Here is a 141,227-nt window from a genome sequence, read left to right on the forward strand (position 1 = left end):
CTGGGTGGGCAGGCAGAAGCCAGACACAGACGCTGGGTATGGGGACATTGGGAGGGGAGCAGGGATTCTGGGAGCTGGGTATGGGAGGGTTTGGGGTGGAGGTGATCATTGTCCACCGACTGAATGTGCCAGGCGCCCAGAAAGAGCCGGACCCTGAGATCAGGAGGGTTTCGGGGTTCCACAGCCTGTGAGGATGGCCCCTTGCTGACAGAGGCAGAGGCACAGTCCCCTTGTTGGGAGGGTGTGGCTAAAGTTATGCAGAGGTCTGTCCGCTAGGCCACACCAACCTATACCTCACCTTCTGGGTTCCAGGACACTGAGTCCTACCCGCATCCAGAGGCCAGAGCACCAGCACCCAGCCCACCCTTCCCACCACCGGTGGCCTCCCCAGGCCCCAGCCTTGTGCTCTCATGGATGTCCCTGGCTTTGCTGCTGTCCTCATCTTATGATGCCCTTCTGCTGTTTCCCCCTCATGACTAGCTGGGGTCAGAACAGAATCCCAGGAGGATAAAGAGGACTCTGGGCTCTCGAGCTGTCCTGAGGCCTTTTGCCCACATACAGCAGAAAAAAAAAAATCAATTTTATTGAGGCGCAATTCACAAGCAATAAATCACACCCAGAGAAGCATGTGATTAAATACACTCTGGCTACTGAACATGTAACACTTCAGACACAGAGCCTTGCCCCTGACCCCAGGAGTCCCCAGGCCCTCCCAGCATCCTCTCCCCAGCCACAGGCCAGCACTCACCTGCTTCCTGCCAGGACAGAGTTCCTGATGGGCAGGTCCACGCTGGGGACGCTGCCCACTGCATCTTGCCACTGAAACTCAGCATGCCCCATGGTAATCCTTAGTCTCTCAGTGCACCTTTGGGTTGCTGCCAGCTCTCGGCAATTACAAATAAAAATGGGGCAGGCTGTGTGCACGAGCTTCTGTGTGAAGTGTTTTCACTCCTCTTGAGAAGGGGCCTGGCAGTGGGACTGGGGGTCAGACTGAGGACAGTCACAGTTTTCCAAAGTGGAAACTCTGATTGCTCCATGTCCTCGGCAACTCTTACTACTGTCTGACTTTTAAAAATTAGCCTTTCTAGTGGGAGTGATGTGGCCCTTTGTTGTCTGAAGACAAGAAATTATGATACCCATTTGTGTATGTTTGTGGGGTGTCTCTTCAAGCCCTTTACATGTTTTTAAAATTGGGTTAACTTATTCCTGAGTTGAGAGGGCTACTTATGTATTCTGGGTACAAAGATACATGGAATATGACTAGTTTTTCCCTAGGTGAGGGCTGCCTTTTCATTTGTTTAATGGTGCCCTCTGAAGAGCAGAAGGTTTAATTTTAGGACAGTAATTCTTCCCATCATGAATTTTGTTTCCTGGATCCTGAGAAATGTCTGCCCACCCAAGGGTGGGAAGGTGTTCTCCTGTTTTGGCCCATAATTCACTGGGATATTTTGGAGGATGAATGTCTCCTAAAGGCAACCTGAAGGCTTGGTCTCCAGGGCAGCATTGTGGAAAGGTTGTAGAACCTTTAAAAGGTGGTGCCCAGTGGGGGGTCTTCAGGTTACTGGGGGGTGACCTAGTAGGGGACAGAGGGATACCTGCTTCTTCCTGCTCTCTTTTGCTTCCTGGCCATGAGGTGAACGGATTTGCTCTGTCATGTGCTCCTGCCTTAGTGTTCTGTCTTGACACAGACCCAGCCCAACGGGGCTAAGAAACCATGGAGTGAAACCTCTAAAACTGTGAGCTGAAATAAACCTTTCCTCGTTATACTCTTTCCTCATTATCTCAGTAATTCTGTTATAGTGACAGAAAACTAACAAACTGTAGGCAGACTCATCACTTTGTTATACCAAGTCATCCAACATGGCAGCCACCAGCTGGAAGCCATGCAGCTAGGGAGCTCAAGAAGTGTGTGGTTTGCGAGTGGTGTATGATAAAGACCAGTGTTCCTTTCTCTTTCTCCCCAGTACTGGGAATTGAACCCACAGCCTGGTGCATGCTAGGTAAGTGCTCACCACTGAGCCACACCCCAGCCCTGGTGTTCACTTCACCCCATGTGGATGTCCAATTGAACAACCTGATCTAAAGACTGCTCTCTCCTCCATGGGCTGCATCAGCACCTCTGTTGATGATGGGTTGTTCTCCTGGGGTGTGTGTGTCTTTTTCTGAATAATACTCTTCTCCTGTGGTCTCTATAAGCTCCCAACTTTGTTCTTTCTCAAAAGAGTTTTGACTACTGTAGGTCCTTAGGTTCTCAATTTCTACGAAATAAAACACCAGTTGAGATTTTCACTGCTTGGCATTGAAGCTATGGATTATTTGGGGACAATTTTTGGGTTCCTGAGCCTTTCAACCTATGAACAAGGTGTCTCTCCTGTTTATTTACTTATTTTCTCAGCAATGTTGGCAGTACTGGAGTTTGAACTCAGGGTCTTGTGCTTGCCAGGCAGGCACTCTACCACTTGACTCACACTCTCAGCCATTTTTGCTTTAGGTATTTTTCAAATAGGGGCTCACATTTATACCCAGGCTGGCTTGGACCATCGTTGGAGATAAAGTCAGTGGTGGTCCATTTTCAAGACAAAACAGTTAACCCTGAGTGGAAAACTACTAATAACTTGCATAGCCACCGTGAACATGACCAACCTGGAAAGTCACAAACAGGATTTGGGGAGGGGCCAACTGACAAGGAGGGGGGGTGAACTGAGAGGGGCAAACCATGATAATATGAGGAAATGGGTAAAAACTATGCACTTGTCAGAAAGCATTTATCACAGGGCTGTCTTCCCACCACAAAGGGAGGTGGAGACAACTAAAGTCTGCTTCTAAAATTTGACCAATCCCAAGAGAGGCATATTTTTAAACCCAATAGGAAATAAGAAAACTTATACACCCCATAGTATTCAGCCAATGAGGAGCTGGGGGAGGGACCCACGCTGTAGGGATAAAATGCCTATTGTACCGGCTCTGGGTGTGCCTGCAGGCCAGACACCTGAAGTCTTGCTCTTGCTGTGCTTTGTATCTCTGAGTCTGTTCTTGAGTTTGGGCAGGCGAGCCTATTTCTCACTGTGATCCTCCTATTTATGCTTCCTGTACAGCTAGGATGACATGTGCATGCCACAGTGCCCAGTTTTATTGAGATGGGGTCTTCAAAACTTTTTGGCTAAACTGGCCTTGAACCATGATCCTCCCAATCTCAACCTCCCAAGCAGCTGGAATTACCAGTGTAAGCCACTGCACCTGGCTGCACATTTCTCATTAAATTAATTCTTGGGTATTTTACAATTTTTGGATGTTACTATAAATGGTGTTCTAAACATTTTTATTTTCTAATTTATTTGTTGCTGGTATTTAATGCACAATTGATTTTTGTATATGAACTTTGTATCCTATGGCCTTGCTAAGTTGACTTACTTTAGTGTTTTTCATAGATTGGCATTTTTGCACTGACCCTCGCTCCACCTGCAAACAGTGAGCACCTCTTCCCTTCCTGCTGAGAAACCTTTCACCTCTCTCCTGCCTCGCCACACAGCTGTCCTGTGCCTCGCTCACCACCTAAGATCTGCAGCATCTGGTCTCTCATGGCGGGGAACGATGGCTGTGTGGCGTTCTTAAACAGCTTGCTGCAAACATGTCCGCCACGAGTGATAGTGGGGGTGCTGGTGGGCTCTCACCTCCTGTTCTGGAGGTGAGAAACCAACGAGCGTCTGCTTTCAAGGTGGTCACCTTCAAGTCCAACTGTGTGCTTGTCCTGTTTCTATGGCACTGGCTGTCTACTGTCTTTTGAACATTCCTCTAGTGTTACGTCATTATTCTAAATAGCAACTTTATGATTTCAAAGAACTTTAAGTCACCCCCTTTCTCTCCTGAGATAGGTGAAGCAGCCATGGTTTTGAGAGTCTGACAGTTGGGAAAAGTCAAGGCAGCAAGGTCCAAGGTGCCGGCCTCCTGAGGTTCGGCTACTGTCTGCAGGACCTGGCTAGCTGGGGGTAGCTACAGGAGGCGGTGCCCAGCTTCAGGCGCTATCAGGGCTCTGCTGTAGGTTAGGGTTAAACCTGAGGCCCGGGGACAGGCGTCCAGGGAAGTGGTAGAGGAGGGCACAGCCTAGTCAGCTCCACTGTTGAGACTCTGCTGCGCTGAGGGCCCTGTTCACCTGCCAGGTGGGGTGAGGAGGCCAGGGGCCTGTGCTCCTCCACTCACCAGTGCTGTGGGCTTCCGGGCTTCATGGGTGGGTAAGCAGCGTGGGCCCCTCACCAGGCTTCCTGCTACTCACAGCATTCCTCACTGACTGAGCAGGAGTCCCGGTGCCCCTGCCTGTGGTTGCTTGGCCTACGACTGAGACGGGGCAAGAGACGTGCTGCACACTCCCAACTTCAGGGGCCACACAGAGAACCCTGGGGTGAGAGACACACTAGGCAGCACCATCTGGACTGAGCTGGGAAGAGTCTCACCCCACCTCTGCAATGCTGGGCCTGTGGACCCCACTCCTGCCTGAGGTTCTCTCTGACTGGGGAGTGTTTGCTGCCGCCTAGGCATGAGGAGCTGGCTGCCTGTCCCATCCTCCGTCCCTGCGTTCGTGCTGGTAGGAGGGGGGTATTGGGTCATGTATTGTTCACATGGGGTCAGCTCTGCAGCTTATGTTATGGCAGCTGGGGCTGAGGGAAAAGGAGTCATGTGTCACTGCTTTCTGGGCTCTCAGCTGGAATCCTGGCCAAGTGCATCACTCCAGCACTCCACACCAGCCCCTGCTTGTCCTACTGTGCACCCCAGACACCCGCTGTGGCCTCAGTCCTTAGCTTTGATTTTCCCAAAATGAAGTCCTCACAGGAGCGTGGAGCGTCTGCATGTGCCAGCCTGTGCCTGTGGAGAGGTGTGTGTGTGTGTGTGAGGGGGAGAGGCTCCATTTCTCAAGACAAGGGTGCATTCAAAACCACCTGTGTCTGTAAGCCTCTTCCTTCTGTACTTGACACTTTCTAATGCTGGCCACATCTGTGCAGCCCTCGTGAAGCCAGTTCCTGGTGTTCTGGAAAGCAGGCATCAGACCAGGTTTCTGGAAACCTTTCCCCCCGCCCCTCAGGAGTGCTGGGGCCTCCCTGCTCCTCCATCAGGGCTGCTACCTCAAATATCAACTATCCCCTCACCCCCAGCCCACCCTGAGGGGCAGCTCCTGCAGCAATGCTGAGTTATGAGGGATAGGGCTGGAGGGAGCTTCGGTGGGGCCCCAAGGTTGTGGTTCTCCATGGCTGGTCTGTGTACAGGGTTGCCTGAGTACTCAGCTCTTCTCACCAAGACCCATGGGGGGGCAAAGACCTCTGCCATCTGACCTGTCTTTGTCCAGCTTTCCCTGTCCTGTTCACAGAGGGCCGCACTGTCCTATTCCCCACACTGTTTATGGGGTGGGCCCTCATGAGTTCCTGTGTGCCACAGGAAAGACAGACACCCTTAAGCTTTGCCTTCAGTCTGTGAGCATGGTGTGTGGATGCAGCCAACAGAGCCTGCAAACTATCTCAGATCCCCACTTTCAAGCTAACAATTCCCTTAGATTTTGTTCATTTGAGATTTGTTCTTTTTTTTTTTTACATGTGGGGACCCATAGGACATGTCCAAGTCTAGCTGGGCAGGTAGCAAGGGCCTTGCAGGGCTCCTGCAGGATTCCTGGGTGAGTGGATGGGCAGGACTGAGCAGGATAGCACTCTGCATGCCAGGACACACAGTAGTCCTGGGCCCACAGACGAGTGTGTGCATCCCTGCTGCCCACACCTGGAGAGTGACAGGGACACTGGGATCCCTACAATTCCTGAGGTGTGGGGCACAGCCTGGGCACCTCAATCTCCTGGGCAGTGTCCTGGGCTCAGGACTTGGGGTGGAGCTCCTTGTTCAGTGACGGGATGGCCAGTGCCCTTCCATGTACCACTGAGGGCCAAGTCCAGAAGGGCCAGGTGGCCATAGATTGGGGGAGGAACAGTGCTGGTCAGGATACCGTGAGTGTCCACACCTAGGGCCCCACATTCCCACAGGTGGCCACCTCACCCCATCCCCCCCTTTGGTTCTAACCAGCAAGATTTCTTGGTCATTGCTTCCTCTTAGTGCCCATCTGCCCTCCTGGCCACCTGTTCTGCTTCCCTCTTGATGAGTGAGGCTCTGGGACTCCTTGAATGGCAGCCAGGGCAAAGTGACCCCTACCCTGCCCAGGAATGGGCCTACAACCAAGCCCAGCACCTTTCTGGAAGAATGGCTGGGTTGCTAGCGAATTCCACTCCCCAGTTTCTTTTAGATCCTTCAACCTGCTGGCCATCCCCACCAGGAAGGTCAGGGATGGTGCTCATTGCCCCTGTCACCCCAGCTTCCTGTCTCTGTTAACAGAACCTGGCTGGTGGGAGAACAGTCTGGCAGAAGCAGGGAGTGGGGTAATTTCTGGGGGACGCAAGGGTGCCTAGGGGCCAGGGATCTTGCTGGGGGCACAGGCACGTGCAAACCACCGGTTCCACTGGAGCCCACAGACGCGGATAACCAAATGCGGGGGTAGGGTGGGGAGGCTGCTGTTGGCAGCGCCACTCGAGCCCACGCAACCCTGGGCTTTCATGCAGGCGGGGAGTGCACGTTTTTTTCTGGAGGCTAAAAACAGAGTTCCCAGACCTGTCGTCTGGCAACCAGCAACTCAGGTTCACAGGGGTCAGGGGCGGGCCCGGGGAGGGGCCTCGGCCCCACAGCTTGGGGTCATAGCGGGGGGCGGGGAGGGGCCTCAGTCCCAGGCTCGGTGGTCACCGCTGCGCTCGGGTCAGTCCAAGGCAGGTCCAGTGAGGCAGTCTTCCGGGCCAGCGCCAGGCCGGGTAGGGAGCTCCGGTAGAAGGCTCGTGGCAGGGCAGTCCGGGGGCTGCAGTCGGGGGTGGAGGGGAGGGAGTTGCGTGCAGAGGGGCGGGGTAGCGAGCACAGGTACGCACGGAAGCGGGGCCGGGGACCGAGGGGATCATAGGTGGGTGGCAGGGGGCAGGAGTCGCATGGAAGAGGGCGGGCAGCAGAGGGGACAGATCGGGGTGGGCATGGGGGGACGGAGGACAGAGGGCGCGGGCTGGTGGACACACCGATAAGGGCCGCGTGACATGGTCGCGACATCTGGAGAACGCGTGCGCGAATTCTACAGGACGTGGCCAGGCGCACGCCCCTCTCCTATGGAGACCTCCTCGCTCCGAGGCTACGGGCCCCTCCCCCGGGGCGTGGCCATATGGAATGGCCACGCCCTCCGCCAGCTGCGCATGCGCCCATCGCACAGCATTGTGGGCGCTGTAGTAATTTGCGCGGGACTCCGAGCGCGGCCTCCCGCCGAGCCAGGTACCCGCCGGTGGGACGCTGAGCGGGAAGCGCGGCTGGGTCGATGGGGATGGGGGTGGGGGTGGTGGCCGGGTGGGCCGTGGGGTGAGCGTGGGGGTGCTGTCCTGGGTCTTGGGGCACCGTGGGATGAGTAGGGGTCGCAGACTGGGTTCTGCGGAGTGTCGGGATCTCTGGGGTGAGTGTAGAGCACTGGTCGTGGTCTTTGGGGTTCCCGAAGGGCCGTGGAGTGAGTGGGGAACGCAGGCGGGAGCCGTGGTGTGAGTGGGGGACACTAGCTCAGGTCTGAGGGCTTCATGGGACGCCATAGGATGAATGAGGGGAGTGGGCAGGGGTCTGCGGAGACTCAGTGGTCCCTGGGTGAGTGTAGAGCAGGGTCTCATGCGCTGCACGAAGCGGCTCGGGCGCTAGCCGCATGGTGGCGGGGCGCCCAGGTCACATGGTGGCGGAACCGCTGCAAGTGGAACTTACCACCCGGGCTGGCTGGTGGGTGCCGTGAGCACCACCTCCGCCCCCTCGTCCCGCTCGGGGTGGCGTCGAGGAGTCTGTGCCCTGCCGAGTGCCTTAACTAGCCAGAGGAACCACGTGCAGCTGGCCGGGCCATCTTCGAGCACGTGCTGCGGCGCTTGCGGAAGCCCCTCCCACGCTTGGACTGGGGCACCCTTCAACCCTATTGTTTTGCGCTGGAGTAGGTGCCAGGCAGCTCACCGAAACAACTTTCCCTTGGAGCTGCTCTTGGCACGGTTTCCTCAGAAAACGTGGGGTGTTTCCAGCCTGTATGGCTGCCTGCCGGTCTTTTCCTCAGTGGTCTCCCAGCATCTCTTCAACAACAAAGCACTTCCCAGGGGCCTTGTATGTCCCCACTTGAAAGCTTCCAGGGCGTCTGACTGGGGCCCAGGCACGTACCACTGTCTGCACAGGATTCCTCACTGTGTGAATGTGCCCAGCCCTATCCAGCCTGGCCTCAGGATACAGGTTAAAACCTAACCTGGCCTGAGGTCCAGAATGCTACAGGAAGCTTTTTTGCAGCTTCCCACAGTTAACATGAGATAAAAGTCTTTGGAGTGCCTGCCAGACCACCCTGTAAAGAAGTGGCCTCCTAAGCTTAGTGTGGTGGTGGTGGTGCATACTATCTGTAGTCCCAGCTCCTGGGAGGCTGAGGCAGGAGTATTGTGAGTTCGAAGTAGTTAGTGAGCCTCGATCTCAAAATAACAACGCAAAACAAAACAAAAATACAAACAACAGTCGGGCGCATGGCTCAAGCGGTAGATTGCTTGGCTAGCATGCTTAAAGCCCTGTTATCAATTTCCAGTACTGCAAAAAAAAATTTTTTTTGAAGCACCTCTCTGCCCTGGAGACAAGGGGAGCCCTCTGCAGCCCAGATGGACTTAGCAGAAGGCAGCTGTCTCTGGTCTGGTGGCGCTGCCAGGGCAGCCAAGGCCTTGTAACCAGATGCAGCTGCCTTTGTGTGCTGCCCACTGCTTTCATTCAGAGAGGCCTTGAACTTCAGGTGTTACCGTGAGCTGAGAAACTGGGTGTTTCTGGGTGTTTGGACCTGCAGCAGAGACAACCGCAGGGCTTCATTATGCGCAGAAGCAACAGATTCAGTCACCACTCCAGTAGGGGAGGGTGCTTTTCCCTTTCTATTTTTAATGGCAGGTGTTCTAAAAATGTGAGGAACCTTCCTAGCTTAAAACAAAATGAAGATGCTGTTTGCTTTTGTTTTGATCCTAGGGTGCTGGGGGAAGAGAATGGGAAACAGTAGATACTTTACATTCCCCTCAGGAATAACCAAAAAGGATAGTGCAGAACTTCCCATCGCCTCCTGGCTGACAGGGACTCCTTTCATTTGCTTGGAAGAGGCTGGATGTTGTATGGGCTGGACTGGGATCAGTGCATGTTGAGTCCAGGCCCAGCCCTGCTGTGAGCTTTATTGTTTCTGTGGCTGTGAGCACCTGATGGGGACACCCCATCTTTCCTTTTGGAGTGGGGCTGTTAGACAGCTGCTCCATGTTAGGAAATGCACTCTGGGACTCTGTTGTAAAGTGGGGAAGGGGGCTTTGAATCTTGGCTGGATTGGGTGACGGGAGTGATGTGGTTGTCTCAGGTGGAACAGAATAGACTAGCAAGGAAAACTGTACTGTTGGAACCCCACCCTTATAGTTGAGATCCTTGCTGATCCAGGAGGAGTCAGGGCTAGGGAGGGGCTGCCTGGAAACAACCTGATGTGCCCTGCCCTAGGTGGCACAGACTGTGCGTGTAGACACGAGTTTGGACCCGTGGTGCTTAATGTTTTTTTTCCACCAGGGCCAGTATTAATTATATTTAAAATAAGACTCTGGACTTTTGGCCTCATCCTCTGTGGCAACCAGTGTCCCTGGACAGTGCTGTGTTCTTCCCCTGGCGTATGGCCTGCCCCAGCTCCCCTCTCAGTGACACTGTCCTCTGGCCCAATAGGTGCTGGAGTTGGCAACCCCAGACCTGTTCTAGAAGTTTTTGGGCTCTCTCACAGTTCATTTGGTGCCCCTGCAGTGAAATTGAGGCACAGGGAGGGTGGCCAGGGTGTTCCCCCACCCAGGAAGTGGGAGTGGCCTTGCACTGATGGGAAGGAAGGCTTTACAACACTTTAGCAGGATGAAAGTGGCTGTCTAGAGGGCCCTGGGGTCTGGCAGCTTCTTGCGTCTTCATCATTTCCTGTGGTTGTCCTGGATGTTTCTGCCTGGCGTGAGGGTCACTGGGCCAGTGGTAGAAGTAAATGTCCTTTTAGGACAGACAAACCACCTTTGTTTAGAGATGGGCAGCAGCTCCTGGCTCACATCAGAGAGGAGCCAGGGGCAGGGGGCAGGGCTGGAGCCTGAGTTCCTGAGGGCATATGCCTGGCACTCCTATAGGACCCGTGCCAGGAAGCTGGTCCCCAGGCAGCCGGGCTTCTCTGCCGAGCAGGTGTTTAGCTGGGCCAGATGGAAGGCACATGCCAGGTAGGGGAGATGTGCCAGCTAACAGACTGTAGACTTGGAGCATGGTCCTGGAGGAGGGAGAGATACATGTCACAGGGCCCACCCTATGGGGACATGCCTGGCCCCTCAGCAATTGTGGTCCAAGAACAGGTGGCCTGGGGCGCCTCAGGCCACCCTCCTGAGCCTCCTCAGCAGGATTTCAGAGCTCCTACTGTGATGTGACAGTGTCCCCAAATGGCAGGGAGGGGGCTAAAGCAGTAACCTTGAGCAGCTCTGAGTGTGGGCTGGATGGATGGGCAGAGCTTGCAGGAAGTTGTCTCAGGAGGCAGCTTTGGGGTGCTTTTAAACAGGTCCTTCAGCCAGCCCAGTTCTCTCTAGGCCACTTGTACGGGGCTGTCTGCTGGGCTGGGGTCTTGCATGTTGACTTCAGGAAAGTGAGTCTCCACTTCTGCATCATAGTGGATAAGCTGAATGTCCACTTCCTGGGCTCTTAGTGCAGTAGTCAGGGTGGGGTGGCTTTGCCAGTTCTGGTGACCCTGGATATTCATGCCATAGTCACACTCTAGGAGTGGCCTACCTGTGGGACATATTGAAGGACAGAGTTTTGCACTGTACCCTAGAGTTCAGACAGACTTGAGGGAAGTCCCTAGCGAGCTCTCCCTGCAGGTGGAGATGCACAGCTCCAGGGTTTCAGAAGCCTCAGGACTCTGAGACGTGGAAGTGAAACTGAGTGTGCCTTTTACTGGCATCCAAGAATTTCTGGATTCTGAGCGACACCAAGTGAAGAATCTTCTGTTGCTGCTGGGAATGGCACCTTTTAAACAGGGACAAGTTCCAGGGATTCCTAAGCTCAGTACCCTGGACCTGGTCAAGCTCTTGACTGCCCACTTAGGTGGGCTGATTTAGTTGTCAGGTGCAGTTGTTATGGACCCCTGTTTAACCTGGAAATCCCAGAATTGGGGGCCCTGCTCTGGTGTGATCAGCTCTGCCTGTGGCCCTGGCCTCTCTAGCATGGGTTGCTGTCGAGGGCTGTGCCTCCCTAGCTCTCAGCCTTTCTCAACTATTTCCACAGCTCCTGGGGAGGTTTGGAAAAGCAAGGCCAAGCAAAACAAGCCTCAGAGTTTGTCCAGCTGCAGTAGCATGGCTGAATGCCTGTCTTGGGTAGTTTGGGGCGGGGCTACTTAGACCCCCTGCCTGGCTGCTTGTTTCAGTTCTGTCTGTGAGAATGTGGGTCCTCTCCCAGGCCTTGTAACTTCCGGGGTCACTGCTGCCTCACATTGTCCCAGCATCTTCCTACTTACCACCCACTCTGAAACACTCCAGAGTTCTGATAGCTGTTTGAGTGCTAGCCCTCCCTCCTTACAGCCCCCACAAACAAGCCCACCAGCCTCTGCTTCTTTAGGGGTCCTGTTGTTATCCTGCTTTCTCCCTTGTCAACTAGACACGTTGAGACTGGAGGATGGATGGAGGCCTGGACAGTCCTGACAGCTGCATGCTTTGTCCACGCAAGTCCAGGGGGAGTCTGTAGGCTTCTGCAGGCCACCGTGTTTTCATGTGGGAGTGGGGAGGGTTAGGGGACACTTCGCCAGCTTGAGGTGTTAGCCTAGAGTCCATAAACCTGAAATCTGAGCTCCCAGAGCTTGTCTCACATCCAGAGAACTTCCCTAGCCCCTTGCTCCGTGGGCGGGGAGGACCCTCGCCAAGACCGGGCCCTGTGCAGATATCTCCCTGAATCAGCTGTGGTGGGGAGCCCAGTTGCCCACCCACCTGAGCTGGAGCAGAATGGGCAGCCTCAACATGTTCAGTCCTACCTGTCTCCCTGTGGCTGTTCACGCTGCCCTCTGCTCCCAGCACGTCCCAGAATGGATGGCCTCTACACCAGGCCCAGCCTCTGGCCCACCGCCGGGGAGTAGCGGGCCAGGTCTGGTTGTCCCAGGGGTGGCTTAGCAGGTCTTTGCCTGGCTCACTTCTTAATGGTAGCTTGTGTTTTGGCTCACAGCCTTACTTGGAAAGCCGGTAGCACGTGGCCTGTAGAGATATGGAAACTAAAATAAGCTGCATATGCCTTGTAATTGTGATAAGTGCATTCAGCTCCTGGCCTCTCTGTTTCAAGACAGCTAACAGTGCATGAGGTATGTTCCAAATGGATGGAACAGCTGTCCTGGACAGAATCAGGGAGATGAAGACACGGAACAGGACAGAGTTCTCACATGCACCCCAGCTGAGCACCCAAAGTACGAGGACAGCCTTGGGGGACAGCAGGCAGGACAGGCCCACCTGCAGTTGGACTCTGATTATTTGGGAGGGAGGCCTGGGGTGCTCTGTCTGAATTGTCAGATATACTTCCTAGCTCAGGCTTCTGGCTGCTTCTCTCTAGGGAGCCTCCTAGACACTGGGGTCCCTGAGCTCAGGTTTGGGCCTGTACTCTGACCTGTGACCATTCCCAGGCCTTGCTTCACTCGTGGTTGCCCTTGAACCCTGGAGGGTATCTGTCACCCATTGTCCCCCCCACTTGCTGCAGTGTCTTCCAGAGCTGAGTCCCCTGCTTATGTGAAGGGTCCACCCCAGAAGTTCTTAGCCTGTGGCTTGCCTAGGGGTACTCTTGGCATTCCAGCAAAGCCTGTTCCTCTTGTGCACTCTCTGATCACCTCATGTGCCACCAGGGCAGTAGCTTATAAGGGAAGTGCCTGGTACACTGACCACTGTGGACACTAGCCAGAGCCAGCTGTTCCCAAGACCCACAGGAAGGAGTGCCCAGCCTTGGCTACAATCTGCAAGTCCTTGAAATGAATCTGGTGTGCCCCAAATCTGAATTTCATCTAGTTAGTCAATCTGGCTTTAATTAACATTTAACTTAGCCCTATGTGGCTGGAAGCTTCTGTCTGTCTTGGAGACCCCTGAAAGTGGTGACAACCTGGTCTGGGGGTCTGGGCTCCAGGGACTCCAGGTGATTCTCAGGTTGGTGGTCCAGGTTGAAGACCCAGGTCTGAGGCTTATAGCCACCTCCAAGCTGATGTGTGATCCTACCGAATAGCCAGGAAGAGGCTATTCCCTTCAGGGAGGAAGAGGCTGCCTGTGGGTCTTTATCAAGTTGGTCTGACTCTCAGCTCTTCCTTTCAGGTGGAGTGTCTGTCACCTTCCATCCTTTGGAGGGTCACCTGAGAGCCTGGCTAGCATGGTGCCCTCTGGCCAGGCAGTGGAGAAGCAGGTATCTGAGGATCCTGGACCTGGTCGTGAGCTCCAGTCATGGCGGTGCCTGGTGTTCTTCCTATGCTTCTATGGCTTCATGGCGCAGATGCGGCCCGGGGAGAGCTTCATCACGCCCTATCTCCTGGGGTACAGTAAGAACTTCACGCAGGAGCAGGCATGTTGATGGGGCTGCTTGGGTGGGCAGGGGAGCAGCATTGTGGGGCTGAAGTGAGTGGCTGTGTGAGGTTACAGAGGTCCACAGGGGCCTGGGCTGAGCCCTGCACCCCACACCCTCTGCTGAGCACTGTCAGACGGAGGGCCGGCTTTGACTTCTTTACCAGATCAGGGAAGAAGTGCCATCGGACTCTGCAGACAGGGAGCTGGTGTCTGCTTTGGGATTTTGAAGGGAGAGTGTAGACAAGGGGTTGCTGGCCTCCCACTTGTGCCAGGAAGATTGTTTGCTGTCCTGGTGAGAAAGCCCATGTCTAGCCAGCCACCTCCACCCCTGCTGGGCACCTGCCTCCAGAAGGGATTTAGCAGCTGTTTGTATGAACAGGTTATTGGAATTTTCCTTTTGCTCAGCCATGGGGACAGAGGGTCTTACTGAAACCTTACTGATAACCTTATGCCAAGGCCATAGGTGAAGCAGTCTCTGGGGTGGTTTCTTCCTTTTACTTGCACTTCATGCTACATAAAACAGGGCAAAGGAAGGTGGAGGGTGTCCTTCTCCCCTCCCTCCCTCACTGATAGGCTGGACAACTTCTGTGCTCTTGGCTGATGACCACTGTCCACCATTGTTATCTATAGGAACAACAAGCACGTGAAGCTTCCATTAAAATAAAGTGAGAAAATTGTCACAAAAATGTTATAAATTATGCCTTCCTGACTTTTCATGTTACACATTAACTGATTAAAAAGTAAATTGCAGCTAGCCACGGTTGCTCACACCTGTAATCCCAGCTACTTGGGAGGCCGAGTTTGGTAGGATTGTGGTTTGAGGCAGGTCCAGGCAAAAAGTTAGTGAGATGACATCTCAGTTAATAAGCTGGGTTGGTGGTTCATGGGTAAGAGGACCATGGTCTGAGGCTGGCCCCAGGCAAAACGTGAGACCCTGCCTGAAAAAATAACTAGCAAAGAGAGCTGGAGGCTCAAGTGGTGGCACACCTGCTTAGCAAGCAGGAGGCCCTAAGTTCAAACCCCAGTATCTCTAAGGAAGAAAAAAAAAAAATTGCAGAGGTTAAGCCATTCCACCAGGTCTTGGATGTTATCAGGGGACAATGGTCACAGGCTCTGCTCTCCAGCCCCTAGGTTGAGTCCCCTAGCCTTAGCCTCTCTTGCTGTAGGGAAGGCCCCAGAAGCCAGGTCCTTGCTGGGCCTGTGTCCAGGAAGTTTGTATAAATGGTGTCTTACAACACATCTTTTAGAAGAGGCCTTCCTGCCCAGGTTCCTGGAGTTTGTCTGCATAAGCTGGACTTACTTAAGTCTTCTTACAGACTGAGCCACAGAGTAGTTCTCCATTGCTTACTGTGGGGTGACCAGGCACTGCCCATTCAGTCTGGAGCCACCTGAGGCTGGGGGGAGTGCTGGACAGTGCTAGGTTCAGTAGAATGGTGTTCTGTGTGAGAGCCATGGCTGCCTGACCTTTGTGGATACCCTCCCCCAGCGCCTTCCAAGTGGGACCCAGGTCACAGTCCAGTGAGAGTCTCCCTTCCATGTAGCTGCCAGTCCTGAGGGAAGTAGAGAGTAGCTGCAGAGGAGGGGCTGCAGGATTGTGGTGTTTTTTGGCTCCACACGACCTTGCACCTGGTAGGGAGCTATAGCGGGAGCTTAGAATGAGACCCAAGGTGACAGGAAAGGCCTCGACCTGCGGCCCAGCTCCTGGTTAGAAGAGTAAACGGGGAAGAGGGTCTAATCAGATAAGCATCTGAGGCTGCCTTTTCTAGGGAGTGTGGCCGGAGCCTTCCCTTCCACTGGGCCTCTCAGACTTGTGCCCTGACCGTGGAGGCTGGTGGTGTCGTGTGCAGCACAACCTTTCACTGTACTGACACACTCTGGCCTGCCCTTCTCACGTCAGCAGGCACCTGTCCTGACTGTCTCAGGACTGGGCCTGAGGCGAGAAGAAGTCTTGACAACACAGGATCTTTTTGATGTCCCCAGAAGGTTGTACCATAAACAGCTACAGATCCCTGTAGCTGGGGCCCCTGCTGAGGCTCAGGCCAAGACTATGTCAGTTATTCAGCCTCCTGGGGCCTGATCTGCACTGAGAATGGTTGGAATGTCCTGACGTGAGCAGGGTGGCACTGGAAGGATGTTCAATGCTTAGAATACTGGCCTTTGGGGTCAGCCTTGGATTCTGTGCAGTACAGGGTCCTGAGGAGCTACCTGGTCAGACAGCATTTGGGGTGGGGTCTACCCACAGCCTCTGTTGGAGCCCCAAGGGGTTGCATATGTTGATCCTCTGACCCAACAAGCCTGAGTCTGGGGTTCTGTTCACCAGCTGCCAGTGGCAGCTTACAGCCTGGCCCAGGAAGGCTCAGGCCTGGAGGAGGCAGGATGGCTTGGCACAGCCCCCACATACTGACCTGGGCTCTATCCTGGGGCCTCAGTTTTCCATCAGTGATGTAGGGTTAATCCTGGTGTCTGCTGGCCTCTTGGGATCCTTGTTCCCTGGGGTGGCTCATGGGTATGGCTGTGGAGTTGCTTGTGGCCAGGCCAAGTGGGAGTCAGTGCCCAGAGTCAGTGGGACCTGAGCCACACACAGCCTGTGGGACCCTAGGAGGGTCTAGCCAGAGATGCCTGGTCAAGGCCACCTGCTGAGACCCACCCAGGCCTCATCTACAAGTGTAGAGTGGCTCTCATGGCCATTCTGCAGAGAGAGGCCAGGACAGAGATCTGGGCTTCTCTTGGCATGGAGCCTTCTGCAGAGTGTGCCCAGGTGGCTTAAGGCAATTCCCTCCAGGCTTACCCAGATGACCTCTGCCTTGCAGGAGGTAGAACCCCCACTCTGTGCCTGGCTCTGTGTTTCCATGGAAAGATGTTTATGCACAGAGGACACAGGCAACAAGAGCCAGAGCCAGGCCCAGAATGTTCACCAATGGGAGACCTTGAAGGCTGTGGAGTTCCGTTCCCACTGACAGTCTTTAGTTCTGCCTGTGGAGGTGGGGATGGGTGGGTTGATGGCCTTGTCTTCTCTTTCCCTGCCCTTCATGCCCACTTAATTCCCAGCGGCCAGTACAGGCTAGCTATAGGAGCTCTCAGCTACTTTATGTTCCCTGGGATAGAGACTTGCCCTAAAAACTTCTCTCTGGGGACAGGGTGAGTGTCTATGGTATCTGCTGACTTCCTGCCTTACTCTCCCTCTTCCCTCCTTATCTGTCGTTCTCCTCCTGTGTGCCCACCCTGTGTAAGCTTCCCCTTGCACATTTTTGTTTGTCCCTTTCCTTTGAGGACTGAAGTGCCTTCTGTTGGGATGCCTACTAGCCACCACACTGTTTTCTACACTGTTAGATTTAAGATGGAATTAAACCAAATTTTGAGCCTAGTAAAAATAAGATAGTCTAGATTAACATGTAATTAATAATGGTTTTTGGGCTGGTGGAGTGGCTCAAGTGATAGAGCACCTGCCTAGCAAGTGTGATGCCCTGAGTTCAAATCCCAGTACCACCACCACCAAAAAAAGTTTTTTCCTGTGGTATTTGCAAATACTTCCTCACCTGACTGTGCCTGAAGTCCATAGTTACTTGGGCTGATTTACTCTGGGTTTCCAGGCTCCCCTGCATGCCGAGTAGGCTGAGGACATGGACAAGGTTGTCCCGGGGCGGGGTGGGGTGGGGGGGGGGGCGGTTACATGAATACCACAGTGGCTGCAAGGCAGTAAAAGGTGCTTGGCGCATAGCACAGTAGAGGTGACTGCAACAGGGCGGGCTCTGGGTCACTCTTGGGCGCTCACTCATCACTAACAGTGGGCACCTGCCTGTCCACAGGTGACCAACGAGATCACGCCAGTGCTGTCCTACTCGTACTTGGTGGTGCTGGTGCCGATGTTCCTGCTGACTGACTACCTGCGCTACAAGCCTGTGCTGGTGCTGCAGGGCCTAAGCTTTGTGTGTGTGTGGCTGCTGCTGCTGCTGGGCACCTCGGTGGTGCACATGCAGCTCATGGAGGTCTTCTACAGCATCACCATGGCCGCCCGCATTGCGTACTCCTCCTACATCTTCTCCCTGGTGCACCCCTCCCGCTATCAGCGCATGGCCAGCTACTCACGAGCTGCCGTGCTGCTGGGGGTCTTCACCAGCTCCGTGCTGGGCCAGCTGCTGGTCACTGTGGGCCGGGTGTCCTTCACCACTCTCAACTACATCTCCCTGGCCTTCCTCATCTTCAGCCTGGGCCTCGCTCTCTTCCTGAAGCGCCCCAAGCGCAGCCTCTTCTTCAACCGCAGCGACGCGACGGTGCGTGAGGCCTCGCCCAGCGAGCTGGACCAGATGCACCCGGATCCCGACCATCCGGAGCCTGGGAAGCTGGGACGCATGCTGGGCACCTGCAGGGACTCCTTCTTGGTGCGCATGCTGCGTGAGCTGAGGGATAGTGCGCGGCGGCCGCAGCTACGCCTCTGGTCCCTCTGGTGGGTTTTCAACTCGGCCGGCTACTACCTGATTGTGTACTACGTGCATATTTTGTGGAACGTGGTGCGTCACACCTCCGACAGCTCACGGGTCTACAACGGAGCAGCCGACGCCGCCTCCACACTGCTGAGTATGCTTGGGGCTGCCAGCTGCCCCTTCCCTGCCCCTACAGCAAGCCCGAACCCTCACCCCTCGCACCCCAGCCTGACCTCTGCCCCCCCAGCCCTGCCTCCTGCCTGGTCCCAGTGCAGAGGTTACTGACAGACTGACACCTTCTTCCTCAGGCGCCATCACATCCTTCTCTGCAGGCTTTATGAAGATCCGCTGGGCCCTGTGGTCGAAGCTGGTCATTGCAGGAGTCACGGCAGTGCAGGCCGGGCTGGTCTACCTCCTGTACAGCACTGATGAAATCTGGCTCTGCTACATGGCCTTTGTGCTCTTCCGGGGTGCCTACCAGTTCCTCGTGCCCATCGCCACGTGAGTGGGCCAGCATGGGTGGGGCTTCCAGAAGGTTCAGGAGGGAGCCCAAGGCATGTGAACATGCAGAACTGGACAGGTTTGTGGGAAGTGGACCTGGGTGGACGCCCTTGGTCTGGTCCAGGGCTCCGGCTGCCTGGGCTTCCGTCTGGTCCCACGTTAAGGTTGTGCAGGTACAGTGGATGACTTCCCTGCCCGGTTCTCTGTCCTAGACTTTCAGGTCCATCCTGGAACCCCCTACACTGCTCTGGCCTCACGGGCCACCTAGAACTGACCAGGTCCTCCTCACCTTCCCAGGCGCTCCTCATCCCTCACCACTCTCCTAAGGGTCGGCCCTGCTGCTGTCCTTGGCCTGCCTTCTTGCTCCTTCCCTGCTTGCTTGTTCTCTTGCTTGCTCTTTCAAGACCCTTTGGCTCCTCTCTGAAGTAGCCTGGGCATTCATACCAGATTGACCTCCAAATTCCACCAGGGTGCCCTTCTGCTCGTGAAGACCCCCACCCGGCCAGAGCAGGGAGCATGTCTGTGTGTGAGGGCGTACTTGGCTCGTACTCCCCCCCCCCACCACATGCACACACTCATATACCGCACAAGCACATTTATAATGTGTTTATACCACACCGTGCAGCACACTCCACACTCCACACACGTTCACGTTGCACGCTGCTGCATATCACACGTGCACACACACCACATGGACACCACACTTGCACACCACGTGTGTGCACATATACCGAGTGCTCACATCACACACAGGCACCTGCCTGGCCTCCCCACTTCCCACTCATTGCAGGAAGGCTTTGGTTTCTTCTCATTCCCTACGGCTGCCGGACTTGGGCCTTCCACCCCATCCTCTGGGCGTGTGCTGTCAGCCCATCTTTCCCTTCCTGTCGAGCTGAGCACACCCCTGAAGCCCCCTCCATGCCTCTTGCTTGGCTGCCCACCACCTGCGCTCCATTGTCCTCTGCATGGTAGGCCCCTCCCTCCCGGGGTAGAAAGCACTAGTTCAAACCCAATGTCCTCTCTCTCTTCTTCTGGCTACACTCCTGGGCTGTGGGGTTGCTCCCTGTGCTGTGGTCACCCTCTCCACGCTGGCCCCTGAAGGCCCCAAGATCCAGTCTTCCTTCAAGACTCCCGCCTTGCACATTGGCCATCACACCTGACCCCAGCCTCTAGAAGCTGTTCAAAGTAGTTCTGGAGTGGGCTCACCTTTCCTGACTTGCAGATATTTTGGAAGGGCTCTAGGGACTCCTGCCGGTGTGGCCTCCCCTCACTTCAGCCAGAAGGCTAGTACCTCAGTGCCCTCGCTCATTTTAAGAGTCAGATGTCCCTGGAAGAAGATGATGCCTCCAGGTGTGGAGGAGGACCATCCACTCCCAGGTCCTGGTGCTGTGCAGTCACAGCTGGCCTCATTGTGTCCCTGTTGCCATGTCACCAAGGGCAGGCCCAGTCCCTCTTGGCATTGACCAATCCCCAGGGGATGTCACGTAGAGACAACATGGATGAGTGCCCTTTGACTACATCTTCCTTTCCAAATTCCATGGTGGGCCTCAGATGGCTCCTACACGGGAAGGCCAGCTCAAGGGAAGCTGCTTTGAAAAGGGTTCAGCCAGCAGGTGTGTACCTGTGGAATAGTGGCCCCCAGCCCTGAGCCCCTGACCCGCAAGTCTTTTCCTAATTGCTTGAGACTGATACCAGCTATGCTGCTGGTGGTCACTTGTACCTTGTGACCCTTTCTGCTAGGACATTCCTTCTCTTTTGCCTTGCCTGCCCTTGAGTCTGGCACAGAGGCCATCATCTCTTGTATGTTGCAGTCACCTCCTGTGGCATTGGTTATTCTCTTAAAGGGTTCTTGAGTAGTCTTGTTTAATTTGAGTGAACTTCAAAGCATTTCATCCATTATTATTTATTTTTGGTGTACTGAGGTTTGAACTCAGAGCCTTTGTGCTTATTAGGCAGGTACTCTACCACGTGAGCCATGCCCCAAGCCCTCTTTGCTTTAGTTATTTTTCAAACAGGGTCTTTTTTTGCTTGGGCTGGCCTCAAACCACAGTCCTCCTAAACTCTGCCTCCTGGGTTGCTGGGATTATAGGCACAAGGCACCCAGCTTGTCCAGTGGCAGTGAGCAGCACAGGCCTGAAGCACAGGCCTGTGTTTATCTAATCTGTCCTTTTCTTTGCGGAGGACCAGCGCCTGGAGGAATGCTTCTGCTAGGCAGGGCTGGGCTCTTGCTTACTGAGGAGGGTGGCTGGTGCTTTCCCGAGTGCCTTTTCCTTCCCTGTGATAAGCTCTTCATCCTTCACTTCTGTGCACGCCCCCAGGTTCCCAGGATGATGAGTTTCTGGGCATTTTGCAGGACACTCTCTGGGCATCTTCTCTTGCATCTGTGCTTCTTGGCACCGGTCCAAGAACTGTGTGGCGGATACAGTACCCAGGCAGCTGTGTGTTGGGTCCTGGGCGCTGCTCCTGTGTTTGGTCAGCAGTGCTGTTGGTGCTGTCTGGTGGGTGTGTGGCAGGAGAGGGGACTGGGATGGAGCTGTGCACACCATGGCAGGGCCATGCCCTGGGTGCATCTGTGTGGTCCTTCACCTCTTGGCTGCTGGGTGGGTTTGGGGTGCAGGTATGGCAGTCGGGGTTTTCCTTGGCTCTGGCTCTTGCTTCCTGTCCTCCCCAGTGAGCCTGCTCTCCCTGCCCAGTTTTCAGATCGCGTCGTCCCTGTCCAAAGAGCTGTGCGCCCTGGTCTTCGGGGTCAACACATTCTTCGCCACCATTCTCAAGACCTCCATCACACTCGTGGTCTCTGACAAGCGGGGCCTGGGCCTCCCAGTCCGCTTGCAGGTGAGCCTCTGTTTCAGACTTAACTCTTAGGGGAAGAAAGCCATCATTGGGTCCTGGCAGGGCCTGTTGGGGTCCACTCGGTGTGGGTCCTCCTTCAGGAGACTCAGATCTCAGATTGACTGCTGTTGGATGTGCACGAAGTAAGAAAGCCCAGAAGGGGCTTGCCTCTCCAGTGGGTGCTTAGTCATGGTGAGGATGGTCAGGCCTCTGTGCTTCAGCCTGTGCTGCTCACTGCCCAGTTTGTCCCTGACTTCATTTGGACTTGTGAGTTCAAGCCTCACAGGTGCCCCAGGACTCCGTAATTGGCCTGGGTGTTCTTACTTCTCATCCTCACCTGCCCTTGTATGTCCCAATGTTGGCCTGTGTCACTGGGTCTGTGTTGTCACAGCACCCCCTGCCCTTCGTCTCAACTCTTGTGGCCTTGAGCCTTGGTTGGATGACACTTTGTGTGCTTTCTGCAGGGAGGAGGGAGAATGACCGCTTGCTGTGGCATTGTTCCCTTTTCTCACCCTAGGCAGGGGTTTCGTGCATCTAGACCCCTGACTGCTTTGTGATGGGGAACATTTGCACGTTTTACTTCTCCCGTTCTAGTCAGGGCATGCTCTGAGTCAGGGAATTGACCAGGTGGCAGGCACATGGACGGCCCCTAGCCTGAGGCTGGACAGTGCCCTCAGCCGCCTGGATGAAGCCTTTGCCTTCATCCAGCCCAGGAGGCCCTGAGCAGGAGGCCTGTGGGCTGGCATGCACCATGGTGAAGTGCTGACTCTCCGGGTCCCCAGTTGGCAGGTCTGGCTGGCCAGGAGGAAGGCACGGGTGGCATAGGTGTTCTAAATGCAGGAGCGACCATCTTTCTGGGAAACTTGCCAGTGGGGTCTAAAATTGCCTTTTAGAGGAGGATGCTGGAGACTTGCCTTTCATGGCTGGTCACCAGCCGTTGGGAACCCCTGACACATGCTCCCCACAGGCGGGACTGGGATGGTCAGGCTTCGCTTGGCCCGTTGAACGGTGGATCCACACTGAGCAGGGGTAGATGAACCTCTCTTGCCTGGCTGTATGAGAGTCTTGTGTTAACTCTGCAGTACCAGGTGGGTGGGGTTGGGCAGCAGGCCACATGGCCTGGGAGGGGCCCTTGCACCCTGCAAAGAAGCCCTCTCTTGTCTTTGGAGCCTCATCTTGTTTCCTGCTCCCAGACAGTGGTGGCTGCTAACATGGATGAGCACGGAGAGGCTGTCCAGAGGTGGATTTTGGCCTGTGGTTTCCTGGCTAATTAGCCAGACTGAAAAAGTACATTGAGTTTTTCTGCTTTATCTCCAGGTTAAAAAGTAACTGCAGGAGCCAGCATTTTGCTCATAAACAATTATGAGGGATGCAGAAGGAGAGGAATGCTGGCTTGTCACACTCCCTCTCCTGACTCATCCTGAGCAGGGAGGAGGACAGGAGTCTAGGTCAAGGGGTCAGAGCCAGAGACTGCCCGGAGTCAGGATGGAGCATTTTGCTCTAAAGCCAGCTTTGGTTTGCTTGTTTTTAAATTCACCTTCGTTTTTGGGTAACTACACTCACATGCAGTTTAAAAATGGTGTAGAGATTACATTCCCTGTGCCCAGTTCTCTCCTCACATCTCGCAGTTCAGTAGCAGGGCATAACTACCAGGGTGTCGGCTTTCAGTCAGACCCAGAACATTCCATCCCTGCAGGGAACCCTGGGGCCCTTTGTAGCCATGCCCACTGTGCTGCCTTTCGCCTTCCTTCCCAACCTGTCTGTACTCCACAGCATGGTCCTCCCAGGAAGGCTGTTGGGCACTTGTGCACGTGTGCCCTCCTGCCGCCAAGCAGTGTCCCCAGCCGTCACTGTGCCTCATTTAGCTGTTCACTTTGGAAGTGCTGTGGTTGTTTCTTCGGATATGTAAAATACAGTAGCCACATTCTTTCACAGATTTTGTGTGAGTGCAGGTTTTTCACTTCCCTGGAACGAGGGCCCAGAAACATGGCGGCCCACTCTCACCCCGAGGGCCATGTCACACTCCACCAGCAGGTGTGCCAGCCAGTTTCCTGTCTTAGCCGTTCTCACAGGTGGGCGGTGATACTTCATGGTGGCTTTAATTTGCATTTCCCTCATGGAGCATGCTGGACATCTCACCACTTGCTGGCTTTTTGCTGTTCATTACATCCTGGTTGGTGAAATGTTTCTTCAGCTGTTAGGCCTGTTTGGGATTATTTATTCTCGATACTAATCCTTTGTTGGCTGTATGTATCAGTGGCAAACATTTTCCTCCCCTCTAGCCTTCCTTCTCATATTCTTAATAATTTAGTTTTTCCTGGACGGACCATGCTCTGGTGTCAAGTCTTAAGAAGTTCTCACCAGGGAGTGACCCTAGGAGATGATCCTGCTTTATTTTCAGAAGGCTCCTAGCGTGACATGCAAGTCTGTGATCCGTCAGTTAGTGTGGTTCAGCGTTCACCTCTGGCCTGCCTGTGTCCCGTTGCCCAGTGTGGCTTGTTGAGACTTGCCTCCTCGTGGAATTGCTAGTGCACCTTTGGCAGACGCTCAGAGCTTCACTCTGCCCGGATTTCCACTAAAGCCACTTGCTCGGTGTGGAGCCTTACAATTAGTTTGAAATCAGGTAGGGTTTTTTTCAAAATTGTTTCTGCTCTTGTGGTTTCTTTGTTTTCCCTTACCCGGTTTAGGGTAATGTTATGGATTGCATCAAGCAGTGCGTGTGTTTTGGGGAAAGTGACATGTCAAGTCTTTCAGTCCATGAGCTAATTTACTTAGATCTTGGTTTCTGCCAGCGTGCACATGTTAAGTACTGTGCGTGTCTTCTTAGATTTGTATCTGTTTCATTTTTGGGGAGCAGTTGTAAAGGAAACTATATTTAAGATTTCGACGTCTGCATTCATGTGCCTCAGCTGCCATAACAACACCACAGATTGGGCGGCTTAAACGATAGAAGTTTATTTTCTTATAGTTGTGGAGGCTGGAATCGGGTTGGTTTCTCCCGAGGCCTCGCTCCTTGGCTTGCAGGTGGCCTTTGATCTCTGTATGTGGGTTTCCTTGTGTCTGTCTTCTTATCAGGACAACAGTCACACTGGGTTAGGGCTCTGCCCTTGTGACCTCATTTAACCTTGACTCCCTCCCTGTCTCCAAGTACAGTGACATTGGGTGTCAGGGCTTGAGTGTGTGAATTGGGGAAGGAACAGAGTTGGGTCTGTAACAGCACACGTGCTGTGGCTGGCGTGGAAATTCAGTCAGTATTTGTGTGCTTATTTTGTGTCAACCAGTCATGCTGTGTCATACTAGCTTACTTGTTAGTTCTAGATGGTTTTGGTTTTGCCCTTTTTCTAAAGATTTGTTGAGATTTTTCATGTCATCTGCAAATAAAGATGTTTCATTTCTTCCTTTCAGATCTGATACCTTTTATTTACTTTTTCTGCCTTACTGTACTAATTAGAATTTAATTGTTCCCTTTTTCTTCTTGCTTTAGGTTTACCCCCCTCAGGGTTTTGTGTTTTTTTTTTTTTTTAGTGGGACTGGGCAAAGCCTGCACTGCACTGCTTGAGCCACACCTCCAGTCCATTTTTGCTCTGGTTATTTTGGAGATGAGGTGTCTCAAACTGTTTTCCTGGGCTGGCCTTGAACCTGGATCCTCCTGATCTCAGCCTCCCAAGTAGCTGGGATTACAGGGTTTTTCCAGGTTCTTGAGATAAAAGCTTGTATTAGCGATTTGAGAGTTTTCCTCTTTTCTGGTGTATGCATTTCCTGCCGTAAATTTCCCTTGGTAATACTTAGTTGCAGCCCGCAAAGTTTAACACACTGTATTTTCATTCTCTTCCTTTCCATGTATGCTTTGATCTCCCTTGGGACTTTCTCTTTGACCCATGGTTATTTCAAAGCGTACTATTTAGTTTCCAAGTGTTTTGAGATTCTTCTGTTGTCTTTCTGTTATTTTTTGAGTCTATGGTGATTTAAAAAAAGCGGTACTATATAATTTTAATCCTTTTAACTTTGTTTGTGGTTGTTTTCTGATCCCAGATAGTGTCTGTTTTGGCCTGTGCACTGTAGCACCTGGGAAGAATATTGTTCTGCCATTGGTGGAGGTTCCACATGTGTCAGTCCGTCCTCCTGTCCTGAGGACTTCTGTCTGGTTTCCCTGTTGTCATGGAGAGGGCTGTTTGAAGTCTCCCAAGGATGACTGCAGATGTGCCTGCTTCTCCTTTCAGTTCTGTCATGTGTTTACTTCTCATGTTTGCAGCATGTGCAGTGGGGTGGGCGTGTGTCTTGCCAGACTGACCCTCATATCACCGTATGGGAAAAGGATGTGTGGGGGACAAGAGCTCAGTGGTATACTTCTGGCTTTACTTGCACAGCGAGCCTCCCTGCAAGGGTGTGGGGCAGGAGGGAAGGGGTGGAGGGCTGTGAGAGCCCTTTGGGCCAAGAGCACGCTGGCCTCCAGACCCGTCCTGGACCTCTGGCAAGTCTGGTCCCTCCCCATTAGACCTGGGGATGAGGTGGGGCTGGCCTGGCTCCTTTCAGTCATCTCTGCAGCCACTGAAGTGGGGCCTGGGTGCTATGAGGTCTTGGACTGCGGGCAGGGCCCAGGGAGAAGCCAGCTCCAGTCACCCTCTGTGCTGTCTTCCACCTGCTCTGTCCCGGGGGTGTTCTGGCACTCACAGATGTCCTGGAGCCCTCAGCCCCACAAAGCCAGCGCCTTGGGACTTACCTATGGTGGCCCCACACATGCAGGACATAACACCAGGGTTCTCTGGGGACTCTTGGAGCCCCCTTACTGGGCTGGCCAGGTTGTACGGGAAGGAGGGAGGGCAGTAGGTGCCATGGGACCTGCTCCTGGGCCTGGTCTGTGACCCTGAGAAGTACTCCGTGGCCACCTGGGAAACTGAAGGAGGGGAGTGCAGTCCTGAGCTGATTCCTGCCCAATGTCCACCCATGCCTCTCTGTTGCAGTTCCTCATCTACTTTGTGTACTTCGTGGTGCTGTCTGTGATCTACTTTGCGGGGGCCATGCTGGATGGCCTGCAGCACTGCCGGCGGGGCCGTCACCAGCCATTGCCCCTGGTGCAGGAACTGAAGAGCCCCTTAGAGGAGAAGACTGTGCAGGTGCTGAGTGGGCAGGACGGGGGCCTGGGTGACCTGCAGCTCTCAGCCCCACCACTGTCCCCAAGTGACAGCGCGGAGGACAGCATGGGGGCCTCCAAATCCGAGGCCAAGGCCTGACCATCCTGGCCTAGCCAAGTGGACAGATTCCTGACTTGGAAGCAGCCCCTCCTGTCGGCACTCCATCCTCACCCCCCTGAGCCCAATATCACAGGTGTGACATGTCCCAACCAGCACCATGTGAATCCCAGAGCTTGGACTGTGAACAGTAACCTGCGGGACCTTTCTGGTGCTTTGCAAGGACCCTCAGTGTGTCGCCAGGACCCATATACCTCAGGGACCACCTGCCTTAGTTTGTCCTGCTGGTAGCCTTTGAACACCTGTTTCTCAGCCTGCTTCACAATCCAGCAGTGACTGGAGCCTGCTGGTGACACTCAGGGCAGCTGCCTGGCTGAGGCCTGGACACCAGGCCACTGTGTGCCTGGGTTGCCTTTTGCTTGCCAAGAGCCCAGTGGTGGGGTCTCCTGTGTCCACCAAGCCTCTCTGTCCTCAGCCCCTTGGGAGGCTGGAGGCAAATCCTGTCTGAACCTGGGGACTGGTGGAGTAGCCCAGACACAAGCCAGGGCCCGCTGCTCTGGGCCCTCCAGGGCAGTGAGAATCCACCCCGGGCCCCTGGCTAAACTGTGACACTAAGCCGTCCTGGGTGGTTGCATGTTTGGGCGATGATTTTTTTTAACTGACATAAAATGAAGAACTGCATTTATTTGACCTCTGCTGTGTGAGAGGCTGTCTCTGGTGGCAGTCGTCTTGTCCCTATTAGATGGAGCAGTGGCTGTGGCATGTGGAGTGAGTTTTCCTTCCCTCCTGAGGCTCTGCCCCAGGGCCTTCAGTTCTTTCCTCCATTCCTGAAGTGGGTCAGTACTGACTTGAGGTCAAAATGGGGCAGCCTAGAGAGGACTGTGGACATGCTGGCCTTGGTGTGGGCAGGCCTTGCTTAGAGCCAAGAGCCCCACTGGAGTGGGCTGCCTTCCCGGGCTAGTGCTTTAGCAGTGCCTGAGAACCACTTGGGATACAAGACGGTCTACGATGTGAGTGCTTTCCTAGATAAACCACGAACCCCAGTGCACGAAGGCTACAGTTGGTCAAGCCAGGACAGGGGTCCCAGTTGAACCAACGGGCAAATCAGGGCCTAGGTCCTCAGTGTCCCCCCAGCTCATGACCCTCTTTCATTGGGCAGCTGAGCAGTATCTTCCTGGCTGGCTGAGGGAATAGTTGGTGTGCAGAGACAGCTCAGCACAGAGACCAGAACAGAATTTCTGGCCGGGCACTGAAGTAGGCTGTGCCTGGGGATCCCCAAGGCCCACTTGGGTGAATGAATGTCTTGGGGGACTCTGAGCTAAGGAGGCCGCATGTGGGAGCTGGCCTGAGTCCCAACTGGTGATGGTCAGACAGGGTAGTGGCCCGGTATGCATCCAGACAGGCCCCATCACAGCTGCCCTGTGACCCTGCTGACGTGGGAGCATGACATGGCGAGTGGAGGTGCTGTCTGGCTTGTGATGCAGGCCACGTGAGGGAATGGAGTATGGCCACCCCGTGACCCTGCACTAGTCCAGTGCACAGTTCTCCACCTCATGACCCTCGGCAGCAGGGTGGGGCCCAGTTAGTTGCCAGCCAGGACATGGCAGCTGGGTAGTGAACATAGGTGCTAAGAGGGCATACTGTGTCTTGAAGTCAGCCCTTGAGCACTGGGGAGCAGGGGAGAGCCGAGAGGAAAACTGGATGCACACTGTGGCGTCCGTGCAGCTGCGTACACTTGTGTATATCTGCACACCTCTGTATGCCCATGCACACCTGTGCACATACATACAGGTGTGTCCATCCATGCCTGTACACACCTGTGCTCCCTCGGCAGGACTGCCAGCTGGGACGTGCAGGGACAGAGGCTCCCAGTGACTCAGCTGGATGATTGTGCCCTTCTCATGGAGGGAAGGCTGTCTACAAACCAAGTGTCTGTGTAAAAGGTCATTTTTATTGGTTCCTGTTTGAAATGACTTCACATCACAGTTACAGAACTAGTCCCACTGGTTTCGTCCCAGTCCTGATAACAGAGCCCGAGGCAGGCAAGTGCTGGCACTGTGGCTGTGGTCAGCCCAGCGTGTCCCTCTTGGCACCCTGGAGATGCTGCCAAGGCTGGACTTCGAAGCAGAAAGGACTGGGTATGGGACTGGGGGCGGTGCTGCCACAGCACAAATCTTGTACCTTGCTTTGGACATGATCTCATGGGTCACCTGGGAGGCCAGTCTGAGAAAGGCCTGAAGATGGGCCCCACATATCATCAGGGCTGGCTCCAGGGAAAAGCAGCAGTCATGCTCCTACTTCCTGTGCACAGCATTGGGGGACAGGGTCAGGCATGAGGTTGGCAGTGGGTGCTGACTTGGAAAGCTCTAGCCAGAGGTGCTGTGGTTGCCGTAGGGTGGCAGGACACTGGGAGAGGTGGCCCCCATTGCCCAGTGGGCCCTCACTGTTTTGGTGACCTCCTGGTAAGCACATGCCTGTGCTGTTAGCACGGCTTTTGGGTGGGGAGAGGAGGGTGGCCCAGTTGCCCTGCCCCCAGCACTTCCCTGTCTGTGGCTGGTCTGCAAGTGGTCTGGGGTTTGTGCACAGAAAGGCACCAGGCAGAACAGTTTGTGCCTGCCAGGGTGAGCGGTCCTTCCCAGCCCCAGGGGTCCTGAGAAACCTGCAGGCCATGGCAAGTGCTGGTCTCAGGCAGTGAGCCCTGAACTGGCCTCTTGCTGAAATCCAGCTGGGGTCCGAGTCAGGCATGAAGGAAGTGCCTGTGACACAGGCTGGCCAGGGTAGGCAGGAGGGGAGGACAGGAAGTCTTGGCATCAGGCTTTTCTGCTTTAAACTTTTTAAAAAATATACTCTTTGGCTTCCTTTTATTTCTTGAGGGTTACATGAAATGTGAACTATACAGGAAAGGATCCCAGCCAGGTCCCAGAGGCTGGTCAGACACTCCCTGCCCTGTGCCCATCCTCTCGGCCACCTCTCCGTGCACCGTCTCAGCCGGTAGAGGCCCTACTTGGAGGAGGAGGTCATGAAGCTGTTCTCAATACAGAGGACGATGTAGGAGTTGTGGCAGCTTGCGGCTTTCTGCTCCAGCAGCCTGCCTGTCAGCAATGAGGAGGCCTGGCCTGTGGCTGAGGCAGCCTCCGTCCGCCATGTCTCACAGTAGCTCTCGGTCAGCCTGCGTCCACTGGGGTCTGAGCCATGCCACACACTCTTCTGGGGCCTGCAACACACGTGGGCTGTTAGCCACCTCCAGGCCTGCCCCTCTTGGGGTGGAAGTCAGTAGCTGGCCTTAGGGGGCAGTGGGAGGGTACAGAGGTCCTCCTGTGATTTGTAGAACACAGCTCCATGTCTGGGACTTGTCCTACTGCAGGGCTGGCCCTTCCCAGCTGGACAGACCTAACTCTTGGCACCCTTGCTTGATAAAGGTGGCCAGGTGTCATGGCTAGGAACAAATTCCATCTTCCAGAGCCCCAGCAGCTCAGTTCTTGCCAGAAGCTCACACCAGGGCCAGGAGGGTCCTGCGCCAGGATCTCCACACCACCTGAAGGTGCACTCATCCGAGTCACCCGGAGCGAGAGCGGGAGTGTTGGGGCAGCAGGCACCGCCCCAGCCAGTAGGTGGAGGGACATTGGGTGTGAAGCCACTCTGAGGACAGTGTGGCCATTTGTCAGCATTTCAAGCTGGAAATGCTGACGGTACTTTACGTGCAGGCGAATGTGGACAACATCCACTGTGGGTGAAAGGAGGCTTGGTGCCGAGAACGAGAAGTACATCATTCTTAAAAATGCCATAACCATTAGTTCTAAGTGCTCTGCCCTTCCCGGGGACCTACCAGGTGGGGTGCCTCAAGACGTCCTTGCCATCGAAAGAGAAGATGCGGGAACCGGGCTGCAGCTGGCCCTGGGAGCCTGAGAACAGGGCCTCCCAGCTCGGAAACAGCACCTCGTCCTGTGAGGGGAGATGGGGCTTCGTCAGTCTCTGGTCGTGTCTGGACAAAGGCACGAGTGCCAGGGAGGACCGAAATGAGCCACGCATTGGGCTGTTGTGTTGAGGCAGAGGGACCCTGGCCCAAAGGCTGGCTGGTCAGGGTAGGTGGGGCCTACAAGCCTCCTGCTCCCCTGTGTCCTCCCCCACGGGGACCCTAAGGTCTGCGAGTCATGGCCCTTGGTCCTGGGAAATGCTGGATTCCCAGCCCAAGCCAGGAGGAGGCACCATGCAGAGAGGTGGCAGCAGAGGGACCGACGGTGTTTCCCAATTCCAGCCCCTGTGAGGGCCTGCACTTGTGTGGATGCTCCTGTGGCCTCCTGGCCCTGCTTCACACGGTCAGCAGTGTAGGAGCCGCTGGAAACACGGGATGGACACCAGGACCCTGGGAGGTGGAAGGTGCAGGGACCGGGGGCTGTGTGGGAGACTTCGGGGTGTCCTGAGCCCTGCTGTGAACTCACACTGAGACACAGGCACATCTGAGGGCGCCTGTGGCCACTGTGCTCCACAGGTCAGGGCCACACACCTTGAGATTGACGATGGGCACAGCCCCGCGGTCAGCGCGGCGCACGATACTGTAGAGGTCCTGCAGCCGTGAGGACAGGAAGGCGCGGAAGGTGCCGGCCAGCCCCACGGCCCGCGCCTGCTGGAAGCACTGGAGGTCAGCTCCTCGGATACCACGCATGCCGCCCGGCAACGGGCTGTTGAGTGCGACTAGGTGGAGCTGCAGGAGAGGCCCTGCCATGTTACAAGCTGTGCCACATGGGACCCTCCAGCCCTGGGCACACTGCATGAACCCTGTACCCCTCAGCACCGTGCGGACAGGCCTGAGTGTGTGGGTCACCATGTGACAGGCATTGGGGACCTCAGTGGCAGCTTGCAGCAGCCCTCCTCGGGCCTCTGGCCTAGCCCAACCCCCAGCCAGGGCAGCAGAGGCAGTCTTGGGCACTGTGGACCCAGGAAGCAGCCTTCATTGGCTTCCAAAGCCCTGTCCTGTGAGCATAGGTGGGATCGGCTTGGCCTGGTGGGTCCAGAGCAGTGGGCTGTCCCCAGCCTTCTCTGTAGGGCAGGGGTGCACAGGCTCTTGGCCCAGTGTTGTTCCCTCTGCTGTCTCAGGACTGCAAGACCGGGCAGGGACTGGCCCTGAGGTACTGACTTTGAGGATGGCCACTATGGATGACCCTGGCCAGTCAGAAGCCGACCCTCAGTCTTCTACAAAGGGATCCCTGCCTGTGAACTCTGGATTTCCCACCATCCCAAGAACTAGGGGCCAGGGGGACACATGTCTCCCATGGAGGGCACTCACCACTGGCTGGAAGTCCTGGTGGGTGTGGGCAGGAGAGCCCGTGGGGTGGGCCGGCCGGAGATGCACATAGGAACCATGGTGGTGTGGAGCCCCGGGGTAGGGCTGGGGGTTTGGCAGGCGTGGAGGGCCAGCCAGGATGTCGTCTGCCCTCCAGGGCCGCTCTGTGGAGTGGTAGTGTCCCCGCCGGGTGTAAGGGCTGCTCTCGTGCAGCTGCACCACTGGGGGCTGCAGGACGGTCACTTCATTGTCCTGCGAGAAGGGACGCATGCTTGTGGACAGGGCTCTGGCCCCGGATCCAGCGCCACGTGGGGCACCTCCTTCCTCTGCTCCCCTTCCTGCTCTTGGGCTTCAGGGAGGTCAGCAGGGGGCTGCACCCAGGCCCTGGGGGCACGCCAAGGGGTACAGGCAGGAATAGGGTGGGGGACCCTGACAGACCATGATGCCCGAATTGGTGGGACTGCCCTCTCTTCAGGCACCCATGCTCAGAAGCCACGGTCCTCGCTGACATGTCCTCCCCACTCGTGGCTCCTTGCCACTGCTTTTAGACCAAGGCGCCAGGCATCAGCACGTCTCAGCTCCAAAGTCTTTGCTCTGCTATTCCTCAGGGAGGTCACCCTCACGCTGAATTCCGCCCCGTGCTGCCCCTCACCCCCAGCTCTTGCCTTTCCCTACAGATTTATTCACACGTCGCCCCCACACAGTGGCACTCATCTACCTGTGTACCCACCCATCCACCTGTCCATCCACCCATTTACCTGTCCACCAGTCCACTCGCCCACTTGTTCATTCATCCACCCCCTACCTATCCATGCACCCATCCACTCACCTGTCTGTCTCGCCATCTACCTGTCTTCTCACCCAGTCTGTCGTCCATCAGTCCGCTCACTCCTCCTGCACACCCCCTTCCTCCAGCAGGGACCATCTCAAGTCACACACACTCAGGTCCAAATGTTCATCCAGAAACATGCAGTGCCAGTCCTCCTGCATCCCCCGTCCCTCCAAGCCTCTAACAGTTGTGCAAAGGGAAACGCTCCTTACCGTTCCACGTGGGAGCGGTGTCCGGGCCTCCAGCTGGAAGGCAAGGTAGGGATTACTCCAGCCCCATTGGCCAGGGTGCCCCACCACCTGTCACCCTTCCTCACACAGCCCTTCCCTCGGAATAGAGGGCCTGGAAGGCAGGACCAGGCTGCACCCCAGTGCCTCTGCAAGGTGCACTGTGGTAACAGGTCAGGTCTGCTGCCAACACTGTCGCCTCTCCCTAGCTGGATGGAGGGGATGACCATAAAAGCAGGGAGGGAGCAGAAGTTCAGCTCAGCTGTAGCTCCTCCGAGTGGCACAAGCTCTCAAGGAAGCAGTGCGCTGCTTTAGGGCAGGTGCTGGCCTTTGGTGTCCTCAGATTTGCCACACACAGCGGTGCTCTCCCCAGGGGCCCAGAGGTCTTGGCTGGATCCTAGTCTGGATCTGAACAAGGCTGCCAGTGCCAGGGGAGGAGAGATGGCTGGCCTCATCTTCTTGGCCAAGGTTTTATGGTTGATGCAGGAGCCAGACCCAGGGGTCCAGGACCTGAGTCCCGGTGCCTGGCAGCCTCGAGGCGTCCAGAGGTTGCTCAATTCGTAGGTCTTTATAACACACCCAGCCCAGACCATGCTGTGGCTCCATGATGACATCGAGGTGAGCCCCGAGGCGTCATGCCATTGGGAGCCCTGTCCTCGTAAATGACCACGAGCTGCCTGGGGGCCCAGCACAGGGACCTGGAGCTGTGTGACACATTCGTTTACTGCCACACTAAAACTTCTAAAAAAGTGCTAATTTTTCAAAGAAGTTTAAAAACAAAAATATGCAGCTGTGCATGGTGGCTCTCTCACGCTACTTGAGAGGAGATCTGAAGGGTCCCGGTTCCTGGCCAGCCTTGGCAAAAAAGTTCTCAAGACCTCATCTCAACCAATAAAAAAGCTGGGTGCAGTGGTGTGCACCTGTTATCCCAGCTATGCCAGCCCACGCAGAAAGTGAGACCCTATCTCAAAAATAACCAATGCAAAAAAAAAAAAAGGGCTGGCAGAGTGGCTCAAGTAGTAAAACGCCTGCCTAGCAAGTGCAAGGTCCTGAGTTCAAACCCAGTACCGAGGGCTGGTCCTGGCCAGGGTGGGTGTGGGGCTTTTCACCTCCTCCAAAGCTCTGTGCCTTGTATCTCCCATGCCCCCCAAAGGTCACTCGAGAACTCACCAGGACCTTCCGGAACCCATTTCGGACTCGGACGTAGAGCTCTTCTCTCTCCACCACAAAGGTGAGCCAGCCCTCGGGCACCTCACGCACCTTGTCCAGCATGGTCTGATATGTGGCCCAGATCCTCACCTGCTGGAGTCCCAAGCCCAGCATGGGTCCTGCTGCCCCCAGATGAGTATCCAGGGCTCCCAGTGGACGGCAGGTGGGAGGGGCAGCAGAACCCTAGGTCCTGATCTGGATGTGGCCCTGGGGCTCTGGTTTGGACATTCTGAGGTGCTAGGCGGGGAGAGTGGACTAGGGAGAGGCATGGACTTAGGTGGGCCCTCTGCCTTGTCTGGCTGCCCCCAGGACCGGGTAGAGGAGGCCACAGGTGACGTGAGTACCATAGGGACCTCCAGTCTCTTGGCCACCAGCTTCTGTACCCAGTGCACAGCTGTGAGGAGCTTCCTAAGAGGGCAGCTGCCTCCTTGGATCCATCCCAGAGTCGCTCAACTGGATGCTTACCCCTGAGGAGGTGCCCATGGCTCCAGGGGGTCCTGGGGGTCCAGGCGGGCCTGGGGGGCCAGGAATGCTGACAGCTGCAAGACAGAAACCAAAGTAGGAGCCCCTGGTCACACAGGCAGCCCACAGGGCAGAACTGGACATAGCTCTGCCCAGGACCCCCCCTTCCTGCAGGCTCACTCTGCCTGTGAGGTCCGGGGAACGAGGGGGGCCCTGGTGGGCCTGGAGGCCCAGGGGGGCCCTGGCGCCCCTCATAGCCAATGCCAGGAGGTCCTTGAGGTCCAGGAGGTCCAGGCTGGCCTCGGATGCTCTCTCCCTTTGGACCCTAGGGACAAGAAGAAATGGCTCATTGTACCTGGTGCACCTCAAGCTGGGCACATCTGCCCAGAGCTCCTGAGGTGGGAGTGGCTTCTGAGCCACTGGTCACACCTTGCCACCCTTTGCCAGTGCTGTGGTCAGAGGACATAGAAGAGCAGCCCCCAACACGGGGAAGTGGCCCCAGGACTCCCCAGTGCCCAAGGCGGAGCTGAGAGGCCTCCGTTCATACGTGGGCTGACAGCTCGGGGGTGGGTCAGTCCTGATCAGAGTGGGGGTCAGTGGCCTGGCAGTCACAAGAGGGCAGCCACGAGATATGAGTGAGGGTCCCTGGGTCCATGTGCCTCACAGATTGGGGCAAATAAAAGTGGAGGCCCAGGCCACTGAGCTCACAGGGTACAGCCTGAGCCCTGGTGGGTTTCCCTGGCCCTGGACTCTGCATCAGCCTGGACTGTGTGGACACCTGCAGCTGTCCCAGGGCCCAGGCTTACCGGAATCCCAGGGTATCCTGGTGGGCCAGGGGGCCCAGGCACGCTTGAACCGAAGAAGCCAGTGCTGGGTCCGGGCTCACCCCTGTCGCCTTTCTGTCCGGTGTTCCCTCGGTCTCCCTTCTCTCCCTGTGGGTGGGAATGCTTGTCTTAGAAAGCTCTGTGCGCGCTGCCTGATTGGGGTTGGAGGGCAGCGGGCACTGACCCCACAAGCCACAGAGGCCTGCACACCCTGAGTGTTCACCCTGCGGGACCTGGCTCTGCTGCCTTGGCCCAGTCCCTAAAACACTGGCCAGGAACTGTGCGTGTCCCCAGGACGCCCCTCTGGGGCCAACGACCCTCATGGGGATGAGCAGAGAAAAGGCGGCTCTGCCCAGCAGCGTCCTCTGGACTCAGCGGTTCCTGGGGGACCTCCACCCCCCAACCCGACCAGTCACCTTGCTCACCTTCATTTCAGCTCCCAAGTGAAGGAGGTCAAAGGGAAACTGCCCTGCGGGAGATTGAGGATGGAAACTGGAAACGCATTGAAACAATGGGATAATACCAAATTTACAGCCTGTTCCAGGCAGGCCTCCTGCATTTCGCCCAGAACTTTTTGTATTTCTCTGTGTAAAGACTGCACACTTCATTAAATTTACTCCTAGTTCATTGATAATTTTTGGTGTTTCTCTTAATGGTGTCTTTTCAATATTCAGTTTTGGTTATGATGTCATTGACTTTTTCTTTTCTTTTTGACTGTACTGGGGTTTGAACTCAGGGCCTCATGCTTGCTAGGCAGGCACTCGACCACTTGAGTCACACCTCCAGGTAGTTTTTGCCCAGGGGCTGATCTCAGACTTTGATACTCCTATGCCTCCCACCTAGCTGGGATTAAAGCATGCACCACTGCGCCTGGCTTGTTTGCTGAGAGAGGATCCTACTAACTCTTTACTTGGGCTGGCCTGGAACTGCCATCTTGAATAGCTGGATTATTACAGACGTGAAGCACTGCACCCAGCCCACATTTTTCTAAACTGGTCTTTTTGTCCTGTGACTTGGGCAGAGCACTTTACTAATTTTGACCGTTGACCTGCGGGTCCCTTTAGGCAGGTGTTCTGCAGAGCAGCCTCACCCGCCTTGCTCTGTCCCCAAGGCCCTCTGCACCCAGCTGAGGACAGGTGCGCATGGAGGGTCCACACAGCCACGGCACAGAGCAGCCCTTCTTGAAGCCACCCTTGCCGCTTCTCTGTTGGTCACTCGGCAGAGGCGTCTGGTGTTGCTCTTCTCTTCAAGGAGCTCACTTTGAACTTGGGTCCTTCCTAGTTCATATGTAAAATAGAATTTTTCTTCATTGCTTTCTGATCTCTTGGGTTCTCATCTAACTTCAAGAGAAACTTTGTTTTCTTCTAACACTGAGCTGAAGGCTTAAGGCTTAGACACACTGTTTAGACTTAGGCTGTAGTTTTGTGATCAAAGGTTTACCGAAGTGTGCCCTGGGGTCACTTCTCCCTTACTGTTCCCTGGGAGGCCACCTGCCTGGCTGTTACCTAAGAAGGTCCTAAGCAGGTGACTCCTTGCTCCAGAGGCCAGCCACCTCCCAGCTGTCACTTAGGGCTAGATTGCCAGTGTGAGCTAGAGGACCCGAGCTCTGGGCTCTGTTGGGCCATCACCAGTGACCTCAGGGGTGAGTGAGAGCTCAGAGCACCCGGTGAGCCAGGCTCCCGCGAGGCACCTGCTGCACACTCACTGCTTGTGCCAGGCTGTGTCGTCCTATCTGCTTCCCCGTGTCCATTGTTTCTCCTTTGACACACAAGTCACCTGTGGACAGTCCTGGCACACTGGAGCTGGCTGACCGCCTGCTTCTGCTGTACCTCAGAACCACAATTCCTGAAGTGCCAGGCCCGTGGGCACAGGACTGATCCCTGGTGCCGGGCTTGTGGTGCAGGACATCCTGGTCACAAACTGTTGCTCTGCTGCTCTGCGTGCACTGCTGTCTCCTGGGATGAAATTCCCATTGTGTTTTTCTGTCCAGTTTCTTGTCTCCCGAGGCCATGTGCACCGGAATGCAGAATTACTGGCTTGTCCTGGCGGACAGGCTTTCATCACCACCAGTGCCTCTTCTCCATTGCCTTAAGACACACTTGGTCTAAACACGGGCATGGCACTCACGTGCACACATGCACTCACACCATCTGGGCCTCTCCATCTGCTCCCTCTGGCCTGTCCTCATCCTCAGGGAAGGGTCTCCCTGGGCAGTGCAATTGCTCTGATCCCACCGACAGTGTCCGTCTGCCGACAGAAGCATCTGCTCATACCTGACCCACCGCTGACAGATGAGGGCTTTCATTCGTCATGCTCCTACTTGTGCATATTCTACCCAGCTTCTTCCTTTCTCTCTCCCTGCTTGCCTTCTTTTGGGAGGAGTTTTATTCTTTGTTTTCTGTGTGCCATTCTCCTTTCCATCAGATTTCCAGCTACACATTCTTCTGTTTTTGGCTTTCTCTTGAGGCTGTGATCTGTGCCTCTCACGTCAGAGCTGAGTATCAGCCAGGACTGTGCTCCCCGAGAGCTTCGGATGTGGGGGTCCCTGACTTCACTGTCCAGTGCAGCTGGGCCCTTCCCCTTCCTGCGGCATTGACCATTCTCCTGGCCCCCTTCCTGGGCACCACTCCCTTCTCCCCCGACAGTCCCGCCTGGCCTGTTAGGTCAGGGGCTGGGTGCAGCCAATGTCGCCATCGTTGTGAAGGGTGTTTTCACTGACTGGAGCTGCTAGCACGAGCCTCCCTCTGATTTTTTGAAACCTGGTGTTGCCTCCTGGCCTCGCTGTTTTTTGCCAGTTTTCTTGTTGATCTTTGAATGTGGGGAGCTCTCAGAACCTTTCCAGGGGTTTGGAAAACTCTAGGCCTTCTGTCTTCAAACCATGCTTCTTTGTTTCCCCAGTGACAGTCACGCTGGGCCGTCACTGTGTCTTCTTGTCTTCCTCCCGTTCACTCGCTCGCTCCTGTCTTCAGTGGTTCTCGTCGGCCTCTGTGCACACAGCTCTCAGTTCTGCCTGCTGTTTTCAGTCCCACAATTAACTCCACTCTGCTCTCTGCTGAGCCTCCATCTTTTCTTTAGGTCTTGGATGTGGTGCTCAGAGTTGGGGCCCAGGTCTGGTGAGTAACCCCCAGGGGTCTGTGCTGTCTGGCCTTCCCTCCCAACCTTGGCTCAGTTCTGGATGATTTGGCCTTCTTCCGCCCTCCAGTCCCAGGCTCTGTGTGCAGATGGTGGCGAGAACGGAGGCTCCACCGTCCTGTCAGCTCCTCAGCTAGAATGCAGCAATGCCTGGGTGACACTTTTGGTGCTGTCCTGGTCTTCCTGTCTTCCATCTCCTACCACTTTCCTAGCTGGGGTTGGTGGGCATTGGTTAGACCCCAGCCAGGGGTCTCACTTCCGCTGGGAAGTATAGACAGGCTGGGACTCACCCCAGGATGACCTTGTCCATGGCTGGCCCTGGTGAGGCCTCCACACAGACGAACCTCTGTGCTGATCCTGGGCCTCCAGGGACCAACTGTGGGAGGGGAGGACAGCTGAGGACATCAATGTGCTGTGTCTGGGAGGTGTCCACTGGGATTAAGCCTTGGGCCATGGAGGAACAGCTGCCTTAGCAGGTAGGTGACGGGGACATAGCTTGGGCTACCTGTCCCTGCAATCCTAGGCCCTGCCTGGCCCTGAGGCTCAGGTGACTTTGTGTCCCCAGATCTAGCTCCTGTCTGGACTGCATGAGCTGGAGAGGATTCCTCCCTCCAGAGGAGGTCAAGGCCAGATCCAGCATGCAGCTAGGTCCAGCATCTGCCCAAGAGCTCTGGGTGTCCAGTCTGTCAGGGCTGCATTCCACGGCCCCTCAGCCTGGGACACGCAGGGTGCACTCACCTGGTGGTCCTGGTGGGCCCACTTCTCCTTTATCGCCCTTTGGTCCAGATGGCCCCTGCACCCCTGGAGGGAGAGAGATCTGGTTCCATCAGGGAAACCCAGGAAGGGCCCCTCCCACCCAAGCATGCTTCTGACCTCAGGCACGTGTGCATAGGGTGGGCCTGGACCGGGAGAGACACCGATGGACCAGAGAGGCATTCAGAGCCAGAGCTCCTAAGGGGCAAGGTGTACAGCACCCCTGGCAGGCTGTGTGGGGGAGGGGGCCCCACCACCTCTATGGCTGTGATAGCAAACAAGGGCAGGGAGGGCCCTTTCTGTCCCTACTCTGGGTGGGACGTGAAACCTACTTTGAGGACAGCACATGGTGGCCATCAGCTCTACCCGTGGCTAGGCCCTGGGAGGCTGTGTTTGGAGCGGCCATGACATCAGGACTGGGGTGGGGGCTGAGAGGGTGGCACAGCCACGTGGCTCAGGAGTGAGCTTCTGGAGCCAGCATAGCACATACCGTCCTGGAGCTCAATTTTCTACACATTGTGTACAAGGCCCCTGCCCACTGCCGTGAGCCCTGCAGCCCTCACCTTGCAATCCTTGAGGCCCTGGGCGGCCAGACTCCACAAATGCCTACAAAGAATAGGCCAGGACACTACTGAGGGACAGTGCTCTGGAAACCGAGGCACCACCACCCTCCCAGGTCCCAAGCACAGAAGCCCCAGCAACTTCAAAGGACACACAGGCACCCCTCCCCCACAGAGGCTCAAGGAGGGAAGGAGGGTACAGGGATTTGGAATCAGGAGCCCTGGTCATGATGCACCTGTCCCTTGTGGTTACTCACCTTACCGAGCCTGGTGAAATGGGGCCTCCCACCTCAGCACCGAGGGTCAGGCCTTGGGTCAGTCCAGCCTGAGGCCAGACCAGGCCCACACTGCCCCCTCCCCAGAGTTCCCCTTCTCATTGCACCCAGGTGTGACCCACTAGACAGGCCCACCCTAGAGGCACCCTGGGATGGACATGAAAGCAAATGATGGGGAGGGTCATAGCTTCTCCGTGTGGGGAGCACGAGGAGGTGGACAGCAAGTGTAGAGCAGTGCACAGGTGACTTACGTTGTTGTCAAAGACGGGTGTCCCAGGAGGGCCTGGGGGCCCTGGAGGCCCTGGAGGGCCGGGCATGCCCTGTGGGATGGCAGACAGCTCTGGTCAGTCAGGACATTGGCCCAGGCCAGGATGGCAGATATGGGCAGAAACAGTTTTGCAAATCAGTAAAAGCAGGGAGCTGGATGCACTTGATGACGTAAACCAGTAATGCATTGCTGACTCTGGTCTGGGTTCCTGAGCATGGGGACTGGCTGCCCACTTACTGACCTCCGGAGGAAATATGGCCGCTGGACTGTGATTAACTGGGGTGCACATGGACGCACCCCTCCTGCCATCACTAATGGCAAACCTGGGGTGAGGAAGCGCAAACAGGTTTTGACTTGGGTGTGTACGAGTGAAGCTGGATTTTTGGTTCACTTTCTTATTTGAGGACAGAGCACAGGCAAATCCAGCAATACTGGAGGAGCATGCACTGAAGACCACACACTTCCTCCAGGAAGGGCCACCCATGCTGGCCACAAGGAGCCAGGAAAGCAGGCATGACCGGGGGCCTCTCTCCCTCACGAGCACCTCACAGCCCACCTGCCCTGGGACAGTTCCCCTGCAGCTCTGTGACCATGGCCAGGGACAGAGAAAGCAGGACCCCAGACCTGGACACACGGACTGCCCTAGGTCCCAGGGGCTGTGAGCATCTGCACACAATTTCTGCTGCCCCGGGGGAAGGGGCTCAATCCTTACAAGGAAAACCGCCATTTAATCTGATCTTGAAAATCAAAACCAAGAACAAAAGTGAAGACCTGATCTTCTCCTTTTTGATAAATGCGTTCTGCCACTGTATCAATCCTTCAGAGCGCTGCCAAGTTTTGGCCACAAGAAGGAACGAAGCCCCATGAAAAACTGATGGCCTCAGAAGTGCGAGTTCCCTGAAACACTGTTCACATCAAGGAATCGGCCTGCAGGAGGCTGACCGCGTGGCCAGGAAGGAGCTCGGCTGGCACAGCCGTCCGGGGGAGTCCCTGAGTCTGGGGGCAGCTGCCGTGAGTGGAAAGGGGGGAGAGATGGCAGCAGCTCTAGGGAGAGTGGGGAATGAAAGCTACAATGTGGTGCTGGGAAGGAAGAGGCAGGGCGGCCCAGGACCCCCAGCACGTGCCCTGCTGAGGAAACCACAGGCTTCTCTGTTCCGGGTGGGTTTGGGTTATGTGTGCATGTGTGTGTACAAGTGCTGTGCTGTGTGCGTGCACTTGTGTAGGAGCACAAGACACCGTGTGGGTGTGAGGGTGTGCAAGCATGCCATGCACGTGTGCACGAGTATGAGCGTTTGCACGTGTGTTGTGCCCATGTAGGAGTGTATGTGTCAGCTTCTGCATGCCGTGGTCACACTGGCCACCCCAGAGCAGCCTCTGACAGATGAGCCAGGGCTCCCAGCCACCCTCGGAACACTCACCCTCATGCCGAAACTGAGGCTGGCATCTCCTGGTTCTCCCTTCTCTCCCTTCAATCCGTTCATCCCGGGGCGACCCTGGGGCACAGCATGGTGCTGGGCATTAGCAAACCTGTGTCCCCACACCCCAGCCCTCAGTGGCTCCTGATCAGCCCACCTGAGCCCCTCTCCTGCTCACGGACCCCTCTGGGCAAGGGGCAAGGGACCAGGCAGAACCCAGGCCCAGGCGCCTCTCCCTGCCCCAGGGCCTCTCGTGGGACCTCGGCTCCTCTTAGCCTCAGTGCCCCAGACGTGGTCCAGGACTCTCTCTGGCCAGGGGGATGAGAGCTGTGCTCAGGCGAAGGATGGTAGAATTGTGGCTATCCACTCCTTCAGGGCCTGTCCCCAGAGCCCTGTCCCCCTGCCAGGCTCAACCTGCTGCCCACAGGGCACAAAGCCTGACCAGATGTCCCAAGTCCTCACCGGCCGTCCAGGAAAGCCAATCTCTCCCTTGTGCCCAGGCCGTCCATACGGACCCTGCAGAGAGAAAGGGTGGGTTGAGGCTCCAGTGTGGGGACCAAGGCTGAGAGGGGTCACACAGGGCCAGGCCCACCCACCCACTGCAGCCTCTCCCAACCTTCCACACAGGTTTAAGGCTATAGTTGAGGTAAACACTGGGGCACGTGAGGTGACGAGGTGCTGTCAGACCATGGAACCCATGTGCTCGTGCAAAGGAAGGGGTCCTACTCACCGGGGGTCCTCGGAAACCTGGCTCTCCCTGAACAGAAAACGAGAGACACGGTCAGGTGGCTGAGGACCACCACCACCTCCCATGTGGACGCAGCGGGGTAGCACCACAGGCCACTGACCATGCCGGGGGAATGGGGCATCTGGATGGGGGTCTGTGTCTGGCCTGGGGCACAGATGGGGTGTGTCCTGGGCCCCGTGCACAAGGTGCCCTGGGTGGGTCACCAGGCCCTACTCACATAAACCTGCTAGGACACAGTTCTCAGCCCACGCCCAATGGTGCAGCTCTGGCTGCAGGCCTGAGACCTCATCCCCTGCAGCCTGACCAAACCCAGCTCTTTCTGGGCCCCTCCCCAGGGCCTGCTAGGGGGCATCTGCTGGGGTGGGGACCAGGACCCAGGCCTCTAAGCGACACCCCCCACCAGTTGTGCTTGGGCTCCTGCAGGGGCTGGCCACAGGAGGTATGCCAGGGTATGCTGCCCTTCTGTGCCAGCACTCCCAAAAGGGGCAGGCAGCCAGAAACCCACAGGTGGGGCCGCTCCTGCAGTGAGGCCAAGTGAGGGGCTGCTGCACTGGGGCTCAATTCCCCTGCTTTTCTGCAGTTGGACTCTGCCAGCAGGGCAAAGGGACAGGAGAACAATGGGGGCCAGCAGGGACATGCCCAGTAGGCTTCTGAGAGGTGGACAGAGGGAGGGCAAAAGGATACAGTCTACGGAATATTCTGCAACCTGTGAGAAGAGTCTGAGTGTGTCAGAAGCCTGCCCCTCTCTCAGAAGGGCAAACCCCTTTGCTGTCCCCACAATGTCGCAGAAACCCCACATCCATCTGGAAGGAAGGGGCCCTCACCTTCGCTCCTTTCTGGGTGGGGCCCAGAGCTCTGCCATCAGGGCTGAAGATGCTGCCAGGTTCCCCCTTCTCACCCTGGAACAGCAGGGGCAAGGGGCGGGGAATGGGCCAGGGCTTGAGGTAGCCCAGTGCCCCCCACAGACACCCCCAAACAGAAATATAGAGAGGATGGGCCTTGGCTTTCCAGAGGGAGCCTGGGACCGGGCCCCCTGATGGTTCTAGTGAAGGACTCCAGGCACAGTCAGGGCTTATGGGGGTGACTCATCCAAGCAGACAGCACCCCAGCCCCTTACCTTGGGCCCTGGGAAGCCTTGCTCGCCTTTGGAACCCAGGTCACCCTTTGGTCCGGCAGGACCCTGTAATGAAGAGCAGGCAGGAGTGAGGGCCCCTGAGCAGTGCACACTTGGTCCCCATGACCCCCCAGCCCCTCGGGGTCCTGACCGTTAGAGGACCCTAGGCACCCTCTCCCTGCTAACATCATGGTGCCCTCAAGAAAAACAATCGTCCCTGCCCCTTGGCTCTAATGAGGCCGACCCCAGCTCACAGGGCTGTCCCGAGCACACAAGGAGACCCGCAGTGACGGATGAGGCTACTTACGGGAAAGCCCGCGGATCCCGGCCTGCCCTGCGGAGAGAGGGACAGCGTCAGCTTTCAGGGTGACACTCCAAAGCCAGCTGCCGCCCAGACCCACAGCAAATTCCTCAGAAGAAAAGTGGCACGTACCTCAGGTCCAGCCACACGTGCGATTGCTCGCTGTCCCCAGGCAGGCGGAAACAAGAATCAGGGAGAAAGAAAGGAAAGCGACCTTCAAAATTAAATTCCCTTCTCACACATTACCGATGTAAAATCACAATTCCAAAGCAAGAGTTAAAACGAAAACTTCCAACTCTCCTCCTGGTTTTTGCCTCAAGATCCCCCGGGTGACAACTGAGCCCCTCCTGGGGAGCCCCCTCCTGGGGAGTCCCCTCCTGGGAAGCCCCCCATGGCACATGCCTCCAGCTTGGAGCAGCTCTGTGGCTGGGACGCAGGGTCGGTGCCACTTTACAGTCCCGAAAAGACAAGCTCATGAAGTCCCAAGTCCTTGCTTGCCATATGGGAGTGGCCCTGCCTACCAGGGGCCTTTCTGACCAATTGGCCACCGTGCCCACGTACACTGCTGGAGGGGACCAGCATAGCCTTTGACTCTGCCCCTGTCTGTCCATCCCAGGAACCCGATGGCCCTGGGCCAGGCCCTTCTGATCATTCCCACTCTTAGGCTCAACCTGCTCTCAGGACCCTTGTGCTCCCCGTCTTGACAATGAGATTGTTGAGCACAGAGAGGTTAGGCTATGTGTCCAGGGTCACACAGCTGACAGCTGGAGCTGGGATTTGGGGCCAGGTGGTTGCCCCATCCCTTCTCTGGCTGTGCCCAGGGCAGCCCCTTCCATGGCAGCTCAGGGGCAGTAGGAATCTGAGCCATTGGTCACACATTGTGAGGAGGGCTACAGCAGCAGCCCTGGGCTCAGGTTTGGTGGCAGGGCCATTAGGCACATCTGTACCCGGATTCCAGTCACATGTAGGTAGAGGGTATGCTGCCACAGGTACCACAAAAGGGCAGTGGTAGCCATGACAGCTGAAGGACCCAACGGGCCCTGGTGGGGAGGGAGTTTTAGCCTCTACACAGCCTCTGCCCAAAAACGTAGGGCTGCCCTGTCTTCCGATGAGGGCAGATCTGGGGCTGTATCACCAAAGGCCAAGGGACTGGCCCTGCTGGGCGCCCACCCACACAGGGTCCTTACATCCTGATCTGACACGTAGACCACAGGCCCTGGGGGTCCAGGGGGCCCAGGGAGGCCAGGCTGCCCCACTCCATCCTTTCCTGGGTCGCCCTGCAAGAGAGTGTCATGTGTCAGCCCTACACAACTGCTGTTCTGTCCAGGTCCCCAGAGCCCATTTAGCCTCGGAGGGGGTTCCCACAGCCCATGGGGCTGTGTGGCTGGCACAGGGGTGTGTACAGTGGCCCTGTTCCTCAGGACAGGCTCCAATCAAGGGCCATCCCACTTCATATGCTGCATCCCTGGGAGCCACCCCTACCCACTTGAGGGCCCCATGTTCTCAGGCCACATGAGTGGCGGGGTGGGAGGTACCAGCCCCACTGTCCACCCGCTCTATGCCTACACCACACCCCACCCTGCCCTGTAGGGACTCACTTTTTCTCCCTGGCTCCCTTTATCTCCTTTTGGTCCCTGCAGAGACAGACAGAAATGGTTTGTCACAAACACAGAGAGCCCTTTAGGGGCAGGGACCAGACTCCAGGGACAGTCCTCTATTCCCTGGGCCACTGGGGACTGTGTGCCCGCTCTCCTCCAGATGTGGCTCCTCTAGGGGCTTCTCCCCTTTGGCACGCTGGGCCCATCATAGTCACTCACCGTCGGCCCAGCTAAACCCTCTCTGCCAGGGAGACCAGGGAACCCGCGGGCTCCATCCGCTCCAACTTCTCCCTGGAACAGATAAGCGGAGGGTTCAGCACACTGGCTGTGGAGTAGGGGGCTGTGGAGACCCCAGGCGGAAGCCACCGAGCTGTGGATGGGACAATATCCCAGACTTCTGCTGGTCCCTAGCCGAGGCCTGAAGGGGATGCAACCGCCAGCCCTCAAAGGGAGGACGTGTGAGGGGAGGAAGAAGAGGATCCCGAGGGGCCTGGGCGTTCAGATGACTGGTGTAGCTCGCACAGTTTATGGGCAGGGAAGAGAAGGAAGCTCATGTTCCTCCACTCGGTGACATCCAGGGGAGCCTGGGGATGTCCACGGGGATGGGGAGGCTCTGGGAGAGAATGTCCTGGGGTCACATTTAGAGCAGGCATGGAGTAAATTATAAAGAAACAAAAGGAGGCCAAGGAAGGAGGACCAAGGCCCGGGCTGGACAGAGGTTTCTCCTGTGTCCTCTGCACCCGGCCTGACCACCTCTGGGGTGTGCCTGACATCACCACCACTGAGGCACAGTGGTGATGGGGCTTCTTGCTTCTGGGGGTCCTGCCTCCCAGATGGCTCAGTTTCCTGAGCCTCAGCAAGGTTCTTACCTTGGCCCCAGGCGGTCCAGTCACTCCGGGATCACCCTAGGTGGACAAAGGGCTCTGTGAGTGTGGTACGTGGTCCAGCCCACCCCTGGGTGATATCCACCTGCTTCTCTGTGGAGAAGGGGGCGATAACCACATAGGGCACCCCCCACCTTGGACCCCTTCCCCAGCTCAGAACTGAGGGGTCCTGGGACGACCCCACCTGTCCTTGAACCCAGCTCTGGCCCTAAAGGGCTTTGATGGTAGGGGGTGAGTGGAAGATGGCTGCTGCCCATGGTGACTACCAGAGGCAGCCAGATGGAGACTCCCCTGGAGTGGCTCCTGTCCCACCCCAACCCCGAAGCCTGGCACAGGCCTGAGGAAAGGTGGGGGCTGCAAGGCCCCACAGGGATGGGAGGAATAGAGGCTGCGTTCCTGGCCCCTCAGGCTGAGGATCTGGGGGCTCGGGGCTCCTTCCTGAAGCCCTAATAGACTTCAGCTGGTGGGATCAGGAACCTGAACTCTCAGGGCTTTGGAAAGAACATGGATGACACCAGCCCCGACGCTCGGTGTCTTGGAGGGCAGTGGCTGTTTTCTCTGCTAGAGTTTTCCTGTATTTTGTTTCCCAGGTCAAACTCCCACTTGTCTTGTGATCAGAAAACCAAGGCCGCTGAGGCAGTAACTCCGCAGCCAGCAGCAGGGGCTTCTCTGCTATCGAAAGGAGGTCAAGATCTCTTCTCACTGACCTTGAGTCCTGGTAGGCCGGGCGGGCCCTGTCAGGGCAGAGGAGATGTAGAATTAGTGCAGCTTCCCCTGCTGCGAGATACTTTATCCCATGGGAAAATACGCCCTTTCCTAGCACTACAGCTCCAATGGAAAAGAGAAACTCCAGTTTTCTATAAAGGAGCCAATGTGCCCTGCAAAATGCCACAGGCAGGGGTGGGGGCCTCACCACCATCACCATGGTCTCTGCGTGGCCTGGGGCTGCCGTGTCACCAGCTGAGTCACCCCACAAGCCATTCCTGCCTGCCTATCACCAAAATAACCCTTTATTTCATTTAGCTAAAAAGGAAGCGCACTTTAACAACTGTCAGTGTGTCCACAGCCTGTGCAGCTTGCTGAGAGCCCTGAGGCTGACAGACGAAGCTGTCCCCTTGACAGGTGTGGTGGTACATGCCTGTAATCTGAGCCCTGGGGAGGCTGAGGCAAGAGGATTACCAGTTCCAGACCAACCTGGGTTACACAGCAAGACCCTGTCTCAAAATACCAAAAAAAAAGCTCTAAGTTATAACAGTAAAGCTATTGTAGCTTATCATGGAATTCCTTTCTGCTTAATTAAAATTCCTCATTAATTTTGCTCAGAATAAGCTTCCTGCTGCATGTTCTCAGCAGGTGGAGTCCGAGTAGCCAAGCAGATGCTGGGATTTAAGGTCAGTGCTCCCCCCACCCCGTGGTACTCTGGTGCCCAGTGACCTTCAGGGGAGGGTAGTGACCTTGGACGAGATGGCATCGCTGGCAGGGCTACAGCAGGGGACAAGGGAGACGTCGGCATCACATCCCCTGGACATGTTCATATCTGTCTGGCCTCACATCTGTCTCATCCGAGCCCAGGGTATTTTGGGATTTTGGTGCCTACTTGCTGACCCCCATTCTGACGAGTGCACAAGTCAGCAGCAGAAAAGTGGAAGTGTCACACAGTGCCCCATTTTAATTCACTCTACTCATGCCAAATATTTGTAACTTCTCAAAAGCAGAGCCGCAGAAAAAATTCAATGTCTTGCTTCTTCACAAAGACCTGTCCTTTAGGGTCTGTCTGCCCCACATTCAGTGACCCTGTCCACTGATCAGCCACCCCTTTCCCCGACCTGGGGACTAGGTTCTCGCCCTGCACTTGCTGACTCAGTAAGTTTCTAGGATGGTTCTGTACACCACCCCCCATATGTAGTGGGTCCTGAGGACACCTCTGCCCTAAGTGTCCCCACCACTCTCTTCGCAGACGGTACCTGTGGTCCAGCAGAGCCTCTGGCTGTCGACCAGAATGGCATCCCAGAGCCTTCCATGTCATCCTGGAAGAGCCACAGGAAGGACACTCAGTCTCAGTCCCTTCTTAAAGGAAAGGCCCCTCCCCGAGACCCAGGAAAGTGGAGGTGGGGCTGCAGGGGAGTGGGCGATTCTCAGGGCTGCGGCCATGTGGGAGGCAGCTGTCCTCAGGGAGTGTCTGAGGTGACAGGGACCCTGGTGAGTGGGAGCCCTGTTCAGCCTCCCGGGTGAGGCTCATCTGCCCTGGGTCTGACATGCCCCAGGTTCCCTGAAGAACATCCAAGGGATGGAGGAGCCAGGGCAGCAGCTACGGACTCTGGGACAACAGGGCACAAACACCCCAGACTTTCTGGGAGCTAAGAGCAGCACAGACGCACAAATCCAGCAGCGAATCCTGGTCCTGGTGGCCCTGGGGGTCCCGGGGGTCCTTGCGGTCCAACTGGCCCAGGGGCTCCTGCCAAGCCGTTCTCCCCAGGTGTGCCAACAGGGCCGGGGTCTCCCTTGCTTCCCTGCATGATGGAGAGACAATGTCACTGCCTCTGTCAAGCCCAGGCAGCCACTGTGAACCCAGTACAGATGCTATGCTTCCTTAGTATGCGTTTTTATCTGAAAATCCAGAGATAAGTCACATTCTACAAAGCACTGCGCACCCAGTAGCATCTCATCTGGCTTTACGAGACAATTTCATCCACTTAAAACCAAGAGGGCCCAGCGAGACCCACAGTGCACAAGCCTGCCGCTGTGGTCTCTGGTCACAACGTCCACTCCACAGAGCATGCGGCATGCATGGCCGTTACCTCTGGCCCAGGCTCCCCGATGGGGAGTGGGGGTAGAGAGGAGCAGAGGTAGCAGGCAAGGAGGAAGGGCAGGCCACTGCAAGGAGCAAGGAGAAAGGAGAGAAAGGCTCAGGGCAGGTCTGTGTGTGGACTCAGGACACCGTCTCCACCGAGCAGCTGGGGTTATGGTGGACACAAGGCATGGCTGTCACTTTGTTAGTCTCAAGGACTTCAGTAGCAGTGTGTGTTGGGGCTTGCCTCCCTGCCACTCAGTGTAAGGGAACCAGGGACCTATTGAGGGACCAGAGTGAGGGTGCAGAAGGCTGGACTTCATGCAGTCAGCCCTGAAGCAGGGGCCTGGCTGCTTGCTTGTCCCGGAGACCCCACTCACCACACCCCACTTAGACTCTATAAGCCTGTCTCCCCATTTGAAAACAGACGATCTCCTTGGCTCAGGGAGAACCTTGTGAGACAGTGTGAGAGACACCCTGAGCCCAGTGCTGACTTAAGACAAGGGCAGGGCTCCTGCAGGCACCTGGCCTCACCTCAGCTCTTGCCTGCTGCAGCGGCTGGGTCCCTGGGTCTGAGCCACTGGCACTTGCTGGTTTAAACAGGTAGCTACATGCTGTACATGGTGTCACCAAGAGGGCCCTGAGTTCAGGACTCCCTGCTGACCAGCCCGAAGTCCAGGGGTGTGGGGGCAGGGCAAGCATGGGGGAAGCTGTGACCTCCTCCACTTTCCCTCTCAGAGCCAGCAAGGCCTCCCATTGGAACCACAGGCAGAGCCAGGACGGGCCTCCCCGAAAGCAGCGAAGCATGAGGTCGCTCGGAACCCCACTCACACTGTCCACTGGGAGCTCGATTCCAAATTTGTCAGTTGCCAGGACCACTCTGGTCTCAACGCATTTGGCTCAGACCAGAGCCAGAGCGGGAATGACTGCACAGGACAAATGCACTGCTCCTGCCTGGGCAAGTCCTGGCAGGACAGCCTGAGCTGGGGTCATGGTCAGCACCAAGGAGCACACTTACTGACCACAGGGCCCCCTGCACCCTGCTCAGGACACTTTCACTGAGCGGATGGCCCTGGCTAGGTGAGAAGATGTTGGTTTGTACCTTGGGTCCTGGAGCGCCGACATCACCCTGTGGGGAAAAGGCAGGGTTACAATAAACTCAGACCACCACTGCAGCCCCACCCTGATGTCACCTGCCCCACAGGGACTGGTCTATTTGGGCCATTTAGTCGTTCCTGCTGTAGTCCTGTTTCCAATGGGGATGAACCCCAGGGGCGTCACTCAGCAGAGTGAAGCCAGGAGATCCTGTGCCAAAGTGACCTCAGCCTGACACTGGTGCCCTCCATGATCTGTGTGCCTCCTGCAACCCTGTGTGTCCCCCACAACCCGTGTGCCTCCCCTGCACCCCGTATGCCTCCCACGACCCTATGTGTACCCCCACAACCTGAACGTGCAGGTCTGTGCACCCTCTGCCCACGCAAGTGACACTCGCGAGGTGACTTACAAGGCTGCCTTTCTGGCCCGCCATTCCTGGGGGGCCCTCTTTTCCTGGAGGTCCTGGCGGTCCCTAGGGAGAACAGAGCAGACTGAGGGCTGGATGGAACCCAGTCACTACACAAGAGCCACAGTGAACAGTGACTAGCAGGCTCCCCGAGAAGCTGGGACACAATGTCCCCAGACACAGGCCGAGTCCCGGGCTCAGGGGACACCTGCCGCAGTGCAGAGGCCGCCATGTTCAGTGTTTGCTCTTTGTCTCTCTCCGAGTTGCCAATCAAACTGGGGAGACTGGGGTGGGCTGCTCACACGCTGCTGTTGGGGTGTCCCTAGCTGCTTCAAAGGAACTGCCTAGCAAGGTGTGCAAACCAAACCTCTGGATGGGGTCCACCACATAGCCATACACTTACTGACTGTGACTATGGTGTGTCCTTGAGTGAGAAACAAGGCCACATGGCTGTCACCATGTGACCAGTAACCACAGTGACATCCGTTGGCCCCCACCAGGCCTCTGCTGAGGGCTGGCAAACAGCAGAGCCACAGGGCTCTGCAGTTCCCATGGGTGGTAAGACAGTCACCCCACTTTCCATCCACCCATGCCTCTGAATAAGGCCCCAGGGCTCTCCATCCCAATCATAAGAATAATTTTCAGACACCCTCTGTGAGGTCTGCTGACCTGCAGAGCCTGGAGAGCTTAGCAGAGTAGACTGTGGTCACCCAGAGGTTCAGCACCCCCAGAACTACGGGGCAGCTCACCCAGGCTCCCGTCTTGAAGAATGGATGTCAGGGTGGTGAGCGGAGAGGCCCCTGCAGGTGCCTGTCCCATCCCAGCAGATATGGCCACCATGGTGAATGGCAGGACTTACCGGGGGGCCAGGAAACCCGGGAGACCCATCTCGCCCAGGCACACCAGGAAGGCCTGCGGGTCCTGGAGCATAGGAACTGTTGACTCCAAAGCGGCCTGGCTCTCCGGGCAGGCCTGGGACACCGGGGGGCCCTGGAGGGCCAGGGAGACCTCGGGGACCCTGGACATGAGAGACACCACTGTCATGGCACAGAGCCAAGCCCAGTGATGAGCCCCTCCCCAACCAGCCTTGGGCCATTCCTTTGGGGTCCTGGCTGAGGTTTCAGGACCATGGCCCATTCCACATGTGACCAGAGATATTGGCAGTGGTCACTCACCCTGAGGCTCTCCATGTCTCCACTAAAGCCGGACCCCTCCATGTCAATGAAGGTCTGAGGAAAGAGCCAGAGGCCTGTCAGTGGCACACAGACCCGCCCCTGCTCAGCTGTCCCCTGACCACTGACCCGAGTGCTGGGTGCTCAAGATGTCCACATGGAAGCAAAGAAAAACACCAGGGCTCCTCTGCTGCCCTCAGAGAGATCTGAAGGACAGTGGGCGAGGGTCCCATGGCAAGGCCCACAGTGCAGCGGGACCTGCCCAAGCCCCCAAAGCAGGGGCTAATTCTTCACCTCCAGGAGGCCATCCCAGGCTTGAGGATATGAGGGTAGAGGATATGAGTGGAGGAGGCCAAGGGTGGACTCACCAGCTTGTCCTGTCTGAAAGAGGGTCCTGGTGGCCCTGGAGGCCCTTGGGGTCCCGGAGGTCCTCTCACCCCAACCCCAGGATCTCCCTGTGACAAAGCCAAATCAGTCATATAGAGGGCACATGACCTCCACCTCAAGTGGGGGGGGACGGGGACAGGAACGCCTTCCCCAGCCTGTGCACACTCACCTTTTCACCCTTGGGGCCCACTTCTCCTGGGGTCCCTGGGAAGCCCTGTGGACCAGTGTCTCCCTGGAAGAAAAGGGCAGGGGCTGCGCATGGGGAGGCACTCCTCTCCTTCCGTAGCACAGGGCCTGGGCTCCTCACCCCAAAGCAGGGCTCAGACAGAAGTTGAACCCTATACAGGGTGCATGGCAGCCCAGGGAATCAGGAGGTGCTGTACAACCAAGGGGCCCCAGAGCAACAGCTGGGGCTCAATGGTGACGCTTCCAGCTACAGAAGATCTTGCTTCAGTCAGTTGTGACAAGAGAGCCTGGGACCCATGTGTAGTCTCTCCACAGGTGCCAACTGGGAGAAACACCGATATCCTCACCAGACAGTGGGTGCTGGGTCTGTTACACGGTGCATGTGTGCGTTTATGTGTACACACGTTTGTGCACATATGTACACAATGCTTGAGTACACTCATGTACGCACACATGCATGCACACACTCTGTGCACTGGCCAGGCTCTGCGAATCCTCCCACTGTGGACACTGGCTAACTCCCTCAGAGTCCTCAGCAGTGTCGGGTGAGGTTTTGTTGTCGAGTGCAAAGTGTTTCCTAGCAGTCACTCTGGTCAGCATGAAGTGTCCCTTCCCTGTATTGCAGCCCCTCCCCAGCACTTTCAGACTGTCCAGCTCTTTCTGTGCATTCTTCTCCTCTAAGGACTTGCAAGGTACACCTCTTTTTTTCCTGGTACGTAGCCTGAACATCCCAACACCCATGCGTGACCACGGCTTTCCATCCACAATTAGACTTGTATTTGCTTAATGAAAGCGAAGCTGCATTTTCAAGGTGATTTTACTGTGAGATCCCCCCATTTCAGGCAAGAGGGCTGTGTGTCTTATGCAAACACCAAGTCTGCTACGAAGGAAAAGCAAACTTACCGGCTTCCCGACTTCACCAGGGTCACCCTGGAATGTGCAGGAGAAAATGTTAGTGATGGAAATCACCTCTGCTGTCTGCCACCACCCAGGATCAGAACCCAAAAATGCATTCCGGCTCTTACAGCCCCAAGCTGCAAAACCAAGCCACACAGGACCATCATTCACTGCTTACTGTGTATTTATTTATTGTGGCGCAATGAGTTTTGAACTCAGGACCTCACGCTTGCTAGGCAAGTGCTCTACCACTTGCGCCATCCCCCCCACCCCCGCCAGCTTACTGCTGTCAAGAGCTCACATGGGGGTAGGGCTGGCTTGACATACCCTGCTTTCCACATCCTGGCCACCTTCCAGCTCTGCCCTCAAGTGGAGAGCTGGTCTGCAGTCTCCAAGGTCTGAAGATGAGGCTGCTGGATCCTGGCAGACTCTCACACCAGCCCCACTCCTCCTGCCCCAGCCCCAGTCCCAGCACCAGACCAGACCATCAAGAGGAGCCCCGTACTCACCGGCTGGCCATCCTTCCCTGGAGGCCCAGGGAGTCCTGGGGGTCCCTGTAGCCCAGGGGTATTGGGGTTCTGCACCACTGGGCCTGCGGGGCCCTGGGGACCGACTGGGCCTGGCAAGCCCGGAGAACCTGGCTCCCCCTTCTGCCCCTTCTGGCCTCCCTAGGGACAAAGAGGACACAAGGGCACACACATTCTCCTGCTGTCTCTGCACTCGCCTGAGTCCTGGCTGAACACTGCATTTCAAAGGGGACTCACAGGGTGGACGTGCAGAGAGGTCACATACAGTGGACACACGGGCACTGTGTGTGGGCACAGGGAAGGCAGGGCACAGGGAGGGGGCACAGGCCAGAGGGACTTCCTTAGGGTCACAGTGAGAGGGGCAGAAGGCACTGAGAGCTCTGGGGAGGTGGTCGTACCTTTTCCTGGCCGCCTCCAGGGCTCCGGATATTCTCATCCCACGTGCCATCCCACTTTGAGTCAGGAACGGTCTGACCTGGAAAGAGCCAGAGGGGGCCACTGTCAGGCCCCGAGTGGCTCCTGGGCCCTGCTCCCCTGTCCCAGGGATGCTCCCGCCAAGCTCTCTGGGTCAGGGGTCAATGGGAGTGACCACACAGTGCAGGCAACAGGAGAAAATTCGAAATCAGATAACCAAACCAGCCAGCGTTCCAGGCAATCCCAGCAATGGCTGAAACCTTGCAGAATATTTTCCCTGAATTTCTTTTAACAAGAGAACTTGGCCCCACAAAATGCCTTCATGTTACTTTATTTCTCCTTCCCAGGATTTAATTTGAAAAACCAAAAACTAACAGAAATCTGAAGGTGGATGAACCCCACAGATGACAGACGTGGACCTATTGTCATCCATCTTGTGCCTCACAGCCAGACTTCAATTCTCTCTCTTCATTTCTTCTTTTTCAGAGTGACCTGAGCATCTGTGGCATCTATCATGACCCTCCTCCGAAGATATCATGGCGTCACCTAAGTGAAAGGACGGCCTCACAAGCCAGTACCCACACTTGGGAACTCATACTGATGTCTGTGATGACCAAGTACACAGCTCACATCAAGTTTTCCCTTGGCTTCTCTAGGGACAGTGACAGTGGGGACACCTGTTTCATCTGTGGTCAGTTCTGTTTGTGGTCCAACGCTGTGCCTGCTTTCAGCCAGCCTTTTAGTTAAGAATGGTTTTTATAAGTTCAGCAAGAAAAGTGCAATGGTAACAGGCACACAGACACAGGTGGCCCCCCAGCCTGTGGATCCCACCACGGGCACTGCTCCTTCTCTCTGGTCCCCAGCTGTATCTGCTGTAGTGGGTTCCGGGTTGCAGGTCCCCCCAACTTCTCCCAGAGGATGAATAATGAGGTTTTTGTGGGGAGACTTAGAGATGGTGCTTGATGGACTCTTGGCCCCTGTTTATCACCACGGATCCCAGGACACAATACACAATTTACTATGTTGATGTCACATTTCTTGGGGACCTGTAGATGTTCCCAGTTCCTGAGTGCCGTTTGGGGCTATCTTGTGCCTCCTCAGCCGGGTGTGGATGGGTGTTTGGACAGTCATCATTGGCTAAGTGTGGTGGCTGGTGGGAGTCAAGCCCCTTACGTCAAACATGAGGGTTGACCAACCTCAAGAGAGGTTGCTTTCTACAGGACGCATGTCCTTGTGGCTCACTATCCTTGTGGCTCTGTAGGACACCTGCCAGTTTCCAGAAGAAACTGGAGGCACATCTGCTTCTGGGCTCTGAGACCACTGCCCAATGGCGGGGCATTGGTGACTGTTCTTGTCCACAGCCCTGCCCTGGGCTACCTCTGCTCAGTAAGGAGCCAGGCTGGATGTCTCTGTAACCCCACTAACTCACCCCTACCCACACACAGCACCTCAGTCAAGAATGCACCTGCAGGATGCAGACAGTCACGTCCGGCCACCAGAGGGCAGCACAGGCTCTTTCCTGAGGATGGTGAGCGTGCCAAAGGCTAACTCAGCTCACAACTGCACAAACATTGTGAAAAGAAACCAAAGAACTAAACAAAAGGTATCCACGGGTCTGAAGACCTGATATTGTCAAAGTGTCAATGCCACCAAAGCAACAGTCCTGGTCAAACCCTTTCAGGCTTTTTTTTTCTTCCTTTTTCCAAGATCCACAGGACTTCAAAGGACTTGGAATATCCACGGAAAGGAAGAAGCGCCCCCGGGACCAGGCCTTCCTGCTCCACACTTCCTAAGAGCACCAGACCGTGGTATTGTCAAGACAGACAGGGTGACCCACGGGACAGAACGGGGCCCAGAAAGAGACACACATATGCACCCCGATCCTCGACAGAGGCACGGAGGCAGCTCAGCAGGAGAAAGGACAGTCATTCCAATGCACAGAGACAGAACTGGGCACAGGAGGCAAAAATTAAAACAAAAGTTCCCCACTTCACACCATTTAACAAACTAAGAGAAAATGAATCGTAGATCTAAATGCAAAACCTAAAATTATAGAACAGTAGAAAAGCTTTGTGAGCTCTTAGATAAACTTGAGTCTATAAAAAGTGAATTAATACACAGAATTTCAAAATGAACAAACTTCTGCTTTTCTCAAGATGCTATTGAAAAACTGAACAAGCTGGGCATGGTGGTGCACACCCACCACCCCAGTACTCGCCTGCAAGCCCAGCACTGGGGAGGCTGAAGCAGGAGGACTGAGGGTTGGAGGCTGGCTTGGGCTACATAGTGAGTTCAAGCCCTTCCTGAGCTGCATGGTAAGACCTTGTCTGGGAGAGGAGAGGGAGGGAGATAAAATGAAGAAGACAAGACACAAACCGAGAAAATATTTGCAAAACATCTGATAAAGGGTTCAAGTCCAGAATATCTATTCAAAAAGCAGGTGTAAAAGATTTGGACATTTTACTACATAGAACAGTAAGTAAGCAAATGAAAGATGGTCAGCCTGATGGATCTGATGGAAGTGCAAACCAAAGAGACGGAGAGGCCACCCGACACCATGAGGACTCAAGACTGACCTCACCAATGTGGGGGGAGCAGGGCCTTCCCCACACTGGGCTGGGTGGACAACCACCTGTGCCACAGCTTGCTTCAGGACTTGGACCTGCACCCGGCTGCTGGCCTGCTGGTCTAGGAAGGCGCATGTCCATGGAGGGGACTGGAAGCTCCAGAGAAGCTTATCTGTAACTGCCCAAAGCTGGACACAGCCCAGATGCCCTTGAGCGGATGGACACACTGGTGTATGGATCAAACCACTGAAAACTACAACAGATGACTCCTAAGATATGGCTTTGGAGCCAAGTAGTCCAGACCAGAGGTGCTCACAGTGACCCCACTTCTATGGTATTCAAGGAGAGACCACTGTCCATGGTGGCAGAAACCTGACCAGTGGCTGCCAGGATGGGAGACAAGGAAGTCTTGCAGTTTGTGGATGTGGTCCGTCTTCACTGGACCCCAAGCCACAGGACAGATGGACAAAGGACTGGGCTGGCCCCGAGGGCCCTGAGGACCCTGGGGCTCTGGGGACATGTACCCCACTCACAAATTTGAGGAGATGGACACTTTGCCCACCTTCCCCACTTATGAGTCAATGAAGGTGAGTGGCCCCAAGAAGCTGCGAACACCCTAGGTGGGCAGCCAGCTGGAACCAGGAACCTTGGTCCTCAGCCATGAGAACCTGAGTTCTGGGTTTTCTCGGAGAGAACCCTCCAGGAGGGAGCCCTGTGGATGCTCCACCAGGAGGCCCGGCCTGCCTCCACCCCACAGAACAATGAGACAGGAAGTGGGCCCCAGCAATGGACAGCAAATTCCCTAAGACACAAATGTCGTTTTTAATCATCTCAGGCACACCAGCCCTGCCTCCTGCAGGTCAGTGGCCCTGTGCAGACTGCCAGGCAAAGGCCATCTTGCCCCAATGTCACTCCTCCCTCAGGCCAACCTGTGCTCTCCTAGTGACCCTGTGGGCCCCCAGACAAGGAGGCACTGTCTCTGGAGAGGTTCCTACACCTTCCAGCCGGAAACGATATACAAGGCACGTGGGAAGAAAGCCATATCCCATTGGCAGCTGGAGCTGCCCCACCACGACCCCACCATGAGGCCAGAGGTGGTCACAGGTAGGGACTGTCCCAGCCCTGGGAAGCTCTCATTACACACCACAGGCACACCACACCACGTTCACACACACACCACATTCAATATGTGAAGTTTTACCTCCTAATGGAGCCATTGTAATTTTTTCCTCGATTTCTTCAGTTCTGGAACCTTCAGTGTTGCTGCCTCCAGCCAAGGGTGGAGAAGTAACAGGGGGAACCTGGGGGAGGCTGGGTTGTAGGGACGTGCCCTGTAGGAGGGGAGCAGGAAAACAGTCCCGTTGTTCAGTGAACACAGACTTCCTGAGACATCAGGCCCTGATTGAGTTGGTGTGTAAAAGGAACAATTTACAGGTTTTAAGAAAAACATCATTTTAATTGGGAGGTTTCTGGACTTTCTCAGAGCTGTTCGCTCGGGGTTTTCTTCAGCCTGGGGTGTGGGGTGTCTTGCACTCTGGCAGGTCCCTAATTCCTAATCCTCAACATTTCCCAGGTGCCAGGGAGCAGGGGCCTCCTCGGGGCCTGGCACAGTTGCTTGCTGAGTCTGGGGACATTGGAAGGTGAGTCCAGATGCCCAGGGAGGGACCCTGTGGTGTCACTGTGGGGTGAGGGGAGCTGGTGTCCTTGTTGAGTAATATGACAGATTTTTCTTCCTCAGCCCCCAGCCAGCAGCCCCAGTGCTGGGCCAGCACCATGACCCCTCATGTAGATGAAGCCAGCTTTGCCCTGGAGACACACCGCCCTGTTCCTAGGACCACCTCAGGGCATCCAGGACACAGATCAGATGTCTGTGGCTCAAATGTGCAGCCAGGGACCTCCCAGCCCAATCAGGGACTCCTGGTGTCCCTATCAGTGATAAATGTGATCCAGACGGATGGACCTCAGTGGGCACCCTGGCCAGGGCAGCAGCTGTGAGGCTCATCCAAGGGTTCCCCCGGACACTGGCTTCCTTCATGGTCAAACCCTGTTGGCGTCACGGTCATCACAGCCACAGATGTCTCACACTCAGGTGGGTGCGGAGCCCTGTGGCCACCCTGAAGGGAGGCATCCACACAGTTCTTTGGATTGGCTGGGCCCCTCAGAAAGTCACTTATAGCCACGTGGGCTGTCCTGGGTGGATCTAGGATCCGGGTCAGAGTGGGCAGGTCATGGTGGGGAGGAACAGGAAACTCAAGTGGCCCATGCTGGTTATTAGCAATTCCTGGACAATGAGTGAGGCTGCCGAGGTCACACTGTCCAAGGATGGCATGGCAGGGCCTAGGACCATCATTGGGCCACAGTCCAATGAATGTGTCCAGGGACCCACAGAACATCAGAATACAGCCCAGGTGGCCATGTCCCCTTGTCCCTAAGAGCTGCCAGGCTTCACTCTCCCCAATGCAAAGGTTAGGGAGCAACCAATGCCCCTTCTGGGGGTCAGGGGTCATCATCTACCCTGTGATCATTCAGCATCCCACTGTGTTCTCACCCATGATGGCCAAGCTTTGGGAGGGGCTCCATATTGGAAACAGAAACACTTCACACCAGATGCTAGGCGCACAGGGTTGGGGGTGGGGGTGCCCAGGGGGGCTCATCCAAACGTGAAAAGCCATGTTCCTTCCGTGTCCAGGTCCCTCCCCTCCTGCCCTTTCTGTGTTCTCAGGCCTGAGCTCTTGCCATGTGGCTGCCTAGAGACTCTTCACCACAGGGCCATTGGGCTTTGTCCGTACCTCTGATACAAACCAGCCTGTTCTCTATGGCTGCCTACAAGCAGGGCAAATGAAATACCAAGGTCACTTGAAGACCAAAGGGACACTCAGAGTCAGAGGGCTCGCTTTGAAGGGCATTCATCCTCTGAGAAGCCACGAGACAGCAGAGTTGGGGAGGAGCAAGGCTGCCATCTGGCATAGCCCATCGCCCATTTCTAGCTGGGCATTTGTCTTCACCACACAGAAGAGCCCTGGGAAGTCACCTGTGTGTGCACACACTCCACTGCTGGGATGGACCCTGGCTGGAGAGACCCTCCCAATCCCTTGAAGGTGGTCTTGACCCCACCCAGCTACTCACAGACTTCTCCCTGTGGGGCCTGCGGCTGTCCTCAAGGCCACTTCCAAAGTCTCCGGATGCCTGTGGGGTATGAAGGAAGTGAAGATGTGACCAGAGCCCAGACCCCAGCAGGGCTGAGACAGCAAAGGAGGCCACTTCGGCTCTTGCCAGTCATCAGTGAGGACCGTCTTCAGTAGACACTTGTGATTTCTGTCCTCAGACACTGTCTGGGGAGAGGCCAGTGGCAGGCAGGCACCCTAGCAGCTTTTGTCAATGTGTCCACACTAGGCTGACCTCCGCATGGAGGAAGAACACACAGAGCCTCGAGATCCCATCCCAGCCCTTCACCCACCTGGACTGGACACCCTCACTCTAGTCTTGGTTGTGCCCTCCTCTCTGCCAAGGTGCTTTTAAGCTAATACAACCTGGAAGAGAAACACCCTCTGGGCCCATTAGTGACCTTAGCATTGAGGTAAGTAGGCCTGGTGGGGTGGGGGTGGGGGTGCAGCAGCTGCCCTGGTCATCAGATAGAAACCAGTTCCACTCCTGGGCTTCTCTCATGAATAAAGCAGTAGACTTATCAGGTGAGATACGAAAACTTGTGTACTTGTGGAGTGGACTTACATCACTGCCCACAGCCAGCCTTTGCCCAACCAGCCAGGCTCTGGTCAAGAGGTGTCTGTGAGGTGTGTGGTAGGATGTGCCTGGGGTGTTGTGACAGTGTCTCTTCTGGTGCGGTGGCTTGTCTTCTTGTCCTGCCCTCCAACCTCTGGGAGTTGATGGATTGTTTCCCTTAGGTGTCCTGTGATTATGCACACACCCTCCCTACAACCACACACAACACACAAGACACTTACACCACACACACCATATACAACACACAGATGTACACATATCAAACACACGCCACACGAAGACACACACCACACATAACGAACAGACACACACCATATAGCTACAACATACATAAACACATAACCGTACACATACAAATCACATGTACTGACACACCACACACAACACACACACGCACACGCATGCACCTTTCACCATGGTGATCTCTGGGGGAGGGGAGTGGTTCCACCATTCATTTATTTTCTGTGGTTTTAAATGGAACATTCAAGGGGAGGAAGGCTCTGTCTGATGCCCCAGGAGTGGCTACAAGGCTGTCCCAGGTTCCTGGCACTCAGAGCAGCATCTTTTGGGCCCTTCTCCAGCACATGACCTGAGGGCCAGCCCTCTCCCCAGGGCCCGCCTCCCATGGCGGGGAGAGCCTTGCCCAGCTCAGGTGGTCACTCACCCCGTCCTCGTCATCGTCCTCCTCGTCCAGGCAGTGCACGGGGTTCACCCGAGGGTCTCCACGCACCTTCAGCTCTGCGATCATTCCCTAAACAGAAGGAGAAGGTCAGGGAGGCTCCTGAGACAGTGCTTCAGTGCAGAGACCTCAACTCATGCCGGCCTGGCCCAGCCTGGTGTGTCTGAGCCACAGCTCCAGCAGTGAAGGAGGGTAGGGGGGGCTCCCAGGGAGGCTCTCAGGAGAAGTGGCCTAAGCTCTGGGGCTTCTGCCCAGATTATACAGGAAGATGGTCTCCCAGACAGCACTGCCCAAAACAGGGACACATAGGTCCTAGTGGGGAAGTGACAGATGGCTAGGGCCAACGCAGCAGTCATAACACGTGTGACTAACATCCTGGAAGAGACAGCCAGGCCTCAAGGAGCCACGGGTCTCGTCAGTGCCACATGGTTGTGCTTCACAGGTGCCAAGGAGTGTCTGCCTCAGACCCTGGGCAGAGCGAGGGCTTTTCATACTCAACAAAACCCAGAAGCCGCACAGCACTTGGATTGAATTTCAGGTGCCGTTCCACTGGAGTGAACCTTAACTGCTCTCAGCTGGCATGCCTTGCCCTCACAGATCTTGGCATGCTCAGGTGGCATGGAAAGCTGCCCAGGACTCTGGAGATGAGGACAGGGCCGTCACCGCCCTGTGACCAGCTGAGCCCCAGGGCCCATGATGCACCCTGGGCTGTGCAGGGCAGAGCAAGGCAGAACAGGAGCAGTGTCTGCAGACCGCACGCAGTCATGTGCCCAGGGCCTCCCTGCTAAACTGTAGGCTCTGAATCCCAGGCGGTTTCAAGGCCACACTGAGGGAGGCCAGCAGGATCAGGGTCCAGGCCCATGACACAGGAAGCATGGGGGTGGGGGACTTCTTGCTGGTCAACTTCCAGGTCAACAGCAGCATTGCCCAGGAGCATAAAACTCAGGCAGACAAAGCAGGGCAGGGTGCCTTGGCCCAGTCACAGCTGTGCAGCAGGAGCTGGGTACCAGCAGCAGTGACTGAGAACCCGCAGGGGTGGGAGGAGCTGGGGTTAAATTGTAGGACACTGCTTCTCAACAGGTCAGCACCGTTCTGGGGGGTAATTTGGGAAGTCTCTGCGATGGAGGAGGGCCTGGGGGCTCCCCATACCACATAGCTCCCCCAGACCTGCCTACCGCTGCAGGCCACGCGTTCTTCAAGGGCGGCCGGCACCTGTGATCAGAAGGAGCCTGCAGAGGGCAGGAGAGCCCAGCGTTCTGCCCTGAGTCCACCCTCACACCCGGCCGCCCTGGCTGGAGTGCTCCCAACATTCAGTGGGTGAGATGTCAGTCGTGCAAAAGCCACGAGACCCATTGCAAATGGGTCTAGACCCAAAAGTTATGAAATCCAGAGACATCTGAAACTGAAGGATCAGGATTTCATTAACGAGGATCGTGTGAGACGCTCCCTGCCCCACACTGTGACCAGAACCTGTGTGTAAAAACCAGGTGCTGAAGCCATACTGGGGGACCACCTGGCTTATTCCCCGCTGCTCCAGAGTCCCATGGTCACAATTCCCCTGTGACATCTGGGGACACAGACTCTCTGCCCTATCCCTTCTTTCTCCCTTAGCCAGGAAATGCCACATTCTGGTAGGGGACAGTGGAGGCTGAAGGAGCCATGAGGGATGAGACACAGCCTCTCTCTGCTCCACCGGAGGCCCAGCCTCCTTCTCCCACTTCCTTCCTCCACCTCCCCGGCAGTCTGCTTCCAGCTGCCGGGCCACATAGCCTCTCTTGTGCTTTCTCACATTCTCCATGGCACATGGTTCTGCCTGGTCCCTCCTCCCACACTGCACCCAGCCTGATCACACAACTTTCTTCAATCTTCCCATTGGTGTCACTGAGAAAATTGCATTGATGCTGTGACATCAGGCCTAGGTCGTACCACTAGCGAATGTCACCTCAGCTGAGTAAAAGAGGGCTTCAAAGTGCTTCTTAAAAAAAGGTGGGGCCAGAGCCACGTGGCAGTAACTGGCACCTGGGGCCATAAACAGAAGGTGGACCCAAGGGTATCCCATGCCCGCTCCGTCAGGAGAGGTCTGGTATGGTCAGGTTTGGTGGGCATGGCGGGAAGGACACCAGGGCGGCATTCCAACCCTTTGCTGACTGCTCTGTCCCCGACAGGCAAGGCCTGTTCTGGGGGCAGGAGCCCGAAGTTTGTTGGTGTGGCCATAGCTGCACCTGAGGAACAGTTACAACCTAGTGGAAAGAATGCACACTGAACTTGAGGTCCTCATGACTGAGGAAGGACTCAGGGAAAGTGAGAGCTGTCTGTGTCTTGCCCTGAGTGGGGTCTTGGTCCTGGCCCTGTGCCTGTTAGATCAGGAACCAAAGGGTGGAGTCTAAGGAGAGCCACAAAAGACACCCTGAGCCAAGAGGAAGGTAATGCACGGGTGAGTGCTAGCTGAGCATGTGTAGGTCCTGGCTTCCATCCCAGCACACACAGACACACACAAAGAAAAAAGCAAACTGAGAGGATGAGGACACTGAGGCTCCTCTAGCAAGAGAGATTAACACAAGAAAAATGCAACGACAGTGTGTGATATAACAGAAAAGGGCCCTAAATTGAGCTAGAGAGATGTTTTAAGGAAAACACTAAAAACCGGTAGGGTGAGTGGACTCCTGGGAGACACTTATCACCAAATTTGAGTCAAAAAGAGTAAACCCCAACAGACAAATGGTGCTCAAGAATCAGGGGGTGGACATTAGATCAAGGGCAAACACAACAAGGGGATTGGACTTTGAGCACATGATAAAAGCGAGAGCACACAAGGGAGGGGTGAGGATAGGTAAGACACCTAAAAAACTAGCTAGCATTTGTTGCCCTTAATGCAGAGAAACTAAAGCAGATACCTTAAAGCAACTGAGGCCAATAGGAAAAGGGGACCAGGAACTAGAGAAAAGGTGAGATCAAAAAGAATTAACCTAGAAGGTAACACCCACGCACAGGAAATCAATGTGAGTCAATGCCCTGTATAGCTATCCTTATCTCAACCAGCAAACCCCTTGTTCCTTCCTATTATTGCTTATACTCTCTCTACAACAAAATTAGAGATAAGGGCAAAATAGTTTCTGCTGGGTATTGAGGGGGGGGAGAGGGAGGGGGTGGAGTGGGCGGTAAGGGAGGGGGTGGGGGCAGGGGGGAGAAATGACCCAAGCCTTGTATGCACACATGAATAAAAAAAAAAAAAAAAAAAAAAGAACCAGGGGGTGGGCACAGTATGGCACACCTATAATCCCGCACTCCGGGAGGGTCGCAACAATGAACAGGTCTGTCAGGGGCAGTCTGGATCCAGCTCAGAGTGAGTTGACTCCCTGAGCGGCAGGAGGGCTGGGTGGCCTTGCCCCAGAGGACTCAGAGGAGCCCCAGTTCCCTCCTCGCTTGCAAATCTCACTTGAGTGATTCCTTCCCAGGTATCAACACAAGTCTGAAGAAACCTTGTGCTAAAGCAAGCTTGTCTTTTGTTCTGCCACACCACACACTTCCTTCTCCCTGGCTGGGATTCGATCTAAAACCCATGAAGAAAATTCCTGAGACCTGAAGTCCACAGGGATGGAGCGAGCCAGGCCGGTGAGGTCAGCAGAGAGGAGCCTGCAGCATGCTGCCCATACGACGGACCCACCAGAGCCAGGCACAGGACCCAGAACTCCCACTGCTTCTGTCCTTCCAGCTGGCCAAGGGTTTGCTAGTCGAAAGTCATGGGTGTTTTCCCCAGACCTGATTTAAACACATAAGCATTTAAACAGCCCAGTGGCTTTTTAAAAAGTGAAAAGACAAACAAAAAGTGGGAAATAAAATTTTCAACACACACAACTGAAGATCAGTTCCTTTCAAGTATAGTTTGTGTAAGACATGGTTGAACCCATCACCCCCAAAGATGCAAGACCACAAACAGGTCAGTCAAAAAAAGAAGTACAAATGGCTACACTGGTGAAAAAAAATTCCTCTTTAAACAGTCCAAAAGATGCAAATCCAAACTCCCAGAAGCCATCTGCCCACATGTCCAACTGACAAGCCTGTTTCACCCAAAGATAGCCAGGCCGAGGGATGGTCTGCCTCACTGCAGGATGGCTGCGTCCATCCGACTCTCTGCTAGCACCAACGGGGTGTGGTCAGCACCCCACACGATGCTTTGAGGTTCAAGTATGACAGACACACAGACTTATGGGATTCTCCATCCCCAACCCCTAGATATGCCCGAGTCAAGCTGGGCCCCTTTGTGGGCCCAACTTGGTGTTGAAGTCTGGGTGGCTCCCGAGCCCTCAGGGTTAAAAGTTTCTGCCAAAGGTGGAAGGTCAGCTTTCAGAGCACTGGTCACCAGGACTTAGAACAACTTCTAACAAGCAGCCCTTGTCTGAGCCATAATCAACCATCTGTCCCGTGGGGACGTGACCTCACTGGCACACACAGGGTCTCCTGTGTGGACCCGGACAGGGGTGTCCCAGCTGCAGACAGCTGGAGTAGTAGAATTCACAGGCCGTGAGTCAGTGCCAGCCGAAGGCACCCACGCGCTGTTCCCACAACGCTGGGACTCCAGCTAGTGGTTCCAGGAAGAGGTTCCACAGCCTGTGAAGTAAGACCACCAGGGAGTTCCCAGGGGTACAGGGGACAGCCTGTCACACATCACCACTGGGGAAGGTCCACCCAAGCTGCTCTGAAGTGAGTCACACATCCCGGGGTCACAGCACCTTGTGTTAAAATATCCATCAGCCAGCACTGACCGACTAACCTTGGTCTGGACCTCAGTGTGAGCCCCGGCCCCTGCTGCCAGCAGGGCATGGCCCTTACAGGGGCAACACACGCAGAAAGACCCCATTTGGTTGCCAGCATCAATTGTTAATAATATTTTGTTTGGGTTTTAGGTTTTTTGTTTAAGACAGGGTCTCACTATGTAGCCCAGGATAGATTCAAACTCATGACCCTCTTGCCACAGCCTCATAGTGCTGGGATTATAGACCTGAACCACCACACCCAGCTTTTAACAAGGATTTCTTTTTGTAGGTCAAGTAGTGGCCTAAATTCGGCTCCACACTTACCTAACCAAGGCTTGGAGCCCCCAGGTCACACACCTGGGAAGAGGCTCTTGACCTTGGCAGGTTAGGAGTCCAGTAACAAGATGATCCCAAGAGGCCTCCTGGGGATTGGGGTTCTCAGAGAAACTACAGAAGCTCAGGTGACCCTTCCAGAGCCACAGGGGGAACCAGGAGGATGAAGAACCTACCCATCTGCACTAGATGCCAGACTGGCCTCATCAGTGGTGGGTAGGGGGGGTCCTCTACTCCCTGAAGCTACAGCACCAGCTGGAGGTGCCTGCTGTCCCTTTTCTCGTATGGACGCCCCTCCCATTGGCCAGTCCCCAACACAGGATGGCACAGGGTATACCTGAAACTTATCAGGATCTGCTGCTCCAGCCTGACCAATGAAGAGGCCAGCGCCACGCTCCAGCTCCAGGCCCTGTAGAGACCGAGCAAAGTGCACCCTCTGGAACTCCTCGCAGTCCACATAGAGCGCCACAGAGCCACCATCCACACTGAGTGCAAAGCGCGTCCACTGGCCAACGAATGCGGGCAGGCGGAAGCTGGCGGCCGTGTGGGTCTTGCTGGCACCTGGCTCTGTGTAGAGTAGCGAGATGTGCTGGTGTCCGTCCTGCACCTCTGAGAGCTTCACTCCCAGGGATACCACCGCCTGAGCTGCGTCTGTGATGGCAAACAGCACCCCTGCATCCTCCGTGGCCGGGTGGACATGGAACAGCATGGAGAAGTCATGGAAGAAGAGTCTGGGGAAGTGATACTGGGCCACCTGACCACTGTTGGCATCTGGTCCAAAGACATAGGCTAGCCCGACGTCGGGGTCCTCGATCTGGGTGATCTGCTGGGGTGGGGGCTCCCCGAGGAGCTGCAGCAGCCCCACCTCCTCAATAATGTTCTCTGCAAAGACAAGGACATTTGGTGAGGCAGCTGTGGAAGAAAAGGCCAGGGAGCCACCATGGCACCCCAGGAGACATAGGCCAGCAGAGGAGAAAGGAGAAACAGAGTCAGCAAGGGCATATCCACATGCCTGCTCCATCCTGGTCCTCTGAGCTCTGGTACTCAGTGACCAGCAGGCAGTCGCCCACTCAGCCAGGCCACTCCTTCCCTGCATGGGCTTACAGTCAAAGCAGGGACACCCAAGCTGGAGCAAGGAGCTGGGCATGGAACCCCTACCCGCTCCCCAATCTCGCTCTGGCCCGACAGGAGCAGCACACACTGGGGATTAAAGACATCTCTCCACTGTGGGAAGAGGGAAACTGTACACCAAGATGTCCCCTGCACACCAAGTGCCACGCACACCAAGTGCCACCCACACCAGGAACCAGCCTGATGACAAATCAAATCCCAGAGATGCAGGACACAGAAACGTGGTGGCTCCCAGAGCTGTCCTTCTTACGCTCTAATTTCCTCATGGTTTACAAGTTCACACTGACACAGAGTCCCATCCCGCTGTCCCCCAGGCCTGTTGGGGTGCTGGCTTGGGCATTTCACAGGGTGTGGGGTGACTGGTCCTGTGTGGGAGGTGTGCATATGGGGGTCTCCTTGTCTCCCTGCTGCTCCTCATGGGCTGCCACTGCTGCCACACTGGGAGGACCAGGTGAGGGCTCACCCCTGTAGCCCCAGGCAGCACAGCTCCTCTGAAGCACCTCTGAGTCACAGGGATTCACTTTGCTCATTTCTCACTCCTCATACCCACGTTGAGCCTGACATCACCACAGAGTGAGCACTGCCTGTCCCCTTCCAAGGGCCACCAGTGTCATCAAACAAGTGCTCTCATGTGACATGTCACTACAAGGTGCCCCTCAGCCACATGAGCCCAGACTGGGGACACAGCCATGGGTGCCCATGTGATCACCCTCAGAGGCCTGACTCTTATAATGCCTACAAGGGTCTTAGCTGAGCCCTTGGGGCTGAAGGTCTCTGGGGCTGGGCTCTTAGGGACCAGAGCAGTGGTAGAAACCAATGTGGCCACTGCTGGACACAGGTTGGGCAGGTACTGGTCTCCTGGAGGGGTCTTCCTGGAACATGCACCATGCCCGGCAGTGTCTGGACTGGAGGGCATGGTCTGAGGCTTTTCTTCAGGCATTCCCTACCCTCCTGGCCAAAGTCTGGGTGTGGTCTGCTCCCAACAGAAAGTGTGACAGTCACACAGGGAGGGGACACTGGGGCAGCAGGCAGGCTGGCTGTCAAGAGCTCCTCTGCAAAGAGGCTGCTGATGTGCAGGTGTCCTGAGGGACTACAGTGAGCCAGTGTGGCAGGTGTGAGTGTGTGTGCGACTATGTAGGAACACTGTCACAGGCCAGGCTCCAAATTTAGGAACAGGCTGACCAGGCTTCTAGGCAAGGTAATGGGAGGAAAAGCGAACCTTGACATCATAGGACGAGTTGTGTCAAAGAGCTCCTTAGGAACCAGAAGGAGCCAGAGCTGCCACAGAGCACGTCCTCCTGGGCTGGTAGCAGCACGGCTCTGTGTGTCCACATGGGCAGGCTGACTTGCCATCTGTGACTCCCCATGGGCCTTAGCATGTGCTTGCAGCTTAGCCCTGTATGCTGACCGGACATGGAGTTGGCCAGTGCAGGTGCACAAGGCCTTGGGGGACACACCTAGCCAGAGCATCTGCCTCTCTGAGGCTGAGAACAGCACAGACTGGCAAGCCAGTCATGGGCCCCAGAAGGCTGGAGGTCCCTTCCCACTTGCAGCCAGACACCTTGGTCCACCCCAATGGCATCTGTTATGATGATCCATTTTTGTCACAGGGCTCTGTGACCACTCAGGGATGCTGTAAGATTAGGAGTGGGGCTGTGCACGCCTGCCTTTATGGTAGTGATGAAGTCACACCCTTTCTCCAGGGCAGCAGAATGTCCCCAGTCCTGCATTAACTCAGCACACAGGTTGCAGCAGCTTGCCGGCCTCCTGGGCTGGAAGACACCAGCATGTTACACAGTGGCCTCCGAGACCCCAGGGACACAAAGCTGGCCCTTCCCCAAGTTCTCCTACTTCCTCTCCAGAAATTCCTTTCACTTCCATGGGGAGTAGCCTCCGAATGCCAGGACCCTAAGATCACTGGCTCTGTCCTCGGGTTACAGGCACTGCGAGTCCAGAAGGTCACTGCCTTCCACGCTCAGGGGCTGGACCAACTGTCTTGAACGGGAAGCCAGTTTCCCTCCAGGGAGCAAAGGCCTGAGCCATGCTCTGAGAGCTCAGAGAAGACCTTCCTAGGAATGAGGAGGGTACCCTTAGCAAGAGGACCCCCCTCCCCAGTTGCCCTCCTACCTTCAGATCCAGGAATCAGGGACTTGCCTGGCTGAAGACAAGCAAGCAGCTATGGGTGGTTCTGGAAACCTGTGAGTTTTCACACGTGGCCCCTCTCACTATACGCAGGACACACCATAGACAGTATGCCACACAGGTACGGCCAGGGCCTGGCTCAGGAGAGACCTGGCCAGGAAGGACTCCCCTGTGGCCCCAATAACTGGTGGACGCTGGCCCTGACAATGCCACAAGCCCCCTGACTCCTCTCCATCCAGAAGCCCAGGAGTCCCTTTCCAGGAGCAGCTAGGAGCACCAGACCCTAGGCAGCCAGCCCATTTCCTTTGAGACGCTTGACCCTCTCTGCCAGCTCATCCAGCAGGGCTGAATGGGGGAACTGAGGCAGGGTGCCCCCTGCTCCCATCCCCCGGACAAGGCTGGGCTCACCCAGGTTGTAGCAAATGTTACAGAAAGACCCTTAACTTAGAGACCCTGGAGGTGGAGCACCAGGCTGGAAGGTGTGCCTGCTGCCATTGGATAGCTCCAAGGACCAGACCCTCCTTTGACCCCAAATCAGGTCCTGAGTGGGAGCAATATCTACCCACTGTGGGGGAAAAGGCTCCAAGCGGGCAAGTCCCCTGAGGAGCTACACGTAGTAAACTGTATCCCTGACAGCCATGGTGAGCACACTATAAACAAGCTGACCCTTGCCCACCCACAGTCCCCATGCACTGTGTTGCTCCCGAGCCCTCAGCACCCCAGGAGGCTCCCTGAACCCACTTGCCAGTCGGCTCCCAAAGACATTGCTTGGGGACCCACAGCCCCTGGCTGCCTGGTTTAGGACAGGTCTTGGGCTGCTGGATGACTGTTAAGTGTCCTCACCAGCCTCCCCACCCTGCACAGCGAGGATCTCGCCACTGTCTGCGTGGAGTCTGGCCACTGCTCCCAGCCCTCAGGTGAATGTCAAGTTGGCCAGGGAGCCTCTAGTTCAGTACATAGGGGATGTGTGTCAGAGCTGCCCAGCTGCAAACCAAACAGTTCCTACAGAACCTGCAGAGAAACTGGCTCTCACACTGAGCATTTCCCTCAAGCCAGGAAGAACCACACCAGCCCCTCACTCTTTCCCTCTCCTAGGATCTGTTCGGAAATCTGCACCCACAGCACGATGGAGTATGTGTGGGGTGGGGAGAAAGGGTGAGATACTCAGGGCCAAAGGCATCTCCAGTGCTGGACCTACCCCTCAGGACCCAGTGGTCACCAGCATGTGGCTATTAAACCCAGAACTAGGAGAAAATTCCAGCAAGCATCCTGGCATGCTACTGCCACAGACCAAGCCCTGGGGCACAGCTCAGGGAAGCTGCTGTGACGCCCCAGATTAAACAGCCCATGGGAACACTGGTGACATCCACACCCACTGCCTGTTCAGCTACAGCAAGTAGGAGGCCACCAGGCTTAGTGTGAAATGTCTCTGTGGACAGCTTCAGGACACCTCAGGGACCCCGCACCCTCTGTTTTAAGAGGTGCACACTTAGGGTCTTCATGGAACCAAGAAGCCACAACCAATCCAGCATGGGAGGGAAAGGACAAAGGCCACAAGAAGTCACAACCAATTAAAAACAAGTGGGGAGGACAGGTTAAAATGTGTCAACAATCAGGGTGCATAGAGAGCTCTCCTGTGGAGTGTGAGGTACACAGCGACCAGGTCGGGCAAAGAGCAAAGATCAGAGAAACGTAAACACAAAACAGCAGCACAACAAGGAAAATCTAGCAAAAATAAAATTGACAGGCTAAGGGAAACACCAGGCAAACCATTACATTACAAAGTAAGCATTGCAACACTAATATCAGACAGAGTTCAGGTTGAAGTCATCTGGGACAAAGGGATGACATGTTTAGACAGTCTGCTGAGATCTGCAGAGTAAGGTACCATGGATGTGCACCTAGCAACGACAGGTATGCACAGCAATGCGGAGGAGCCCTCATTTGTAATGACAGGCCCTGAGGCTCCCCTCAATCCCCTTTCCGGTTATAATGGAAAATGACAGCCTGGCGAAACCCAGAGGCAGAGACTTTAGGACCTAAAAAGTATTTACAGAAAGCGCTGTAACTGTTACTTTGTTACACAGTAGCAATTTGAACTCCTGGGGTGGGAAGGACCCTAATCTTCATAGCAAAAGAAAACATAGAAGCAGAGAGAACTGAACGCTGACTGGGAGAGGAAAACCAACCTGTGTGAACGGAGACGCACCTGCCCCTGGGTGGAGACCTGATAGCACAGGCTGACCCCTTTGTAATATCAAAACCCACAGGCAGTGCTGCCCAGTAACAGCCCCGATGGGTACTTCTGGTGACCTAGGAGAGAAAAATGCCCAAAGATGCCCAACAACGAGGACACTTTGATGAGGAAAGCTGGGTGTTCCGTAAGGGTGGGGTCCTGCCTGAGCAGAGTTGTCCCCCAGGACCCAAATCAGGCCCCACCAGGATGCTGGGCCACTGTTTAATAAACACAGCAAGAATGGACAATACACCAGCAAGTCAGGCAAATAAGCAGGTCGTTACAGTGTAACCTGTGACAAAGAGAAGCTGAAACGCCTAAAGGTGCATCAGTGGGCCGGGGCTGTGGAAAACGCCAGAAGTACAGAGCTTCAGGAAGAACAGGGGGTTTCCCTGGAGAGACACGTTAGTCAGGAAAGGGGGCTTTCACCTGCAGACTGTGAGCCCACGTATGCACGGTGAGAACTGCATGTCCCTGTCCACATGTGCACCCATGCACACACGCACACACGCAGACCCTGATAGGCTGAGTAATGCCCCAGAGACGCCCACGTTACAATGGACATTACGTTACGTCGAGGAGCTGCTATAGGTGGGACTCAGATGGACCTTGAGAGGTCATACCCAACCTAAGCTCACACGTGTGTGTCCACTCCAGGCTGGGACGGTTCCCTTCAGGTAGGGGCAGCAAGGGCTCTACACCTGCCAAGTGCCCACATGTCTCCTCCCCTTCTTGACATAGTTCAGGTGGTACCCAGGCTAGCCACTGGAATGTAATCCAATCTAACAGGGCCCTAAGACCTGACTTTCCCAGGAAAGTGTTCCAAAGTGGCTTCCCATAGGATCTGGGAAATGGCAGAGCTGGAAGCACTAGGAATGACCTCCCTGACCAGAGGAGAACTGCACTGTCCAGCAGACTCTTCTGGGATCTGGAGTCGACCAAAGGCTTGTGACTACCAGCAGAGGACTTGGCTTCTGGTCGTCCAGAACCTGCCTAGCAGCAGTTCCCCTGGGCCCAGTTCCCTGGCAGGTGGTTCTACACAACTTTCTGAAACAGTGTCCATATAGCCTGCAGGAGCCAGCATGGACAAAAGGACCCTCTAAATACGTGGTGTGGGCTATGGTCACTGATTCAGCTTTTGATTACAGAGGTGTACACAAGGAGGTGGTGCTATGTTCTAATAACTCCCAGTTTGTAAGTCACCCTCCTGCAGCTGGGTGACTTCAAGAGGACTTAAAAGGCAACCCTCCAAACCTTTTTAACCACTCTCATTTTTCTGCTATTCTACTTCTGGGAGCCCAATATTGAAGTCTCAAAGGCTGCAAAACAGCTACAGATTTGAGTAAAATTAGGGTAGTGTGCCCAAGGGAAAGGACAGGCTCAGAAAAGTCCTCGGGCCGGCATAAAAGCAAACAAAAACAGCAAACAGTAGGGAAAGAGGAGAATCTGAGTTCCAGAGTTGCCATATTATCAGATCCAAATGTCCACTTTTCAACAAAAAGTCACAAGGCGTACAAAGTATGGCACATTGAGGGAAAAAGTAACTCAACAAAATGTGTCCCTGAAAATGACCTGACAGAAGCTCCTGACAGACTTTAAAACAACTGCCTGAAAGACACTCAAAATGAAAATGTGGAGAAACTCACGGAATGCTGAACAGAATGGAATTATCCACAAGAAAACCAAACAGAAACCAGAAAGAAGTTCTACAGTTGAGAAGTACAGTAACTGAATTAAATTCACTGCAAGGATTCAAAGGTGATGTGAGTGAGAAGAAAGAACCAATGAGCTTGAATGCAGGACAATGGCAATGACCAAGGAAAGAGAAAATGGTCACAGGACCCTAGGACACCATTGCATGTCCAACGTACACATTGGGGGAGACCCAGAAGGAAAAGAAAGAAAGAAAAGACAAGAGAGACTATGTAAAGAAATAATGGCTGAAACGTCCCAGGTTTAATGAAAGACATGAATATAAACGTGAGCTCAAGGAATTTCAAGTAGGATGAACTCAAAGAGACTACACCAAGGCACACGGCAATAAAACTTGAAAGACAAAGGCCAAGAGGGAATCCTGAAGCAGCAAAAAACAACTCATCACATACAAGGGACCCCCAACAAGATCATCCACGGACTTCTCATCTGAGGCCAGAGGCAACGGGCCAGTCTGCTGTGTCCCTCAGAAATGTCCTACAAAAGCAAGGGAGGAGTGACACTTCCAGGTAAACAAAGGCTGGAGACGTTTGCTATCACTGGGTCCCCCGCAAGAATGCTCGAGGGCAAAGGACAGAGGCAGTAATGCAAGTCACATGAGGAAACAAAACTCTCAGCAAAGGCGATGCGTGGACGATCATAAAAGCTATTGTTATTCTAGCAATGGTTTGCAACTGCACATTTTGACTTCTACGTGGTTTTTCTTGTGTTCTACATGGTTTAAGAGATTAATAAACCTGAAAACATAATTATACCTTAAAACACAATGCACCATTAAATGTAATTAGTCTCAAACCTCACCTTATAACTTTGGGTTATAGCTTCACATTTTCTTTTCTACATAACTTGAACACATTTCAAAGAGTTATCGATTTATGTTTTGGGGCACGCATGACTTAAGTCATGTGACATCAACAACCAGGATGGGGGGGGCAGTGAGCGAGCAGCATTTTTATCCTGCTGAAGATGTGTTGGTGTGCATTAAAATTAGAGTGCTATACCTTTAGGATGATAAACGTAATTCCTATGGCAACCACAGAGAAAAGTAACAACAAATAGTCATAAAAGGAAACAAATTTAAACATTTCCTTATGAAAACCAACTAAACAAAAACGCAGTAATAGTTACAGGAAAGGAGGGACATTACCAGCAATTGCTTTAAATGTAAAGGGATCGAACTTCACTCTAAAGACACAGACAGCCAGAATCCTGCTCTGTGCTCTCCATGAGAGACTCACTTAGATCTAAAGACACAAATAGGTTGAAAGTGAAAGGACGAGAAAGGATGGCTATCCCATGCAAACAGCAAGAGACGAAAGGACTTTAAAGATTACAAGAGACAAAGAAGGGAATTATAGTTCAATGCAGGAATGACAGTTAGAACCATTTATGCACCTAATAACAGGCCATCGCTTATATGAAGCAAAAATGACAGAAGTGAGGGGAAGTAGACAGCCACCACAACCGTTGAGACGTCAATATCCCTGTCCGTGATGGACAGAGCAACAGACAGAAGATAAGGCTGCAAAACACAATGACCCGGCTCACAGATATGCACAGAACATTCTACAAGTGACCACGGCATGCAAGTTGTTCCCTGAACTTTGCATGTGACACTTTCCAAGGCAAACCATGTCCAGGCCACAAATAACCCTCGATAGACAACACATAAAATATTCTCCAACCCCAATGCGATTAGGTGAGAAATTAAAAACAGGAGTAAAACTGGAAAGTTTTCAAATTTGTGAAAATTAAGTAACACTGTTTTTTAAAAAAAAGAATAGTTTTCTTATCTTTTCCTTATTTGGTGGCACTAGGCGTTGAACTCAGGGTTTTGTACTTACAAGGCATGCGCTCTATTGTTTGAGCCACACCTCCAACAACTGTGTCTACAACCAATGGATCAGAGAATCAAAAGAGAAATGAGAAAATACTTAGAAACAAGAAAGATGAAAGCACAACACACCAAAACTTATGGGACAAAAGAGAAGCACTGCTAAGGGGGAGAGTATAGCTATAAGTACTTTATTTCAAAACTAAAGTATTTTTGAATACTTTATTCACGCCAGGTGCTGGTGGCTCACGTCTGTAATCCTAGCTACTTGGGAGGTTGAGATTGGGAGGATTGTGTTTCAAGGTCAGCATAGGCAGATTGTTTGTGAGACCTCATCTTCAAAATAACCAGAGCAAAATAAACTGGAGGTGTGGCTGGAGGAGTACAGCACCTGCTTTGCGAGAATGAAGCCCTGAGTTCAAATCCCAGGTCCCACTAAAAAAAAAAAAAGACAGATTCCAAATAAATTAAGGACCTAAAAAGAGAAAAAAACTGAACCAAAACTAGCAGATGAAAGGAAATACAGCTTAGAGAATAAACAAACACATAGAAAAACATTAGAGAAAAATCAATGAAGCCAAAAGTTGGTTCTTTGGAAGATCAATACAATTGATAAATCTTTAGCTAGATGGAGCAAGAAAAAAAGAAAGAAGACTCAAATAAGAAACAGAAACAAAAGTGGAGACGTCAGTGATTCTATGGAAATTTTAAAGGGTTCTAAGAATGCACTAAGAACAAGTTTGTGCCATGAGGAATTCCTAGAAACACAAACCTACCAAGAGACAGAATATATTTGAACCCATCTGTAACTGAGGAGGGAATGAAAAATAAAAAATCTTAACAAGAAAAGCCTGGGGCCTGAAGGCTTCACAAATGGTGAATGGACGTTCTTCCAACACTGAATGAAGAACACCAACTCTCAAACTTTTCCCCCAAAACAAAAACATTGAAGAGGAGAGGACACTCTGTCTCATTCTATGAGGTCAACATTACCTTGATCCCAAAGCCAGACGAAAAGAAGAGGAAAAACTACCCAAATATCCCTTGTGAACATTCGTGCAAACATTCTCAACGAAACACTAGCAAACTGAAGTCACGAGCGTAGTGAAAGAATTACACACCATGACAAAGCGAGAACTATCCCCAGGGTGCAAGGCCAGTCACCATAGCAGTGCCACATACACAGAACGAAAGAGAAACCACACAATCATCTCAGCGGGGTAGGAAAAGCACTTGACAAGAGTCAGCATCTCACGAGAAAACCACTCATCCGACCTAAACCACCTCCACACCACTCAGCCACCAAGGAAAATGCCACGGCAAATGCTGTATGCGGTGGTGGAGACTGAAAGCCTTTCCTGTAAGCGCAGAAGCGGTTCAGGCAGAAGTGGGAGTCCTACTTAAAACAAGGCGGGGAAAGAAGCCAAGGCAGCAAATGGAAAGTTCAGTGATCTGTGCACAGACGATGGGATCTTGCTTATAGAAAACCCTGAAATTCCACAGCGAGCCTGTTGAACAGTAAGGGAACTCAGCGAAGCAGTGGGACACGTGGACGCAGAAGTCACTGCATTTCTGATACAAACAACAAGCAGTTGCAAAGGAAGGCACAGAAATAATTCCACTTACAGTAACAGCAAAAGGAAGGAGTTGTTCAGGACCCAGCTCAGCCAAGAAGGTGAAAGGCTTGTATGATGAAAACCACAAAACATGGCTGGAGGAAGCTAAAGACATACACAAATGGAAACACTTCCCACGTTCGTGGGCTGGAAGACTTAAGTTGTCAAGATGTCTCAAGTCCATTTGTGCTGCTAACAAACCAACACAGACTGGGCAATTTATAGAAACAGAAAGGCATTTCTCCCAGCTTGGAGGCTGGGAGTCCAAGGTCAAGGCATCGCTAGTGAGATCTGGTCTCTGTTTACACAGCCATGTTGCTGCATCCTCTGGAGGGGAGAAGACGTGTCCTTGCGTGGCAGAAGGAATGGAAGAGCAAAGAAGGGTGTTCATGCTATGTGTGAGGTCAGGACCGTCGTGACTTAATCACCACCCAAAGGCCATACTCCCCCGCCTTTTTAGTTGTTGGTAGTACTGGGGTTTGAACTTAGGGCTTGCAGTTGCTAGACAAGCACCCTACCACTTGAGCCATGTCTCCAGCCCACAAAGTCCATCCATGCCTTGTAATGCTGCTGCATTAAGGTTAGGTTCCATCATGAATTTGGGAGGGATGCATCAAACTATAGCTGGGATAAATATCGCCCTAGAGGACCTTCAGATCCAATGCAATCTCCATCAAAAATCCCAAAGATGACTTTTTCCCAATATTGAAAAGCCAATCCTGAAATTCATACAGAATCTCAAGGAACCCCAAAGATCCAAAACAACCTTGAAAAAGAACAGAGCTGGAGGATGCACAAGCCCTGATTTTCAAACTTCCTACAAAGCTATATTCATGAAAGTGTGGCATTGGGATAAAGACAGACATAGGAGCTCAGTGTGGCAGTGCACACCTGTAATCTTAGCAGGCCGGAGGTTAAAGCAGGAGGATCTGGAGTAGGAGGCAATTCTGAGCTACAAAGCGAGACCCTGTCTTGGAGAAATAAAAGTGAAAACAAAGACAGGCATATAAATTAATGGCACAGAGGAGACGGTGCAGAAATAAACCATCACCTATATGAGCAAATGAGTTTTTGCCCGAGGGGGGCCATAGAGGATTACTCTGGCACTGTTCTCCTGTGGAAGCAGACGACCACGGCCCATTCATCTGCTCATAAATCTCCCTTCTGTAATGTTATATTGAATTTGTCAGCTAGATCTTCATATGTGCAATAGTGGAAGTTTCTGCCAATTTTGACCAGCAACAGACACAGCCCCCACAGGGGAGGGACCAGCGAGCTCAGGACTGCTGAGGAAAGGGACTGATCAGGTGATTGCTGACAACATGCCAAGACCACTCAGTGGGGAGGGGGCAGTCTTTCAAACAGGGGTGCTGAGAAAACTGGGTGTCCACACCCCAAAGAATGGGACCTGACTTATCACCATATTCAAAAACTAACTCAAAAGGGATCAAAGACCAAATGTCAGAACTAACTATCAAAGGTCAAAGTTTGGCAGTGACTTTTGGGTTACGGCTGGTGTGTACACAAGCAGTAAAAAACTGGGCTTCATGAAAATTTTTTTACAATTTTATATCAGAAGACAATATCAGTAGAGTGAAAAGTAGCCCACAAAATGGGAGGAAATATTTGCAGTCATGTAACTGATAAGGGACTAATATCCAGAATATAAGAGAACTCTTCAGATTCAAGAAGACAAATGGCCTGATGAAGAAACGGGCAATGGACTCTATTAGGTGTTTCTCCAGTAAGCAGATGAAAAACACTCAGTACCACTAAGCACCAGGGAAAAACATATCAAACCCGCTATGAGATATCATCGCACACCCACTAGGATGGCCAGTGAGGTGGCTTTCTGGCCTAAAAAAGCAAAAAAAAAAAAAAAAACAGAAGGAAAACACAGAAAATAAGTGTTATGTGTCTGATGAGAGGTCAGCATCCAAATGGATGAGGAAACCATCCAACTCAACAGCAAAAAAACCAAGCAAGCTGATTTAAAAATGGGCAAAAGACCTAGGAATGGCCAACAGGTATGTGCAAAGGTGGCCAGTGTCACTAATCATCAGAGAGATGCAAAAAAAAAAGCCTAACAAGATGTCACCTTGTACCTGTCAGAATGGCTAGCACCAAAAAGACAAGAGATAACAGGTGTCGGTGAGGATGTGGAGAGGGAGGGACACACTGACGAGAATATAAGCTGGTCCAGACATTAGGGGAACACGGGTTCCTCAAAAAATTCAAAATAGAACCACCACGTGACACAGCAGTCCAGTCCTGGGTACCTACCCAAAGGAAATGAACTCCCCGTGGTAGGAGACTCATGCACCCCACGTTCAGAGCAGCACTGTCCACAAGAGACAAGACATGGAACCAGCGCGGTGTTCATGGGCAGACGGTAAGGAAAACGCGGTGGACGACACAACGCAATACAATTCTGTTAAAAATGGGAAATCCTGGCATTTTGAAAACATGGATGACCTAGTGGACATTATGCCAGGTCCAGAAAGACAGATACCTTGTGATCTCACCCATCTGTGGAATCTGAACAAATTGAACTTGTAAAGCACAGAGTGGAAGGGTGGGTGTCAGGGGCCAAGGATGCTGGAGAGATGGGGAGATTTGATCGCAGATCAAAGAGTTCCAGTTACTCAGGAGGATAAGTTCTGCAGACCTACTGGGACAGTGTGGCAACTGCAGGTAACAATTCTGTGGACTCAAAATCTGCTCAGAGAGTGGGTCTTAAATGTCTTAAATGGTAGACAGTTGTAACTGTGGGAGGTGAGGGGTGTCTTAAGTAACTGATCACAATGCATCGCTGTGTGTAACCAGCACACTGCATACCTTAAACCTACCTCAGTGCCTGCAGAACCTCACAGGACCCCCGCACCTCCAGGGCTCTGGCGTCTGGGCCCTGGGCCTGGACGCCCCAGTGAGTTGGCACTACAGTTGGGCTGGTGCATCTCAGAGGAATGGACCAACCGTGGGAAGCTCAGCCAGCGTCACACAGAAAATATTTGCAGGTTGCCAAGAGAGAGAGATAAGCATTTAGGTATTTTTCCATGGAGGTGGTCTTGTCTCCTTTGTGAATCAAAGTTAAATAGAAACTTCACGTTAACTGAAGCGTTCTAAAGAACAGTAACATTTTCTAAGCTAAGGAGGGGGCATTCTCGGGGGCCCAGAGGGAGGGAGCCACTGTCAGACTGCAGCACCCATGGGCTGCCACAGCACGAGGCCAGCAGAGGCCCCTCAAAATGACCTCCCAATGCCCGCAAGGTGCCAACATGGTCCACAAAAGCTCGGAGAGATTCAGTAACTCCATGTATGACTTATAGGAGCACCAAGAGTGTCTGTGAGCCACAAGGCAGACGTGGAGTCCACAGCCCTGGAGCTCACTTGCTCGAGTTAGAAGACCAACACGGGCCTCCTGGGTCAGAGCCCACCTGCCTGTGGGCTCCCTAGGGAATGCCACCTGCCTCCGGTGTAGTTCTCCCGGCCAGGAAGGATTGAGAAAGGGCAGGAGAGGTGCAGAGCAGTGTCAAGCCTTTACCCAACCTCTGTGTCACTCATAGGCCCCAATGGGACAGCCGCGGAACTTCCTGGAGGCAGAGGGAGGGCCAGTGACCAGCCCTGACCACTCGCTCGCTCTGGGCAGCAGCAGGGGGATGGTCCCAGGGACACAGAGCAGGCAGAGGCGAGGACCCTGGCTGCAGTAACCTCACGCGCCCCTGTGTGGGGCCTCACTTCCTTTCCTTCTGTAGCTACAGGGCACCTGGACTCAGTAAGACCTTCACAGGGGCTGTAGCTGCGTGCTGCCTGGCTCCAGCCTTTGCAGGTGGCTCCCACGGAGCAACCTCTCCTTCCTAACCTGTCCACACCAGCCACATGCTGCAGCACAACCCCCCAACCCCCGCCACACACACACACACTCTGGCACCAGCTGCTCCCCTCATGCTCTCTTTCAAGAGATCACAGAAAGGGACATGGGAGAGGGGCTGAGAGCCTGGCTGGACAGTGAGTGCACAGGCCTCAGCGTGGTGTGCAGGACAGGGGCGCAGTGCCAGATGTGCAGGACCTGGTGTGCTGAGCGGTGTGCAGAGCAGTGTGCAAGGCCTGGTGGGCAGAATGGCATGCAGGGCGGTGTGCAGGGTGGTGTGTAGACCACACCCAGTTGGCCCAGCTGTGGGGAGGGGGGCCTACAATACAGGGTATGTGATGAGGAGGGACTACAAATGGGGAGCACCACAGTTCTGGACATGCCTGAAAAGGAGGTGATGCACACTCTGGGGTCTTCCTTCCCTTCTGGGGTTCATTCTCCTCAGCACACGGGCCTCATCATGTAGCCCAAGGACCTCTCTGGCCCTCAGTGGTTGGTGTCACTGTGCTGGAATCTGAGCCTGGCAACCTCCGCTCCCTAGGACCTCACGGCCATCATTGAGGGGTCAGGTGCCACTGTGGGGGAGGGGCTGAGTTCCCCCTCCAGTTCTTTCCTCTCCCTCTAGGGCCTTCTCTTCCTCCTGCCTCCTGACTTCATGCTAGTATAGGAGTGTCTAGTCCAGCACAAGAGCACAGCAGGAGCAGGGTGGAGGGGACAGAAGAGCAAAACAGAAAAGCCTGGTGGAGAGGCTAAGAGGCCAGAGGATGGGAGGATCCCTCCCTACCCCGAATCTGGCTCGCCAAGGAACCCTCCCCAGTTAGCCATGCTTGGGAAGAGGTCCAGTGATGTGTACTGCTCCCCTCATGGTCCGTTTGTGCTGATGGAAGAGTCCCCCAGGACCTTTCTGGGATCCAGCTGCTCCAGATGTTCAATGACCACTGGCTGACCAGCCAGCTGCAGTTAGGGACACTCCTTGCCTCACGTGGCTCTGTCTGGCCTCACTGGTGTAAGGACCACCTTGTACCAGCCCAGCCTTACCCAACAGGAGTCATAGGGCCTTCCCAACAGCACTATGCAGGACCTGAGTTCATTCATGACCTGCAGCTGCATATGAGGCAGGCCTGGCCTCCCTCCCTTGGAAGTAACCCTCCTGTTCCTGCAGTTCTCGTCTGCTCAGATGGGCTCCTTGAGGAGAAGGTTGGGGTGGGCTGTGCTCCAGCTGCCAGGGCCCCCCTGACAGGATGCCTCCCTGGGAGATTGCCCTGCACCTACACTTTGGGAGAACAGCCAAGGCAGGCTCAGCAAGCTGGGGGGACCCGGTCCTGTGTAACACCCTAAGCTGGCTCAATATTCAGCTATTGAAGAGGTAGCTGCCCACTATAGTTCCAGCTGTCCTCTGGATGAAATCTGAGCCTAGGCCCAAGGGAGGCCTCTTCTTCCCATACCCTTATTCCCAGCTCTGAGGGGTCCCTGGACTTCTGCACACCCTAAGACCCCCCAGAGCAGACCCTGTGCACCACCCCCTGCCACTCCTGCTCATACTCACCAAACTAGAGCCATGGGTCACCCTCTGAGCAGTCTTCCCAGCTCACCTGTCCCCCTTGGTCCCAACCTTCATGTGTTTCTCTCTTATGACCGAACACCATCCCTCATCAGCCCTTGACTCTGCCTGCTGCGGCCCCTCCTTCCTGCACCCAAGGCTTGCACATTGTCTATGGAGACGCCAGGCCTTTGCTGAGCAAAACTGGCTACAGACCTGCCAGGAATGACCCGTTTGTCCCCCTGGAGCCCAGCAGAGTGGCAACCAGACACAAATTCCTCTTACAACACGGCCCCACCTCAGGTCCAGCACAGCTGCCCAGTTCCAAAGCCTGATGACCAAAGGTCAAGACTATTTCCCTACACGGAGAGGACAGATGTCCACCTCCTGTAGGATGACCAAGGCTGCCCAGCACAAACAAGAGCACAGGGGTTGGCACAGAGTGCCCCTCACAGACTTGGCCCCCCAACAGATGGGATTTGCTGCCAGGGCCCTGTTCTATCTGCTCCTGCCCCTGGGAGTGCCCCTCTTCCCTCTTCTGTCCCCACCTCTCCCTACTGCCCCGCCAGCAGCAGGAGGTGATGGGGCACCATGGCGGTGGAGGTACAACCCCCAGAGTAGGGAAGCTGCACGCTCCAAAGCTTCAGATCCAAGCCGGGACAGGTGCCCTGTAAGCATACACAAGAGGCTAGGCCTATACCCCTCCCTGTGTGATCTGCCCCTGCAGCCAAGCTGGCCTGGGCAACAGAATGTCGGGCAGTGCAGCTTTAATGGCTGGAACAAGGATGAAGGAGCCAGACTTGGCAGGAATTCCAGCTCCCTCAGGCAGGGCTATCTCAGAACCACTATGAGGACTAAACATACTAAAACACCAGGGAGAACCTGGACAGGTGACATCCCAATTCACCTGCTGCTGACCCATGTGATCATGTCCAGCCCCCTTCCCTTTGAGGAGCACCACACCCCAGCACCTCCCTGGGCAGTGCTACTAATAGGCTCAGAGAGGCTCACATAGCCCCAGCTGAGCTCACCTAAGGCAAGAGGAAAGGGAAAGACAGTGGCCGGCCAGTTACCTGCAGCTGGCCCAATGAACACACAGTACCCGTCCTCCTGGGCAGGGAGTGAGGCACAGGTGACGGGCAACTGGCCCCCGTCCAGGTGGCTCCAGCATGCATCCTCCAGGGCCTCACAGAACTGGCGGCAGGGTGGAAGGGCAAGTGGTGGGCCCGGGCCTGGGCCGCATGGTGGGGCCAGCAGCAGGCAGAAGAACCAGGTGAGGAAGGGGTGGCAGCGCGTCCGGAGGAGGTCCCCCCATGCCTGTGCGGCACCCTGCACCTCCTCGCCGCTCTCATGATGGAGGTAGTTGGGCAGCCAGGAGTGCCCAATGCCCAGGTGGCCGCAGACAGGCAGAGTGGGTGGCAGGGGCAGGCAGCGGCTGGCAGGGGTCAGGGGGCCAGCCCCGAGCAGTGTGGAGTTATTAGCAAGACCAGGCACCACAGAATTAGCGGCATAAGAAACCCAAGCACCACTGTCTCCACGCAAAGCTGCCGCTGCTGTTTCAGACAGGTGGGTCCAGGGGGCAGAGGAAAGGGCAGGGAGTGCACTGTGTGCGGCCAGGGGACCCGTCACCAAGGGAAGCAGAAGGGGCATGGGGATACTGGCGGGATCCTGGTCGTGGTGCTGCTGGCCGGGACCAGCTGCCACAGGCAAGCGTCCTTCCCATTCCAGATCCTGGGACTGCCCAGGGGGCTGCCGTCTTTCCCAGGGAGGGGCTATGCCTGATGCAGAGGAGAGAGTTCTACCTGGGGACACCGGGGATGCCAGGAGTCCCTTCAGAGGTGCCTGGAGGCTGACCAGAGAGGAAGATGGCTGGGTGGGCAGGGCCAGGGTGCTGGTCTCCGTTGTCAGGGTGTCTGGAGTGCTCAGAGCTCCACTGCTTGGCCAGAGTGCGGTCCCGCTCTCCTGGGGGGTGCGGGAGAGCCCAGCATGGGTGAGGGGGTCCGTGGAGACCGAGGAGGCAGAGCTCTCTGGAGGGGTAGCATTGTCCCACAGCTGGACGAAGCTGCGAATACCCTGAGCGACATTCAGGATCTTGGTTCCGACACCAGCAACATTCTCCTCCTTCACGTCTGGGCTCGCAGAAGAGGCAGCTGTGGCTGTGGAGATGATGGGGGAAGCAGGGGCTCCTCTCTGGCCAGCCTCCTGATCCTCCACAGGCAGCTTGGGGCTGTCAGAAGCTGGGCTTTGCTCCGTGGGGTCATCTTGGAAGACCACGTGCGTGGTGGAGGCCTCTGTGGGCTGCACAGGTGGGCTGCCCTGGGGCTTGGAGACCAGTGTGGCTGTGGAGTCAACAATCTTATTGGACCATAACCAGTCCAGGCTCAGCAGGTTGGCCCCGGCAGGCACAAGGCAGCAGGTAAGCAGCAGCAGCAGGCAGAGGCATCTGCTGGGGTCGGGAGCCATCAGGGCTGTGCGTGCTGGAGCGGGGGAGGCTCCTGTGGTCCTGTGGGTGGTGCCTGCTCAGCTCCCGCCCTCCCCACTCTGCACCACTCATTTCCCTGCTCACCCCCTGCTGCTTTCTTCCACCTTTTCACTCTTGCAGAAGGAAAAGGCCCAATCCTGGGAATCAAGGTAACCCACCGACCTTCATATGCCTCTCCATGCTGCCACAGCATGCACAGAAACAACCAGCTGAACTCCCAACTGGCTCTGCTGGGAGCTGCTAAGCCTCTGCCTGGGCAGTGTGTGGGCGTGGGGGCCTCTGGCCCGGGCCCCCGGGGACACAGAGGCCTCAGCCCCAGCCTCCGCTCTCCCTCCAGTGGAGAACACCCGGAAGTCCTGGCCCAGGGCCACTGCTCTGTGGTAAAACTGGAACTTTAAAAATGCTCGGCTTGTTGCAGTTCCAATTCTTCTGTTGCAACTGTTGCCTCCAAGATGGGAAATAGGAGAGAAGACTGAGAGGAGGGTGATCCACGTGCAACCCGTCCAGACCTGAAGCAAGCCTTCCATCTCCCCACCCCCCACCCATCTTCCCTCTGCTTCACTGCAGGCCGTGGGTGAACAAATTGATTTTCCTCCTTCTGTTCCAAAATCCACTTGCATGGCCCCCCGCTGAGCTCTCTGCACACCTGCATTTTTCTTGGTTTCCTCCATCACTTCCAGGTCCTGCAGGTGTTTCTAAACTGATTTTGGGGAATGGCTTAAAACTGACAAACATAGCAGCAGTGGGCACTAACACGAAAGCAAAGGGAGATTAATGGCATCTCCTAGGATTGACAGTGCTATGAACAGTGGGTTTCTGAACTCCTGTGGAGTCCAGTTACCTGTGTGTAAAGTGCATAGCACTGCTCAGAGGCCTGTGGAGACACTTTGGTCATTCCAAGTCCTTCAAGATGGCTAGTTGAGCAAGCTCTGCCCACAGCCTGGGTGCGACCTGAAGGCTGGTGGCACAGAGGCCAGATGGAGCGAGGGGAAGTCCGAGTCCCGGTGTGTCTCTGCTCTGTTATCATCTGCCTTGGGGGCAGTGTCCAGGAGGGGACAGTCTTGTATTGCTGTGCTCAGCATATGTGTTCTGAGGTCAGTCTACTTCCCACCCTGCTACTTTCCTTCCCTCAAGCTGCTTCACAGAACACACCGTTCCACCTGAAAAACAAAGGGTGTTGCTGGTGGCCTGGGCTGCAGTATGCACACCAGATGTCTGCATTTTATTGCAACCATTGCCCGCCCCACGAGGCCAGGTCTGCTCTTCTGAGAAACACTTCACAGATGACGCTGGAAGGCCCACCCTCCCTGCTAGCACTATTCATAACCCACCAGGAGGGGTCTTCCAGGCCCACTGCCTGCCTCCCTGCCCCGAGTCCTAGGCAGTAGCAGGATGCAGGTCAGAGGAGGCACACCTGCCCTGACAGCTTGACCCACTGGCCAGGGGCCCCACTAGCTCCTGTGACACTTGGGATCTTTGGCAAAGCCAGACTTGGGGACCAGGCTGTGGCCAACATCTGTGAGATCTACACATTCCAGGGTCACTGGAGTGAGAGGCCCAGACCACAGCTGGGCCGGCAGGGAGACGGCCGTCATCTTACACAGGGGAAAAGTAACCTGTGAAGGTCAGGCACTGAGCTGTGCTCAGCCAAACCCTCACCAGGTCCCTCCTCTGTGCCTGCCCTCACCTCTGGGAGCAGAAACCAGCTTGCCCATGGTGTAAGCTTGAGTGCATGTCAAGCCGTGTGAGCCCATGTCAGTCTATGAATACCTGTGTGACCCTGTGGCAGCCCATAAGAACTCATGTGAGCCTGTGTGAATCTCTGTCAGCCCACAGAACCTGTGTGGGCCCATGGTCAGCCCATGAGTACCTATGTCAGCCCTTGACGACCTGTGTGAACATTGACAACCTGTGAGAAACTATGTCCGTATGACCCCATACGAACCTGTGTGAGCCCACGAGAACTTGTGGGGAACCAATCCCACGGCAGTGACTAGCAGCTATCATAGAGGGGTGCAAGGGCCTCACCTCGTCCTGAAAGGGCCCCTTTCCCTCTCCCAGTCCAGTGAAACATCAATAATTGACACCATACAAGTGGGCAGGAAGCAAAAAATCCCTGTGGGAAATGAATGTTTCACAGGAATGATAATGGTTAATTCAGCCTTTGCGGAAAAAGAAGAAAAGGACTTTTCTACCTGGATTAGGTGCCTCTGTGAAGTACAGCTATCACAGAAGATGAGTATGGGTCCCAGGCAGGGCTGGGAGGCTGAGGCCCAGCCGCACACAGATAGAGGTGGACACTGGAGAAAAGGGGTATTGCTGGGCCATGACCCCTGGCTTCCTGCAATGCCTGGCACTGCCTCTGTAAGGCTGGCTCAGCAGGGCAGGCGCAGCACGGGATGCCCTCTGTGTGCCAATGGCGCCTTTCTGAAAGCCTGTCCTCCCCAGGGACAGTGGGCAGGACTATGGGGACACACTGGGCCTTTGAAAGGAAACCATTGCAGTTGCTCATTTTGAGATTTTCAACAGCAAATTTGAAAGTTGAGACCAACAGAAAACAATCTAACTGTTGACAGTTGTTTGCATTTCTGTGAAATTTTGTATCACTGAGTAGAATCCTGCACAGAAACAGAATCAAGGAGACAGGCTGGCTCTTCACCCCCTGCTTTCCATGGCACCCCACCCACAACACCCCACCATTAACCTTCCTGCTGTCCATCTTCCTGCTGGGCCCCACAGGACCCAGCTAGCTGCCTCACACCCACTGTCCAAGAGCAGGGGCTGCTCCCCAGATATCAACACACAAAGCAGAGTTCCTAAATATGGCTCCTAGGAGGAAGACAGCCGGCTCTGGGTGAGTGGCATTGGAGTTGTGGTGGCCTCAGCCCAACTTCTCCTGGGGCCTGGTGGGACTAAGTTGGGCCTCTCTGGGACATTACAGGTGTCCCACACCTATCTGACTACTTCTCACCCAGTGCAGCATCTGGGGCCCCCAACTTGGGAAGGGTAGGTGTTTATCCAAGAAGTAATAGAGCCCTGCACCCTGATTATTCCCAGATTGGGCACCAAGTCCAGGCTGACAAGTGTGCCCTACTTGCCTGTCAGGCAGGGAGCTGCCACTTGGGTCTCCTCCAAGCCGTCAGGACCTGGGCAGCACTTTCTGGGACTCCCAGAGTGGGGGACACAGTGTCCTGTGCCTCTGCTCTGGATCATGACAGAGGGTAGACACAAGGCCAGGAGGAGCAGAGAGGCAGAAAGGGACCTGCAGGACACCTGCTAGGCCGAAGGGCAGGCCAACCACAGAACAGAGACAGAAACTTGGGGTCCAGGCAGAGCCTTGAGAATAAGAGACCAGAACATTCTATTGGGACCAAGGAGGAGAAAGCTAGTGTCCAATGGCCAGAAGTGGGAGGTAGCAAGAGTCACCCTGAGAGAAGCACTGGAGAAGCAGCCACAGCCTAGGCTGGCTTCCTCAGTGCCATGCACAGAGGGACTCACTTGATGGACAGGAGCCTCTGTCCTCCTCTCTAGCCATGGTTACACTGCATCTGGCCACACCTCTACTGGTCCTCCCAACTCTGTGCCTGGGATGCCCATGAGGGTCACTCCAGGTGGAAGCGATTTCCACTCCAGCATTGTTGCCAGTGTCACCTTCCTAGGCAGAATCCATGGCTCCCTCCCTGGGTTTCCTCATGGCTGGACAGGAATGGTCCACGAAGCTAGCAATCCCACAGGGCTGTGTGCAAAGCATAAATCGCTACTAAAGGTCCATGGCTGTCCAGACATAGCACTTAGCCTGTTCTGCAGAAAAAAGGAAACTGAGGCACAGAGGCCTGAGGGTCCAGCTCAAGAGCACAGACGCTGTAAGAGGGAGTCAAAATGGCACTCGGGCAGCTGCACGAGTGCACTCACACACTCACTCATGTAACACACTGGCACACATGCACACTCACGAGTGATCACATAGTACACACATTCAGACATACACTCACATACTTGCTCATACAACACGCTGGCACACATGCACACTCACGTGTGATCACATGGCACACACTCACATTCAGACACACACCCACAGTTTTTACCGCCATGTTCCACGCTAAGCCCCACCCACAGCTCACAGGCAAGCTATGCCCTCTGCTGAGTCCATCCTTGCCCCACTTTGTACAGGCTGTGTCCACCTTCTCCAGGGCTGCATGTGGCAGCTATGACGAAACAGCCCTGAAGACATGTCCCCAATGGTCTCCAGCTCAGAAAACAGGAGCATCCACCGATTGGTGTCCAAAGGGCAGGGCGTCCTGGTTTGGGATCAGAGCTCAGTTGCAAACAGCTGAATGGTGTGTCCTCTGTGTATTGGCAGGGCACACCATATGCAAACATCTGTGTCTCAGTGAGGCCTAGTTCCCAAAACTAATCCCCATAATGCTCAGAGCTCTATTAGAAATGCCCAAGGAACAATCTCTCTGCTTGAAAACTCACTGGCACTAATGTATTTTATGCCTCAAAGTGTCTCTGGAAAATCTCAGGACAGAAATTCCAGAGGTCCCCTCCCCCCAGCACTGTTGAGAGAGGAAACTCTGGGCTCTGTTGGGGGTGGGTATTGTCCACTCCTGTCAGGGTGGGGTGCCCCTGCCCCATCTAGATGGCTCTGGGCTTCCCACCAGGAACACACACACACTTTCTCTCATGGGTGCTCACACACGTGTATTCATTGACGTACATGCATGCACATACACTCACTCACACATGCACACATGCTCAGTGTAGACGGGGACCTGGCTAGGGTCCTGCAGGCAGCATGCTCTTTGCCCTATCCAACCCCATGTAAAGGGTCCTCTATCCATCTCATTACAGCATCACTGTCTGTATGCTCAGAGGAACAGGCCCACCACTTCCGGATGGAGACAGAGAGAGGAGAGACGCTGTGGGGCAGAGAAACCAGTGAGGTGGGAGAGGATCCATCTGACTCAGCTGCCATCCCCCAGCTCCCGCCGGGACAGGCAGCAGGCAGCACTGAGCGCAGGCAGCTGCTATCCTCTGCCATCATTTCGCTGTGTTCTTGGGGAACTCCACACAGGCATGATCAGTCTCCCTTTCTTCACAGGCACTTGCACACTTGCAGGTGAGAGCACCCCTCCTGGGAAGGCCCGGGCATTATTGACCAGAGCTCAGCAAATCAACACACAGCATCCCCCAACAGCAGCACCACAAGACATGGGCCATCCATGCTGGCATCACACTCAGCCCTCAGGAGCCTGCAGGATGTCCCTTCTCTTGATTCAGCACGGAAACAGGAAGAGAGAGGCTCCCTTCCCGGAAACCAGTGCCCAGTGGCCATCTGTGACCATGGGAATACCTACAGCTTTTCCCAGTCTGCAGATCTTGGGCAGACTCTCTTGCTCTGTTCCTCTGCTAACCTGATAAGGAAGTCACTTCTGTTGCTAGGCAATAGTGCCAGCATGGTAACCATGGCCCCTACCGGCCTGTCTGGCTGGGGCTCTAGAAAAGCCCTCTGGAAGCCAGAGCTGAGGCTGCCTGGTACAGGGCCTCCTGCTGTATGAAAGTCTGGAAAATAAGCCATTCCCAAGGAACCTGCAGCTAAAAGCCCAGGGAAGCCCACACACACCCAGGACCTGCTACCCAATGCTGGCACAGCCTTGCTGCCCAGCTGCACTCTGCCCAGCCCGCTCCTGAGTTCTATGCAGTCAAATTGTAACCACAAGGGTTTCCTGGTGTGAGCAGAACCTGGTCTCGAGGAACACAGGGGAGCTGCCCCTACAATGGCGTGAGCCGTCAGTGGGTTCTCCCTCAGCCCCCAGTGTCCATGGAGCCAGCCCGAGGGGCTCAAAACACAGGGGGTGGGCAACAGCAAGGTGCTCTGGGAGCGATCGCGCCTGGGGAGCCTGAGATGCACCTGAGAAGATGCCTGAATTGATCTCAGTTCCAGTGTAGCCAGAGTATCCACCTAACTGAACACAAGTACCAAAATGCGAGCTGTCCCCTGTCCACGCCTGGCGAGGCCCTCCAGGGCTGCCACAGCAAGTTCTTGCTTGTGCCGGGAAAAGCCACGCCATCAGTCTGAAATTGACGGGCGTGGGGGGTTCCTGGGAACCAGGGATTTATGGTACTATTTCACCAGTGGTTTATATCTGGCAAACTCCTCTGCAGCCCCCGAGACCCCAAACTCTGCTCTTGCTACGGTGCTACTCTCGGGGTGCAGGACCCCTGCCCTCCTCACACACGCCTGGGCATTTCTGTGACTCAGCCAGGTCCTGTGTGGATGCCTCAGTAGTCCTAGAAGACACCATAACCCCCGCAGGTAGGGTCGTCACTCGGTTCAGGGATTACGTTCCTCCTCCAAGCAGCATGGGACAAAGGCCTGTCGGCCCCTCAAGAGGGAAGTCACTGACCCTGCCCACACCATCATCCAGCACCCCAGTCTCCTTCCAGAATGTTCCGCCTCCACCTCTGCAGCAAGACGCACCCCCGCCCCGAGCCAGGGTTTGTTCTGTCTTGTTGGCCTGTCTGCTTTGGATTCCTGAATAATGTGGTCTTTTATTTTCATTAAGAAAAAAAAGGACACCCACGTGGGAACAGACGAAACTGCCTGTAAGCAGCAAAGGGGTAAACTGGGCTCAGGACCGAGGCCCTGACTGCGAGCTTCAAGGTCGGGCTTTTGGAGCAAAACTATCAGAAATGCTTCCACACCACCAGACATCACGTCACACCTCAGCTCCGAGGCCACCGCTGAGCCTCGGCCCATGGCGCACGTGTCTCTGGAGCCCCTGTGTCCACGTGGCCTCAGTGGCAGGGGTGGAGGAGCCAGGCAGTCCTTCCTGAGCCCTGATTGCCTCTACTCGATCTGTCCCTTCAGACTGTCCTCCCTCACCTGTGGACACGCACCAGTAGTGTCCTGCACAGACCCCTCAGGTAGGATTCAGGACTCTGCTTGTCCCTTGGAGACCAGAAATGCCCAAGCCATGTGGGCCTGTGAGAGGCCGATAACCCTGGAGCAGTGTCCCCATTCCCTGCCCATCAACCTAGTCACACCCCAGCTGATGTCCCCAGGCCTCTGGAGAATACAGCCTGGGCCCTTGCCATCCCAGTTCCTGCACTCCTCCGGGACAGCACGTCCAATAAGGGTCCTAACCAGTGTCCTTCCTACATTGCCTTCTGAATCAAAACCAACTCTTCACTTTCTGGAGCACAAGTTTACAATTGTCCAGAGTTTTTAAGGGCTCTGCCGGGCTCTGCCTTCATGGCAACTTTTTTGAACCACAGCCGTAAGAGATGAAAGCTCTTGCCATGCCCATTGAAGGCTCAGCTGGAAGGGCAGTCCAAGCTGGGCAAGCCATGACGGCCAGGGCTTCTCACCAGGTGAGCAGCCTATCCTAGCCCCTGGCTGGCCGGCAGAGTAGCCTGCTGCTGCCCTGGAAAGCAAGTGGCTGGAGCTGGCCATGCAGAGAGAGACCAGGCACCAGGTCCCGGGACCCTTCCCCCACTATGGGCGCTCAGTCCCCAAGGCGCCTGCTTAGCTCACTGCCAAGTGCAGAGCGGAAGATCTAAGGTGGCAGACGCAACGTGGCAACAGTGTCTAATTTTTAACCACCAGGCTGTGGGCCTCCTTCCGACTGCCTCCTCCCAGAAGGGGGAGAATCCTGCGAACCCGCCCCTCCCCCACAGCAGAGAGAAGGGTTCCCTCTTGTGCTTGGGACCCTATTTTTATGGCAAGGCCCTTTGTGGCTCTTCCCCAGACAGGTGTCCTAGGCCAAGCCCCCAACATTTCCCAGGTTCTGGGGTCCCTGTTGCCTGGCAGAGCATGGGGCCACCAGGTGGGAAGAACAGTCTCCCCGCCCACAAATACAAATTCCCCGACCAGGTAGTCACAAACCAGAGAATCCTTTGGCTCCTAAATAAGTGCCAAGCACTGCCTGGCATCCTGTGGGGTGGCTGTGATGCCCCCATGAAGGCTGAGGGTATTTAGAAACAGAAGAGTAGGCAGCTCCCTGGGGCTCTGTGCAGCCACCACCCCCACGGAGCCTGCCCTCTGGAAGTGACCACAGCAAATGGGGACCAAATGTTCAGAAGGGTCAATGACAGCAAAGGGGTCAGAGGGAGAGTGAGTCACCAGGCATCAAGGAATCTGGACAGCAGGACCCTTCCTGGTACCTGCCTCCTGCTGGGAGGCCATCTGTCCAGGGCTTGAGCAAAAGTCTGTTGGTAGGAGCATATTTTATTTTCAGGCTCTTGCTGAAGTTGACCACTGTCCATATGAAATAAAAAATGACCCTCTTGGCTGGAGGTGTGGCTCAAATGATAGACTGACTGCTGCACAACTGCAAAGCCCTGAGTTCAAACCCCATCCTGCCCCCAGAAAAAAAAATAAAAATGACACTCTTCTACTCATTATAATGGTTGAAATTTACCTTGATGTTCTATAATAATCATTAGCCAGAAGTCAATTCTCCAATCTTGCTAGCATCAACAAGGTGCAAATTTAGGACTTTTTAATACTAAGCAAATAAATCTTCAAATAATGAACTTGGATTATTTACTTTGGGTGTTAGCTATAACATGTCTTGATAGTATAAATTGCCAAGTATTATTTTATTTTTTTTTATTGTTTTATTATTCATATGTGCATGCAAGGCTTGGGTCATTTCTCCCCCCGCCAAGTATTATTTTAAAATAAGCACTATTTTGAAAGGAAAAGAAAGAAATAAAATGTTGATGTATCTCAAACAAACAAACAAACAAACACAAGGAAGCAGCAGGATATGTCCAGTCTGTGGGACACCACCAGATGTGGCTAGAGTACAAAGATGTCCACTTCTGGAAAGCTGAGGTGGCGAGGGGCTGTTCTAGAGGAAGAGGCTCAACAGTCATGCCCATCAATGCTACATGTGGTCCTGGAGCGGCTCCAGGATGGCTAGGAAGAAATGCAGTCCAGCATGATAAAGGACAGTGAGGGACATCTGTTTGTTTGAGAACAGGCAGAATTCTTGTAATTCTCAGGAGTGACAATGACGCTCGCATTCTCTTGGGAGGTGCATTCAGGAGCCCCAGGGCACTGGGTCAGGAAGCCACGACTCCCCCCAACAAGAAAAAGTGTGCATGAGACAGGCAAGTGTGTGAGCACGCATGTGGATGTGTGCATGGGCACATGAGGAGATGCAGGTACACATATACCATGTGCAGATCTGTGTGTGCATGGCTTTCGTGTATGTAGATGTGTGTGCACAGATGCACGCGTGGCTACATGTGCGTGGATATGCATGTGCAATGATTATACACACAGATGATGCTCTTGTGTACAGAGCTGTGTGTACACAGCTGTCTGTGGATAAGATATGGACAGGAGAGAAAAGGGGACCCTAGAATAAAGGGGAGAAAGAACCAAGTAGCAAATGAGTGTCTGTGCACTCCCAACAAGTGTCCCGGAGATCTGAAGTGTTCTAACATGAAAAGTCTGCTGAGAAAATAGAGGTTTCTGCCTGATGTCCTCCTAGGGTACTCCCTTCATCACTTAACCTCAGGAAATAAAGGTGACTCAACAGAGGGCGGAACAAATGCTTTCCAGACACCAACCCATGTCCCCAGGGCTGCTGTGTGTTCCTGCCGAACCCACAAAACCACCTGGCAGGGAACCAAGAGAGCCTGGGTGAGGCAGGCTGCCTCCTGGTCTTCTTTAACGTGGCAGCAGGGAGGGTCTGTGGACGGGGCCGGTGAGAGACCTCAACCTGTCCTACCTGAGGGCTGTAATGTACACAAAATGGAAGATCTCAATGTGCTCTGAGGTGACTGCAGACCGCCCCCCCAGGAACCCTCTGCCACTCCAGAACAGAGCTGGTATGTTTGAAAACTCTGTAAGAACCAAGGGGTCCTCCTATTTTGCTCATTTTCAACAGCTTATGATTGTTCTGATCCCACGAAATTCTACATGAGTGTTGGAGTCCGCCTGCCAATCCCCACACTGGGGTTCTGATGGTCTGCGAGGCCATGGGGGAGGACTGCCAGAATGTTAGTCTAACAATCCCTGTCAGGGTGACATTCTACTTTTTCAGATCTTCCCCGATTTTTTTTACTGTTTTGCTGTTTTCAGAATACAGAGCACAAAATTTTCCACTTCTTTTGTTAACTTTGTGTCTTGGTGTTTTACTGTGTTCTCTGCTATTATAAATGGATTTTTTCTCTTGATTTCACTTTTGGGTTGCTCATTACAAGTGTTTAGAAATATGACTGATTTTTATATTGTGATCTATGACCTGCAATCTTGCTTACATCCTCTGCCAGTTTTAAGTTTTCTGTGGATTCCTTTGGACATTTTATATCAAGATCTACCATCTACAAATACAGCTTGCCTTCCCAGTATGGACGGTGAGAGGGACATCGTGCCTTGCTGCTGACCATAAGGGAAGCACCGGCCCTTCACTATCAAGTCAGATGTTCGCGTGCTTTTCCACACATGTCCTTTATCAGGTGAGGAGAGCTCCTTCTAGTCCTGGTTTGTTGAGCGTTTTGTTTTGTTTTCAGAGAGGGTGTTGGATTTTGTCAAATGCCTTTCGTGCATCTGTTGAGAAGGTCACCTGATGATTACTTTTCATTCTGTTGATGTGAGTTTCAGATTTAAGCCAACCTTGCATTCCTGGAATAAATCCCACTTGGGACATTCAGTGGCTTTTCTTTGTTACTGAATTTGGATTGCTAGTGTCTTGTTAAGGATCTTTGTTTTAGTTTTGTTTTGTTTTCTTGCAGTACTGGGGTTTGAACGCAGGCTCTACCACCTTGAGCCACTCCACCAGCCCTTTTTTGTGATGGTTCTGTTTTTTTTTTTTTTTTTGAGATAGGGTCTTGTGAACCTTTTGCCCAGGCTGGCTTCCAACCATGATCCTCCTGATCTCTGCCTCCTGAGTAGCTAGGATTACAGGCATGAGCCACCAGCACCCAGCTGTTAAGGATCTTTGTATCCATATTTATAGGAGAAATTTGTCTGTAGTTTTCCTTTTTATGATGTCTTTGCCTGGTTTTAGCATTAGGGTAATTCTGGTATCAAAAAAAATGAGTTGGGAAGTCTTCCCATTCTTCTATAATTCTTCCTATTAAATGTTTTCAGAATCAGCTGTGAAGCTGTCGGATGCCAGGCTTTCCTTTATGGGTAGTTTTTGCATTACTAATTCCATCTCTGCTTGTTATAGGTCTGTTAAGATGGTCAACTCGTAATTGAGTCGATTTGACTAGTTTGTGTCTTTCTAGTTATTTGTCCATCTCACTGATCACCTAGTTTGTTGATTAAGAATTGTTCATAACACTGGGTTAGAACAAAGTTGGAGGACTTACACTGCCCACTCTGTAAACTTACTTACAAAACAACAGAAATGAAGTCAGTGTAGTACTGGGACAAGGAAGGACCTGCAGAACAACAGAACAGAGTTCTGAAGTAAACTCACACATCCATGACTAATGCTTGACAAGAGTGCCTTTCAGTGGGGACAGAAGTCTTTTCAACAAATGGTGCTGGGACAACTAGATTGCCACATGCAAAACAATATGCTGGACCGTTACTTCACACCACACAAACGATCTTAAAATGGACCAAAGACCTAAAGACACAAGCTAAGAATATAGAACTTTTAGAAGAAAACAAGAATAAATCTTCAGGGTCTTTGGTTTGGCAAAGGATTGTTAGATACAACACTAAAAGCCTGAGCAACAAGTGGGGGAAAAGACAAGCTGGACTTCATAAAAGAGCTTCAAAAGATACTATCAAGAAAGTGAGCTGGGCACTGGTAGCTCACACCTGTAATCCCAGCTACTAAAGAATCAGAGATCAAGAGAATCATGGTTCGAAGCCAGCCCGGGCAAATAGTTCACAAGACCCTATCTCAAAAAAAACCCTTCACAAAAAAGGGATGGTGGAGTGGCTTGGGACAAAGGCCCTGAGTTCAAGCCCCAGTACCACAAAAAAAAAAAAAAAAAGTGAAATGACATCAAGAATGGGAGAAAATATTTGAAAATCATATTTTTGATAAAGGACTCATACTAGAATACATAAGGAACTCATAACTCATCAGTAAAATACAAATAATCCAATGCCCTCGGTCAGGATGAAGACGCAAATGCAAACTACAAGGCCACACGCTCTACGAGGCTAGAACCAGAAGACGGGGTAAGGAAGGCAGGGGATGCAGACTTGGAACCCTTGCCCTCTGCTTTGGGGACGTGGAGACGCACAGCCACTGGGTAGAACGGTGTGTGTTTCTCGGGATTCAGCTGTCACCCTCATGAGAACACCTGAACACAAGTGCTTACAGCAGCACTGCATCACAGCCTGAAGATGGAAACCCCCCAAACGCTCAAGATGGGGCGCCCAGTACAATGGAATGTTATTCAGACCGAAAAAGGAACGCTAAATGGTTCTTTGAAGACATCACACCGTGTAGTATATGACTTCTGGCCACATGAAATTATTCAGACTGGGAAAGCCACTAGCAGAATGAAGGTTGGTGGCTGTGCAGGGCCAGGGGCCAGGGGGCGCAGGGATGGAAGCCAACGGGTTTGTTTTTGAAGTAATGAAGTGTTCTAAGGTTGACCTCACGTGCATTTGGCCACACTGAAACGCACTGAATGAGTGAACTGGGTGGTGTGGGCACCGAATCGCAGTGAACCTGTGAAAGACAGAGACGCCCATCTTATTTTCCAAACTACATAATTCTTAATGCTGCTTAATGCACACCAGTTGATCTTTAATGAGACTGATTTTTCACGTATTTGGTGACGATGTTTCTTTTATAAATCCCTGTGTCCTTTTCAGACTCGTTTTCTGCGGAGGTATGTCATTATTTTCTTTAAAAATGTAGGGATAATGACAGAGTCATCTTTGCTGATAGTGTCATTTTCCAAACTCACCGTGGTGTTCTTCAAGACACACATTCTCTACCATGGACTTCTGCAGCTCGATCCCTGCTCCCCCCGAGCCACCCCGTTCCTAGTGCTGTGCACTGCTCACAGCTGGGGCTTCCTGCGCTCGCCCTGGGTGAGCAGAGGGAAGAACACCCACCCACTCGTGCACACAGGTCACAGCCAGCCTGCCATCGGGTGTCTCCTACACCAAGACAACCGAAGCTTACACAGGACAGGACAGGCCCTGGGCAATGCTATTTCCTTATCCTACACGACTGTATTTCCCTTTGTCACTGAACATCCATGCATTAAGCTCCTACTGCATACCCTGTCTGCTTTGGGTCCTAAGATGTGGAACAATGGGATGGGACTCTGTCCCATGGCCTGTGGGTTACAGCTCTGGAAGAGCCCTTGCAAAGAGAACAGAGAAGTGGCTGAGGGAGGCAGGAGGTGTCACAGGGAGGTAAGCCTGGTAGGAGAGAGTAGGGGACCAGGGTGACCAACCTGGACCTCACCGTGGAACAGGGAAGGCACCTCTCAGGTGGCAGCCTTAGGGAAGTATGACTCCAGCAGACGGGCAGCACACCTTTGATGTGGCCTCCTTCATAGAAGGTCCAGGTGCCTGTTTGGCTAGTAGTGTCAGAAGGGGAGCACTGGTGGTCTCAGCTGACCCTCCATTCTGGGAGTCTGGAGGGTCAACCAGTGCCAGTGCCTCTGTGAGTTGTACCTATGGATTCTTTGTTGGGTATATTGTCCCTGATGCCAGTAGTTACAACGACCCTCTCCATGACAGCACATTTGGGCTGACATTTCTTTCAAATAAAGAATCTTGACTCAAAGAATTAATATGTGACTAGTGTTTTCATCGAGGACCTGGCCTGATGCCTGGGGGTATGGCTGGCAGTGTGCAGGGTCACCCTGCTGCCCTATCCTTCAGCCCCATGGGAGAAAGTTTGCTCTCACAGAGCACACTTCACAGGACCCCCAAACACGGGCCCAGCCCAGCCATGTCTCCAGGACTTTGCAGGACCTGAGAGAACACACTGCATGGAAGGGAGGCCTGGATTGAGGCTCCCTGCACAGAGTGGGGGACAGCAATGATGGCAGGACCTGGGCAGCACTGGCACCTCCACCTAGCAGGACTACCCTGCTCAGCTGGCAGCCTTTTCAGCAAGTGAACGGCTCATTTGGCTTTTCAGGGTTTAACAGTTGCTTATTAACTAGATCTTTTCGTGGAAGGCTGGAGGGCAAGCTCATGCCACCAGGTTCCCACGGGGTGGGAGAAAGAAGTGACCACCCCACCTGCTGGGCTGCACTCTGGTCTGGTGGGGGCATGGGATCAAGCACCATCTTGGGGGTCAGGACCTATGCCACGTGCATTACCCACGTCATCCCAAAAAACGTGCCAACATTTCATGGCTGATACCTGCCCAGGGCCACACAGCTGTCCACTAGGCTGACCTGCTTCTGAGTGTGGGCCACCACTGGCCTGGGACGGGGCCCCTGGGCAGAATCTGTCCATGTGAGGCTGCACATGGCACTGTGGGGACACAATCCTCTCTGGGGACACTCGGGCATTCTGGAAGCAGCTTTGGATGGGGTCTTCCAGATATGCAGTTCCTCTGGGTAGACTCTAGCCCAGCCATACCTCGCCTAGCACTACATCCCTGCCCTTCCTGGGCTCAGTAGGATGATACAGGAGCAGGAAGAGAGGGCATGGCCAGCCACACCGTGGCAGGGCTGCTGGTGCTCCTCTTCCCCTCCTGTCCCATCTGCTCTCCTGGGAGGACACAATCAGAACTTCCTGTGCCCTGCACTGTTATCTGTGCTCATCAAAATCTCCCCTCTGTGGCCCCCAAGGCCCCTGGGCCATGGCAGGCAAGTGCAGGTGGACCTGCCTGCAGCTTCGGGCTTTGGGGTCTGTGGATTCCTGCGCTGGGCATGGAGAACTGGAGCCTGACTGGGGTCTGGGGGTTCGTGGGGTGGTGGAGCTAGAGCTACAGTGACAGCTAAGCACTCTCATCTGCCCAGAACCGGGGTGAGTGGGGGGGACCCTGCTAAGACAAAGGGCCTCTGCAGACATAATTAGCCAAGCATCTCAAAATAAGACCCCCCACCCACCCACAGATTATGAGATGGGCTCTGAATCTAGCAAGGGTTTTTAGAAGAGAGAGAGGGGAGACACAGACCCAGGGCGGATGCAATAAGGTTAGTGTGATGCAGTCACAGTCCAGGGAGCCTCAGGGAGCCCCAGAAGAGGTGGGAGGGAGCTTCCCCGGCCTGCAGAGGACAGTGATAAGAGGCCAGCAGCCTGCTGTTTGTAGCCCCAGCTGTGGGGTTGCTGCAAGGTCCAGGGACTCCTGACACCTGAGCACAGGAGGACCAGGGCAGGATCTGTGGCTGGAAGAAGCCAGCAAAGCCACAGCTAAGCTCACAGGGTCACAGTGGCCTCTGCTGGGAGACAGCCTGATTGCTGCTGATTCACGTCACAAGACTGAGACTGCAGCAGCCCACAGGGCCCCAGGTCTCCCTGCCCTTTGAAAAGTGTGGTCCTTTGCTTCTCTTTGGCCTTGGCTAGCCAATTCTGATCACTCACAAAGGGGTGGCTACTTGCCTACCCAGAGACTTGTGGCCCCCGGCTGCTTTAGACACAGCTTCCACACATTTCAGAAATGTTTTTTCTTTGAAAACACTGAGTGCCTGCAGAAAACAGGGTGACAACAGGGAGAATGGCTTGGAACCTCACAACTGCCTTCTAGCTTAGTGTGGCTTTGTTCTGGGGAGAGCAGAGAGGAGCAGAGGGGCAGGACGCAACAGCCCCCACTGCCCAGGTGATGAAGGAGCCCGCAGGGGCCTAGCTGAGTGGCAGTTTCAAACACGAAACCCCAAATGTCCATTCTGATGACCACCTTGCCTGCTGGGCCACTGCCTCCAGGCTGGCCTCCAGTCCCCAGGCAGAGGCACCCACAGCCAGCAGCACGCCTCAGGGAGGGCTTCTATGTTCTTTATGTGCCATCTTTCCTCCTACAGGCTGACAAGATGTTAGCAGCTCTAACACTTCAGTGAATAAAATAGCGATGGCAATGTGAATCTAAGTCCCAACCAGAGGGTTGTCACCACCAGCAGGCCCGGTGGGCGCATCCCGAGTTCAGCTTCCTCCTACCCCTCCAACACCACCATCCCACCTCAAGGCCAGCCCTAGGGAATCTCTCCCTGCCACAGCACAAGTCCAAGGGCTGCCCGAACCCCAAGACACTTCAGCGTCTCCACCCAGGAACAGGACCCTGTGCTCTTGAGAGCTTCTCACGCTGGGGCACGGAGGGGCTCTGTCCACCCTCTACCATAGCCGGATCCACTCAGTAAGGGCTGGGGACGCTCCGTCTTGGTTCTACAGGAGTCATGCCACCCTCTGCAGAGCCCCCCAAAAAGAAAGCCTGGTGATGGACCAGACAGAGGCAAAAGGAAGGGAATGACTAAACAAACAAATAAATAAAACAAACGAGGGTCTGGCAGCCACAGAGGATTCTGTCCACCTGCAGTCAGGGAGGGCTGTGGTAACTCCCAGGGTTGGAGCACAGGAGTCCCCCGTGGTCTGCATCTTGGAACACACAGTGGGGTCATCGCCATAGCCTTGGATGGCCATGAGGACAGCTGGCCTCCTTGAATGAGTACCACACCAGCCTGGCCCACAGCCAGCAGCAGTCTCCTGAATCTGGGGTACAGTCTGGCACCCGATGTTTGGAAAAACTTCTAGGTGATTCTCACATGCAGTCAGGCGTAAACTGGCCACTCCCAGGACCAGAGGACTTCAAGACCTGAAGGAACGGTCAGTCCTGGACTGGAGCCTGGGGAGCCCCCTGGTGCCCAGCAGTGGCCTGAAGCACCCACTTTCTTCCCAAGAGCAAAGGGGACCCGCTGGGCTGAGGCCAAGCATTACAAAAGGCACTGGCTTCCGGTCTTCACCCACCGCCCCCAACCCCTTCGGTGGCACATGCTTGGAGAATGCAATAAATTCCAGCCAGCATCCATGGAATGCAGTTAGGAAGCACTCTGGTGCCAGAGCGATCACACAGCCGCGTGGGCCATGACTCCCTCTCCTTCTCCAGGGGCCTGGTCCAGGAGGGACCAGATACGAGGCCACATGACCACCAACACAGTCCTTGGCACCCCAAGACCAGCTTCCAGCCCCTGCCCCCAGGTGCTGGTGACACACAGAAGTGGAACCAATGGCGGGGGTTGGGGGGCGCGGGGATGGACAGGCTCTCAGCCCAACACTTCCTGCTTGCTCTCTCTGAGATCATTCTTCCTTTCTTCCTTGCTTCCCTCCCTTCCTTCCAGCCCTCCATCCTTCCTTTTTTCTTCCCTCCCTCTCCTTCCTTTCTTCACTCCCACCTTCCTCCCTTTTCTTTTTCTTTTTGAGGTGTGGCCGTCTGCACCTGCGGCAGCTCATCTCAGGCCACCTCTGCCTCTCAAGCAGCCACAGCCAGCCTGGGCAGCTTCTCCCAAGCCAGGTGCCAGCCGCTAGGGGGAGACAGAGATCCAGCTACTCTGAGCCAGGTGCAAAGGTCCCAGTGGAAGTTTAACCCAGAAGTCCCCGTTCCCACGGCTACTCTTTGCGGGATTCTTTTTTTTATTAGGAAAGTGACGCACACGTGGCAGTACAGAAAGGCAGAGAGGTAGGTATTAATGACTTCTCTGCTCACTGTCCACCAGCCGCAGTTCACCTGCTCTGCACTCACGTACACACCTGCCCACCCACACAGACACATCGCACAGACCATACACACGTGCACACATGCTGGCCAACACCCATTCACTCACACACACACTCATGCAGGAGCCGTAGGCAGAAGTAGGGCCCCCTGACCTCCTTATTCTTCACGGCCCTTCACTAGGACCCCTCCTAGAGGCCAGTCTGGGTGGAGGGACTGCTGAGGCCTCCTGGTGTCCATCCAGGTGCCCACCTAGTCCAGATGCCCTGTGATAGCCAAGCCATCTCCTGGCAGGCAGTGCTTGTTCATGCAGCAACGACTCCCTGGGTGGGTGAGGTCCCCAGGATAGAATCTGAGCAACAGAAGGGCCAAATCCCAGAAGCCACCCTTCAGCATTGCTGCCCCATGGGTGGGAGGGCACATTTTTCCCCGTTGCTGGGCAAGTGCTCTACCTCTGAGCCACACCTAGCTCTGCCCCATGGGTGGGAAATGCTTTTCCTCTGTGTACGCGGCAGTGATGCTCTGATCCCCAGAGGCTAACTGTGCTGTCCACGTGGCAAAGATTAAGGCAGCAGGTGGACATTGAGACGCTGCTGGCCGCCTCACAATGGGAGAGCTCCAGGAAATGGGAGGAGAGGGAAGCAAGACCAAGGAGGTGCCACCTGAAGGATTCCCCATCCCTACTCGTCCTGGAGGTGAGGACGGTCAGAGCCGCGAGTACAGGCCGCTTCTAGATGCTGGAAAGGGCAGGAACCAGATTCCCAGCAGGAACCAGACCTCTCATGCCCTGACTGCAGCCAGTGAGATCCACTTCTGATGTCCAGTTGTGCAGTAATAAAGTTGTATTGTACGATACGAGTTTGCGGTCACTCATTACAGGGGTTGCAGGAAGCCCACACACCGCATTCCTGGCCTGCCCTGAGGTGTGGCCGTCTGCACCTGCGGCAGCTCATCTCAGGCCACCTCTGCCTCCTTGCCCCATTTTTCTACTGTGCCTTTGCCGGCTCCTGCAGGAGGCTTCCTTTGCTGTCGGGGCTGACTCTTCCATTGGTCACATGGTTTGCAAACACATTGTCCTTAGGTAGGGATCCATCTTTTGTTCCTATGCAGCCAATCCCTCTGTTCCTCCCTACTGTCTTCTGGGACCGCATCTGAGAGGTCCTCCCCACCGTGAGGCCCTCAAATGTCCTCCTAAACGAGAGTTGAGCATTTCCAGGGGTTCCCTTGTTCAGATTTAGACACTAGGGCCATGGCTTCTCTGACTGAGGAAGGACCAGCCCTGTCCCTAATCTGTTGTTGATAAATACTCTTATAAAATACAATAAAAACGTCCTGGCCATGCCAAGTTGCCATAAAAGTTTTTAAACATGTCACTTTTTGTACTTATCTCTGAGCAGACACTTTGTGGCCTGCCCCAGCCTCTAGAGCTCACCCCACAGAGCGCCCATCCAGGTCACCCATCTGGAGTTCATCCTTGCAGGTCTGTCACGTGTGCACATTAGCTCTTTCTTCCAGCTGCAGAGACAAATCTGCCAATGCCACTTCATAAACAAGCCGCTCTTTCCACCAGAATTTAAAGACCGCTTCATCCCACATACCAGCGAGAGGAGCAGGGCAAAGTAAACTGGAAAAGGGAGGGAAGAGGCAGGGGTGCTGCGCACACACCACTCTGCAGACACACTTGTGAGTGTGTGTGTGGGAGAGCCTGTGCATGGGCTGGACTCTCCCACCTCCAGCACCCCGGTGACTGGGCTGGCCCCCACTGCGTGAACAGGACCACCAGGGAGGCCACGGACGGACAGTTCCTTCCCTCCCACCCAGCTGCTGGTGGCTGGATGTGGTCCACCCCGCTCCACAGCCACTTCCTGTCTGCAGCCCCTGCAGCAAGCTGTCCACGCCTTGCCCTGCCCACCCAGCCAGCTCCAACAAAGGTGACCTTTTTGCCGAATTAAAAGCCCTTTCGCTCCAGTCAGAGATGGAAATGGACAGCCCATAGGGGCTTCAAAATCACAAGCAATGTGGTCTCAGGAAGTCACAGAAAGGACCATGGGGCACTGGACAGTCTGTCATCACACCCGCCCCACTCAGCATGGCCAGCCAGGGCCCCAGACAGGGATGGTGCCTCAATGGCACATACACCCCCACAAGGTGAGACTGCAGTTCATGCTTCCTTTGCCCCCGGCCTTCCTGACCCCTCTTCTCAACAAGGTTCTCCCTCACAGCCCCAGGAAACCAACTACTACCTAAGTTGGTGATCACCGAAGAGAAAGTAGGAACAAGAGGGTTGTGTAGGTGAGGTTTAGGTGAGCGTCCCTTAAGCATGTTTTTTCTCAGTGAGGACACGGTCTCCAGGGCCCAGATCACACTTGCTTTGTGGACAACACCCCAGAGGAAGGACCAGAAGCACCAGAGTACTCCTAACCAGTCCAGGTGGGCAAGGCTTGGCCATGGCCCTGACCAGTCCATGAAGGATGAACAAGGTCTGGCCACCCAAGGTCTGAGCTCTGGTACAAAGGGTGGACAGGAAAAGCCTGGCCACCCAGGGGCCTGTCCTCCTGTGTGAAGGGGGACTCTCAGAGCGGTTCCAGGGTAGAGCTCTGGTGTTATGATGACAGTATCATAATGGACACCTGTTAACACACCAGTGACCCCCTGACATTTACTGAGGCTGAAACCCTCACAGTCTGTCCCATGGGAAGGAGTGCCAAGAGGGCAGGCCTGGGGTCCACAGGCCATCATGACAACTGACTCTGCCCAGCCTATGGGAACCACAATGGCTCCTTCTGCTCACCCTGTGCCCTCAACTTCCTCCTCTGTCCCCACCTGCCCACACACACCACTCCTACACCTGTCTGACAAGTGGGAGTCACTCTGGGATTTGCTCTGTTCTGGGGACCCCTGGCCACCAGACTTCCCCAGGACTGCCTATTCTGAACGGCCTCTGCTCAGAGGAGAGGCCAGGACTCTGTGGCCCAGCTGAGCACTGGACACTAAAGGGCTATCAAATACTAGTCTTCTGAACCCAGCCCTGACCAAACCACCCATGGGAGGGTGAGCAGAGATTCCAGGTGCCCTGCTCTATCCTCCACAGGGCACAGGAACTGCACAGGGTGTCCATTGGTTGAACACTCTGTGCTGCCCCATCCTCCCCTGCACCTCCACAAAAGGCTGGAATATGTCAACTCCCACATCTGTGAGCCACTCCCTCCACATTTCTTCAGTGCTCCCCTGTGCCCCAAGGGCACAGTCTCTGCATGAAAGTTCTGTTCAACACACCTGCTCCCACACTTGTGACCCTGACCCCCAAGGGTGAACATCATTCTCCTCTGCTGATCCCCACCGTCCACATAGACCAGAGCCCCTGGAGAGGCTTGCTCACCGCCTCCCCACCCGTGCTTCTATGCACCACTGTGACACGCTCACGGCCTCCCCCGACTGCTGCTCTGTGAGCCTGTTTGCTGGAGAGACAAACTGAAGCCTAGCGAGGACACGTGACCCAACAAGACCACAGTGGCCAAAGGGGTGCTGGCTGGTGTAATGAGAGCCCACGTCTGACTGGGGGTGAGGGGGCGTCTGCACACCTCATGCCGTCCACTGTCTGAGTGGTTACCCCAGAACTGTTCCTACAGAGGGGCCTCCATGAGGACAAACCCAGGTCACTGGTCTGGGACAGTCACATGTAAGGAGCCTCCTCACAGGTCCTGGGACAAGGTCTGTTGACCTAATATTTTAAATTCTTCTAAGAATGTTACTCATAAAAATAAGCATTTTTACAATTTCTTATTTAAAAGATTGAACTAAATGTCCCATCTCATCAGCCCAGCTTCTTAACTCCATCTGAATAAACACCATGGTCCTCTCCTCACCCTTGTCTAATACTGACAAGGCCAAATGGAATTAAACATTAAAGGGAGCCTGTGACCCCTTTCAAAATGAAAGCGCTGTTGTTATTTTCTTTGGCTAAGCCATTAAGTCAAGTTTCAAAGACAATCGGCATCTGTGGAAGCAGCTGATGTTCTAGACCTTATCCTCAGTTATGACAGTTGGTACAGCAAAAGGCTTTGCAGGCCTCTCCCTGCAGGCGGCCTTTCCAGAGGTCCAGTGGGCAGCCAGGGGGCTGGGCAGGGCAGTGGCAGCTCCAGCGTTGTCAGTCCTTGGCTTCTATCCTGGGGAGCCATGAGCGGCTTCAGACAGAGGACAGTCTGCTCCTCCTCACCGCACCACACAGGGCCTCACAGCCCAAGTCAGGGAGGCACAGGAAAGGGAATTCAACCAGACTGACCCACGAGGCCACGCACTGCCCACGCATCATATATTCCCAGCAAGGTCCCAAGGAAGCTACTAGACCCCCAGTGGGTAGAATGGAAGGTGATTCCCACCAATGAACAAAGCAGAGACTGGTCATTGTCCTGCTGGGTTCTGAGCCAGATGTGTCATCAGGAGCCACAAGAACTGAGAGGACCTCATGTTGAAATGCAAGGGTTTCTCACTTAAAAAAAAAAAAAAGTGAGTAAAGATGGTGTGGTGTGGCTCCTACAGGAACCTGTGCCACCCAAGGCTATGGCAGATACATCGGGCCTGTGTCCATGAGCCCCCTCCTTCTGCTGACCTGCCAGCCCTGGCCACCCTAACGCCATGTTCCATTTAGCCGTTGATAAGTCTATGCTCAGTTTAAATCTGACAGCAATTTGACTGGACCAAGGGGTCATAAGACACAAAGGTACCTATATCACCTTCCTCCATGGTCCCACTTCTGCCAGCCCCAGCTCTAGCCCCAGAAAGACCCTATGAAGATGCCTGTCGCCCAGCCCCAGGAAGGTCCCAGGCCCTACATGGATCCTCCCAGGCTGAAGCCCGGAGGATCCTGCTCAGGCATGGATGAGGCCTAGGGCGTTTCTCCTTGGACCCTTCCTTTCCTCCAACCTGGGTCTGCTGGGAGAGAAGACAGGTAGGCCCTGGGGTGGGTGCTATGGGGTTGTGACCACAGGAAGGTCTCCCTGAGGCTGACCAAAGCTGGGGCTGCAGTGACAGAAAGGGCCCATGTACTGGTTAAAAACTGTTGGGGAAGTAAAGGCCATCACTCTGGGCCAGCAAGCACCTACTCCTGCCAGTTGTAAGCTGGATGACTACAAGCTGGACACACCAGGCCTCACTGTTCCCAAGTGGACAGAGGCTGCCCACGGCAGGGGCAGTTAGTGACCCCACTGTACCCCAAGGGGTCAAGGGAAGTGGCTCTGATGCCCTCAGTGAGGCACTGTCTTGGGGTGTTCAAAGCATGTCAAATGTCAGAAACCACAGAGAGCCTGGGTCTGCACAGGTCTTGGGGAGAATTCTGCAGGGTCTGTGAGGCCTCACCATCTTCCAGAACTTTGGGGAACACTCATCAGAATGACACCTCTCCCCAGCCCTAGACCATGAGGCCTGGTTCCCACAGCTACCGCACGGAGTGGGTGCCTGTGCCCAGCACTGTCCCTGCACACAGGAGGCACTCAGTGGAGGTCACCATGCCTTCCCAGATCTCTGCAAACACCTCCCGTGCTGGGGCCCCAGCGTGGCAGGAAACCATCTGCCCCCCAGAGAGCCTTTGAGGGGGCTCTGAGTTGGAAGAGCTCTGTTCTGTGTCAGGCCCTCCCAGGCCTGCAGGACAGCCAGATAAGCTGCTATGAGTGGAATGTGACCGCCTCCTGCCAGCCAGCCCCCAGTGCACACACACACCTGGAAGATAAATGACCCGGGCCAGGACAGGCACGGCTGGCCACTCAGACAGGTAGGTTCCTTGAATCTCACTTTTCTTAATCTTCCAACTATAGGATTTTAATGGCAGAAGTAAGGGTCTGTGGTGCCTCGCTGTTCACCTCATGGTGCTGTCCTGTCCAGCCCAAGAGACACGCCTTGGAGATAGGTTTGTCCCCTGCTGACACCCAGCCCATGAAGGACCCTGCTTCACTGGGTATGTGCTGGTTGATCCAAGGGGCTGGGGGCTGGGGGCTGGGCCAGCACCTGCCAGAGTCAGCCAGACCGTAAATCTCTGGCTGTGTAAGCCTTGCCTAGAAATAAAAGCAAGTTCAGCCAGGCCCCCACGAGACGCGGGCCGAGAAGGGCCCGCTCTACATTCTTGGGTTTCTAGAGGCTTAGGCAGCCACCCACATTCTCTGTCTGCCTTTGTAACTGGACCTGGGGTCACTCTTGGTGACCTGGGTGGGCGCTGTGCCCATCCCCCTCCCCTGTAGCTCAAAGCAGAAGACTCCTGTCTCAATCCTCACCTCCAGCAGACACACAGGTGGCTGAGGCCCCCGGGGCATGTGAAGGAGCCCTACTTCCCCCTGTGAGCCTCTGCAGAAAGCTGTCTCCCCAGAGCTTTCCAAGTGTCAGGAGCTGGGGGCCTCAGCCTGCTTGGAACTCTAGTTCTGACCCACATGGAGAGAGTCCAGCACTAGGGGAGCTGGATGCCCCCAGCCCTGACCCTGAGTCACACACACAGACAGAAGCTCTGGCTTCTGCACGGGGCTAGAGGGCTTCTGCAGGACCAAGGAGGGTGGGCCTTGAGGGCAGCAAGGTAGGTACCAAGCCCTGGTCCCAGGCCCTGGAGCACAGTAGGCCCAGGGAGAGGAGAGAGGTAACCAACAAACAGGATCACAGTGACTGTCACGTTCCTCACTAAGGAGTTAATATCAAGTCCACGAGGGACACAGCAATGGGAAAAGGACCTGAAAAGAAAGAGAAGGCCTGACAAAGAAACTCATTACCATCCATCACCGAGGACGCACCACCCTGGGCGGGGAGAGGAGGGTGGTTCCATCATTCATCAGGCATGGGACACAGGAGCTGGGAACCAGGGAAGGCTGGTTCCCACATGAGCCTTTGGGGAGGGCAAGAATGGCCATGTACAGTGGAGACAGGAAATGGACATGTCCTAGACGCAGCTCCAGCCAATGGGCACACGGTGACTGGGTTTGTGTGTAAATGAATGAATAAGTGACTGAATAAGTGAGCACACCCAGTGGGTAGCCTCAGCACACTGAACAGTCTTCCCTGACTCATTTCTCCTCCTCTGAGCACTGTCACCTGCCTCACAGGGACCCAGCAGAAGGCATCCATAGTGATGGTCTCCCACAGCCCTGCTGAGCTCTAATCTGGGGTGCCTTCTGTATGGGTGCCTGCAGCACCCCCCATCCTAGGACCCTCACTGTGATCTTAGGAGGCCACTGCTCAGGAGCTGTTTAAACACTACGCAGGGAAGGAAGCCAGGAGCAGAACTGGGCATAACCAGGTGGTTTGTAAAGAAGCCACAGTCTCAGCCAGGTGTGGTGGTCTGTATCTATAATCCCAGCTACTCAGGATAATAAATAGGATTAGGATCCAGGCTGGCCTGGGCAAAAATGCAAGACCCTATTTGAAAAGTAACTAAACACAAAGGGCTGGAGGCGTGGCTCAAGTGGTAGAACACCTGCCTGTGACGCACTGAGTTCAAACCCCAGTACCATCAAAAACAAACAAATAAAAAATAAATAAAACCCATGGCCTCTAGTCAGAGGAAGAGGTCTAGGATGGAGCACTGCTCAGCACGACACGTGACACAGACGGATAGAAAGACCTTGTGCTGTGTAGTGAGCCTGACGCCAAGGCACGTGCTGGAGAATTCCGTTTACACAAGTGTCCAGGGCAGGCGAACCAGAGAACAAGGGGATTGGTGGCTTCCAGGGCTCGGGCAATGAGTGCCCAGCAGAGTGAGGTGTCTCAGGGGATGACAAGAACGCTCTGGAAATAGAGGTGACTGTTGACAACACAGTGACAGCATCAGATAGCACTGAACCCTCCACTTTGAAATGGTTACTTTCATCCTAAGTGAATTTCACCCCAATAAAAGCCAAAGAATTCAATTGCTCCCTTCCAAGGAAGACAGAATGTCTGACCCTGGAGGAAGCTGACACTCACGGCCTGCTCCTGAAGTTTCTTGACCCGCACACTCCACCTCAGATGCCCTGCAGACCCCACCCTGGACACGACTTGCCCTGTGGTCACCGAGGGGCCCCCAACTGGCCCACTTTCCTCTGGAGTCTCCCAATTCCTGCAGTGTTGTTTACTGGGGATCCCTCAACCCTTCCAACCTGAGCTGGACCCCACCCTGCCCTCAGAGGAGCTGGCTGCCACCCTTCACAGTATAGCAGATGACACAGGAGGTGCCACGCAGGGACCCAGAGTGGCAGTCGTGTTGTGGAGGAGGTGCTACTGATGAGTGTTGACTGCTCTGAGCAAGTCCACAAGGGTTCCAACACTGGAGACCACAGTTCTCCAAATTCTGTAGGGTGAGGAACAGCTGCTCCCCTAGGACAGAATGAGAAAGGAGCCCCCGCTCAACATCTCAGACTGCTCAGGTCTGAGTCACCTCATTAGTCAGATCTGAGCTCAGCCCCAGTCATGGCTGGGAGCCAGCACATTCCCAGGCATCGCTTACCCCAGTGCTCACTGCCTGCAGATCTGACAGGCCTAGTACCTGGTCCAAGACTGAGGGCAAGAGAAAGAGGGAAATTTGGGAACAAGTCTCAGTGGGAATCAGTGTGATGACAGCCAGTGCTGGACATTCAGAGTCCCTTATATCCCCACCCCAGAAAAGCAAATGACAGGTGACCATGCATGGAGGGAGGGGTGGAACCAACCTTGTCAGTCACCATGACTGACTTCAGGGTTAACACAAACACATGAAGCCTCAGAAACCTCCCTGCCCCACACAGAGTTTTGTGAATCTCAGCCTGCCCTGAGTGATAGTGTCCATACACGCCTGCAGGGGCTGCTTGGTCAGGAGCCAGCATAGCCTGGAGCAAGAGGGGGCCCGCTGGGGAGAATGCAGGGGAGGCACATTGCAGGCAGTGCCCAGGCCCGTGCAGGCATCGGTCACCCAGGTGGACCAAGACATGGAGGGAAGTCAGGCTGAGGGATGCTACCCGCCCCTTGGGGCTGCAGTGAGCTTTGGGATGATCCCACGCCTGGCATCCCAGGGTCCACAGCAACCTCAAGTGTGATATGGAGGCAGATGAGGGAAGGAACATCAAAAGTGAAAAACAGGATGCGTGGAGCCGTTCATCAGCTCAGACTGTCCATTAACCACCACCAAGTCCACATGTTTTAATTGACCAGGCACCTCATCGATGCTCCAGAGAGAGCCTGGTTTAAAAAGCAGCAGCAAAATGCAATCATACAGGCATCATTTTGCAAAGAGACAATACAGGAAGTGAGGGATGGTCTATGGGGCCTGCCGCATGCATCCAGGCATCACAGCACTTCTTCCTCTTGCTCGACCCCTACTCAAGGGCATGAGTGAGTCTCTGTGTCATGGGTGCCCCTGCCCCAATCCTTCCCCACAAGGTCTCCCTTGAGTCCTTCAGCCCTTGGAAAGACCACAGACCACTGACAGAAAGGCCAGAGATGGAGAGTGCAGGATGAGGGAGGACTTCCAGGGACCAAGGCAATCCAGCAAATGAACCCACGCCCCAGTTACCAACCAACAGACATCATGGGCCAGCAAGCTGTCTCCAGTCAGTGAAGGGACGCACCCCCCCATGCCAGCCAGGAGCAGTGTCCACACATGGCTGCTGCAACCTCAGCCCTCCTCCAGCTTAGCACAGCTTTCAGTGCATCCCAAAATCTAGCGGGAGAATGCTCAACATGGGGGGGAGTGGTGGGGACACCCAAGCCAGGACAGAGCCAGCACATCAGTCCCCAGGGCCTTCTGTGCTATTTTGAGCAATTTCTGTCCCAGGACAGCCACTCATCCTCACTGTGACTTCCTTCCCATGCCTATGAGGGAGGGTGGGGGTCTCACAGCCCTGCCCTGCAGTAGGTGCACAGAAGGAAACTGAGCCTCCTGGAAGACAATTCCAGCCTGACTGGAGGGAGCTGGACAGGGGCCCTGAAACCTGCTAAGCAAAATGGCCACTCAGAGGAAGGGCACGGTGACCCAACCACACATTTTGAGGGGAAGCTGCAGTCCTGGCCAGGCTGGCCTCTCCTCAGGGTGCTGGCACCCAGAGGGACTGGCTGTCTCCTCTTAGGCTGGGCAGGGCCCCAGCAGCTTCCAGAGTTGAGCAGGGCCATAGCAGGGCAGCCAAGCAGGTGTCCATCCCCGCACTCTGCTTCAGCTCTGGCATCCTCATCTCAAAGAGGGTCACGTGAGGAGTGCCCAGGAATAGCCCAGCCATCCTCCCACCTCACAGCACCTCCCCTGGGTCATCACCCCTGAGAGCTGGTGTTCAGTCCAGTGAGGAACAGATAGTAGACACACACCAAGTCCTGCAGGCAGCAGGACAGTGTCCTGGGAGATGAGGTGGACATAGTCACACTATGCAGATCAGCACAGTGGGGAGAAGGAGGAGGCAGGGTGGCTCATCACAGACTCCCAGCCCCAACCACACCAACCAGGGAGCCTTGATGCTGTGGGTCAGACCGCTCCTCAATGCAAGGCCAACTGGGCTCTGCCAAGTGTGTCCACATTGAAGTCTCCCTGGGAAATGCTAAGAAAAAAAGGAAAGAAGGTTGCAGAAAGTTCTGGAATTCAGGCCAGGGCCACTGTGCACTTTTTGTGAAAACACACATCAAAGAGGACCAGCCTGTGAAAGCCAGGATGCAGCCCAGGGGAAAGGCACATGGCAGGCAAGGTGTGGACTGAGGCCTGCAGGGCACCCATGCTGCACAGAGTAACCAAGACCGCAGGACAAGACAGGGAAGGAGCAGATGGGCTTAGGCCTTGGCTGGGGTTGTCATGCCCAGTTTGCAGACCCAAAGGAGACTCAAGTGGCATCTCAGAAGGGAACAGGTTTTCAGGAGCTGACAGTTCTCCAATCCTTAGAACCAAAGGGCAGATCCACAAGAACCTGGTCAGAAGCCCTGCCTGAGGCTGTGCCTTGGAGACAGGGTCCTGGCCTCAGTCACCATCAGCCCTAGTTCTCTCCAGTGCTGCACCAGAGAGACAGGACCCAGAAGCCGCTCAGTCTGGAGTCTCTAACACTACTTGGGTGACTCCACAGGCTGGCCGCCCTCCTAGAGCAGGTTTTGTTGTCCCCTGAATTCTTGTCTAGGCGCCACAGCTAGACAAGAATCCAGCTCTGGCTATGTTTACCTGTGGCCCACGTGCCTCCTCACCTGTTCTGTCACCTGCAGAGTCATCTACTCCCTCACAACATCCCTGAGCGGCCAGTGCTGTGCAGCCCACTAGCACCCATTATAGAAGGCCCACTGCACAGCAAGCACTCAGTGATGTGGATTTGTTCTTTAGTTGTTGGGTCCACCGTCCACACCTGGAAGTCCACATCAAGACACCACACAAAGGCGTCCTCATCTAGGGAAGAAGGGGTATCTGGTCACTGCCTGCTGGAACCACACTGCAGAGCCCTCATTCAAGTCAGTCCCAAGCTGGCCAGTGATGTCTCGTCTGCGGACCCACAGAGTTGGTATGAAGGCCTGGCCTCCTGTACCATAACCAGCACAGCTAGGGGTAAACAAGTTATCCTTCAGAAGGGCAGCCAGAGATGGGGCCAGCCTCCCTTGTTAATATTTGACTGGAGCCAAGTTAGGAATTGAGTACCAGACAGTCACTCAGTGCCGTGATCCCCATGGCTCTGTAGTGACTAAGCAGCTGGGGGGGTGGGGGGGGTGACTGACCACCACAGACTCAAGGGAGTGAAGCCAAATGTCCCTAAGAAGTAGTACGACCAGCACAAGTGGGAGGTTGGGGCTCACACACCTTTCTCTCTGCCTGTCACCTAAGCACGTCTGCACAGAAGAGGGCACTGACAGAGCCCCTGGAGGGCATCAACCATGGCAAGAGACAAGGGACAGGTGACGGTGGAAGTGCTAAGCTCATGGACATTTCCAGCTCGACCTGCCCAGGAGATAACAAGAAGGTGGCAGTGACAGCTGGTCAAAGTAAGGACACCTAAGTCCACTTCAGCCTTCTAGAAACCACCTACCAGGCCCATGGAAGCCTCTGCAGAACAGCCCCCCACCGCCTGCTGCAGGAGGACACACGGCTCTCCCTCTGCCGAGTGTCTAAGCCAGCACTGTAGAACCACTGCTGACCCTGGGCAGGTCACAGAGAGCCCATGCCTGAGTCCCCTTACCTCCTTCCCTACCCCACCCCCCCACGCATATCTCATCCTTCACTGGACGATGATGGGGGAGCCTGTGCACGTCCACCATGCCCTGTGATGGTCACTCACACAGCAACCAATGAGGGCCTCTCCTGGTCCCACCTGGGCTCCGGCTGCAGGGACACTTCCACACCCTCATCCCTCCATCACCCTGTCTGCTGAGTTCACCCACCATGGCAGTGGCGGCAGGTCAAGCAGTAAGGGGAGTGTCCCTTGGCTCCAGGCTGTGACCTGCACCATCTTCAAAGCCACGTGGGAACAGGTGAGGCCTCTCCGTGCCAGGTGAGGGAGCATATCGGGTCCACATAAAAGGAAGAGAAGGCACATACCTGAATGACCTTAAAATGCCACAAACTTCCTTCCAGCCACCAGCTAGCCAGCCCTGCTCCATCCCTCCCCGCCTACAGGAAGCTAGAGGCGAGGCCCTTGGGAGCGAGCAATTTAAGCAACAGAGGAAGAAAGTTTTCGAATCTATCACTCCCACCATAAGCCAAGCAGGAGGCCCCTGGGATCCAGGTGTCACACCGCACAGCCAGATGAATGTGTGCGTTGCTCCATGGCAGGACTTGTGTGTTTCTGCAGCTTCATCTACCCTCACACGCACCCACTCCCAGCTTTCCATTCGTGCAGTGTATCGCCTCACTTTCCGGCTCCGTGGATCTGGATCCGAGTGACGATGCAACTTACACTGCTCAGCTCTCAGCTCTGCTTCTCCTGTTCCTCTGGGGACCTCAGCCAAGGTCCTCGACCTTGAACATTGCCTGGCACAGGATTTAAATTCTAGCACCCGAACGCTGGCACAAAGGACCAAAACCGTCCCATAGATAGCTCACTATCTGCCCATCCAACTGTCTTCAAGGAGCCTAAAAGGTGCTGAGGTGAATGAGTGGACACAAGTGACCACTGGTTCAGCACAATGGAACCAGTCAAGAGCCGCAGGCACCCGAGGGGCTGGGGTCCCCCAGTCTAGGCACAGGAAAGAAGCAGAGACTGCCCTACCACCCTGGGTGAAGGCAGGAAACTGTGGCCCCAACAGATGAAGGGGCCCAGGGTGGAGCACAGCAGGACCTGCACCTGGCCACAAGTGGACCTGGCTGCCTGTGGCTCCTGAGGTCACTTCTCACTTCCAGTAGCCATAGTCTTCCCCTTGGTGGAGCCCTGCACACTAGCCTCTTGGTGACCAGCCTTCTCCACAGGGCTTCCCCTGCCCACACCCCACTTCCTGCTCCAGAAAGTTCCAGGGAACAGGAGGAGAGGGGGGTCCCCTGGCCCAGTCCCAGGAAATGCCACCTCCACCCGCACCCACTATAACCTGTTGCCAGGATACAGGCAGAGAAGAAATGGATAGCAGGGTTAGTGTCTAGACGGCATGGCCTTTTCCCCAGTTCTCTACATATAATTGGGACCCACATCATCAGGCACCATGAGCTGATAGCAGGAATAAAGGAAGAAGTTGTTTTCTGAGCCTCGTGGGGACATTCCTCAACCTGGACTGTCCACTACCTGCTCAAGGGCTGCCATGCTGGGCGAGCCCAGGGCTGCGAGCCCAGCTATCAGCAGCACACAAAGGGGCTTTCATCCCAGGGAATGTCTTGTCTTCAATTAGTGATGAAAGAGCTAGAGATTGAGGCCTCCCAGGGCCCTGCACCCTGCAGGGAGCCTTCTATTAACTCTGTGCTGTCCGCAGTCCTGCCAGGCCAGTGGGCACAAAACCCCATGGTTGGCCAGGAGTCCTCTAGCTCTAAGCACATCCAACAGGTGCCCACGGCCAGCTAGGAAAGTCTCCATCCAGCTGACCAGCCAGGTCTGCAACACTCCATCAGGAGCATCAAGGAGGACATGGACCCAGAGGGGCCACTGCCAGGGTAAAGCCAGAGTCAGTCCAGAGGGTCCTCTCAGCTCAACCACAGCTTCCTGAGCACAGGAGAAGCCATCACCAGCACAAGGCCAGGGTGGGGCTGAACCATCTACATGCAAATTCACTGTCCTCTGGAAGCTGATTCTTGATTCTTTGTACCCATAAAAGGATATAAGCAGCTCCCCTGAGTCAGACCCACCTGGGTCACTCAATAGCATAGCAAGGAAGAGGCTGCTATGAAGAAATAGCCTGGCTTTGGAAGTTGGAGATCAGCCAGGAAGGTGGCTCATGCATGTAAATTCCAGCACTCAGAAGTGGAAGCAGGAGGATTACAAGTTTGAGGCCAGCCTAGGCTATATAGCAAGACCGGTTCTAACCAAAAGAAAACTGGAGAGTGTGAAAATGTTCCCAGAATATAGGGGAAGGAAGAACATGAGGAAGAGGAGGGAGGTGTTACTTTTGAACCTGGGCAGGCTGTCATTTGGGGGTTTCAGACAGGAAGCACACATTCCTATTTGACTTATATGATCTTTAAAAATTAAATTGCTAAATTGTGCATGGTGTAACACGCTTGTAATCCCAGCAAGCGAGAGACCAAGGCAGGAGGATCTCAAACTCAAGGTCAACCTGGGCTACATAGTGAGACCCTGTCTCAAAAAAAAAACAAGAAAGAAAGAAAGTGTTTAAAAATTCATGAAAATTGCAAATGCAGCCAGGTGGCCCCCAGATCTTTTGTTAGACACAACACTCACAGAAGGCTCTGCGAAGAGTCTACCTTAGATCCTTCAGTACCAACCAGCATTCTGAAACATCCAATAAGCCTGCTGAGAAATATTCAGGCCCAGAAGAAAATAAAGTCCAACTTGCAGCCCTGCTTCCACCCCACAGCAGGAGCAGGGAAGGGTGGCCCTGGCAAGCACCCAGTACCCTCAGGGAGGATGCCAACTGAGCCCTCACAGTCAGTCACCTGTCCCAGCAATGGGGCAGGACACCAAGGGGACTGGGCCCTGGCACACAGCATGGCCTCCTGAGTGTTCCAAACTGATGTGCAGTGATTCCCACGTGCACATTGCTAAGCCCAGCCCCTCAGCTCGGCCCCTAGAACCTCAGAGCTGTCTGTGGCTTCTCTGAGCTGCTACTGAGGTAAACGGGGTCTGGGCCCCACTTTTCATGAAGCGGTTATTGAAGACAGAACAAAGGAGACCTGCCGCTGCTGTCTTGAGCACAGGGCCCACCAGATGTGAAGATGGTGGTCCCAGATACCCCATAACCAGAGTTACGTCTCTGTGCCCTTACTCTGTGAGCTGTTGGGCAGCCCTGGGTGGGTCTGTGTGACATAAGCCCCTGCAGAGGCACCCATGCTGCTCACTGTGACGCCTTGTGCATCAGGGCTTCAGGCACTGGCGCTGCATGGAGGGGCTGGGGAACCAACGCTGAGAGGAGCACACTGGGCCCCCAGAGTGGATGCTTGGGCAGTGTCATGGAGGGAGGGTGACAGGAGGCAGTACAGGAGGTAGACTGCGAGAGAGAGGAGGCGAGGATTTCAGGTGCGTGTCCCCGAGCCTCAGCGAGGAGGGGGACTCTGTAGTCACCAGTATCCGGACAAGACATCTAGGCAATCCCTAGTGAGGGCCCACTGGACAGTTCATGTGAAGCCCTGGTACCTGATGCCTGGGCAATGTGGCACCCCCTGTCACCCCCATGTGCCACAAAGCAGACGGGCTTCATTGGGAGGAAGGAGCCCCTTGTGGCGTGGAAGGAACTGTTTGCGAGGGCAGCATGTGTGAACCAGTCCTCAGGAGCCTGGCACCCTGGGCAAGGCAGACAACAGCCCTACAGGTGGCCAGGGGTACAGCAGCACCCCCCCTACTGTGCACTTAAGCACAGTGTGAAGGCAAATTCTTTACCTGTGTTTTGCACAACAATTTTTTAAGATGTTAAAACCAAAAAACCCTTTGACTGTGTGAATGATTGCCTTGGAACCTTCTCCAGGGTGGGTTCTGGGTGCCATATGGAGGGCCTTCCCACCGGGGCGGGGGGACAGGGTCAGGACTTGAGGACCCATGAGATGGTGAGGAACCTCCAAAATAAGCACTCAGGGTCCTGAAGCCCATCTGTTCATTCATGGCAGATCCCAGAAGGAACAATCTGCCCACATGATTTATTGGCACCTGGGGCCAGAGGTCATGTCAGGTCTCCAAAAGGGACTCCATTTCATATTGGTAGGTCTCACGATTGCAAGCACCAAGGGGTCATTTTACTTTTTCATAAAAGGAAACAACATGCAGACAATTTCCATGAAGAGCTCAATGTGGCCAGGTAGTCTCCCTTTCCCCACACACCTGCCTTTCCCTGGGATTTATTTATCATGCCAGGTTTTTGTTATGTGACGGGCACAAACACATGTAGAAGAGCTGTCCTCCTGGTTCCTGGCTCGTGCAGGCTTTTGTGGGCAAGGATTCCCCTGGGGGCCCACGGCTGGGCAGCAGGACTGATCAACCACATGGAGGCCACCATGAGACTCCCGGAAAAGGTCTGGGGAGCTGGGAGGGTGGACACCACGGAAGAGCCATGGAGGACAGAGCAGAGAGAACTCTGTGAGGGCTGGGGGAGTCAGGACTGTACCATGTCATGGGTGGACAGCGTGGGTGTCACACGGAGGACCCTCCCCCTGGAGACTCCATCAGGACTTGGAACAAGAGGATCATGAGGTAGTGCCATTCACCCTGTTTGCTACAACAGTCCAAGGCTGCAGTCCCTGTCCTACTCCATGGCTGAGACACCTCGTCAAGGTGGCCCAGTTCTACCTGGGCAAATGTGACCACCACAATTTACACAGAGGAATCAGAGCAAACCACATCCCCGCTGGCCAACTGCAAACTAAACCTCTGGCTGTGGTCACTATTACCGGGCTCCTCTCTGGTGCTGGGGTTGCAAAAAGGCCCACTGGAGAAGCCAAGGAAGCAGGAGTTAACACAGGTGACATCAGAGAAAGGCAGGGCCTGGAAGAAGCAGCAATGAAGCAGAGACCCTTGAAAAGAACAGGCCACAAAGCAGCAGCCAGGCGCGGCAGAGGGCCTGACAGGAACCAGAGCTGGGGGGATCTCCAAGAAGGAGAAGACATCAAGGAGCCTCAGGCAAGTGCAGACACGCAGAATGGTGACCCTAGGCAAAGTGGGGGAGCCTCGGGGACCCTCAGACTGCAAGTTAGCCCACAGGAGAAGAGAAAAACGTGCCCAGAGTGCAGGTGACAGCCAGACAGTGACATTCCTATCAGTGCCTGAGCAAATCAGTACACTAGTGCAGATTGAATGGAGAAGAGCGAGGCCAGGGTGGGGACTCAAGATCCCACAGGCTCACTCAGCCTCTGAAAAGCAATCCCCCAAAGGCACATTATCTGAAGGATGATCAGCCAGAGGGAAAAAGAAAGGAAAGGAAACCCCTATCACTCCAAAAGATCTTTACTAGAGCAGGGCGAAGGTCAAATCAGATGCTTCCAGGTATCTGTGAATTCTCGGTGAGATAAAGCACACAAAAGCATGTCCACTTATCTGGGGAACACTGGCCTGCCCATGGTAACAATGCAAAAGGAGGAAACCAGGGAGAGGGTATTTGTCTGGGTGGGTAGGGGACAAATCGGTCATGATGTGGGAAGGGATGGCTGTGACTTTATAGTTCAACTATTAACTGTCCCTAAATAGTTGGTATTGAAAACCAACAGCTCAACCCAAACTTAGCACCTGCAGAGCACAGCGGGAACCTAAGGGGTGGTCTTGGGGGAGGAGCTCAGAGTAAACAGGCCTTGATCCAAGAACCTGATTTCCAAATCCGAGCAGAGAAATAAAGTGCCACCTCCAGACCACGGCATGGACCTTCACACCCTCCCTGAAAGGTTCCTCAGCCACAACAGTGTCCCTAGTTTACAGCAGGCACCAGGCTCCACGAGAGTTTCCATGTGGCCCAATCCTCTGGCCAGAATGATGCCTGTAGGAGGATGACCAGGGCTGGCTGACCCCAAGCCCCAGTATGGCCAGCCAGCCCTGCTGCTGCACAGTCTATGCAGATCCCCAGCGGGGAGGGGAGGCCTGTCTCCTTCCAGGAAAGGCATCAGAGGGTGAGAAAAGAGGGCAACCTGTGCCCTGACAGGTCCTGGGCATAGCCACACAGCATCTGCAGGGCAGCCCTCCCGCCCTGCTGTCCTTGGGCACAAGGGTAGGGCAGGAAGCCAGTCTGAGTGCTTGGCCAGTACCTGTCTCGGACATTTCAGGGGGGACTGTAAAGTGCATAGGCTCTGGGGAAAGGTCCCCATCCCTAGGAACAAATGAATCCCCAACAAGGGGGCGTGGCCTAGAGTAGGTGAAAGGTGAGCCCACCTCATAAGAGTGGTCAGTTCACAGATCCACATCTGCGCGTGTCTCCGGCATCTGAATGACTGACAGTCATCACGCCCACCCTGGACAACTAACTGACAGCACATGAATGATCTAGACAGCTGAAGCCAGGGCCGTGGTCAGGATACCTAGAGACTGTACTCCCTTACCCACCCACCAGCATGATGGAGCGCCCGCGGCCAGCTGGACAAACAGCCCATCCACTTCACTTCATGAAAACCCTTCCAGACGTGTGATGCCAGCTCTGCTTAGTTACACCACTCAGGGCTGGCTGCCATCGATTCTCCAGAGGTTGAAGATGCCAGGCCACTGGCTGAACTGGCATTTCTGGGACCTTGTGCCTTGTTTGTTTCTGGGACCTTGTGCCTTAGTCTCCAAGGAGGAAGCAGGCAGGTCTCTGCCTGACTTGTGATTGACACACTAACCTCTCTGCAAAGGCCCCAGGCCAGGAGAGCCGTGCACCAGCTGTCCACAAGTAGCAGTGTGGGCACTTGTGGACACTCCTCCCCTATTAGCTCCTCCCTGAAAGGGGGCTGCTTCCTGACAGCCACCCCCCATTTTCCCAACCTCTTCTTGACCAGCTGTCCCTAAGCCCAAACCCTGGGGCATCCAGGCCCTCCCTGTTGCTGTCAGGGTGTGTTGGAAGGCCTTCTGGGAGGCCTAGGGGCTCATCTTAACCTTCTCATGGACAGCCCTTGGCCTAGGGTGGTCCTGGATATGCAGAAAGTGATGCATTCTTGCCACCAGGACCTCAGAGACACTCCAGGATCCCGTCGGATGCAGATCCAGGCCTCAACATACCAAGGCTTCAACATACCAAAGACTCTCATGCCAGCAATAAGTAGTGCTCTATCTCTAAGCTGCTAATTCCTCCCTTTACAGTGAACCACTGAGCTGCTGCACTGGTCTCTAAGGGTAGCAGGAATAGCCACGCAGAGTCAGCTGCAAGAGACACAGGTGCGTTCTCTCACAGTTCTGAAGGTCTGAAGTCCAAAACCAAGGCAGCTGCAGGGCTGCTTCCTTCTGCAGGCTCCAGGGCAGAAAACACTTCCCTGATATTCCTAAAAGTGTCTAGAGACACCCTTGGGGACACTTCCGAGTTCCAGACCAGCAGCTCAGCATCCTCCATCCTGACACCTCCACCCTCACACCTCTATCTTCACTCTTTCATCCTCACACCTATACCCTCACACCTCCATCCTCACCCCTTCACCTTCACACCCCCATCTTCACACCTCAATCCTCACACCCCTCTCTCACCTCTCTACCCTGCACCTCTATCTTCACAGTCCTTCCTCACCTGTTCCAGGTGACTTTCCTGCCCTTTCCCCTATAAGGACCCTGTGATCTCATAGGCTATCCAGTGGTTCACATCATCTCCCTAGCTTAAATCTTTAACCTATTCACAGCTGCAAGGTGACTTTGACCGGGGCAGGTCACGACCAGTCTTCTGATCAAGATGTGGACTTATCTGGGATCATTTTTGGGCTTACAGCATATGTCGTCAGATGCAGAAACGTAAGAGGGTTTACTGTGGTATACTACATTTCTGATCGTTTGTGTCTGGTGTCTGCCCTCTCACTGGAGGTGGGGCTGTGTTACTGGTCTGGGGGGCAGATCTGTTCACCAGCTGGCTACCCCTGAGGCCTTTAGTCTGTGACCCTGACCCAGGGCAGGGCCTGGCCAGAGTCAGTGGCAGGGTCCAAGCCTTGTCTGCAGGGACAGCAGCCCAGGTCTGTTTAAAGTGTCAGATTTCCTCCATAATGACCCAAAAGGTGGCATTAGGATGGCTGGTTTTCATTCTGGGTTGCAGATCTCCTATAGCATTCTTAATTGTTTTCACAATATACATTTACAAATGATGGCCTGAGCTGCCCACATTCTAGTTAGCTCTGGCTGGGCCACTTTCCTTGGGGGTGATGACTTTTTTCAGCCAGCAAAGAGGAAGGCTCTGATTGCCCCCAGGAGACAAGAGAGCCTGGGTCAAATGCATCCCTCACGATGCTACCCGGGAAAAAAGGCCAAGATTGGAGGATACAGAACAAATCAGAGCCCTCAGAAACACTGCCTGCCAGAAGTAGGTGCGCACCAGCAAGATGTGGGTCAGCCACAGGCAGGACAAGCAACCACAGGAGCCCTGAGGATGGCACAGACCAAGACCAATGGACGGAGGCTTTCCCTCTTGCTGGTGGGAAGCTGAGGTGACAGATAATGGAAGGAAGCCAAGTGTTTCCTCCAAATCCCCCAGATGGGCCTCTGTCCAGGCCTCAGCCTCTTTACAGTAACGCTCCTCCTGGGAGCAAGACGACCAACCGGCTTTTCCAGGGGGTCTCCTGACAACCACATAGAGCCTCAGCAGATTTTCTTAAGTTATGGCAACCTTATTTTAAAAAAAAATACAGCAAGCAGAGGAAAGCAGGTAGCCCCTGGGTCCCTCCAAGGGGAACATGTCACCATGCCAGGCACCGAATCCTGAAAACTCTTGAAGCAGCTCAGGGAGGTGGGAGTGGTGCCTCTTCTACCTCCTCAAGGAGGAGCCCTGGTCATGGCCTGGTAAGAGTGGGTCCTTAGACCACTTCCCACTCCTACTGATGCCAGTAATGCCTGGCCACTAGGATGGAGTCACTGCCCATCACCCCCAGCCATGGTGTCCCAGCTCCTCCATGGGCCGGCAGCTCCAGGCTGTCCAAAGGATTCACCAAGGAGTGGATGTGCCACTGAGCTGCTTTGGGAATCCCACAGTGGCCTGCAGTGCTGCTATGTCACATCATCAAATCCAGTCAGAGGGTCGGCAACCTGCCCAGAGCCTGGGCTCTCAGGCACCACAGCACAGCCCACCTGTGAAGGCACAGTAGATGGCCAGGCTTCCCATCAGCTGCAACATCCCAAGATCTGGTGACTCCAGAACCATTTTCTGAAGAACCAGCTCCATTTCTGTGCCCACGAAGGCAGGCTGGAGAGGACAGTGCTAACAAACACTGCACCTCCCCATGTGGCAGTGCCCAGCTTCACACAGTCCTCATGCCCACAGCCTCCCTGGGCTGCAGATCAGCAAGGACAGTCTCTGGGGAGGACGGACTGTCCATGCCCCGAGCCCCCGACCCTCGCACGTGCCAGTCATTCCAGGTTCCCACCTCTAGGGGGAGGGTTAGAAGTCCATAAAAGTGAGAGAAAACAACTCTATGCCTTAAGAAATACCATATCCCCAATTAAAGGCCAATTTCTACCACAAATAGAAAAATATGCAAAATATGATATTCAGAGCTGATAAAATTAACAGACCTAAAGCAAAGCAAAGAAAAATGGCCTGACAGAAAAGGACATCAGCCACAAGGAGGACTGTCACAGAGGTATAATGGTCAATGAACACATTAAAATGACCACACTCACTTATAGACATCTGAAAAGGTATTTACCCATTGATCAAACTAGCAAGGTTTTTGAAGTGATGGTACCCAGCCTTGGTGTGGCCTGAGGGCCACATATAAATTAGCACTGCCTATCTACAGCCCTTTCCCCCTCCTAACGGCCCCCAACCACAGCCCCCACACTCAGCCCCAACTCTCGCTATGAGCACCCAAGATAAGGACCGTGAGAACACAGAGCTGGAGGGAACCCAGACCACGGGCATTCTGTCTCCTCAGAGATAACAGCCAGCCCTGTTCTCTATCACTGCTCACTCACTCTCAGCCCCAGCCTGTGGGTGTCTAGGAATACACTGGTGTCCACCTTCTATCCCTCATGGCACACAGTCCTTGCATACAGAAAGTGCTCAGAATTGAATATAGGAGAAGAGAAGTCAAGCATAAAAGGAGTCCAGGCGGTTGGGCTCACTCTGAGGCACCTGCCAAGTGACCAGTGGGGCCTCTCTGCCCAACATTTCCCAGGCCTGAGAGCCAGGGGTAAAGGGGAGCACTCTGAAGTTCCCCACTAATGCTGGTCCCAACCTCATAGGCCTTTTCAGTCCCAGCTTGGAAGAGTCACAGACACTTCTACAGGGGACCTGGCTTACCCAGGACAAGGGGACTCGAGGGAAGGCAGAGCTAACTTAGCTGACTCCTTCTTCCTTTGGCCTCACCCTGCATGTCAGCTGGATAGGTTCAGACTTAACTGCTGGCCCTCCCTTCCCCACACCCCTGCCTACCCTTTAGTACCAAAGCAGCAGGGCCTGGTTGTCTACGTGAACATGGAAGAAAGGTCTCCCTTTGTCCTCCAGGCTGTGCGGCGTCTGGACTCGGGTCTACGGAGGTGCATCCAGCACAACCTCCTGTGCAGCTGAATGTGTAGCTAAGACAAGAAGCTAAGACAAGGTTAGACCCCTGCCAGGTGTGCCCTCCAGCTTAAGAGCACTCTTTAGCTCTGTTCCATGTGAGCTAAGTCACCCCAAGATTGAGAGTCCCACTCCCCACTTCACAGCCGCGGGCCTGTGCTGGCAGGTTCTTTGCAGACAGAGGACCCTGCTGCTGGAATGTGACACTGTCTCAAGCTTTCCAAGCTCAGCTTCAAAACAGGAGGCAGGCCTAACTGCAGGTAACTGTGAGTAAACTCAACAGAACACTGTTTCTGACCAAAAGAGAATGGACGAATGAGCAAATAAACCGCGTCGTGTCTACAGAGTTTAAATCCAGGCTGTACCTCCACACCCACCACCAAGTCCTCTTGCCATGCAGGCCATCTGTCTTCTTGCAGCCCTGTCTTGAGCCTGGCTCTGGTCTAGCATCCTTTCCAAGGGACACCCTAGAGAGGTTAGCACTGATCTATGGCCAGCTAGACCCACTACTTCTTGCATGCACCCCCAGAGCCACCTGGTCTGGAAACGGGGTGGCTGAGAGTCCCACCAGTCATCACAGGCGGTTGCCCTGTCCTGTACTGTCTCATGACAAAGCCCACTATGCATACAAAGTGCCCACAGGGCATCAGCCTGGGAGTGACCCCATCTGCCAGCACAGAATTCCAGAAAGACGCACGGGCTTGCAAACAGTCTCTCCGTTCTGTGGCGGTTGACTGAAGCAGCCAGGAGGGCTGTGCTGGGACTTGCCTGTGCGTGGCTGGAGAGGAGATGTGCTCCTACAGGCGCAGCAGACCTTCGCCTGCAGCCTCCAAAGCTAACCTGACTCAGCGCATCCTGATCAAAAGTTCCTTCTGACAGCATCCTGCATCAGCCCAACCCCACCAGCCCAACAGGTACCCTTCAGCCAGCAGCGGGCTGGCTCGTTCCTCAGGCAGCATGGGCAGTGCTGAGGAACCAAAATGACCAAGCTCCCAGCCTGCTGGGGGCTGCCCATCCCCCAGGGGGCTATGGTGCAAGGTGTGAAGATACAATGTAGCTCTTAAAAAGGTATAGTGAGGAGATACATTGTATGATGCAAAGATACAGAGTGTAATAAAAGGGCTTTAAGGAATTTACGAATTATCACCTGCTATTCCTACCACCAAGGAAGCAGGACAAGGAGTGGGTTTAGCAAGGATAGGTGACTCCCACCGGTGGCATAATGGGGTCTGTACCCAGGCAGTGGGGCAAATGGAACACAATCTACCATTGCCCTCTGCTGCCTCGGGAGGGTCCAGACCTGTGTGACCAGGTGCTGGCTCCTCCCAAGACTGCTTGAAGGTAGGCGCTCAGAGGCTCCATCATTTCAGAAAGGAACCTAGGCCTGGCAAAGGTCTCATCTCAGACCCCACATCATCAGGGTGGGAGGTTACAGGATCCAGAAAAGGCAGGTGATTGGCCAGCCTACAGGGTACGTGGTAGGTGCTCCCCAACTGTTGGATAATCTTTCTGGGCCACTACATTTAAAAGTATGCAGAATTTAATAGTCTCACAGGAACACCAAACATGCATTTTCATTTTTTTCGATGTCTTGCATACACACTACTAGCACTAAGTCTGGGAATTTTACAGCAGGCCAGCATCATCCATCTCTGTCTGGCTGCCGCCTGAAGTGTCAAGTCACTGCAGCTTAGCCAGGTGCGTCCTCAGGAGAGGACCATGCTGTGGTCTTTTCTTCTCTCACAAGTGACCACTAACAGCCTGAGCAGTGGGTCTCCCCATGATTCCTCTGAGTCTGCACCCAGGAGCTGTTCTTGGGTTAGTGGTGTCATGCATACCACAAGACTAACAGGATGACCTCCACAAAGCACTCCCGGACACTCCCAATGGCCTAGAGGCAGAACGTGGCACTTCCGGTGGCAAAAGTGTGCATGCATGTGCAGGTGCATGGGCGTGTGTCTGCGTACTTATGTGTGTGAGCATGGGGCTGTGCTTACCTTTGTGGATGCTGTCCATCTGTTTGTACGCATATGTGTCTGTGTGTAATGTGTGTGCATTTGTGTGTGCGTGGATATAGTCATGCATTGTGGAAGCATGTATGACTGTGTGTGCACATATGCATGCATATTTGTGTGTGCGTTGCACGTGTGAGCACACGTGGGCTGCGTGAGCACAGGTGTGCATGCACATTTGTGTGCGTGCTGTACATTTTCAAAGCAGAGCGATGATGAGTGAGGTAGGGGCTCTCCCTAACCAGCCCCAGTGTCCACCACCTGTACCCTGAGTGAAGTCAGTTCACTCCTCCTGGGTTTCCTTGCTCAGGACTAACCCTTTCCCCCCTCCCCTCCTTCCCTTGAAGGAAAACAGGAGTACCCTGAAAAACAAGTTTTGCTGAAATTCAAAACTATCTTAGAGGTCTCTGCATCTGAATGCTGAAGACTCCCCTGTTGGTGAGCTCAGGAACAGGAGCCCTTTCCCACCAGCCTAGGGTCTAACATTACCGGTGCCTGTGTTCCCCAGGACAACCCAACCTAGCAGTGGCACCAGGCGTAATCCCTGCAGCCTCCCCAGGGAATGGGAGGTGAATGGCAGGGGCCCTGCTCTGTGCTGACCACCAGACATAGCAGCTGGGCAAGGATGCTGGTGGAGTCGGATGGGGGAGCCACAGTCAGGAGAGGATCAGGGACAGGAGGGCATGGAGATCAGGTCCCGTTGTGGCCTTCTGCACACGCTCCCAGGCACATCTTTCTTCTTGTGAATCCACACCAGGAGAAACTGCAGGCTATGGCAGCCCACACAACTGGGGGCCACATGGCCACAGCGCCATGGTGATATGGCGATCCAACACAGAAGGTGCTGAACAGTGGAACCCCCAGACTTCTGATTAGAGGAAACACACAACATGCCATCCAAGAACGACAGAACCACAGGACCAATCCTTCAACAGAAAAGCACATGAATTTTCTCAGGGATCAAGTCAGCACAAAGACATGGGGAAATCCATGAGTTTTGCTCAGAGAAAAAGTACAACTCAGCCAGCTGGGCCTCAACTCTGATTCTTGAGGGTGATTTTTACGGGTATCCAGACACCCCCCCACTCCCACCCCCTGCCCGTCAGGATTTCGGGCACGTTAACTCTTCTTCAATAACCTGGCGAACAGTTACCCATGTCCAGCAGGGCTGGACCAGGGCAGTGATGGGGGAGGGGCAGGCAGCCAGCACACAAGCTCCCACTGAGCAGCTTCCTGCCTAACCTACAGGACACAGAAGAGCCACATTCCTCAGTCCTTGGACACCTCTGAGGGGCCTTCCTGCCCCTGAGGACAAGAGGCCAAAAGCCCCAGTAGCAGCCACAGCAGGGGGGCAGAGTCAGAAGATAAAACACACCACTTTCTGAACTGTGACTTTCTCTCCTGAAGCCTGCATTAACCTCAGTGCCTTACTCTTACATCTCATGACTTCATCTCACCACAGCTTACTGACATCACATATTTCATTTGTTCCATCCAAAGGCTAAAATTCATGGTCTTTATTTCCTCCCCTTGGTAACGAGTCTTCTAAGGAGGTCAGGGGCTTGGTTTCCTAGCATCTTTCTTGTCCTTTGTCACCAATGTTTCCAAAAGAGGCCGTGGGCTTACAAAGGCCTGCACGTGCAGCCCTGCAGGCACGGCCACCTCAGTACAGAGGATGACACTCAGCAGCCAGGATGACTTGTGGTCAGTGAGAAAACCACTGACCAGAGCCATCTCTGACAGGTGGCACACCTTTATCCCCTTTAGTTAATGCAAATAAATGAATTATCAGCCACCCAGCCAACAGGTGCTTTTCAGAGCTCCTTTTTTAATTTACTATTTATCCTGGTGATTAAGCTATGGGGGAACAATAGAACAAGTTACTTCTCCTAAAATTAGTTTCCCTCTCCCTTCATCTTTTCACTCTTCCTGCCCTTCTGTGGCAAGAGGCCTGTGGCTACCTGGGTCACAGCAGGTGGCACCTGATGCTAATGGACAGATTATGTTTCATGAACAGGCACCTCATTTCCTCCTGTGATAAGACTCTGGACTCTTCACCCTGAGGTCTGGTATGGTGGCCCTCCTGGGCCTTTGTTGGGCTTTTTGGGCAGGAGGAGGGTCACCTGTTGCTGGTTAGGAACTGGGTGGCAGAGACGGTGACAAATGAAGTTTCAAAGGGAGAACAGGGTGCGCAGGTTGCCGTCCACGCAGGGCAGCAGCGTGGGACAGCGAAACAACGGACTTCGGAGCATTGTTTCCAGGCAGGCTGCGCTAGCGCTCCGCGGCATCAAAGGGGACCGCGCGCAACCCGACACCGCGGCGGGCGCGGGGACGGAGGCCGGGCGGCGGGGCAGCGCACAAAGGCTGGCCCGGCCGCCAGCAGCCCAGCCCTGGGGACACTCGCGCAGTTTTGCGTCAACAGGTTGGAAACTCAACGATGACGCCACGTACTTCACTGCCTTCCTCGAACACATGACGAACCCCGCCCGCGGTCACTCCCAAGAAGGCGCGACCGACTGTGACCTCTCGGTCGCTGGAGGGGACGATGCCAGTGAGAGCGACACAGGCCCAGCGTGCAATGCCCCGGCGTCTCCCGAGACACCAGGACCACAGCCATGGCCCCAGGTCCTCGCCCGCCCGCGGAGCGCACCAACTTCTCTGCGGGGCCGCAGAAGTTCGGTCACGATGCGGGAGACTCCGGGACCCCAAGTCCCGCGACGCGCGGAGGCGGCGCGATCCCCCGCGGCGGGAGAATGAATGGCCCGCGCCTGGCGGCGGAGTTCCGGACACGACACCCGGTCGGACCCTGGCCGCGCTCCAGAACCTCCGCCGGCCACCTGAGCATGTGGGCAGGGCCAGGACCACCGCAGTCCCCCGAGCCACTGCTGCATCCCGGGTCCCAAGCTGAGGACGCGGGGACAGGCCGGAGACCGCACAAAGGGCGCAGGAGGCCGACGGGCACCGGCGAGCGTTCTGCGTCCCCTTCGGGTCTTACCTGGCTCCGAAAAGGCCGCGCGGACCCCAAGCAGCAGGACGAAGGAGGCGAGCGCGTCCAGGAGGCGCTGCCGCCGCGGGCGCAGCCAGGGCCACCTGCGTGCGACAGCCACAGGTTAGTGCACAGTGCGCGCCCCGCGCCCGCCCGCGCGCCCCGCGCCCTCCCGCCCCGAACCTCGGCGCCATGCTCCGCAGGCCGGACCGTCTGCGCCGCAGATGCTGCGCCCTGCGCCGCGGTGAGCCCGCCTGCCCACCGCGCTCCTGGCCGCTGCCGCCGGGAGGGGTAGGGGCGGGGAGATGGGCGGGGGGGGCGGGGAGATGGGCGGAGGGGGGTGGGGACAGCGCGATGGGCGGAGCGACTGGTCCAGGGCCAGGCCAGGACCTGGGCTGTGAGGTAGCTGGACGAGCACTAGCAGGCAGCTCGTGTTTGGCTACCAGCCAGCTCGTACTGGCTACTGGCACCCCTGAGTGGCAGCCAAGATGTCCCCTCCCTGCTGTCTCCAATGCGCGTGGCCCGTCGCGCAGTTGCCTTCCGCTGCTGCCCGAGGCTGCACGTGGCGTCGGGACTCCAACTCAGGGCAAGGTTTCTGGACACCCAGTATTCTTTCAGGAAGGTGTCCACTGCGGCCAGAGTCCAGTAGGGCAGCTGGAAGGCCGGCGACTTGAATAAAGACGTCTACCGCCGGAGGACAGTGGATGGAGGAGGAAGCTGGAGCCTCTGCCTCCCTCTCTGGACAATGGGCGCGTCGTGGAGGCCCACCCTGCCTCACTGGCCCCCGGCCTCGGGCAGCAACGCTTCCTGCACACCACACTCCCCTAGTTGTTTCATGACCATAGCCTCCTGCTACTGCTCCCTGCAGAGTGACCTTGGTCAGGATGAAGTGGCCTTCATTCTCAGACCCCACCCCCACCCCTGCTGCACCAGGTTTGGAGGGGAGGGGAAGCTTGAAGTTGCTTTCAGGTTCTGGAAGAGGCCATAAGTCCAGTTCTGCCTCTCAGGATCTCTTGCCCCTAGGACCTGGTCCATGAGTGCCCCCTCCCTCCCTTAGGCGGGCTGCCTCTAGAGGGGGTCCTTCACTCTCCCTCCCTGCCCTCTCAAACAATCCTATTTCCATCTCCTCCTGGCCAGCACCCCTGAACCCACCTGACCCAGGCTCTGGGCTTCTTCCTCCAGCCACAGTGTAAGGTGTAGCCCTGCTGGCCTGGTGTCTTCACTAACCAGAGGCCCTCCCATCCATCACTCCCTGCCCCATACACACCGGACGTCTCCTAAACTGCAAAAAATGCTCACCATCCCCACTGGCTTAGTGACATTCTTCCAAACCCTCTGGACCCGACCCTGGCTCATCCCTACTGCCCCTTCCTGGCCAGGCTCATCTACTGCACCACAGAGTACGATCCACAGTGGTCAACTGCTTCTCCCCCAGGTCCCCTCACATCCACACCCTCATCTGGAGTGACACTTCTCCCAGCTCAGAGACCAAGTCCTTCCAACTTCCCCCAACTTCATCTCTGCACAACTTTGTGCTTTCCACACCCCTCTCAACTCTTCTATTTCTGGCTTGTCCTCCCCCACTTCCTGGGCCTGCCTGCTGGGGGCTCCTAACCCAGCCTAGCTCTATCTACTGCACAGTCCCTCTGCTGCTGGCTCTCCAGCTGCAGCCCAGAGGCCTGCTTGGGATTCTGATCTGCTCACATCATCCCCGTCCGTGTCAGGCTTCAAAGGCCAGATCGTGCTCCAGACCCAGGGGTCTGCTCCATCTCGCCTGTCCACCTGGCCCACATCCCTACATCATCTGTTCTCACCCAGAGCCCTTGTCCAGGTGAGAAGGCCACAGTGAGGGGGAGGCAGTTCAGAGAATTGTGACACGTGGTTTTTACTGGAGTAGAAATGATGGATGGGCACTGTTTGGCAAACCTTTTGCTTCAGATGGGGATGGAGGTAGAGCTGTGTGGTATGTGTTGATGTCTGGAGGGGATGTGTGCGGTGGAGTGGGTGAGACTGTGCATGTCTATGTCTGTGTGGCATGTTTCTGTGACCTCGTACCTTGCGTGCATGTCTGTGTGTGTGCTTTTTGCTTCTGTGATTGTGCAGTGTGTGCATCTGTCTGTCGGTTTGTATGTGCACATGTGTGGCTGTGTTCACACAAGTGGGAGGAGGGCATTCCTGGGTCCTAAAGGAATGTCCTGTGGCCGGTGGCCCATCTGTCCATTAACCCACATGTCCATCCCGCAGCAAGCTCCAGGTGAGGAATCTGAAGTGGGGCCTTTCATCTCCTCCCCACCCAGCCTGCTTCTGAAATCTTCAGCCAATTGACCTGCCTAGCTGCTTCCAATGGCAGGCCCTGGGCTGTCTGCAGCTCCAGGAGGGGCCTGGCATAGGGTAGGTAGGGTCCCTGCTGTTCCTGGCCCACCAGGGAGCCTGAGGTCTGCCTCCTCTCTCCTTTCCTCTGTTAGAGGCCCCAAGGCAGGGGTGAGCCCATCTCAGGGGTTGGGAGGGTCAGCAGGAGGAAGGAGGCTGCTTTTCCAGAAACAGTGAAGATAATTCTTCAGAAGGTCTCCGGGGTAATAAGTGCTATCAACAGAAGGCATGGGATGTAGCTTCCTGCTGTGAAGCAGGCCGCTCAGCTGTGCTGTTTCAGACACACATTTCCACCGCCCACAGCCCTTGCTGAGTCTCCCTCACTGCCAGGGCATTCACAACTCTTTCCTATCAGAGTTCTGTGTTTTCCTTTATACACACAAGATGTTGTTACTGTAGAAAAAAAGCAGGACATATGCACAGAGGAAGACAGAACCTCCAATTTTGCTCAGCTGACATGCTGTGCACCTTTTCTCTTCCACATGGACACCACCCTTGCTCTGGGGAGCAAGGCTCAGCCTCCAACACTGTTGACCTCACCCTCCCACCAAGGGAAACTTCATAACTGAGGGGCACAGAAGAAAACTCAGGGACAGGGAGGTGCCCTCGGCCCAGTGCCCAGCTCTCCTGGAGCAGTGAGATCAGGCTGCAGGCCCTGATCCTTCCTGTATCCAAGGAGGCACCATGAGTTCTCCATGGCTACTGTGTGGGTCAGCTCTCCATCACTGTGCCAAAATACCTGAGAAAATCAACTTAAAAGGAGGAAATTTTTGTTTTGGTTCATTGTTTCTGAGGGTTCTGTCCATGGTTGGCCCAGGTGCTTTGGTGCCTTTTGATGAGGCAGAACAACATGGCGGCAGGAGCACGGGGCAGAGGAGGCTGCTCACCTCACAGCACTCGGAAGCAAAAAGAGAGACAAAACGGGCTGGGATCCCACAAATCCCCTTCAAGGGCATGCCCCCAATGACCTAACTTCTTTCCACTAGGCCTCACCTGGTAAAGATCCCACTAGTTCCCAATGGTGCTCCAGGCACAATTTGACACTTGGGTTGTGGGGGACATTCCAGATCCAAACCATAATACTATCAAAGTAACATTTCCCCAGGAAGGGGGGAAATACCACAAATGCTGAATAGCTGTGAAAGGCACAAATGTGTAGCGAAAGTCGTTTGTGGCTGGGTCCCACAGTTGAGTACTCAGGCCCTTGCCACGTAGTCAGTCTAGCAACCACAGAGACACCATCAAATGCTTACTTCCTGGCCACCAGGGCCTGCCTGAGAGCTGCAGAATGGACGGAGGCTGGCCCACGTACCCGCACTCTGGTCTCTGTTGGCTGTGTCCCCAGCTACCTGGCTCCTGTCAGTTGGCTCATTGCCAGTCCTCTCTGTCCAGCACTCATCACCCTGTGGCTTGTGGGTATTTGCTCTCACACTCACTGCCCAGCAGCCCCTCCACTTCTTCCTGATGCTCCAGCATCAGATGGTGGACCTTCTTGGTTTTGTGTCTGCACCTGCTGCTCCAGGTAGGGCTTCGCCCCAGGAAGTGCCTGTCAGATGAAAGCGGGGCAGCCACCCCCCCTCACCCGTGGACAGAGCTCGGCTGGCTGCGGAGAGACAGAGCCACACTGATGGAGCCAGCTGCTCATAGGAGGATTTACCGTGATAGAATTTGAGAGCTCTAGTGAACAGTGGGACATCCTCCAGACAGAATACGATGCTCCTGTGAAAAGACCGTGACTAAATTACAAATGTCACTGGAGAAAGCTCTGACCAGCAGCACACGTGCTGTGTGACTGGACTGTGCTCATGGCGGCAGGTGTCCGCCAGTAAGAAGTGGTTGTCTGGGAGCGGGAGGACTGAAGGTCTTGTCCTGTACTGCGTTCCACGTTTTCGAAGGTTCGTACAATAACCATGTACGGTCTCTTTGGAGGGCACCGTTTCCTTGCTGCACGGCTGCCTGCCCGTGACTCATGGGGGAGGGCCCGTGCTCTCCAGCACCACCTGATGCCTGCAGCACATCCCCATAGTGACAGCGGGGGTGCAACAATACAAAGGAAAACATGCCTTTGTGCTCACACTGCCGCCAGCACACGCCAGGGAGGAAGAGGTCCAGGTAAGTCCTCGCCTCCCCTTCCTACAGCCTGGCAGCCATCCACCACAAACAGGGGCCCACAGCCTGGCCCTTCCTTCCTGATACACGTCACCTCACAGCCCCGCTCAGCCAGGCTAACCATCCAGTGGGGCGCTCACTGAGGCAGCCATGGCCTTCCCCAGAGCTGGGAGGATGGCTCAGTGCAGAGTACTCATCCTGCAGCACCACACACACCACACACACACCATGCATACAACACACACCACGGACATGCCACAGACACACCACACATACATCACAACACACACACATGCATGCCCAAGCACAAAATCTGGTTTGTTCACACTTGGAGTCAATAATAAAACTTTTAACCTTCTTTTTTTTTTTTTTTAAAAAGGCACTTTGTAGATGTTTGTTACTCTATAGTAACACTCTGTAGTGTTTTTTGTGACATTTAAAGAAACAAAACATACACAAGATAATAGGCATGGCTCTGAAACTTGCCTTTTAAACTCCCTGTGTGTTGTATTAGTTATTTAAATGCCTGGCATGAAATTGCACACTTCGTTTAGTGATCTTACCATTAATGAGACATAGGTTGTCTTTGACCCTTTGCTTAAAATAATATGTTGCCTTGAAAGGAGACAGGAACGAACGGGAAGGAAAGAAGTGCTGTCATCAACAAGGTAGGCCATGGCGAAAGCATAAAGAGTGGCGTTGAAATGCCTCAGCAAAGTTGACCCTTGAGAGAATCAGTGAACGTGAAAATAGCTCTCCGGAAGTTACCCACATAGGAACACAGAGAGAAAGCAGGCTGGGAAGGAGAGAGCTGTCGTTCCAGGTGGCGTGGGATGGTACCACACACAGATTATTGGAATCGGGAGAGCAGGGGAGGAGAAGACATAGTGAAGAAACAGAGCTGGAGAATTTCAAAATTAATGACAGACACGAAAGCATAAATCAAAGAGACTCAGAGAACACTCACCAGGACAAACGCCAAAATAAACTGAGGATAGAAGAGAAAATCTCTAAGTCAGAGTTCACTATAGGGGAACAAACCCAATAAGATTTATGTACATATAAAAATATTAAATATGTAAATATATATATTAAAATGAGATTTGTTGGAGTGGCTTAAATGATTGGAGGATGGACAATCTCACAATTGTCCTCTGCAGGCTAGAAAGACAAGGAACTTGGTAGCTGCTGGGTCCAGGAAGCTGGAAGCTTCAGAACAAGGGGACCCATGACCAATGATACAGCCCCAGTCCACGACTGAAGACCTGGGAGCTGCCTGGAGAGTTACTGGTGTGAGTTCACGTTCAAGGCTGAAGAAGCTGGAGTCTGACCTCCACAGCAACAGCAGTAGATGCTCAGGAAGATGGAGTTCCCCGCCCTGGCTGGCTTCCTCCTCCTCCCACCTGTGTCCATCAGGACCCTTAGCCTATTGGACGAAGCCACTCACATTCAGGGAGGGCCTTTCCCTCTCACTTGCTGTCCCACATGTCAATCATCTCTGTGCTTAACTAACTTCCTAGGTGTCTCCCAGTCAATCAAATTGGCAAGCAAGATTCCCAGCACAGGTAGCCAGAGTGGTAAGAAAGGTGATTAAAAGGAAGGTAGGAATCACAGCAGAATTCTCTCACAGACAATGCAGATTACATGACCATGGAACAAGGTTGTTACAGGGCTAAAAGAAAAAAGAAACTGTCAACTCAGAATTCTGTATCAGCGACGGTATCTTTTTAAAATTTAGGATACAGAAGACTATCTTGGACAAGCAAGAGTCACAGAGTTTATTGCTGACACAGCTACTCTACCAGAAATGATCAAGGACCTGCCTGAGGCAGCAGGAATACGATATCAGACTGACTGTTGGATGTGTGAAAGAGATGAAGAGTGCTAGAAGCAGAAGAAATGAAGGTAAAATGAAGTCATTTTATCACATTTTACTTGCTGTTAATGGTAGCTGTCCAAAGAAAGAATCAGCAGCATTGTGTTATGTCAGTGGTAACAAGCGTAATGCCTGGTAGTAATATCAGGAGGGATGGGAGGGGAGAATTGGGAAGACGCTGTCACGAGGTCCTTGCAGTCTGTAGGAAACAGTCCAGTGCAATTTGAAGGTAACCACCAATGAACTGTATGTAAACCCTAAGGCTACCCTCAAAAACTTTTGAAAGAGGAGCAAGTAATGAGAGGGCAAAAGATGAAATGATAAATTACACTCAATTAATCAAAAGAAGGCAGAAATTAATAAAAAGATGGTAAAAGAGAAGTAAAACGATATGGAACAACTAGGAACACCTATAGAAGTGGTAGATTTTAATCTAATTTTATCAATAACCACATTAAATGTGAACGGTGTAGCCACACCAGATAAAAGACAGAGATTGTCAGATGGGATTTTAAAAAGCAAGAACCAACTACGTCAGGTCTCCAAGACTTAGCGACAGATACAGACTCGAAGTGTAATGATTACGAAAGACACACACTGAAGCTCTCCTGACGAAGTGCAGAGCAGCAGCTTCCCAGACTTCAGAAGAGGGCTGTTGACATGGAGGAGGAGGAACACCAGCAATGACGAAGAGCTACGGGTCACGAGCGAGCCTAGACATGATCCAAGAACTCTCTGAACTGGAAGAGAAATGCATAAGTTCACAGTTATTTGAAGAACGCCCATTCTCTTCTCTCTGTGGTTATTGGAATAAACGCACAGACAAATCACGAGGCTAGGGAAAGCAGGGGCACCACCACCGACCGCCGAGACCTGATGGGTTTTGATGGGGTGCGAAGCCCAATGCTAGCAGGTCTGTATTCTCCTCAAGTGCTCGTTCCAAGACAGACCATCAGAACTTTAAAATAACATGGGTCATATAATTGATTTTGTATAGAAGTACAAAGATTAAGTGAGAACTCAAAGACAGACATCTGGAAAGTCACAAAATATTTGGAAATTTTATTTTACTTATTTTTGTGTGTTGGGTATTTTTTATTATTGTTGTGCTGGGAGTACATTGTGACTTTTCCAAATTTCTTATACTAATCATAGTTGAATTCACCCCTCCATCATTCTCCTTTATCCTCCCTTCTCCCCGATGTCTGGAATAGTTTCAACAGATCTCATTTTTCCATTTACATACATGTGTACAAGGGATTCGTACCATATTCACCCTCCTACACCCTTTCCCCACCTCCTTCCCCGCCACTGATACCAACCCCCAGACAGGACCTGTTTTGCCCTCCTGTTCTCCGTTTTTGTAAAAAAAAAAAAAAATTGCTTGTTTAAGATAGCTTATACATTGGCTTTCTTGTGACATTTCCTTGTATCCTCGTATATATGTATTATTACCCAAATTGGTTCATCTCCTCTAATTTTTAGGGGGGTGTTGAACTCATAGCCTACACCTCGACACCTTGAGCCACCCTACCAGCTGTTTTTTGTGATGGGTTTTTTGAGATAGGGTCTCACCAACTGTTTGCCTGGGCTGGCTTCCAACCATGATCCTCTTGATCTCTGCCTCCTGAGTAGCTGGAATTATAGGCGTGGGCCACTGGCACCGGGCTCATCTCTATTTTTCTCCTTTCTACCTCAGTCCCCTCCTTATGGTGATTTCAACAGGTTTAAAAATTCTACATTCATACATAGGACAATCCTTCTTCATAGTAGGGCAGTCTGCCGTCCCAATTTGATCAGATCTGAAGGATTTCCTGCAAGCAGGATTTTTGATGTTAAAAATCAAGATAAGATAGTCCCACGTAAATGGGATACTGGTCACCTTAGCTCGTAGTACCACATAACTTCAGCCAGCTGCAGGTACTGAATAACATAATCTATTTTTTATAAAATTTTTATTAGGATATATTCGCTGTGCAAGGGGATTCATGGTGACAATTAGACTCACATTGTACATTAGTTACATTGCCCCATTGTTTCTCCCCTTCACTCCCCTCTCCACGCAATTGCAAGAGGTCTCCGTTCTTTTTCATATAGGTATATGAAGTCCATCCACATACACCATCACCTTCATCTCCTTCCTTCGCCCTCCGGCACACAGTGTCCCTATTTCACAGTCCTGTCATTTGCTATTAATATCTGAGTTGATGTTCGACGGGCCGTCTCAATGTGTGCCTGTTGTGTGTGTGCTTTACTTTGGTCCATTCAACCGCTATCATTACTCTCTCTTCCCCTCTACCTCCCTCCCATTTTGAACAGCTTTCAGTATACATCCTTATATCCTCCACCTTCACAGATGTTTTACTGTCGCTCTGTCGTTCTCTCTTCCTTTCCCTCTTTCCCCGAGTTCCAGAGAGCATTTCCAATGTTACTAACATGTTCTGCATATGAGTTTGTACGTGATCATGCTTGTTTTTGTGTCTGTGTTCATCTTTGGATCTATTTTCCACATATGAGAGAAAACATGCGGCTTTTGTGTTTCTGAGCCTGGCTAACTTCACTTAACCTGATGTCCTCCAATTGCATCCATTTATCTTCAAACCCCATGTCATTATTCCTCGTGGCTGAGTAATACTCCATTGTGTATATGCCACAATTTCATGATCCATTCATCAGTTGTAGGACATCTGGGTTGTTTCCAAAGCTTGGCTATTGTGAATAGTGCTGCAATGAGCATCAGTGTACAGGTGTCTCTGCTGTATCCTGTCTCGTGTTTTTTTGGGCAGATGCCCAGGAGTGGTCTCACTGGATCACATGGGCAGTTCCATCTCTCGTTTTTTGAGGAATCTCCAAACTGTTTTCCATAGTGGTTGTACTCATTTCCATTCCCACCAGCAGTGTATAAGAGTTCCTGTTTCCCCACATCCTCGCCAGCATTTGTTGTTGTTACTACCCTTGATTCTGGCCATTCTAACTGGGGTGAGATGAAATCTCAGTGCTGTTTTGATTTGTATCTCTTTTATAACCGGGAAGGTGAACACTTCTTCATGTATTTACTGGCCATTTCTACCTCTTCCTTTGAGAATTCCCTGTTTAATTCATGTGCCCCTTTCTTCACTGGGGTGTTGATTGTTTGGAGGCTGAGTTTTTTGAGTTCCCTGTAGATTCTGGATATTATCCTTTATCAGATGAGTAGCTGGCAAAGATTTTCTCCCATTCTGTGGGCTGTCTCTTGAGTCTGTGACTGTTCCCTTTGCTGTGCAGAAGCTCTTTAGTTTGATGCAGTCACATTTGTTCATTGCTTCTCTTAGATGCTGAGCCTTTTGAGTTCTGTTTAGGAAGTCGTTCTCTATACCTTTCTGTTCCCGTGTATTTCCTACTGCGTCTTGGAGTTGTTTCAAGGTTTCAGGCCTTATGTCAAGGTCTTTGATCCACTTGAGTTAATTCTGGTACAGGGTGAAAGACAGGGATCTGGTTTTTGTCTTCTGCATGTGGATATCCAGTTTTCCCAGGAGCATTTGTTGAACAGGCTGACTTTTCTCCATCGTGTGTTTTGGGCTCCTTTGTTGAAGATCAGCTGGCTGTAAATGTGTGGGTTTATGTCTGAACCTCCTATTTCTGATCCATTGATCTTCCTGTCTGTTTTTGTGCCAATACCATGCTGTTTTTATTGTTATGTAGTATAGTTTGAAGTCGGATGTTGTGATGCCTCCAGCATTGGACTTTTTGCTCAGAATTGCTTTGACTACTTGAAGTCTTTGTGTTTCCACATGCATTTCAGGATTGCTTTTTCTATTTCTGTGCAGAATGTCATTGGAATTTTGAGAGGGATTGAGTTGAACATGCAGATTGCTTTTGGTAGTCTGGCCATTTTCACAATGTTGATTCTACTGGAATCAACCTTCAATGGAAGGTCTTTCTATCTTCTGATGTCTTCTTCGATTTCTCTCTTCAGTGGTTTATAGTTTTTATTAAAAAGATCTTTGGTTTCCTTCATTATGTTTTTTTCTTTGCGGTACCAGTCCTTTTTTGTCATGGGTTTTTTTCAAGGTAATATCTCGCAAACTATTTGCCCAGGCTGGCTTCCAACAGCGATCCTCCTGCTCTCTGCTTCCTGAGCAGCTGGGATTACAGGCATGAGCCACTGGTGCCTGGCACTAAATTTATTCCAAGGTACTTTGTTTTTGAGGCTATTGTAAATGGGATTGTTTCCCTGATTTCTTTCTCAGTCTGTTTGTTATTATAGGAAGCCTACTTATTTCTGTATGTTAACTTTGTATCCTGCTTCTTTGCTGAAAGAGTTCATAATTTCTAATAGTTTTTTGGTAGAGTTTTTAGAGTCTTTCAGGTATAAAATTATGTCATCTGCATATAGGGATAGTCTGACTTCTTCCTTCCCTATTTGAATCCCTTTTATTTTTTGCTCTTGTCTTATTGCTCTGACTAGGAGTCCCAAAACTATATTGAACAGGAGTGGGGAAAGCCAGCGTCCCTGTCTCATTGCTGACTTTAACAGGTATGGTTTCAGTTGTTCTCCATTTAGTATGATTTGCCTCTAGGCTTGTCATAGATAACCTTTATTATGTTAAGGAATAGTTCTTCTGTTCCTAGTTTCTTCAG

General features: G+C 54.2%; 2 protein-coding genes across 8 annotated transcripts; one reads left to right on the top strand and one right to left on the bottom strand.

The window, feature by feature from the left end:
- Positions 1 to 6,738: 6,738 nt before the first annotated feature.
- Slc19a1 (solute carrier family 19 member 1) lies at positions 6,739 to 27,279 on the top strand. Of its 4 annotated transcripts, none has more exons than XM_074072478.1 (6): positions 6,739 to 6,827; positions 13,401 to 13,644; positions 17,453 to 18,221; positions 18,376 to 18,568; positions 21,262 to 21,403; positions 26,362 to 27,279. In XM_074072478.1, exons 2-6 carry the CDS (start codon positions 13,456 to 13,458, stop codon positions 26,629 to 26,631), a joined length of 1,563 nt encoding a protein of 520 aa, XP_073928579.1. In that variant the 5' UTR covers positions 6,739 to 6,827; positions 13,401 to 13,455; the 3' UTR covers positions 26,632 to 27,279. The 4 variants fall into 4 exon arrangements, with proteins under 4 accessions (XP_073928579.1, XP_073928580.1, XP_020033886.1 ...); XM_020178297.2 differs by lacking the exon at positions 6,739 to 6,827 and adding an exon at positions 7,223 to 7,326; XM_074072477.1 differs by lacking the exon at positions 6,739 to 6,827 and adding an exon at positions 7,223 to 7,326 and having other exon boundaries at positions 18,400 to 18,568.
- Positions 27,280 to 28,520: 1,241 nt separating this feature from the next.
- Col18a1 (collagen type XVIII alpha 1 chain) lies at positions 28,521 to 85,255 on the bottom strand. Of its 4 annotated transcripts, none has more exons than XM_074072475.1 (41): positions 84,301 to 85,255; positions 66,753 to 67,297; positions 61,314 to 61,400; positions 60,035 to 60,094; positions 58,110 to 58,239; positions 54,326 to 54,402; positions 53,910 to 54,068; positions 53,407 to 53,433; positions 52,487 to 52,549; positions 52,299 to 52,385; positions 51,934 to 51,987; positions 51,618 to 51,776; positions 50,762 to 50,824; positions 50,360 to 50,386; positions 48,848 to 48,979; positions 48,434 to 48,496; positions 47,177 to 47,203; positions 46,455 to 46,490; positions 45,805 to 45,876; positions 45,586 to 45,621; positions 45,175 to 45,264; positions 44,120 to 44,149; positions 43,994 to 44,020; positions 43,690 to 43,752; positions 43,397 to 43,471; positions 42,555 to 42,581; positions 42,287 to 42,340; positions 41,828 to 41,902; positions 40,393 to 40,461; positions 39,870 to 39,912; positions 39,292 to 39,354; positions 35,847 to 35,890; positions 35,404 to 35,529; positions 34,778 to 34,922; positions 34,601 to 34,674; positions 34,097 to 34,225; positions 32,912 to 32,944; positions 31,874 to 32,122; positions 31,094 to 31,291; positions 30,416 to 30,531; positions 28,521 to 29,803 (listed from the first exon to the last, which is right to left on the bottom strand). In XM_074072475.1, the coding sequence occupies exons 1-41, from the start codon at positions 84,959 to 84,961 to the stop codon at positions 29,590 to 29,592; spliced, it is 4,509 nt and encodes a 1,502-aa protein (XP_073928576.1). In that variant the 5' UTR covers positions 84,962 to 85,255; the 3' UTR covers positions 28,521 to 29,589. The 4 variants fall into 4 exon arrangements, with proteins under 4 accessions (XP_073928576.1, XP_073928575.1, XP_073928574.1 ...); XM_074072474.1 differs by having other exon boundaries at positions 34,097 to 34,228; positions 84,301 to 85,254; XM_074072473.1 differs by having other exon boundaries at positions 83,572 to 84,961.
- Positions 85,256 to 141,227: the final 55,972 nt, after the last annotated feature.

Source organism: Castor canadensis, chromosome 5 (genome assembly GCF_047511655.1).
Source record: "Castor canadensis chromosome 5, mCasCan1.hap1v2, whole genome shotgun sequence".
Lineage (NCBI taxonomy): Eukaryota > Metazoa > Chordata > Mammalia > Rodentia > Castoridae > Castor > Castor canadensis.

Coding starts and splice junctions, on each gene's coding strand:
- Slc19a1 (XM_074072478.1), top strand. CDS start 13,456: ATGGTGCCCTCTGGCCAGGCAGTGGAGAAGCAGGTATCTGAGGATCCT. Junction 13,645..17,452: donor AGAACTTCACGCAGGAGCAG/GCATGTTGATGG, acceptor GCCTGTCCACAG/GTGACCAACGAGATCACGCC. Junction 21,404..26,361: donor GCCTCCCAGTCCGCTTGCAG/GTGAGCCTCTGT, acceptor TCTCTGTTGCAG/TTCCTCATCTACTTTGTGTA.
- Col18a1 (XM_074072472.1), bottom strand. CDS start 84,961: ATGGCTCCCGACCCCAGCAGATGCCTCTGCCTGCTGCTGCTGCTTACC. Junction 47,204..48,433: donor GAGGCTCTGCTGGACCACAG/GTACCGTCTGCG, acceptor CTGCCCTGACAG/GGCCCGCCCGGCCTACCAGG. Junction 35,891..39,291: donor GGGCCCACCAGGACCACCAG/GTGAGTGCACCC, acceptor AATCTCCCGCAG/GGCAGTTTCCCTTTGACCTC.